This window comes from Plectropomus leopardus, chromosome 7, assembly GCF_026936395.1.
Source record: "Plectropomus leopardus strain MGB_pleo_1.0 chromosome 7, ASM2693639v1, whole genome shotgun sequence".
NCBI classification, from domain to species: domain Eukaryota; kingdom Metazoa; phylum Chordata; class Actinopteri; order Perciformes; family Serranidae; genus Plectropomus; species Plectropomus leopardus.
In genome coordinates this window covers 25,177,353-25,299,248 of record NC_142182.1, presented here as the reverse complement: position 1 = coordinate 25,299,248, position 121,896 = coordinate 25,177,353, and the positions used below count along the sequence as shown (strand labels likewise).

Here is a 121,896-nt window from a genome sequence, read left to right as displayed (position 1 = left end):
GGCGTTTGATCATCTTCTAAGTTGTAAAAATTTCGAAGTTTCATTACGATTTGTAAAGTCCACACTGCATCACATGGCCTAGTGTCTGCACATACAACCAGTATCATAGCAGTCAGTGATTATGTATTATTAGCTCACTATATGAACCAACATGCTCTCCTGTGGGAGCTGAACATCTGTTTGGGACATTGTTGGACATAACACTGCGACACATGCAGCCATTGTGGACAGGAAGTGTCAGCTGGCAAAGAGGAAATGGGCATCAGTGAGTGGAAACAGGAAAGGCTCATAATGTAAAGTCAGAAACAAATACAGTAGTATGTTAGCATGCATCTTAACTACTTGGCGAAGTCTTGATTGGACAAATAGGAACATTCATTTTAAATTTCCAAATGAAATGCAAGGAAAATCTGATTTACTGAAAAGGATTCATGGCAGAGTCATCTACAGTCATTTTGTTCCTTATTCAAGGCTACGAGTGGGAAAAGTTTCAAACATGATACAGTAGGTTATTGTTTCCCTAAGCTGTGTGCAGCTCGGTGACTGTGAATGAGCCACAGAGTGCAAAGTAATGTGTCTCTTTCTCCAGGATTCTGGTCAATTACAGCAGAGCTGCTCAATAAACTTAACCCATCCAAATCTTTTTGACTCCAAATCCACTGTAAGTAAATAAGCTGTGGCGCTGACCAAGCACAATTCCAAACAGTGACGTATTAAGGCAGATTAGCCTCATAGTTCTTTTTCATACAGTAGGCTTCAAAACGAGGCTGTTTAAGTCAATAATTCTTTCAAGTGTGACAAATCATGAACTGCAAATGCAGCATTTAGTTTGGCAAATACTTAAAAGTAGCTGCTTTAATATTTATATAGCAAATTAAAGATACACCATCAAAGAGAGATCTTTTTAACACTTTACAGTTGCAAATATAAAGTTGCAGAAACTTTGAGAGAGACTTGCTGAAAAACATGAGACAAGAAATCTAGGGCATTGGTACCTAGTGTATTTAACTTTGATTTCTATTTCTGCGCAAACAAATTCCCAACATGTCATAAACCTACAAAAACAAACTGACTGCTAAAATGATGTAAACACGTTTATTGAAAACACACTTTTTCACTGGAAAAAAAATGGCACATTTTTCTTCAACTGAGTACGAAAAAAAGTCTGCTCAACTATATTTCTTGGATATGGTAAATACAAAGCCACTGACATTTTTCATCGATCAGAACATGTTTGATAATGCTTTAGATATGTTGTGGAAGCAATTTTTTTTTTTTTTTTTTTACAAATGGACGGTGAAGGCAGAACAGGAGGAACAGGAAACTGTTTCATGCCCTACCATTTGATTACTGCATAAAAACAAACTACAGCTATATTAATAAAGTATGAACAATGTTAAAAAAAAGTAAAACAATAATAAATAAATATGAGACGCTACATCACCTTCACCTACATCACCTTAGTGGAGCAATAAAGGAGGTTTTAAAATCAATTGGGATGACAGATCGAGAGGAAGATTCACCGTCAAGGCGCAGCCTCTACTGAACGCTGCTGTGAATCTCAATCCATCAAATCAGTGGGACTTGGTCCAATTATCTGGGACAAAAGCATGACAGCAAAAGATACTCTCATTATTCATTCACAGTTGAAACAAACAAAAATATCTAACACTACTGAAACATTTTTTAAAAAAGCCCTAAACGAGCTAATATATGGACTGTGAGGTGAAACTGTCTCACTATTAGACTAATTGCTTTACATTTGTCAGACTGAGAGGAAATTTAAGGTCACCTTTGAGGCATTAAGGCATTACATTTTATTGACAATGCAATTAATCAAAATAAATAAGTCATTAGATTCATCAATCATGTAAAATTCATCAGTTGCAACTCTAAATTCTAATTCAAAGCAGTTCTTACCTGTCCAAACGGTTGACCACGTCCCTCACAGTGTTGATGAGATTCTCATGTTCTTGGGGGCTGCTGACAATGATGCTGTGGAGCTTCTTCATGTAGGAGTCGATGGTGTCAAGAGTGGGCGTCTCTCCACTAGCTGTGGGACAAGAAAAGTAAAAGTCTTCAGTACTTGTTAGTGCTTGTGGTTGTTCATAGGACAAGTTTGAAAAGGTTACATTTTATTAACTGCAACTCAAATGGGGGTAGACAACACCATTAGGTTCTAACTGATATCATCTTTAATTTTTAAACATATTTTACATGTTGTGAAGAGTCATTTATTTATAACTACTGCCCACATAGTGTATTAAAAAAACAACTTTGATCAGTCTTTGTGTTTACAGATATGAGCGTTTTTTTATGTTTAAACATCAGTTCAGCACGGGCAGGGGTGCACACCAAGGGCAGAAAATCACAAGATGACGAGTCCAATCGGAATATGAATGACCCAAGCACATCAGCACCAGCCACAACTTGTCACTACTGATGCTTTTGCTGCACAGCAACATCAAAGGATGTCCCACAACCGGGTCGAAGAGTTAAAGAGTCTGGCTTGCAGCAGGCAAAAGCAATCAGTTGTCATAGCTCAAATGTGTGTCAAAACAGCATTACCAAAACTGTCAACACTACAAGAGGTGCACAACTGAAACATGTAATCTAGAATTTTTTTAAAAATGATGTAAAAACACTAATTCATTTATCAAAATTGTGTTTAACATGCTCAGAAATGCAGACATTGCCTGCTGCTATAGAGGAATGTGAAAATTCCTCTCTAGTTACAAACTTTACACAGATAAACATCAGTATAGTCAAGGTCAGACATTTTTGGGGACATTAACAGAAGAGAAACACATTTTTGAGTGTGGGGGGGCTTTAATATTGAGTAAGTGCAAACACCAGCATTTAAAGATTTCAATTTTATTTAACCTATATAAAGTAAACTAATTAATGACAACGGCGCAATTACTGAAAGAAGGTGAACATGCTTATACTCGGAAGAAGCTTTGATGTTACTGCTCATTAATTTACTGACACTTTCTTCGAAACAGAAAGAGCCACACAGCTTCCCTGAGGCCAAGTCTAAGTGGATTTTGCAATCATCTTCCATCTTCAAGCTCTTGTGAAATCATTCCAGTGGCGTCAATTTGTGCTGTTTGCAGAGTCTGTGTCTCTGCTGTGTGAGCAAAAATTTAAAAAGGTGTGCAGAAAATTGCAAGAGAAAACCTGTGGGCGGGAGCTCAGCACGAGTTCTGTACTGTATGCGCATAAGACAAGTGTGAACAAAGATGAGGTACATTCCTTGAAATGGCCAGGTTAATATAAAGAGGGGGTCACAGCCTGACTTACATAGCCAGTCTCTAAAAGAACAGCGAACAGTCCTACTGCACAGTCTGCTGATGTATTATCTCTCCAAGATGAGAGACGTTGGAGTTCAAAACACATTAAAATACACAGTGGGTGTTAAGAGCAGGCCTAAATTATTTTCAGGCCTCTCCAGCTTAAACTCTGACTCTGTATCTAATAGTTTACGACAGTGTTTGTGTTTGTGTCTAGGCATGGATTACTGGTGTGATATATCATGTCAATGGCAGTTTATAATGTGCATGGATCAATATCAGCAAGCCCAAGGGCCGCATTTCACAATTTCAGAAATAAAAGCGAAATAATTTTATTTTCCGACACACAGCAGAAAGTTGATTTCAAAAAAGGAGCATATTTCATTTTTGTCCAAGATTCACCATAATTAATTGTCCAAGTTAATGCTGATGTAACAGATGAGACCTAGACTCTTAATTAGCAAATATCTGACAAATTTAGGAGGCTGCAGCAAGTGTTGAGTCATTTATCCCACTTTCTTCGAAACAAAAGACGAAAACAGTATAATTCTATCTCTTTTGGTTAAAAAAGGATGCAAGTGAAAGAAACATTACTCATTTCTCAACAGGGGAAAACTGCCAAAGAATTTATAGTGGAGAACATGGTTTTAGAGGGACAGTTCAGCCCAAAATTACAAAAAGACATACTTTTCCTCCTACCTACAGTGCTATTTATCAATCTAGATTGTTTTGGTGTGAGTTCCTGAGTTTTGGGGACATCAGCCAATTTAAAGGAACTGGATGGCACTCAGCCTGTGGTGTTTCAAAGTGCCAAAAAATAAATGTAAAAACACTCAACAGCAATCTTTCTCTCCAGAAATCATGACCTGGTTACTCAAGACAGTCCACAGACATTGTTGTGAGCAGTTTCATAAAGGAACTATTTTCTCTCTACCAAAATACACCTGTCAACCAAATCACCACGCAGAGGAAACTGTGCATCTACTGCTAGCTCATCTAGCACCACTGAGCTAGCTAACGCTACAGTTTAGCTGAGGACGATGCCGTTATGTTCACAAGTGGTGCTGTCAAGAGCACGAGCCTCTTGTCCATGAGAAGATGCACGCCTCCTTCTTCGCAGTGACACGGCTGGCGGCTTAGTGAACAGAACATGGTTCCTAAATGAAACTGCTCACAACAAGGTTGATTATCTAGAGTTTGGACTTTTTTGTTGCATGTTTGTAATTACCACTGAATAAAGTGATAATAGTTCCCACCTGGCAGAGGTACGGAGGAGAAGCTGGAGGTGAGCGCCTGCCGCAGGGTCTCCAGGTGTTGGTGGAGGAGCCCGTTGCGTCCCCTCTCTTGCATCACGTCGCCTTCCAGCCTCTCAACTGCGCCGCGCATGCTCTCCACATGTTTCTGCAGCGCTGCGTTACGCTCCTCATACTCCATGTTGGTCTTACGCAGCTGCCGCATCTCAGCTTCACGTGCTGTTGAGGAACAGAGAAAGACGCAAAGAAGTGAAACGATGGTAGATAAGAGAAGTCCATATGGATGACAACAGCGAGACACGGCGGTTGGTGCCGTCATTCATTTTTAATCTTCTCTGAGAGGTGTGTTCTTTTAAAGGTTAGGGCATCACTGAGTTCGGCGGTGTGGAAACTATTCTGGGACGATGGAGCACTATAAAGTAAAGTTCTTTTTTAGGTAGCAGAGGAATGTGTTTAGAAACACTTAGACAAATGGAGGTTTAAAAAGTCACCAGCTACAAAGCGATTCTCAATGAGACGGCTGTCTTTACCTTTGCTGTGGTTGAGAAACTCCTCTGTGAAGATTGGTATGTCAAACACAGTTCTGTCCTTCCCTTCCGCATCCTTCTGTTGATAGCCAGAGACAGTAAGAGGGAAGGAGATAAGCTGAGCACTGAAAACATTTGGCCGCGCAGACGCACAGTGAGAGGTTGTCATTTATCTAGCTGGGCTGTAGGTCGGTGGGTAATTGATTTCATACCTAGCCACAGGGGAAATTCAGTTAGAGAAAATGAGGAAGAGGAAGTAATTTCATCAAAAGTGCTGCTACGATATCAAAGGCCCTGAAATGCGTTCCAATAAATTTGCAACATAAATGTGTTCCACGACAGCAGCACGAGATGCAGTGCAGGTTTCATGTATTTACCTCTGAAAGAATGCATCCTTCCTCGTTTGTTAACATAATTCAATTTATGCTGAATCCCGTGTCCTTTGAAATCTAGAGGGAAACGCCGGTATCCCCACAGGAACGCTGATTACGATAAAGTCACCTTGACCATAATAACCCTTCAGGAGTGTGCAGTAAGACTCAAAAGAGGAAACCTCTTAATTACATGCAGAACTTAATAAAAATGAATTACACACTTAGCAGAAGCCACTTGTTTGGATTATGAACACAAACACAGCACCAAAGCGGATTAACCCAGCTTTAGTGACGCAACAATAAGCACTTAATGGGTAGAGCAAGAGGAGGGCAAACACAACAGATTTGGGTTTCTGGGTGAGAAAAAAAAATCCAAAACAAAAACAGACTCTAACCATAATTACACAAAGTCACAGTGTATGAAACCTTTCACATTTTCACACAGGTCCAATTGCGCTTTTGAGAAATTTTGTTTTAATATCAAAAACAACCTTTGCAATTCATGTAAACGGAGCATTTTCTCTGATATCTTAAGAACACTGTATTTTTAACTGAACTTATGTGTTCAGTATGTATTCCTGCTCCAACCATCTGAATCTGTGAGAACAATTTGGTGCTTTGCTTAACTGGACAGGAGTTGTGGAGCTAATAAAATAATGTTTCAATGATAAAATATTTATTCCCTTAAATAACTGATATTTACTTCTTAAAAGCTGGTTGGCACTCAACAGTTTGGGGAATGCAACACGAAAGCTTAGTAATGTGCCGCTGCCTTTTTTTTTTTACAAATCCATTTTAAATACCTAAAAAAAGTCCCACTTATATAAGGAAACAACAGTTTAAGTGTATGGTTTTGACAATACTTATCTCTTAGCTCAACTTTGCAGACAGCTTTTTCCATTGGGGAAACCGTTAAAGGCCCATCTATGTTCTTGTCAAAGCCACCAGACCCCATTTACAAAAACGTCATTTTATATCTTGCTGAGCACAGGAGCTGCTGGTCTTCCGGTGTGTAAATTGATTGGTTAGTTTGTATTACTGTGTGGTTTTAGTGAATTCAAACTAATTCTTTAAAATGTCACACAATAACACAAACTAACTTCCAGATGCAGGCATCAGTAGAACTGCTACTCCTGTGTTCAGTGATGGTAAATTAGTGTTTTTTTTCTCATGGAGCCTGGCTTTGAAGAGAGCAATACAACAGCTTCAGTTCCCTGTCAAAAATTGCTGTCTGACAGCTAAATAAAGCAGTTAAAAAATGTCTGTATCTAGCAAACAGTTAAAACTGGGACCTTTTTAGATGGCTAAAATTAATTTTGTTACTGACCCCCCGCCCCCATGGCAGAACATAACTTATTGTCCTGACTTCTTCTTCAAACTGATAGTGTCCCGACTGACATCTATATGTAATACACTGACTATGGACAATGACCTCATACAAGCCCACTGTGAAAGCTCTAGACTATCCCTTTAGGGAAAGTGACTGTGAGTGTGAAAGGGCAGGAAAGAGTTGCTGACCTCGTGAAGAGCCTCGTTGGCTACCTGGTGCCCAACATCTGGAAAGGAAGGAAAGAATAAAGAAGGCAGATGATTCATGTCTCCCTCGGTGCAGCATGTCTTTACTACATCGGGAACTGACACAATGAATGAAAGTAATAACAAACAGCATCTCTGCACCCTGTATTGTGCAACACTTAAAGTGAAGCAGAGCATCTACTTCAGTAGAGCAGCTTTTATCTGCCGAGGCAGAGCTGTTTATGTCATCAACATTTTTGAAACTCAAACTAAGATTTATCCACAGTAACAAAATGGAAGCGATAATGCCGACCATGTGTTGTGCGGGATAAGTAACGGCTCCTTGGCCTCAAGTTGAACTATAACTCATAATTTGAACTACTATGAACTCAAAAAGTATCCCTTTTCTGTGCCACATTTCCATTGACTGAGCAAAGCAAATAATGCGTTATGAGTTCCTTTACCAAATCATGGAATATATTCAAATTATATAGAAAACATTAGACCAGAACAATACAGGAAAATAATCTAACTGTAATTTTATTAGACCACTATTTGCACTGCAATTTAATTTGTGATTTTTTCCTGTGAATTCCACATTATCATGATGAAATGTGATGAATGGATGCATGAACTGATATGATGCCAACTTGTTGTCCTGCTGCTTTTCTAAACGGATCTCACCTCCCCTGTGCCGCTTGCCCTTCTGCTTCTCCTGGACCTTCCTGGTGAAATGTTTGTAGGCCTCTGTCTTCTGGTACTTCTCCAGCTCTCGCATGTAGCGCTCCTTATCTCGCTCTGCCTCATCCAAGTATCGCTGTGAAGAGAAGAAAGAGAGGTGAGACGCGCTGGGAAGACTCAGCCAAAAAAGGAGGAAAATGAGATTTGGGCGAAGCAGGATGAAGGAGGAATGTGGGTGAGATGGCATGATGAGTGGAAGTAATTATTTCTAATCGGGATTAGTTCCTCTCAGTAGACAAAAATCGGTAATTTCCAATATTAATAACCTACATTCACTCAAGGCTTGTTACGAAAAATGCATCTTGTAATATCTTTAGTTTGGGAATTAGAGGAAACACTCGTAGAATCATCTTCATGCAAAGCCCCTGTCCCAAGATACCGGCATATCTGACTCAGCTTTGAACTAGTGGTTCAACAACATGATACTAATCAGCAGCAAAGCTCTCCGGGCTCCATCCCACCTTTGGATATATAAACAACACATGTCCAAATTTCTAGACTTTTGACTGGAAAGAAAAGGCAAGAAAAACTGCCAGTTCCAGTTTTGGAAAAAAGCAGCTATGTTGTTTTGGTAACAGACAAAACGGAGTAATTTTGTTCAATGAGATGAAACATTGATGCTGGCCTAATATCAAAGGGACAGCATAATATAGTATAATATAGTGAATAAAAAATACATATTTTTCATCTCACCAAAAGTGCTATATATCAGTCTAGACTGTTTTGGTGTGAGCTGTTGAGTGTTGGTGACATCAGCTGTGAAGATGTCTATCTCGTGTTGACTATAATAGAACTTGATGGCACTCTGCTTGTGGTGCTCAAAGCGAAAAATGAAATACATCTGACAACAGCAATGCCTCTTTCCAGAGATCATGACCCGGATACTCATGATAATCCACAGATCTTGTCTTGAGCAATTTCATGTAGGAACTATTGTCTTTCTGCCGCACTACACCCACCAACCATATCACCATGCAGAAGAAGCGTGTACCTACCACTAACTCACCTAGCACCACTAACATTAACATAAACATGCATTATTTTCAAATATCTTTGCAGTGAAATAATAAATTCTTATGGAAAATCTGCCCAAACATGACTGCAATAATGATTCTATCACTTCAAGACAATAACTTTATCCTTTGTGATCTCTTTCTGCTTTTCTCGCAGCACAGTTGAGGGCACATCTAGGACACAATGCAAGATGCCATCAACTATGGCAAGACAATCTGTAAAAGGATGTCAAACTACCAAACACAGTCATGTGTAAAGTCTCCTGCAGACTTTGAGATTTGTGCGATCTTTTAAGTTTAGTGCAAGTTACACTCAGCGACATGAATTGTAATAAACTTGGGTAAGACATCAAGTTTGATGAATGCAGACAATGCGATGACATATTCTACTGAATTGCAGGCTACAACCTTCGTCCATCAACATCAATACACAACAACAAAAGTCATTGGCGTGTCATCCACCCACGCCGCTGTAGTGGTAAAAGCAAAATGTAAACAAACAAATTGTGCCCTTGCTAAAGTGGTCTTTATACACGTCAAAAAAGACTACTGAACAGGAGGAGGAGGGGAATGTGGACGTGGTCGTGGCCGAGGAAAGGTGGCCAGCTTGGCTGTTCAGCGTGCTGCGTTCAACATGCTGATCAGTGCATCATTTCATGCTGCATTTCTATCGGTTGGTTCGTAAACGTAGGTCATAACAGCAGTCACACAGTGAGATTCTCATCCTAAATTTCTGACACTGTCAGAATTTTATCCCAGGCTGTCTTTAAATGCAAGACCGTGACTACGGCCATCCTTGAACCCCTTTCATTGTGCAACACAGGACCACTTTTTAAGAGCCATGACCAAAGATATCACCGTGTTTTATCTTTCGTCTGGGACAGCCCAAAATTGCAGAGTGCATATACTGGGCTTAAGTAAGCGTTTTGTCAGCTCCAAGACTCCAACACCATGGACTCGACAAGCTTTTGTTTGTTTGTTGTTTTTGTTCACTTAATAAAAATAGCTGAAAGTCTCTGCTGATTTTAGAGTGTTAAATGTGGCTGTGGATAGTCTTAGGTTTTGGCATGTTGCAGATGAATATTTTAGTCCATCTCTAGGGCTCCCTTAGTGCAATTATCAAAAGCCAGAGGTAATAAAAATTAAAAATCCACCTCCTTGTTAATCAAAAACCAAAGAGATTTTGCCTCTGGTCTGTGCATTTTCTTCCACTGCTATCTCAAAGTTGCTTGCTCTAGGTGTTGGCTTTTGTTGCACTGATCTATGTGAATAATTACATAGAATTACAATTTAATAATAGGTACAATGTGGAAAAGGAAAGAAACGCAGAACTCTGACACATTATTCCTCACAGTCGCATGCTCATTGTGTAATCCTGTCTGGAACTTCTTCACTGACCTGCTTCTCCTCGGGGGGCAGCTTGCTCCACTCGTTGCCCAGCATCCTTGTAATCTCCGGAAAGGGCACGTCTGGACGCTCTGCCCGTAGCTGCTCCCGTCTGTCGTTCATGAAGCGAACGTAGCCTGTTAGGGGGGCCTTGGGTGCATTGCTGTCCTTCATTGGCTTCTTTCTCTTCCTCCCCTTGGTCCAGCTGCCACGTCGGGGCTTCTGCAAAGAGAACGAAAAAAGATATGTTTTGAAGGTTCAGGTAGAAATCTCCCCTGATAAACACTGGCAGGACATTCTTGGGGGTTTGAATGGGAAAAATATGTCATTTGATATCTCAGTGCTCGGCTCTTACCTCATCTCCATTTCTCTGGCTGTTGTTGTCGGTATTGGCCCCCGGAGAGCCTGTCTGCTCATCCATGACTTCTACGACTACAGGGGAGATCTGAAGAAAAACAGGGGGACACGTAAGAATAGGAAACATGTCATATCAGTACGGTAAGAGCTGAAAACCTAACAGGTTTTAATAAAAACATCTGAAAGGGTCAGCTATTGGTTAAGGTGAGGGTTTTGCTATTTAGGGGAGCCAGATTCTAAAAAATGTCCCATGCATTGCAGCTCAATGAAGGTGGGTTAAGCATTTTGAGACAGGGCTGAACTGAGGCGTGGAGCATTGTCACCAGGGATGCTGCCCAGCCAGGAAATAGAGAGCAGACTGTTCCTTCTGCAACACTATCGCCATTTCTGCTTTCAGTCCAAACTCCTCCCAGTCTTGGCTACAAACCTCCTCTTGGCCAGCCACGTTTCCTCTAATAGAAATGTCTTGCTGCTCTCAATCATTATTGAGCAAGTGATTGAAAAAACACAGCTCCCCCACTCCTCAGACGCTAATTTAGCCTACTTTCAACAGAAGGAAGTAGTGTTGTGGTGCCGCCTCATAATTAGAGATAAGAGAACAGCTAAATGGTAAAAAGCTCTCTGGAAGAAAAGTTCTCCATCTGAACTTATTATCTATGCTTTAAGAAGACAGAAAAGTCAAAAGAAGTCCAAATTATAGTTAGGTGAACTGTTTACTAATGTTAAATTCTGTCCTGAATATGTCAATATGTTTGACTATTTCTGCACTGTAAAATCTGACAAGTTGATCTTACTTAATCTTGGAAACTGGTGGCCTTGAAAAAGTAAATATAACTACTTAACTAAATATAAATTTAAAAATTTGTATAAAGTTCATATATAGTTGTTAATTTACTTGAAATTTAGTTGCATTCTCTTAATTTTGTGAAGTTGTAGCAACTTAAAAATGACGAATAAATTTGCCTTGTTCTTTCTAAGTGTCAGCAATTCAGTAAATCAAGTCAGTCTGATTTACCTTGATCACAACAAAGAGGATTTTGCCAAGGATGAAGTGAGGAAAACTGTGAGTTCTGTTTTGTTAACGTGTTTATGAAAATATAAATATGACCGTCTCGTTTGTCATCGGCAGAAAACAGATTCATAGCCCAGTTTATTTGATTTACTGAAGTTGCTAAAACTTAGAAAGACTGATTTGATTTAACTTGTCATTTTCAAGTTGCATCAACCTCTCAAACTTATGGAAAAATAACTACATTTTAAGTAAATTTAACTATTAGACATTAAGTTAACATAAAATAACATTAATAGTTAAACAACATGTCTCAAGACAATCGGTTTTCCTAGATTTTATTAAGGTAAAAACAACTTGTCAGATTTTAGTCACAAAAAATAAAAAAAATCATTATGTCATCAATGTTTTTTAAGACTGAATTAACTGAGAGAACACCTACTTAAAAGGTATGCTGACTCAGAGTACTTGAGGGCAAACCGCCCAGGTTGAGCTCTGAAAATAGCATCAACATCCTTGTGTTTTAACCTTTGACCTCTTCTAAATCACTGTGTGGGAAGTGAGCCGCTGTATCCTGGATGTGGTTTTTGCCCCCTGCCACTAAGTACTGTGGGAAAAGTCACAGAGGAATTAGCTGGTCTACCACCAAAAACCCTTTTGGGAAGAGAATATGAGGGGGAAATTCCCCTTACAGCAGATGGCCCAGGTAAGCAGGGGTTTTCTTTCTCATTCAAACATATCTGTAATGCTTGAAGTCGGTTTCTAGTGACACCTTTGCAAGCCTTCATTACAGATAATGCCAAACAAAAGGAGCCCAGTTGTGTCACATAATCCGTGAAGTTTATTTAAGCAAGTCTGAGAAAAAACACACTTCCAGGAACTTGCAGGTAGGTTTTAAGTTTCTGTGTTTAAACTATGAACCTCTAAAATTCAAAGACCAAATGACAGTTTGAAAGTTACCGTTTTGCCATTATTTTTCTTTCTACCTAATTTAGCAAATATAGGCTATGCTGCAGTGCCCTCTGCTGGATTGAAGCACTAAATGCACGATTAAATTACAGAGGGTTGAGTTTTATCTACATAAAATGATATAACATTACACTATGTGCGACAAGGCGTTTTATAGTTTTGCCCTTTACACAGTGATGATATCTTTGGAAATTTCCATAACATCGCTTTTTTATGGATAAGTTAAGGTAAATTGTATGGATATTGAACAATAAAGCATTGAACCCTCATTACTCCAAACTAATAATCCCAGAAGAGGCCAATTTCGCTGTGAGGGCTCATCAACATAGACTAGCCACCGGGCTATTCCTATGTTTTCGAAACCCATAGATATGGACAGATATCATTAAATACTACAATACGCTGTTTTATCAACATTAAGCTTTCACTGGGGGTTGTAACAACGTTACTATGTGGCTTATAACGCAGTATGAGCACCAGCCATTATTGATGTAAAGCCAGATTCTTTATTGCCACGTTAAGCGAATATTGTGATTGGTGTATTCATATATCAGAATACCACTTACCTCAGCTGCTTTAATGCGACGTTAAACTTAAATACTAATAAAGACATTCACAAGAACCGTATGACCAGCTAGCAAACACCACCATTATTAGCTAGCGTCAGGTATATCAACCTGCACGAGCTAACGTTAGCTAATGTTAACTTTGGCAGCCGCGGTACATTATTGCGATGTTCAGCGCAAACACCTATTGGTGTATAGTCGTTGAATGTCGGATATTCGTGACTACTAACGTTGACTTTGAAAAGCAAAGTCATATTGAAGACATCATTATCAGAAACAATGGTCTGGCACTAGCATCTCAGGCTGGTGCACTGCTAGCAACTAGCTAGTGCTAATGCTAGCACACGGGCAGCTAACGTTCCGTTTTAATTCACGCTAAACCGTCAATATGCGATTTGAAAAAGGGTTAAATCAAATATTTAATGTACATAAAGTAAAACTACAGAGTGAAAACTAACCTTAGATAACGTAATCCGTAGCTGTGCTTGTCAAAATGATTTTCACTAATCAAAACAATACAGCGGCCACAACCTAGAATCAAACTGCATAGACAGGCAAGCAGCTACAATACTGCTGTTTTGCCTGTATTTTAAAAAAAAAACATCTCATGCATTAATTTTTATATTCTATCGTACCAGTGTTTTTATTGTTAAATGTGAGGACAGCGAGAAAATATATCGGATCGCAAAATAAGTGAATCATATTCTGAGAGGATAAGTTAAAGTTAGAGTTGACTTTAAGTGGATGGCCTCTGATTCAGCTCATAAAGCTAAACAGCAGATCCAACATTCTTACATTATTATAAAAAAAAATGTTTTTTTCATTCTCTTTTTTTAAAAACGTCGATGTAAACTAACAAAAATGAAGACAAATTAATTTAATTGCAGCACAGTTCTAGATATTCTGTTTCTATGACCCCGCGTCGCTCACCGTTTTCTTCGCTTACATTCACCGATGTCTTTTAGTGCGTTGCTGCCCCCTACTGTTGATTTTGCAGATTACCGTTTTCACATTCATTTGCAGAGTTAACTCCCTGTCGGGGGTTTAAAGATGTATTTAATGGATGAGATTAGGAAATCTTTCATTTGATTTTTACTTTTGTAGGTTACAAAGGCACATTTTGCTATAATGGTGGAGCTGGCTGGACTTCAAGCTTTTTGTAGTTTGTAGAACATTCCTTAACTGCAGTTGAAACTTGAAATGCTGCGATCACCTGTTATTTCAATAAACCCAACTTTCTCTGTAACTGATAATGACTGTCAGCTCTGCCAGAGCCACACACACCTGCACACACAACTCACATATGGCAATATTTACAGTGCCGATTGCAACCCTGCAGTACAATCAACTTCTGCAAACAATCACATACTCGTATTGCATTGAGTGTCCCCCATTTGAGAAATTTACACTGCCTGTGGAAACTGTCTCTTTCATTGCAACCTTGTCTCTGTGGGCTAATATGTTGTATCCAAACAAGAAATTCAGAACCACATTACTGTCCTTTTTTGGATGAAATACACATGATAAATAATGAAGCTCCCAACCCAGAAAACCTCCCTAACTTAAGAGACATAACATGTGAGAGAGCATGAAGAGACTAATATTCTAATTCCACATTAACAGATCACAAATCAACACTCAGGCCGGAGTAACCTAACTGTAGATGCAGTCTAATTGAAACTTTGATTGCAATCTTGTCGCAATTGCCCACAGTTAATCCAACCTAATTCTTAGGCTCATTACACACACAGGTTGGGTCCACCCAGAGTTCAGAAAATAAAGTCACAACCAAAATCAAGACGGCCCTGCGATAGTCTGCCGACCTGTCCAGGGTGTACCCCGCCGTCTGCCTGATGACAGCTGGGATTGGCTCCAGCCCCCCCGCGACCCTTACAAGGACAAGCAGTTACAGAAAATGACTGACTGACAAAATCAAGACTTTTAACTGGGAATGCTCCTCAAATCTATTTTATGGATAATTAGGCCTAAATTTATTGCTGGGGACAAGAGACATGTTTTTGTGGTGAAATAGATGTCTGCAGATCAGTTGGTGCATTATTTTTGCATCACAGCTTTGATAATATTTCAACATTTTAGCTGCCCAACACAATTAAATAATTTTATCTTCAGAGGTTAAGTACTCGGCCAGCGAAAGTTAGCCACTTGGCCACCGTACGTCTCTGGTGCACTTGTTCTAAGGGCTGCACAGTGCAGAAATGGTGCCAGTCATCCCTGGATCAACCAGGCAGTTTTATACGCGGCAGTTGAACAATTTTAGCATCATGCACCACTAATAAACTTTAATAGGTGTGATCAGGGCCCTACGTTCCATGCTGTATCCAGTTCTCTCAATATATCCATGGCCTTAAACATTTTGATGGGCCACTTTATAGACATCTAAAATGCAGCCTGACATATCCAGTATCATTGGAAACACACGAATCTCGATTAGAACAAAACTACATGGATTTATAATGACTTGCCCACTGATCAGTAAGGCTTACAGAGTTTAAGAAAAACATCCACATTCCTCATGTTTTGTCTACTTCTCTTTGAGGACATTTCCAAGACAGCCTGCCAAATAATTCAGTTGTTGCTTGTTATACTGTACCTGTAGGTACTGAGGGCTATAATAGTAAAGCAAGAAAGTGAGTTTTCTCCATAGGTAAGAGAGCAGAGTAACAGCCGTTAGTCAAATGTCTTGTGGCTGCATTCAGAGGCTGCTGTCAGTGGGAAAACTGACACCTTTGGCTTTGCTACAATGGAATTCTCCCTGTAAGACTGTTGAACATCCGTGCAAAAATAGCAAGTCCACAGGGCCCACGCCAAAACCTGACATTTTGCATTGATGTTTTAGATGGCTGTAAACTCAACTGAAGCTGCACAGTTTACCAGCTTTATTTATATCATGATAAAAAAAAATAATAAAAAAAAACTTAACACAATACAACCGGCCAAAAATGAAAGCAGCTAGAAGCAGTTTTTTATCCCAGGTTTGTTTAAATAGCTGTAATTTATTCCTTTGGGGACTAACTAACAATTAAAACAACAGGCACAAAATTAGCAATGATAATGTTTAGTTGAGGTGAATAGAAATAAAAGCATCTTGCCAATAATATGGTAATATCTACCAGCAGATATCTTATATTCTCGCTCTCCAACAGTCATGAATTAATAAGAGGTAGCATTGCCTGTGGAATCATGTTTGTCACTAATTGGCTGACTTGGAACACAGAAACGATGCAGGCCAACTGTTCAACTCCCAGAACTGGCATGTCTGGCTTGGATTTTAACTTTTTATTTTTTGACCATTCAACATCAGTGCTCGCTGCATTGTGGGTAGTGTCACAGCAAACAAAGCTTGGGAAATGGCGAGCCAGGTTCAATCAGCTCTGAACTGGAGAGTGCTCTTCAGATCCCGGCAGGCCTGCGGGGCACAGCATCCAGCTGTCCCTCGTACCGTTATCCACCTGTCATGTCACGTCGAATCATCTGCTCCCAGCCTGAGAAGTTTAGTGCAGAGGAAAGGTTTCCAGCCACTGGCCCTCTGCGGGCCGGCCATATGTCCTTGCCAGTCTGCCCGTGTGGCCTGCAAAGTGGCAACGTTGTGACACCCACACTGCATGCACCAAGTCCTCCTATTGCCTCAGGATATCAGAAGGTGATAATGTCACATGACGTGTCAGCAGGTTGAGAGTAGATGGTTGTTAGCGAATTAGAAGGTAGAAGGTAGATTTATATAAATTAGATGAATTACATTTGTCCTCGATTCTGCTACATCTTTGGAGTTGATGAGTTGATTAAAATCAGCAGATGATGCTTGGACATGTTGCTGCTGATGGCATCACTCAATTCCTGCAGTGCAGTTTTTGAATTTGCATCAGAGTTTTGAGTCCTTTTGGCTGCAAACAAGGTTTGTCCATCCAGTGCAACAGCTTGATCCCAGATATGCGGGGTTAACCACCCCATAATTACTACAATGAAAGTGTGCTATTTTTCTGTGCTCTAATAATGTACTTGATACATTAAGTATGTGTTATAGTGCTGCTAAAGGCATTCTAAAATACATTTAAAGTGCACTTGATTGCTCTATTTTGAAACACTATTAAGATGTACTTAAATATACTCAAGTACATCTTTTATTCCTAATTCTGTACTTTAAAAAAATACAACAGCACATGGAAACCCTTACTGGGACGTCAACAAATGCACAGGGTGGCATGATTGCTAGGTTTAGGCAACAAGGGCACAGATGGTTAGGATTAGGAGAGGGAGGCACATGGTGAGGTGTAGAAAAAAAACACCATGTTCCGACAGAGGCCAACACTGCCCTCCCGCATGAAAGTCCAGTGTTTGTTGGATCCATGCACCACCCCTCTCACCCGCCCTGCAGTCATCCTTGCATTCCTGTCATTACCAGCGGCATTTCGACCTGACGTCGTCCTGGGACACGTCACGCGGATGTGACAGGTTCCGTCCGGCCGCGTTCTCAAATGATATCCCCCCCCCGTCTAGATATCATGCAGCCACAGCAGGTGCAGTCTGGCTGTCTGCCGGTGTATAATAACACCGCACCCGGATCTGTGCAGCCACGTTCTCAGCTCACGCTGTCCAGTGGCGTATCAGGCGGACACAAAAGTGGCTTTTGGCATCAGGTTTTACCCCAAAAGCACTGTTAAAACGGCGGTATCTGACGACTTTGACTAACAGTATGAAGCCCTGTCTACAGCTCTTAGAGTGTGATACTCCTTTTGTTCCTCTCTGTGTTATGTTTGAGGCTTTTAAATGAAATAAATATGTAACACACGATGTTCATCATCATTAATCTCAGTGTTGAATACAAAATGAACGTTGCAAGTTTCTTTATCATTCTCACAAGAGATTCACTGAGTTACATTACAGCATCAGAGGATAACACGCTGTATGTGGGGTAGAAAATCAAAAGTGAAATTTTCATTTGTTCCACCAGCCAGCAGTATGAAGCTGTGATCAGACCGTGTACCTAACATTATGATTGTAACGTGCAGACAGGGTGACCTCATGGTGTGTCTACATGTAGACACAAGGGTGACAAATTCATTTCAACACTAACACAAACATCACATGAAATAAAGGTCATACTCGCACCACAGCCATCCTCTACGGAGCAAATAATTGGCTTCGATTTTTCAGCATCTTGCTGCATACATTTGGATATTAATGAGAATAAATCTGCAGCTCCTTCATGCCTTCATGCTTTAAGATAGGTAGTTAATATTAATACCATCGTGTGTTGTTTGAAAACAAGGCTGTCAACATATGCTAAGTAATGCATGCGTTAGCTTAGTTAATGACCTCATCAGCATAACTGGTTATGGTTCAGCGTATGATGGCGAATATGGCAGGATATTAGGCAGCTCAAGTCCCTCTTGCTTCTTATACACAAACAACAAGCACAGCTGTGAGCTTTGCCAATACCACAGAGCACATGAACTAAAAGGGCGTAAGGACTGTTGCATCATCTTGTTGCTATGCAACTGTCTAATTAGTCTTAGGTAGCTAACCTGAAGAATCAAAGTGGTATGATGTTGAAAATAAGTATGGGATGGAGATAAGTGTGGGTACATTCTCTCCTCACAGGGAGAACAGAGCGTCGAGAATTTTCTCATCTTTCCTAAAAGCTGTGGCCTGAGCAGGGATGGGCTGCCATGTGGCGCACAGGGCCAAGTGTGCAGGATTTCACACCAATCAAACACGATGCCAGCTGATTTCAGTGATTAGTACCTCTTCTCTGGTTAAAGCTTATCAGTGAAACTACCTGAGAAAAAAGGCTCCGAAATTTAAAAAAAAAAAAGATCATATGTAATCACGACCACAATGAATAAAGCTAGAATTTCTCAGACCTGTCATTATCATCATCTCCTGATCCCTTTTCATCAGAACAGTTTCATCCCTCTTTCAGCTCATGTAGTCTGGCCTTCGTGAAGTGACATCATAAAAAGTTTACTTTCACTCAGTGGAAGAGAGACTTTTGACTCTATATTCACATTTCAGATGAATGCTAATTGACCTACCTGATCAGGGATTATATTATGTAACAACAACAACAACAAAAACAAAACAAACGAAAACAGGACTACTGCATTTTCCAGGAATACGGCAGTTAAATCTTGTGTTTTTCTTAATTTGTTTATGTGAGTAAATAAATAAATAAATGAAGCAGCAGTGACAGTTTTTATATCGTAGAATAATGATAAGTATGGGGGAACAATACGGAATGACAATAAATAAAACAAGGGGGTGTACAAAACACATAGAAATATGTCTATGTTAAAAGAAAAAAAGGTGAAATAAAAGTCATAACAGTTCTAATAATATCTTCAAGCAGCAGTTGAATTAAGGGTCATTTGTTAACAATGGCATGCATGTTTATCTGTATGATTGTGTGTGTGTGTATGTGCGTATATATAAGGGAAAAAATCTAAATAATTTTTTCTTTTTCCAAATTAATAGTTTGATATTTGGAGTTGCCATCGGTAAGGTAGGAGGTTGATTAAGGGGTGTTGATATGTCCATGCGTGTATATTTAATGGTAAACTAGTGATATTTATATTGATGAATGGAGTCCAACATTTGTGAAATGAATCTATTTATTTGGGGTTTTTTTTTTAAATGTCATTTGTCTTTTTATGAAAATGTTCTGGGATAGTAGGGAATGCAACTGGGATAGAAAGGTTATTTCTGTGTTTCTATTTGAGTTAAGTTGTCTCTTGCGATATTTTATTTTCAAAAGTTACTCTTACAGGAAAAGTTCAACATATTGGGAAATATGCTTATTGACTTTCTTCCCAAGAGAGATGAGATCAATAACACTTTAATGTTACAGCTCGCCTGGCTCACTCACAGATAATAACCCAGCAACAGCGTTCACTAGCTAAGGTGTAAGCTACACACATACACAAACAGAAATGTAGAAATGACTATTTATGGTTTTACAGGGATTTGCATAACGTTCATGATGTGACAAACTGGAGTCTTGTCTCGTTGTGAAGTTTTCAGTCAACCAGCAGACACACCACACAAGTACCTCATAAAGAAGGCTACAACACAACTAGATAAAACCATAATTTGTCTGTTTTTTACATTTCTGTTTGTGAGCACATCAAACAAATGGGATGCATGTTAATTAGCACGCTTCAGAGTTGCTGGCAGGCAGAGAGCCAGGTTAGCTGTTTGCTTTTCATCATTGTGGTTCTACACCCACCTGCTGTTATGTGACCTTTGATGTTATGAAGATGTTACTGATTTAAATATGAATTTAATGTGATTTGCTGCCCTGTATGATGATTTTTTATATTTTACATCTCTCTTTGCACCTTATTTTCTGTATACTTTATATGCAATGAACAATACTTCATAAATTTTAAATCTGCATCCTTGGTGAAGAGTGATGCCCTGCTAATCACCACTGGAATAAAATTAGCATTTGAAACAGGTGCATAAGGTCAACAGATATGCTACATCAGAAGAGGTACTTACATACAACAGCTCTGGCTTCATTCAGAGGCAAAGCCAAGAATAAAGAATGTAATTGGCTTTTTCACAAAATGAAGGAGTTCAGTCTCATTTTGAGAAAAAAGAAACGTATATCTGGTGATATGATTTTCTTGGATCCTTTATGATTAACACAGAGGTAATTCCTGCACAATCCTTATTTCAAAAAAAACAGTTACAAAATGTTCTTTCACAGATATATATATATTTTGGCAACACATGTTTTCACAGAAATACAGTATGGAGACAGATCAAATAAAACAAATGAGACCTTTAAAGTGAGACAACCCAGATTTCAAATGATGGCTCGAAAGCGACTAGACTGCCCTTTCTAAAGGGCTAAAGAGGCGAGAGGAGATGACAATGGATAATAACTTGATGTATGACGCTTCTGTACTGAGCTTTAAATGTCTTATCTAAATTCACACACAATGACAGCGCTTCTCCCCAACCATGTCACGTTTATCATTTTCGTTGCACCGCCTGGCAGATAATGGACAAAAGAAAATCAATAAGTAAGAAAATCTTACTGAATGAACCATAGGGTGATAGCAATGAGCGTTGATGAATGCACTCTATTCGCACGCATACCGTATTGACTTTGTGGAGGATGGTCATAAGCCTTATTCACAGGGTTTATGCTGCACCTAATTCACCACTTTGCATTGTGTTAAGGTGAGAAGAGAATAAAACAACTAATGTACAAAAGAATACAATACTCTTTACTTGTGCATATATTGCAACTTTCAAAGACATGAATGCATTGACAAAAAAAATAAATTAAATAAAAATCAGGCCGTGTGTGAGAAGCCTGCAGTGAGAAGGAATTTCATTTTAAAACTAGAAAGAAAGAAACTCATGACAGACATTCAGCAATCCATGGCCAAAATAACCTACTCAAGGGCAAAACTGAGCTCCCCATAAGCCACCCCAGCTTCACACTTCTCTATGCACTGTGTACAGTGTCCCTATGCTGAAATATTATGTAACTCTAAATCCGTTTTACGGTAATTAGGTTGAACACAAATTAATCGGGGAATACGCACCATGTCTGCACAGTACGAGTTGAAATAATGAACGCTAATTGTAAAATTTTGACTGGGGGACCCTCTACGACTCAAAATCAGATTTTTTTTTCAGATTTGCTTAAACTCTCACTATATCCTGGCAGTCATACGGTCCTCCTCACTGGGTCCGACCAAAACTTACTGCTTGTGCACACACTAATAACCTGCAAACAACAGGATACATGGCAAAGACAAGTAAACAGAAGAAGACGGATGGACAACAAGCTAAAAAGAAAGAGCCAGCCAGAGATAAAACAAGTTTAAAAATGGGAACGGCCTTTCCAAGCTGTAAAAACGTGGTCCTGAGGACCTGAATACATTAAAAACCAAAACCTGAGGCCACACCTTGAGGATATTGAACTTGACTGAGTGAGAGCATGCTTGGGGGGGCTGCGCTGTGTGTGCACAGGCAGTGATTGACAGCTGTGTTAGAGACTTCTCCTGGCTCTGCTTGTTTGATCTGATTCAAGCAAGATTAATTCTTGAAAATGCCATTAGGAGCACTAAGAGGAGCCAGAGGAACCTAATTTCTTCACAGAGTATCTGTGTCATACTACTGTCAGGAAATAGTGAGTTTCAGCATATATGACCGACTAAACCTTTAAGGACCTTATTGTGTTTCTACATATTGTCCTTTAGTTAAGCATATAGTGCAATAATTACAAATCAATACAGATAAATCTGGGGCTTTTTGCGGCTGACAACCAATCAACCATAATAGAAATTATACGTTGACTGCCTGATAAGATGTTTCACTGGCATCACTGTGACCGTCAGAATAGTAAGAAATACAAACAACAAAAATCTTCTCAAATGGGTGATGAACTTCATCACGTGGGGGTCCAAGAGGTTTCACATGAAAAAAGGAGTGCAGGGAGTCTTGTTTTATAGATTACTATATCTACCAAGCCAATTATCTTAGCAGCTAGCATTACGCTAAACCTACTAGCACACTGTAGGTTTGCTGATATATCACACTGTCATCTTTTCATGACTTTTAGTTAGCTGACCAGAAAAGTAAGCTGAAGTTTTACAGCAGCAAACTTTCTTTGCAAAGCAACAACTGGCAGCAATCCAACAGTCTTCAATGATAACGGCAAATGTTTTTTTTTGTTTTCAAGATTAGTCAAAAATGTGTTCAGTCCAGGAGTAACAGCATAATCTGACAACACAGAAACTTTGAAGATGGTTACTACTTTGCTACAACTGATAAAAAGCTTATTTCTGACATGTTGTCACTGTTCAAACTGCAGCCTATCAAGAGAAGCTACTTCATGCTAACACAATAGCTCATACTCCGCCCCCAAATCTCTCGCCATCTGGCCACTCCCCATCATCAGCCTCATCACCTCCAACTGGTGCTCCCAGCTCCTCTTCATCTCCAATCAAGCCAGTATTTAAGCAGCCTCACTCCACTCACTCTTTTACAGATTGTCTTCGCTTCCATGCCTGACGTTCAAGCACTCACTCGGACTATTTTCCTGGTTTCGACCTGGCTTGCCTCTGATCGCCTCTCCTCGTCTCTCCTCGTCTCTGCCCCGGTAAACCTAACAGCCTTCTGTCTCTGACCATGAGTTTTGCCTGTGCACTTCCTGGCTCTCGTCTGCCTGTGGCTGTGTAGTGTTCTACTGCTTTGGCGAGAGAGATCTCCATTCTTCTGGCCATCTTCAGAGCCTCCCGCTGAGCGAAAAATCTCCTCTGTGTGAGTGCTGCTGGTGTTTATTGTTCTGATGGTACACTGATTCCCTGCCTGTTCTCGTTGATCCTGCTACCTGTTCCTACTGGATTTGTCTGCTCTGCTACCTGCCTGCCTGCCTGATGCCAACTCTGCTTTCTCCTTGACCATGAGCTCTGCCTGCCCCTCTCTGGTGTCCTTGCTTTTCCTATAAGCTCCCTGATGTAAGTGTTTCTGAAACTTACCTGATACATTCACCTGCTAGTCTGCTCCACAATCACAATTTCCCCAAACTCTCAACTATCACCTGTGAATGTGAGCTCACCCCATTCTTTCTGCGAACACTGTTTGACCCTTGAACTCTGCTCCACCCCAGAACTGATAAGTGTCCCTACTTACCTGCAACCTGAGTATACACACCTTTGCTCCATTAAAGCTGCCAAAAGACTGAATAAAAGGTCATTACCAACTACTCACCTGTTCTGCTCTCTTGGTCCTACCACAACCCGTTACAAATCTAAACATTGGCAAGTAAATTTAAGGTCATTTTTGCCATGTCATTTTTAATCCCAACATGAACATTGTTGCTGCTGTGTGAATTGTAACTTTGGAGTGCATTTAACCCTGATTGGTTGTTTGTAGCAACAGACAAACACATTTTTTTTGTTGTATAATGTCATTTTTCTCTCTGGGAAAGATGAGCTGGAGATGGGGAATTTAAATGAAGGTAAAAAGCTGAATATTGTGCTCTTTTTATGTTGAAATACAATGTATATAAAATGAAGAACTGACAAGAGGAACATCACTGTGCTTTTGTTTTGGTAATTTCCTAAAAAGGAATATAATACCATACAAAAAGACATACCACTGTTAAAATTCAGTCAGTGTGTTACCTTTGATAATTGTATTTCAGTTTAATTATACAAGCAGCATCTCTTGAAAATGGACTAGCGTGAAACAGTTTTAGTTTAATAAATTCATAACGTTCTTGGGGAAACAAATTTTTTATGTATGCAGCAACAAGCTGCTTATTGTGCCTATGACAAATTCCAGTCATGGATGTCATGTTGGATCAAAGACGAGATTATATTTATCACGCATTTTGCATTGGTGTGTATTTGTGTGTGCATTCTATTCAACAACAACAACATAACCTGAACTGTTGCAGTCAAGTATTTTGCTGCATGACGGCATGCATCACATCAGGGGAATTGTCACAGCCGCAGAATTCAGCTGTGTGTGTTGTAACCTATGGATGTCCTCACTGGCTCTTCTCCCTTGGGTGACAGTGATGGACAGGTTGGTTATGGGATATCGGCAAGGTCACCAGATGTGAACTTTTCTCATAGTCTACATGTATCTGCACTTTGCAGTACTACATGTATTTGTATTGAAGCAAAGGGAAACATGTTTGTAGCTTCAGGGAATACATGTATGTGTCCATCTTGTGCTTTAATGTTCGTGATGGACATTGGACGGAAAAACATGTCTCTTTACTGCATGACCTGGTCACACTACAAACAAGCTGAATGATTGCATGTGACACTCTTTGATGCACAGCCAACACACAGAAATAGACTCAGGTCTGCGCACGTAAGTGTGTGGCGTGTGCATTTGCAGTTCATGAGGTTCAGCTTCAGCGTACATCTCAAACACTAAGCTTGTGATGTTCTTTCTTTTTACCATCATGTAAGCAGACAGCTGACTGCAACACACGCAGGAGTGTTCATATAATAGCATGTATGCTTTATGGGTCCCTGGAGAATTAAAGGGGACCTATTATGCTTTTTCCTTATTCTCTGTCATATATAAATACAATATCACAGTGTCAGATATTCATATGAAACATGGCCAAAGTTTTAAATAATGGGTAAAACATAAGCGTAAACCTTAGCTTCATACCATGCTGAATACTATCTCAAATGTTTTTTGTTAGGAACATACAGGCCGATGCAGGCTTGTGGCGGATTTCTTTATATGGTCATCTCCTCTTGGCACATAGTGTTTACATTACATAGCCTACATTGCCACATGCAGCCACATACTAACGTCAGGGAAATATGTAATCTTGGTGGCCAATGTTGTAAATTTCTCCCCTATTTCTGGTTATATTCCTGCTGGAATGTGTGTGGATATGTTTTAAAGCTTTTTTCTGTGTGTCTTTGTCAATGCAGAAAATGTTGGGCAGTATATTCAATGACACACAGAGGTTCAAAAAAATAAAGTTATTTAAACAACCATTATGCCCTAAAGTCACACAAAGGCACAGAGAAATATCTGACCTGAAGCGAGGTCCAGAGGTCTATTTTTACGTGTAAAGAAATGTGACTTCAAACATGTCCCATTAGCGCACTTTCTTTCAGCTCTGCTGAACTATTTGGAGCTTACATGTGCATGAACACCCTTGACTTCTGTAACTTATAGCATTACAACAGGGGGGATCAGTGATGTTATGCAGCAGGGTAGTGTTTCAGTCCCCCTTACATCTCTTTCCCTTTTCCCTCTTCTTCCCTTTGACCTCGCTCCCAGGCTTGCCTTTGTCTCTTTCTCAACCCTTCTTCCCTTCATCTTCTTTCCCTTCTTTCCCCCTGTCTCTTCTAGCCTCCGGCAAAGTCTTCCACTCGGCGCCTTGCTCGAATGTTGGCTTTGTGCAGTCATGGTGTTAGGCGGGTTGGTTGAAGACGCAATTTAATTAGCAAGCCAGTCGATAAATTACCCCTGCAATTAAAAGGCAGCCCCTCTTTTTTGTTTATGCCTATAGGGAGAGCTCTCTAAACAAACCAAAGCTCTCTCTGTGCAGACACGACACTTCACTGATGAGCGCACATGAGTTTAGCGTGGCCGAGCTCCCCCTCCAGAATGATGTAAATACAGTTGTGAGTGGCCTTCTCCAAAGAGCCAAGCTCCATTTCCTCCTGTCTTGGTAACAGACGAGCTTTATCTTCTGTTACAGAGCTGTGGCTTTGGCTGAGGACCAGGAAGCACCAGAGAGAGAACACAGAGTCGACTTCAATAGCCCACACACAGACACGCACAAAAGTAAAAAGGCACGTTCACGTACAAACACACAGAACAGACGTGTTTCCAAAAGCAGTCCGAGGACTAAGCCGTTCTGTCCTTGGTGTTTCACTTCCTGCTGATCAGAGAAGACTTTCAAAGGTGAGCAGTTCTTCACAGGCTTTTCATCAAATAGGCTCTTTGAGGGTACTACAGAGTGGATCTCAAATGATTGTTTCTTTTTCAACACCTCTTTTTAAGTGAATTAGTAATGATAATGATTCATGGGTTAGGCACTCTTTTTTTTCTGCCCACCAGCAACACGTACAGTCATTTCATGTTAATATGTGGCTCATGAGTCCTGAATCAACACTCCTTAAAGGAGCTCTATGATATTCTGAGTGTATCTGTGATTTAGAGGTTGTCTGCACATGGCTCTCAAAGGCTGACAGGGCTTATGGCATTAACTGTGGGTGAACTGGAGGGCGGGTGCTATACTTCCATGATGACACTGTCCTGATATCAGCAGTACCTGAGTGCAGTGAAAAGCAGCAGCAATTGTTCTAGCCAGTGAGTGGCTGGACTGTCGACCACAGAGGTAGCGTGACTCTGCTCAGGAGATCATTTCTCAACTATTTCTTTCCATAGCAAATAATTGCTTACATTAATGTCCTGGTCACACTGGATGCATGAGCAGCGTGTGACTGCAACCTAACTGAACTGGTGTTCACTGGCAGGGTTGTTGCCGCGGCGCTGCTGCAGAGCTGCCTGTTGTTATAACCTCTGTATTTCCAAAATTAAACGCACATACCCCACTCATTTATGAGGCTGTTCAAGCTACTGCATTGCCAACAAAACAACCTTGCAAATGTTTGACAGTGAAATGCCTTGTGTCAACAACTGAATAGATTCTGTCAACAGAAACACTGTCAGAGGCCTTTTATTCTGAAACAGAAAGAGGAATTCAAGGTCAAGTTAAACAAATAAATTCGTATTTCGTCATGTCTGTGACAGATGAAGACATTGAAACTGTAATGTGGTATAGTGTCAAAATCAAAAGACCATTTTCATTGTCTATTTTTGCTGAAAACAGCACAGATCACACGGAAAAATTGGCGTGACTGCTTTTCTCGAGATGTGCCACAGCTGAGCAGCAGCTGGGCCGTGCCTGAGCAGTGTTGCTCACGCCGTCAGTGTGGCTGCTGTAACCTGTTAACATGGTGGTCGAAATGAAAAATCAACAGGCTCTGTGACAGACACGCACTGCTCATTTGGGCTACCCACTCAACCCCAAATGGCAGACAGACACTGTTTAGCAGCTAGATGGTGAACATATTGCAGCATTCAGCAGCTAAAGAGAAAGCTATGTCCCTCAGGAGTTGGCAGAAATTAAAAACAGAGCTAAAAGAAAAATGATTTTTAGACTTATATTCACCAGGTGGCCACAAACGGGACTCCAAATGACTGCTAAAGGTGCTCTTATTTCTGCCAGCATTTCCACCTAAATCTTATACACTGAACCTTTAAAAAGACAGGTTGATGTGCCTCCACAAAACTTGTATCCGCTGTCCCTAAGAGGCTCACAAAAATCAGTTATTGCAGGTTTAAGTAAGAAAAAAGGTTTATCATGAGTTCTCAATTAATGCTTTGTGCAACTCAAGAAAATAACAAGCTGTCAGAGGATTAGACTGGAGGAAGGCCATCGAGGGCTGAAGTGAAATGTGAATGAATCATCAGGTTCTGTATGTCATTCAAAATCTTATTGACATTTGTGATGACACACAAAAAAACTAAAACTCCAGCCTTTGGAATATAGCCTTGCTCAACTGAGATAAAAATCTGATTTGACTTATAGCTGCCTTTGAACAAAAATCGGAAAGCTTTCAGCTTTAAATTGTAGAGACTATATTAGGTGTGCATTTATCTTGAAAACATTGATACTATATCCCAGAAAATATGCTTTATTTTCTTAAAAAAAGAATGCTCAATGAACGATAATATTAAGTCACAGAGTCTAGTGGAACAGTGGCTATCACGGAGCTGACATCGGGACTTTGGCTCTCTGACTGACGAGCCGCTGAGCTGAATGACGGCCTCAAGGCTCCAGATCTGTCTCCTCATCTGTGGGCGACAGCTATTTAAAACATCTCCCAATTGAGAGCATTTACTTTACATGACATTTGCTGGCAACGTATAGCTAGTCATTATGATTTTGACTAAAGGGGGCTGTTACGTCCAGTGCCATCACCGAGCGCTCTTTCCGAGCTCTTTCTCCTGTAGCTCCGAGGAAATCATGTCAGACTTATCGCCGAACGATTAATGAGCAGGAGATACAAAGTCCAGGCGCACGTGATGGCTGTGCGACGAAAGCATTAAGGCACTAAAAAGACTGGCCTTTGTTCAACCGACTGGCAGCGCTGAGGGTAGCGGAGAGCGACTGGAGAAATGAGGCAGCCTTTGCTAAATAAGTCTGGGTAATCCATCAGATGCCAGGCCTCATTATGGCTGTGGGTACAGCATGAAAGAGAGCCCTTTATCTGGGCTTCCTGTTCTTATTAGTAGCACTCAAGCAAAGGATACTAGCAGCCCCTCCTTCAACCCCCCACCTCTGCGCTGGGGGGGCCGCTGCTGACACAGAGAAGCAAAGTCATTCTCTGGCCTGCGTTCCCTGGCCAGGTCTGTAGGCAGGCCTGCCAAGTTGTGAGGATAAGTGTGTCTGTGTGTTGTCTGTGTGCACAAGTGTGTATGTGTGCACGCACATATCCGGGGAGGGTCAATAGTCACTGTCAGAAACCTTTTGCCAGCTGCAGCACATCCTCCCCTTTACTGACGACAGCCAAATCCAAAATGGTAGAAGCTATTTTAAGCCACTCATTCTCAAAATGGTGTCATACATCACTGAAATTATTACAGTGGACATCTCTCAATCAGGGGGTGAATGCTGTGTAATAGTGTAATATTCAAATGAGTGTATTTTCTTGTTGTTGCATGTTTACAGAGCAGAGTTTATGGAGTCTGAGATCTTGAGGGGACACAAGTTTTGACACTTTGTGCAGTCCTTGTGGTGAATTTTTGTGTTGAAAATACAAACTATGCCTACTCATCCACCACAGCTGAAAAACTGCTGAATGTGACAAAATAAAGAGGAATGTGCCAATCCAGGGTGATAGCCCACACCACACTGTGTGAGAATGAAACCTGGTAGTACAGCAAAATCTTCTGCCAAATGATTGCTTTTTTTGTGGCTTACAGGTTAGTCAATAAGGAAGTACACGGACAAACTTACAAGTGCCGACATTAAAGATTACAACGAAGTAAAAGCCAAACTATTACTGCTAAATCAACCATTACATTTAATCTCCTCTTAGCAAGACTTCATGCTGGTGCTGCTGCAAACAGATGCAATACCCAAAGGGGCCAGCAGAGGACAGTAGGTGACAGTAGTGGCGACGCGGCACGTCGCTGTCAGAGCTGTCCATATGAAGGGCAGCGAGGGCTGTGCTGCATCAAGGAATCCTGAAGTATGGCAGGTGGAGCGAATAATGCCCTGAAAAGGGAAGAGAACAAAACGGTACAAAGACAGCAAATTAGCCCATCTCCAAAGATGAGGGGCTTCAATTATCACAGCCAGAGACTAGCTGACAGTGGAGGGGAGCCGGATTGAACTTTTCAAAGAAGAGGAGGCGCAGCGTGAGGGTCATTAAAAAGAGGGGCTGCCACTTGACAGAATGAAAGATGGCAAATAGGACTGGACTCATGCACTTTGGATGTCGAGGGTTCTTTAAGGGAAGTGAGATAGCCGGATGCCTCGGTGTGTATGTACAAGCATTGCAGTCAGTGTTTTGACATCCCTCTACTGCACCCCACCCTTCCTCTCGCTGTCTCTCCACAGGCTCCTGGATTGTGCTCTAATGGTCAATGGACTGCATTCATACATAGCACCTCTCTGCCCTACCTTTGCCTCTCATTCACCCATTCCCCCACAAATCGACTTCATGCAGACAGGTATCGAACCGCCGACCTAGTGTTGAAAGACGACCCACTCAATCTCCCTGGCCACTTCTTTCTGTATATCTTTTAACTGTGCCCCCTCTTTCAAACTTTGAATAGACTAATTTGGAACAACGTCTGAGTGTTGCTTGGGTGAGCGGATGGTGTTTTGTGAGCTCAAGTTAGTGCATTCACTTAAGAGTCATTTGACCCGGCTGTGATTGCCGATTATAACTTATTGTATTAAAAAGCCAGATGTTAACGAGTGTTAGTGTTTTTTTTATGCAGCGGAAAAAAGCTTTAGGTAGTGGCAGTGCTCATTATCGGTTACCACTGGTAAACCTGTCCTGGTGGCTAGACGATGTTGCTGCGTAAACATGGTGGCCTCTCATGGACACCCCCCAGTTCGCCTTGGTGAATAAGTGGCTTCATTTTTAGCCGCAAAAACCCTTTAGCAGAGCTGCACCAATGTTCTTGGGCCAGAACGGCGTTACTGGCCAACAAGTTCTCATCCACAGTTGCAATATATTGCTACTTTGCAGTGGACTTCCGCATCCAAATATATTATGCTTTAGGTATCCTTCTGCATCTGCTCTTTATGTTCTGGGATAATGCTACTGCCATGTCATAGTAGGATTATGCTGCACGTGGTTATGTTTAGGCAACAACAGCACATGGCAACCAACGCCAGCATGTCAACAAATGCACATGCTGGCATGGATGATTAGGATTAGGGGAAGGAGCCACATAGTGAGGTGTAAAAAAAGAATCACATTCACTGTAGTGGCACTCCTGCATGAAAGTCTGGTGCTTTTTGGACCCATCCCCTGTCCCTCCCTATAGGTTCCCTTGTGCTCCTATTTTATGTTTTTACAGGCTGTGTTTCAGCCTGACGCTGTCCTACCATGTGTCATGCGGATGTGACAGGGTCTGTCCGGTCGTATTCTCAAGTGACGCCATCCAGCGGCGTTTCATTAGAGGTATATTACAAGTTCAGAATGAGAACAAGCTGTACTGGTGATATTTGCAGGACAAGCGGCGCTGCTAGCCAGTTAGTTCTCACCTGACTCGGTTGGCTGAGTGGCTATGGCAAACTAACCAGTGGAGACCAGAAGATGGACAGCATAACTGATGTTTTTGGATGTGAACATGGCCACCATGTGAGTGATGCACAGTGCAGTTTCTCCAGAGCAGTAAAATTAATCAACAGACTGACATGCGCAACTGGTCAAAAATATTAAGTATAATTAACTATTGACATCCCTTATATGGATATACATGGGGTTTTCTGAGTGTGTGTGTCTGTGGGGGAGTGTTGTGTTTACATTCAAACTCTGTAAACACCTGTCATGCGTGCGCTCTCATCAATATGGTCTTATCATCTGCATGTCAAAGGTTACCAAACAAGCTCACGGCTGAGCAAGCAGTGGGATCAAACAGAGGGGAGCAGGAGGCAAATCAGTTGACTTTTCCCCCAGACAGGATGACTACTGACAGCAGCTCGCAGCCTCAGTACAAACACACACAGCACAGCCACACAGTCAAACACATGCTGACACACACTCCTGAATCGTTCACACAATTGCCTTTGCCCACACACCAACATGCATAAATTGCTGACTATCTAGTCCTTCACCATGCACGCAGCTAATTGGGGCCTGATGAGGAAGTCCACTTCATCCAGAGAAAACAATGACGCAGGCAGCAGAGGATATCGCCAGCCAACACAAATGGAGTCACAGAATGGCCCTACAGATAAAATCTCCGCCAGCGCCTCCGAAACCCCACAGGAGCCTTTTCTTCCGTGCCTTTTCTTCAGGTGCTGGCACGGATGAACATGAAGGGGCCTAATTAAGGGTCGATTCCCAGGGGAGTCGGTTAGACCAGCTGTATTATTTGCCCGGTCCGATATGCAGGCAGGCTGCTGTTTTCCATTTCTTTCTGTGCCTCAGGCCTATGTGCTTGCCCTACTTCAGTCCACAAGGTGCTCTCAGTCTAGTAACAGTGGACGGGCAAGCCTGGAGGACACGTGGGATAGACAAGGAGCCTCTTGCTCCTTGTATGACATTGGGAACATGTTTGAAATTTAGCCTTTTGGACTTTGGGGATTGATTTAATCAAGGTAAAATTGATTACATTTGCACTACAGTAGCTCATTATCAGTTTGGAGTCTCGATATCTCCTTAAACTCTGGCCACAAATGTCAAATTTATTGATGACTTAGTTGTTAGGCTCCTTCAGAGCTATAATGCCCTTAGCACCTCAATGCAACCTCAAAATCAAATCAAAAGAACTAATTAAATATTATTAGACACCACAAGAAAAACTGTTTTGTTATCTTTGGGTGCGTAGCCTTCACAGCTCAGGCAGTGATATCCAAGCAACCCTGAATTTATCCCTTCTATTCTCTCCACACTCGCCATTCTTCCAAGCACAAAGCTAATATGCGGCGGGCCTGACAGTCACTACTGCGTGAGGAGGCATTTACATAAGCTTGTGTATGCTATTGTGATGATAATAGGCGTGTGATCTCCTGTGTCAGCGAATGAGAAAAACATCTCATCCATTCAAATAGATATGTCAGCCAAAGCATTAGCCTCCCCTATAATTGGCCACAGAGGTCACCCTGGCAAAGCAGAGAGGCGACATTTAATGTGGCACAAGAATTTGTTGTGCTCATTCACCCCCTCTCTGCCCGACAAAACTGCTTGTGCCCGGCTGAAATGTGACACCCGGCCCGCTCTGTGCCACTTGCAGCAGCCCGTCTGAGGGTCGTGTTTCTGTGTAAGATTTTTTTAATGGTTTCCATTAATATCACTCATGTCCACCATCCCTGCAGAGACACACAGCCCATTTCATTCTCTAAAAACATTATTTGTGCACTCTGTGGCAAAAGGCTGCGACAGTACGTTCAGAAGATCACAAACTAACATTGAAACTCGACCTTGTGGGGACGACGCTGCCGTTAATCTAGGTGTTCTAACTTAATAATTCTTTTTTTTCTGCAGGAAAGCATGTGGCCTATCCTTCTCACACATATTTCTTGTCAATGAAGGAGACAACAGGGAGACAGGAAGAGAACAGTCAAAAAAGCTGTCAATGACAGAATGAACTGAGACTCAATTCAAATATGATTCGAAGTACAAAATGTACCAGAAACGTCAGCAACAAACCATATAACACGGACATACTGTTGCTGCATATTGACAGCTTTTGTAGCTTACTGTATTTTCGACACAGTGCACCCTTCTGTCGATCAATCAGTAAAAAGAAAAGCGAAGAGAACCTAAGCTGTATACTTCACTCAACAGCTAAAATCAAGATCTAGAAGACTATATTTTCTGTCAGGTGACATTTTGTCTTACATCACCTCAATTCAGGGACAATATTAATTGACTTCTTCACATTAAACCTATGTGTATTGATTTTGCAGAAACATTTGTCCAAATGGATGTACCACTGAGGCACAATCCAAGGAGATTATAGACAAGCTATCGAGAACATTCAGTTCCATGTTCCAGGCTTGCAGCTGCAAGAAGTAACACATACATGCTCACCAATTTTAAAAAAAAATGTATTTAAGGAGAAATGGAGGGATCAATAGATAGATAGATAGATAGAGAGAAAGAGAGCCTGTTAAATATCATGCGTTTTGGTGATGCGAGCTGAGGGACATCGCTGTTCACACCTGTGTCTAATTCAACACATTATCATCCCAAGTCGTCACGTTATCGCTTTGCAGTCGACTTCCATGTCTGCATATGAAGTTTAAGGTATCCCTGGTATCCATGGTGGGATTATGCTCCACATAGTTATAGTTATACAGCACAAGCGCATGGAAACCAACACCAAGACACCAACATACACACAAGTTTACACGGATGGTTGGGATTAGACAACAACGGTATAAGTGGTTAGGATGAGGGGAAGGAGGCACATGGTGAGGGGAAGAAAAAAAATCACATTCAGCTATAAAGCAAACACTGGACTCCCGCATGGAAGTCCAGGGTTTGTGGGGATGCACATGTACGCTAAAAGCACTGTCAAAGTATCGCTATTTTAAGCTTGGTAGGAGAACGAGCTGGTCTCCACTTGTGTTTGGATTTTGTTACTGCGTCAGTTACTTACACTGGAAGGTCAACGGGCCCTGTGCACGGTTATCACGTCAGCAGTTGAGTCAATGCACAGCATCACTTTATCTAACTTATCACTACAGTGGGCAAGTTGAGCGTTAGCTGGCTGCACCACGCCCTGCAATGATGACGTGATCCTTGTTGGAAAGATATGTTGTAATATGCAACCCAGAAAACCTCAGCAAGTGGTGTGAAAGATCAGATCACAATGTGTCTTGGAGGTTATGGTATTTAGTGCTATTCACTCATGATCTAATCACCCAAGACAGAAGTTAATATAAAGAAAGGGAGAGGATATTACAAGAGTAAGTATGAACAACTTTATTATTCTTCTGAGGTACTCCAAATCTCTTCCTCTGCCATTCTTAAATTTCCAGCTCTCCACTTTCTCACAGTCACACAATGCCAAAGCTCCTTTCATTCACTATCTTCACACACCACTAATCAATTATTGGATGTTGCTCTTTAAAGCCCCTATGAGTTGGATGGGAATTTTCGACTATGGCAACTCCTAGTGGTAAACCTCCCTCCCCCAAAAAACCCACACTGCAACAGACAGCAAAACACAATGTCACGTTATATCAGTTTACACTAGAAATAAGCAATTTTTTTTGCCACGGACAAAATGATTCCATCAGAATAACAAAAGCATTGTTATAAAAACCTTGATAATCTACACATAGTGGCTTTAAATTTGTCATTCATCAGTGGCCAGATCTGATTAATTTGGCAACACCTGTGGTTACCTTGGTAACAGCAAATCCGGTGTAATACTGCAGCAAACACTCCTTAAACAATCTCTTTGTCAGGAATACAACAGAGGAGCAACTAGTTTATTTTTTTTAGTACAACAAAATGCTGTTGAAATAAATAACTCCTTCTCCTCCTAAAATTGCTACTGTGATCAGATTTCATGCAGTGTACAGCGTGAGAGATTTTCCGCACAAAAAGCAGAGTTCAGAACCAGTAACACACGAGCTGTTGACCTTGCTGAGAACCTGGAGGTGTGCAGCCTGTTGCCTGCAGCTTTTCATGTAAACTACTAGCTATTGCTGCTCCCACTTGTTGCATTACTCCATTTCAAAAATTTAAAATGCTGACAGAAAAAGGATAGCAAATGATTGTGGTCATGACACATTTTTAATAAACTATTGCAGTCAGCCCTAACCTGTGACTGCTTTCATAATAAATGTCATCCTTTGCTTTACTAACAAAATGCTAAACAGCAGCAGAAATAAATATTTGATTAGCATTAGCAGTAACTTAACACAGCTCTCATGGCTCTAAAAGAGTGAACAGTAAACAGTGAGGCTGATATCAATCAGACAAAGATATGATTTCTGATACAATAAACAGCAATGCTGGATTACATGCTACATTGTAACTTCAATCCAGTGTGGAAATGGCCGGCTCCGTCACTAAAGATAAAACGTATATAAAGAGGTGCTTAAATGGAAAGAATGAGACCATAAGTAGTATCGCAACAAAGTTTAATTAAGTGAAACTATAACTTAAGCAACCACTTCCCTGAAAATGTCTGCAACGTTTTTGTGTTTTTATGTTTTTCAATAAAATGATGGTCTGATTGTCGAGAAGAGATTTCAGAGAGTTTACAGCATCCCACCGTTGACTCTATTCCACTAACAGTGTCTTGACTAAGGTGATTCTGTCCAAGCTCCTGTCTTCAGGGGCCTGCTTCTTATTGTATGATGTAAATGAAGTATCAACATATGATTCTTTTGCTGTCTTAGTCCTTTGAGTATTTTTTTAATCAATCAATTCTCAATTAAATTATGTGTATGGATGTTGTCCAGTCTGGGATGAATTTCTTCCTTTCAATCATTCTCCTCTATTTGTCCACCAGGTGCAATACTTAAGACCTCACTGACTGGAATTTGATGAAACTTTGGGGACTTTGGGGGGTTTTCTGGCAGTTTAAAATGACGATGCCGGGGCAATAGCAGGTGCTGCAATTCAGACAGGTCAAAATAAAGTGACTTGTTTGCTGCTGACAGCTTCAAAGAGGGAGTGTAACATTTGTGGAGGACAAATGCTACAGTTGGCTATTGCCTTGTCACTTTTTGTCATTCTTTTTCCAAAGTCATCCCACCGAGCTGTCATCATCTGCTCTCACCTCTTTAAACCAAACAGCAAGCTGAAACACTGTTCTGGCATTAGGTTTTTCTTGAAATAAATACGGACACCTCCAACAAAGGCATTAAATTCACAGTGGATTAAAAGGTCATTTGATATTGTATATCAAGAAAATGAAATTAAGCTGATATGATTTTTTTCTAAATTTGGCTGCAACTTCAATATTAGCGCTAAAAAGACTTGGACCTGAGTCAGACTCAAGTCACACATTTGATGACTTTAGACTCAACTTGACACAATCAAAAGAGAGACTCGCAACTTGACTTGGGCTTTTACGTTAATGACTTGTGACTTCACTTGGAGCCTTCTGACTTGAAAATAGTCTACTTTATATCATCCCCCAACCCTAAAGATTAAGATTAGTGTGCCATGAATCCATTTCCTTCCCTTCATTTCCTGAATAAATTACCTCTAAAGCCAATTTAATTCTCACCAAGTCAACACTTGTCCTGATAATGAATTTTGGTCACCTGATGTCACAACTTAAATTCAACCAAATGTCTATGGTGGCCAGCTGGGTTATGAAATTAACATTTTTTTGGGGGGGGGGTTAAGGGTGTAGCAGATTTTTGTAAATATTTTGTAATACGTTATTGCTGTGTTGTTAAATAGCCTTAAATCTAGTTAATAACTATGACTTGTTCGGCATTCAAAACTCAAAACTCAAGGACCTGGGACTTGCCTGTCTTAACTTGGGACTTGACTTGGATTTGAGTGCAAGTCTTGAGACTTACATGTGACTTGCATTGTTTAACTTTGGTTTGTTCAGAGCAGCTGTGAAAAAGGTTAACTTGTAGAAAAGACATAAAGGCAGAGACTTTCTTTCCACCTTAAGGTGTCTGTGGGCTTCAAACAAAGTGAATGTTGGTTGCTTAAAGATACTTAAGCAGTATCTATCAAGAGAAAGGAAAGCCTGGTTCACTAGCTCCTTTCCCAGATATTGTCGGATTAACCAGTGATCATCTGATCTGAAACAGGCCACTGCTGCAGCCTTGGCATGTGGAGACACATTTAATTGACTCTGTTGGAGTTACAAGCTTCTCAATGCCAGGGAAAAATTAATCTTCAGATGTGAAAAATGCATGAGCCACAGGGCGCCATGGGCATTATATCCGAATATAAGGGATGCTTGTTTTAGAAACGTACAGAAGAGAAATAATTACTACTTTTGAGTTGATTCCAATTCATGTTCATCTGCATTCATAAAATTCAAAGGCGCTTCTGGGCCTTTGTGTTGTTCCATGCTCTTCATGTAGCAATCGAATCGCCTCTGAATCTTCTCTCCCAGTGTGAGTACAGGAGCACGTGGGACTGAGATTGGTCTCCTCATGCGTTAATGTTACACCTCATCTCTGGGCATGGCTGCCGGCAACGGCGTGTTTTCTACACAAGATGATGAAAAGAGACCTCTGATTTTTATGTAGATGAGAGGAGCTTCGTACACAGACCATTCCCTAACCCGCCTTGTGTTGTTGTTATCATTTCTGCCCAAGGCACTTTTTATTTATGTTTAATAAAGTATTACATCAAGTTCTCCCTCTCCTCAACCATTATATACATACCATCCAACCATGAGGACATTAATAATTGATTACCCCCAATACTGGCCTGCATTGCATTGTTTGTTGACATAGCTCGACTCTTGAGGGGGCCATGGCCCTGTGGTTTGTGGTCTTAGTTTCACATCTGTCCTCCAGGGCAGATGTTGATATCAAGCCATGCCAACACCACCCATAAGCAAAGTACACTTCTTCAGTGGCAAAAGACAAAACAGAGATACAATATGGCAGAACAGTAATGTAAAATAATAATGTAGCAATATAGAAAGTCAGAAAAACTGCATAAAACGGCCAGTCAAAGACTAAAATGTGACACAGCAGTGGGCCAAGTGTGGTCAAAAATGAATTATTTGGCAATATGGTAAAACTTTCTTCAATATGTCTTGGAATTAACTGGGTTTTCTTGAATTCACTTCTCAGTCATGTTTAAATGGGTCAATAAACATTGGACTTCGCTACAGGAGACAGCTGTCATTAGTGGTTTCCACCTGGCAGTCAGTGTTTCTATGTACCATGACCCTGGCCAAATCCTGTCTGTGCTTAAAACTAACCAAGCCTCAGCCAGAACAGTGTCAGATCAGTCAATGGTTTATTGTTTGAAACCGTGATTTGTGATGATTTTGGAGGCACTGACAAACAATATCTTCCTGTTTATAGTGACACCAGATCAGATAACAGTGAATTGTGTCGTTCTGGAGGGCTGCTACAGACAATTTATTTTGTTGTTTAATTTGGAGGATTTGTTGCTATCTAGCCATGCAGTTAGTTTGGTGTTATTTGCCCAGTTTGAGGTACAATATCTGCCTCTGGTTCGGTACTTGAATCAGACTTTTGATTATTTCGAAAAATGCTGTGGCGGGGAGGGAGCTGAGTCAGTTGATTTACAATCTATTGCCACAACATTTTGAGATGCGGGGAGGATTTTAGACATAGGAAAAGAGAACCTTTAAAAAGGAACCAGCTGAGGGTGTTCTGGCATCTGATGAGGATGACTCCCTTTCTAGGTTTTCTGGGCAGATCCAACTAGGAACGCTGCCAGAACATGCGAAAGGGATCACATGTTCCATCTGGGCTGGCCTAAGAACATTTGGGCGAAAAGACATCTGGGCTACCTTTCCCCCGCCTGGCCACAGCAACCTGGACCAGGATAAACAACTGAAATTGGACGGATTGGATGACCAACCTGATTCACTGGAGGTAAATGGAATTCAAACAGCGTCTCCTTTCATAATTAGCAGACATGTAACTAAATAATGTAAAGGTACTATTCAGGGACTGGACTGACTTTATTCTGGGGACTTTTTCCTTGCAGTAAAGTTGTTTCAATGAAACTTTTGTCATTGATGTCTATGGATTACTGTATGTAAATGGATGCTGCTATTGCAAAAGATGTTATTGTTAAACTTTAAAATGTAGCTCTGCAATGCAGTGAGCAGCGCAAGCATCATTTTATTCATGTGCATTCAAATTGAACCTTTCTGCATGTCCCGACACTACGGAGGAGTTTAAGGCATAAGGAACCTTTTTTAAAATTTTGCAGAATAATGCAGAAATATCAAGAATAAATATTCAATATGGAAAATAAAGTTGAATACTTGGTATGTATTTTATTTATTTATTTTGCATTTTAAAAATAAAGTCAAAATAATGAGAATAAATTCAATTCCCCTGGTCTACAAATGGTGTCTTGTGTTACAACATATCCTCTTTATATTGCATCCACGTCTAACCATCAATACCCTCGTATCTGTTCATACCAGCTTTTTCAGGTTGCATGAACGCAGCAATCCTCTTCTAAGTTTATGTGGTTTCTCCCTTTGAGCAGATGCAATTGTTGGCACAATCTTCTCAAAATCCCAATACTTATTACCATGCTGTGTTTAAACACTACAAGAGAAATAACTTTCTTGTTTCTAAAACCAGATCTGAAGTACAATTTTAACACATATTGTCTATTCAAAGTATTTGGTAGAGGCAACCATGTGCCCTAACGCTAGTAGTTTCATATATTACCTGAAATCTCACCTTTGTTGTTCTAACGGTATTCTCTAAATAAATAATGAATGAAAATTAATCCTGGACATTTTGACCTAATTCTTGTCATGCAGAAATAAATAAATAAATACATACATACATGTAATACTCTTGAAACCCAGTAGATGGATATTTTATGTTGCCCTGAATTTGGCCTGGCCTCTTAAGCTAAGAATGTAGGATTCAGCAGCATGAGACAATATGAGAAAACACTACACCCTTACATCCAATAATGAGATTCATGCAGCAACAGTGTGCATCTGAATGTCAGACTGGCTTATTACTGAATTGGAGTGATACTCACTGAAGGTTACTGAATGCTAGACAAAATTTGCAATGCTCTGGATGGCTTACTCATCAAGCAATTACAGTTGTTCAGCTATTGCGCGGTTGATCCCAGCAGACCATCCGGTGTGGTTGTCAGGGAGACCAGTGTGTCTCCCTGTGTGCCCAGGATTAACATGCATCTCATATCTGGATTGATTGATTGATGTGATTTATCCCGATCACCTTTGAACCTGACGTTAAAATCTGACTGCAGTGTTGACACTGAAATCAGATCTCTCGTCCTTCACAACATGCAAATATCTTTGCTTTCTTTGCTTTACATCTAGATCTTTTATAACGGCAGCACGTCTTACCATATACAATTTTTATTTCACTCCAAAAATGATCAAGATCAGAAATATTGTTTTGGCATGTTGGGAATAAAAGTTGAGGAGAAAGCAGTTCCATAGATTCCCTAGATTCCTCTCACCTATGTGCGCATGTTAAACCATTCACCTGGAGAATAAGAACAGCTACATCAGGATGTTGTTTGTTGACTTCAGCTCAGCAGTCAACACAATCTCTGCCAGGAAGCTGATTGGAAAACTTAACACTCTGGGCTTCAGTACAACACTCTGCAACTGGATACTGGACTTCCTTACATGCAGACCCCAGAGAGTTTGGATTGGCAGTCACACCTTCTCTACATTAGTGCTCAACACTGGAACCCCCCAGGGCTGTGTGCTCAGCCCCCTCCTGTTCACACTGTACTCCCATGACTGCACTCCCAGCCATCAAGAGAACTCTATTGTGAAGTATGTTGACGACACCACCATCATTGGCCGTATTACAAACAACAATGAGAGTTCATACCAGGAGGAAATCAACAATCTTGCAGAGTGGCAAACAGCGAACAACCTACTGCTCAACGTCAGTAAAACCAAGGCGCTGATTGTTGATTTTAGAAAGAAAGAGGCAAAGACACACACCCCTGTCTACATCTGTGGAGCTGAGCAGGTGAACAACTATAGGTTCCTTGAAATTACTGTCATTGAGAACCTGTCTTGGTCATCACACATCACCACTCAGGTTAAAAAAATCACAGAAAAGGCTCTACTTCCTACGGAAACTTAGGAAGGCTAAATTCCAGAGCAAGATCCTGGTTCACTTTTACAGAGGAGCATTAGAAAGCATACTGACTGGAAACATCACACACACGCATAATTTGTGCACGGCCCAGGACAGGAAGGCTCTACAGCCGGGGATTAAAACTGCCCAGAACATCACTGGTTCCCATCTACAGAGCATCAGTGACCTCGGTGAAGTGAGGTGTCTGCTCAGAGCCCAAAGGATACTGAAAGACAGCAGCCACCCCAGGCTGAGACTCCCCAACTCCTTCTTCGACGCCAAAAAGATGTAGCAGGAGTTAGGGTCAACTTAAACCACATTTAAGAAAAATGACAAATAAATCTACGTTATACCTTGCAGCTGCCACTATATCCTACACACTGCACCTTTAAATCTAATAAAATTGTATTTTTAACTAATCCCCTCCACTTTTACATCTCTAAACTAATTATGAAACCAAACATAACACCTGAAACACACTGTATGCTGACAGGAGCTACACAGGCAATCACTGTCACATTCTGCATGAGTCACGTTGAAAAAACAATTTCCCGCTTCTTAATAGTGAAGCTGTATTATAATGCAAACCAAAGACCTCCCTGCTTTCCACCATGAGAAAAGAAACACCCTCTGTTTGACAGAAAATGCAACATTTAAACCCTGAGATGTTTGTTAGTTTGATGGTGGACAGTGGACATCATGTTATATAGACATTTTTACAGCTTGGGCGAGTCAAAACAAGGAGGAACAGCTTTTCTTTATGGTCAAATCAAAGCTCTTGCTTTCCATCTGGCATGACACAAATCGCAGCGACAACGAGACGGAGCGCTGAATTCTCTCCAGCATAATGAGAGGTGATAAGGATACACAATGTGCCTTGGTGGATATTCTGTTAAGTGTCCATATTTCTTACAATGACCGAAGGACTGGACAGTTTCTGTTTGGGTCTATAAGGAATTTCCATTTAAACAGCATCATTAAAAACGATAGAGAGAGAGAAGCAGGGCAAATTGAGATAACCTGACACATACATTTCCTTTAATGCTGTGCTCAAAACCCGTTTTTTCCCAGCACAGAGTGTATGCATGACTTGATATCAAACACAGACTGAAATTCAACCTGATTTTTTAATTAGATGTTCTTTTAGTCGAGTTGCTCCTTAAGGATCAGTGCAGGCGGAGACAGTATATAGAATCGCTTCTTTTCATAAATCAAACCCATTCAGAGGTTAATGAGTTGAGCCAAGCCATAGAATCTCTCTAAAGATGCAACACACACTCAGCCATGTAAGTGCACACAAACCCAACATAACATAATGTTCTTTTTTTTAACAGTTAATGTGAGTGAATATCCACATCATAATCAATGGGACTTCCAACAAGGGGCAGTGTTAAATCCAAAGAGCAGGAATTGCTATTGATGCTTTCGATGTGCGTAAATAGAAAGAAGCTACAGAGCAGAAGACGAACAGAAGGGTGGCAGTAATCTAACATGCAGATACAGTACATAAGGCGTTTGGAGCTCTGTGCTCTTCCCAAGGCATAACTCTGTGCGCCTGCTGCATGGGATTATTTTCAAAAACAGTTGACTGCGGGTAAGAATTATACTGCAAATGAACATGTTTTTGGAAATTTGAATAAATTAAGCTTCAAACTGTCTTCATGTTTTTTACTAGCTCATATGGAATGCCAGTATAGATATTTTCTGGGGAAATGGACCAGTAGGAAACAGCCTTGGTGCATATTTATTTCCTGTCAGCTGCTGATATTTAGAAAGAATTGCAAACTTGGGTTCATTTAAAATGTCTATGCCTGAGAGTGTCGCAAACAGAGTGTTTATGTGAATTCACTTGAAGTGTAGAGAAATTAGACATCAAGCACTCAAAGAAATTATATAGTTTGTTTTGTCAGGTTATGCATTTTATTTACATTGACATTTCTTTCCAATTGATACAAATCAGTCTAGCATAAACAAGAAAGTATGTAATTACTTTAAATTAGAATTTTTCTAGCTTACAGAATTTACCAAATTAATTTAAGTTTATGTAATTACTGTTTGTGCATTCTATGCATTTCATATTTCATATCTGAAATACCTGAAATTAATTACATAAACTATGAAAAGGTCTAACATGCAGGATTTTGTGGGCTCTAGCAGTGAGTTGCAGATTGCAACCTGATATTTTTCCGGTGTGCCAAGCATGTGAGGGAACTATGGTGTCTGACATGAAAATGTGAATGGTTCTTCAAGTTTTGGTAAACAGGACAGAAATGCTAGCTACAAGCATTTTTAATTTTGTCTCTGTCAAGCAGTTAAAGGTTGAATGTGTAGGTTATACTTGTATCTATTTGCAGATTGCAACCAATTTAAACTCATTTCGGTTACCAAGCACGTAAGAGAACTGTGTGGAGGGTCCAATTAGTTAGTCCTTTTGTCTGTTCTCGGCTGATGTAGGAACTACATAGTGGACTCTATGGAAGAGGGTCCGCTCCATATGTGGATATAAATGGCTCATTCTTAGGTTAAAAACACAATGATTTTTAGTTTCTGGTAGATTATACACTCATGAAAAAATAATTAAGCACATTATGCTTCATTTCTGAATCCCACACACTGGAGCTTTAAAATAAACTTGGTAAACTCCATGAGCTATAGTTACATAAATTCTCATTCTATTCAGTCTTTTCATCTCAATTTTCTTTGATTTAATTACATACATGGTACTTTTTGATTTATTTTCCAATTATTTAACTAAATTGGATGGGAAAATTATATGTAATTGAAACACATAAGCCTGACAAAAAATAAATAAATATTTGAGTGAGGTTGCAGAAGGTGTTGCCCTCAATGTTAACAAAAAATACTACATAAAAACTTAAAAAAAAAAAAAAATGTATGCAGCCACAACATTATCATGACTGCTGTCCAGGGTGCTGATTCTGGAGCTGTCCAGGGTGCTTTTTTGTCATCTGTATAATTTTGTTGTGACACTTTCTGGTGTGACCAGGCCTTTGGATTGTCCATTAGCACCCCTGTTTACCTCTCTGTTTATTGTGCATGTGCCAGGTTCTGTTTGCCGAGCCTTGGAGTCACGGTCATGCAGGTAGCTACCAGTTCAGTCGATCCTGCTTCTCGTGATACATGTTTAGTTCTAGTTTTTGGGCATTCTAAGTTGTTTGTTTCTCTGCAATAGCGGTTCTTGGCCTTCTTTTTAATCAGTGGAGTCGATATAAATTGTTGGCAAACTCAATTCTGCTTTTGCTTTTGTGCTATTACAAAAAACTGACTCAATTTCATATTTAGTTGTCACACTCTGACAGCCTTTGTGATTTGAGAACATCTCTTTATTAAAGTGAATCCAATCACAAACAAAGCAAATAGTAGAAAATCAATTACTGTTGCCATACTGCAACAACAGATTAAGGTTCAGGACCATTTTGGATGCCAAAGCCAAAGTTTCCAAAAGCAGCAAACAAAAAGGGAACTCAAGAAACCTCCAAAGTTTGCACTGGTGCTTGTGAATTTGGCTGTGGCTGCGGCCTACCCCCTGATGTTTTTCCATCACAGACGCATTGTTGCCTTCAAATACAGGCGGCTCTGAAAGGGCTCTGTTTGAAACTGTACAGCAAAGGTCATATGGTCAGTAATCTCCCGATAGCCTCCATTTTTTAGTCTTCCGCCATTTTGTCCGGTCATCCATTTGTGTTTGCACCTGCTGCGCGCTGTCAGAGGACTGACATTCTGCTTCACCTCAAGGCCAATGTTGTTACAAGAAATTGCTGGATAATTCACTCACCTCCACCTATTGACAGGTTTTTTGAAGCAAAGTGCCTATTAGCAAGAAGTTTCAGTCCATTCTCCCTTTTAATATTTCAACTCTGTAATGTATGTTGTTAAAGACATCTGGCAGAAATTGCCCATATTGAGAATAAACTCTATGCTAGTATCCATATGTCCACATCCACCCTTCAATGATCACAAGTTTCTTTCTGTGCCTGGACAACCATATCATAACATTATGTCTTTTGAAAATTCATTGAAGACATAGATTGGAGATGACTTTGCTTCATTCATTTAACATTGCAACAATTTTTAAATCAAATTTTGATTACAAGACCTTTTTTGCTAGATATATTCAATGTATGAGTAGCTTTGGATGCATTATTCACCTGCATGATATGCTGAGGTCACTGCGGCTTTCTGTTTGAGAGCTCCAGAATTAAAAATGTATCACAAGTTAAAACAAGTACTATGTTTTCTCCAGTGAAAAACAGACCTTTTATCACACACAGGTAATCAAACCTCATTTACTGTGCAGCAACAGTATACAAGGTTGTTTACCTATTTTAAACAAACATGGAAATAGTAATAGTTACCTGCTCAAAGAGAGAAAATACAGCCTAGGCTCACTTCCAGGGCATCAAAATATGTTGTTTGGGCCATACTTCCCACAATCACCAATGTAAACCCATCCGCTTCGTTATTAGATGCTCAAAGCAATTGAAATAGTTTTAACAATGGAAAAGTCCACGGTGAGTGGGAGGGGAGATGGATGGCTTCAACAAACACTGGAATGGCACAGGAGACTTGTGTTTGAGACCAATCAACAATGGTTGCAGTGTTTGTGCCACTCAAAGCCAGGTGTCTTCAGGGACATCTGTGAACTATTCCTAACCATAACCAAGTAGTTTTGTAACCTAAAGCTAACCTAACCCCTGACCCCTTCTCACTGGTGTGTTTGTGCCATGCAACACTGAGTATTCTTCCGTCGTTTCGTTGCCTACACCTACCCCCTGAGCCATTCTTACCGCCACATTTGTGCTACACAAAGCTGAATGTTCTTTCAGCAACTTCTGCAATATTTTTGCCCCCATGACCAGTTGTTTTGTTGCCTAAACCTAACTCCGGGCCGCTTCTTACCGCCACATTTGTGCCATGCAAAGCTGGATGTTCTTTTAACAACTTTGGCAATCTTTCTGCAACCATAACCAAGTGGTTTTGTTGCATAATCCTAACCGCTGACCCCCTTTTACTGGCGCATTTGTGTAAGACATCGCTATGTGTTCTTTTAGCAACATTTGCAATCTTTTTGACACCATGACCAAGTGGTTTTGTTGCCTAAACCTAACCCAAGAGCTCTTCTTACCACCAAGTTTTTTTGACACAAAGCAATATGTAAGATAAGCAACATCCACAGTCTTTTCCCTGACTTAATTGTCTGGACCTAAGCCCCAAGCCCTTCTTACCATTGCATTTGTGCTACAAAAAGATGAGTGTTCTTTTATCAACTTCTGCAATCTTTTCGTAACCATAACCAAGTAGTTCTGTTGCCCAAACCTAATCCCTCTTTACTGGCACGTTCATGTCACACAAAGCTGGGTTTTCTATTAGTAACATTTGCAATCTTTTTGTAGCTATTACTTAGTCATTTTGTTGCCTAAATCTAATCCCTGAGCCCGTCTTAAAACTGTGTTGGTGCCATGCAAAGCTGGGTGTTCTTTCAGCAAAATCTGCATTTTTTTTTTAAACCATAACCAACTGATTTGTTGCCTAAACCTTACCACTGTCCCCTTCTACATCAAGATCTGATGTAAAACGCTGCTCCTGGCATCATTTTTAGCAACACCTTGGGCTTCTGCCCAAGATGCAAAATATAAGTAAGGATGAGATCACTTTTGAAGATTTTAACAGTGAAGAATGGCAGTTTGGCCATCATTTCTCTTGTCTTTTTTTTTTAATCCTTCACAATAAATTACAGTTAGAACTGCAAAAAAACGGAGGTGCAGCAAAATCTAAAGGTCAAAGTGGAAAATGTATTCAAAGATGTATTAAATATTATTTTTGAATAAATGTTTCACTTTGTCCTTGTAAAAATGTTTTTTTTCCCCATTAGACAGTATTGCATGATCTATTTAAAGAATATAATATATGCAACACATTTAAAACATTATATGGGGTGACCTCTAGCTCCCCTGGTAGAGTATGTGCCCCACATAGGCTAAGTCCTTTGCAGAGACCGGCCTTAATTCTGACTCATAGCCCTTTCTTTGATGCATGTCATCCCCCTCTTTTTCCCACCTTCCCTGTGGATATACTGTAGTTGTCCTAACAATGAAAGTGAAAATCCCATTAAATCTTTACACTGATAATAATAATAATAATAATAATAATAATAATAATAATAATAATAATAATAATAATAATAATAATAATAATAATAATAATAAGATTATGACATGCGAAACAAGAGAAAATAGCTCTTTCTTTAAAGTAAAATATGGGCATTTGGAAACATAGCCACACTGTAGGCATTTGGTTTCATGTGCTTAATAATGTTGAGTTACAGGTAGCAGCAATTACCAACCCAAGCTGTTTTGCCTAAATCTGTGGGATATTTCACAGGATTTTATTTGAGTCATATCAAAGTGCTTCACGTGGTCTACATGGCCTCATTTCTGCAACAGGACTTAAAACTGTAAGAAAATCCCCCTCCAAAAGGACCGTTGCTTCTAATACCCTGCAGTCAGCCACTGTTGACTCTGTGGAGTCCAGTTGGTGTTGGAGGCGCTCCATATCTGTACATATCGACCTCCCCAGAAGGACTGCTCCTATAGTCTCAGCTGCATGTCACTCCAAGTCAATTAAAACTGGACTGGAAGGCCGGTCCGAAGAGACCGGAGACAGGAGTGACAGCTGGAGTGAGAGAGGGAAGAGGGAGGGAGGAGAATGGGGAAGGAGGGGCGTTTGAGAAAAAGAACACGGTGAAGAGATAAGGAGAATCAGGGGAGACAGGAGGGGGTAAGGAGAAGAGTTGGTGAATGAAAAGGAGGCCGCAGAGAGAGGAGGAAAGAAGCGAGGGAAGGCCAGCGAGGAGACCGCGGGTGTGAATTCATGGCGAATTTAGAGACTGTGTTCTTAGTTTGAACACACACTGATGTCTCAGTCTGCGCCATCAGAGAGGTCTTTCTCTGCTGGGTAAAAAAAACTGGCCAGCTGCTGGGAAGGAGGCGGAGGGACAGGATGGAGGGAGAGGATGAAGGGAAGGATGGAGGGATCTGAGATGGACACTGGAGGCAGAGCTGGCACTCATCCTTTCCTGGCCCTCTCTGTGCCCCGAGCTCTCCCTTCCCTCCCTTTAAGCCCTCTCTCTCTCTTTTTCTCTCTCTCTCTGCGCCTCAGTAATAAGCGATGCCCTGATCCAAAACACAGTACTTTGTGTTTGTGGGACTCAGCCGGACGGATCACTGTGGGAAGGAGGAAGACGCTCCGAAGTCGCCAAATCCCTCTGCTGAGCGGTCTCACCAGCTGTCATTTTTTCTCTCTCTGCACATACATAACTTAAAATGTGATGGTTAATGATAGAATATTCTGGTAGTAATTAGCCCGCTTCATTCTGCAGATGAGTTGCTCAGGGTTTATTATTGAGTTCTTTATAACCGAAAACTTTGTCTTCGAATATCCACTGTGTTGCACTACTTTATGATAAACGTCATTTGATGATTTATACTCTGGACCAGGAACAAAACCATTAATAAGAAAAACATTGAGGTTGGATTATTTAAAGTGAGTAAATCGCTAAAGGAACATAAGTTTGGAAATGTATGATCAGGGCTCTGACACGCCAAGAAGGTAGGCCATTGGTACTAATCAGCCGATTCAGCACACTAATTTATGTAGGAGGTGGTGGAGCCTGTTAGTGGATAAAATCACTCTGATTGGCAGTTCAGCTCAGCGCGCGAGAAGTGAATCAAGACAGAGGAAAGCAAACAAATGATTGACATCAAGAGGGCGTAATATCGAAACTAACTTGTCATATTAGGCAACATCATATTTTTGGCCACTGAGCTCTTTAGCAGGAGCAGTTTGTAATTGTTTGTATTATTGTTTGGTGGTACACGAACGGAGATGTTTTCTTAACATTGGGGTGTGCTGTCATTGGGTAACTGGCTAACTAGCATCTTGAATCTAACCTGTAGGTCTTCCAGTTTCCCTTTTTCAATGACAAATATAGACTACTGCTGCCTGCCAGTTTGGTCATTGGCTGTAATCTTATACAACATTGTGCTCAGGTACAATTTTTTGGCCAAGACACAGGACACGTAAGGTAATGCAATTGGGGCTGCTCACACCGAAATGCATGGCTCCAGGTGCAGCCACTCCAAAAATGCCTACTCCGAAAACGCCTTGGAAGTGCATCTGGAAAAACAGCTGGGAGTGTCTGTGGAGCCAGGCTGCGTGCACCAATGTGTGTGGCCAAAAGTGACATTGATGAGCGGTGCAACCCCGCATCTTTTATGCATACCCCAAAACTGCTAGAAGAACATGTCGCACAACAGCAAGAGAGGAGCGCCCGACAGGCGTACTGTACCATGGGGAAACAATGGTTTTGCTAGCAACACTTTTCTAGAAATATCCTGAATGCAGCAAAATAAGAAAAAAATAAGAAAATACAGGCAGAGTCTCTGCAGATAAGTACACCACTACTCAATTTTTGTGGGTTATAAGTGATTGAAAGGGATCAATTTTGTACGAGTCTCTACATTGTCTTTTAAGAAAATCACGCATAGTATGTCTTTAACAAACAGGAAATGAATGGACTTAAGTTGGGATGTTCTTCAGCTTTTTAGCAGGAGGAGAGTGGAAAACAGCCCACTGCAGGTGTCTTTGTGTTTGCTAGAGATGGATGTAAATCAACATAAAATAATGACATCCTACCATTACTAATGTTATTATGGCTTGTAACTGGTTTACAAATAATTAGTGTTTATAAAGTCGATAGTCACAACTTAAACTGTAAAATGGTACCCAGAAGATTTACATATCTCACATGTGAGCTACACTAAAGACGCTGTCCTTGCCGTCTCCATCTGCATGTAACAAACACACAGCGTCGACAAGTGCAAAACATGAATTAATGTCATGCTTTCTAAAGAACACCGTTGTGCTGCAAAGATTTCAAGCCACCTACTGAGCTGAAAATGTCAGGAATGAACAACCTGTGAGTGATGCATAAATCCTGGGCAGCAGCAGCAGAGGCGGCGGCAGCATAACGGTGTCAGTTTTGACAAAATGCAGATCTCCTCGAGGCATGACCTTGTTGTCGTTGTGCTGTGCAATAATGGATGCCACAATGTAGTAATGGCTGAAGCTTGCAAACCATTGTTTGTGTATGTGTTGTGCACCTTTTCCACGAAAAAAAGAAAGAAAATAATATATAGGTCCATGTTTGCTGCCATGAAGGATTGTGGGAGTGTGTATACCCCCCTTAAAAAACACACTACTACCTGGAAGGCAGTATGCTGTCTCTTAGGATTTTGTGTGTAGACGTATGAGCATGTGTGTGTTTTGGTTGTATATGTGTGTGCGAGATGACAGAGCAGCTGCCCCCCGGGGACGACGGACACCAATAGCCATCACTGCAAAAGGAATCCTGGGGGACAGCGAGCTCTCACTGGCATAGTCCAAGCCAGCATCTTTCTCCCTGACAACCTGACTGGACACACACACACACACACACACACACACACACACACACACACACACACACACACACACACACACACACACACACACACACACACACACACACACACACACACACACACACACACTTTAAAAACCAAACCTGTCTCTCTCTCTGCCACCTTCTCTCCATCTGTCTCTCTCTCATCCGAGCAAAATCTTGCAACAGTCTTTCCGCATCACACTCACTCATTTCCAATTACCAGGCAGGTAGCTGCCGTTCCAAGACAATAGCTCACCAAACTTGATTACCTGTTCCCATGGAGCCAGTGGGACAACAGATGAAGTTAGAGGTATTGAACGTAGCGAGAGCGTCGGCTCATGTTGCTTAGAGACTGTCTCATTTATCAAGATGGGCACACTCACGTTTGTGTGTAGACAATTTTTAATAACATGCAGTTTGAATCATTTCTATTCAAAGTTGTTTTGTGAGCTTTTCTGGTTTGCCATAGCGTACGTGACAGAAACAGAGAAACTATAAAAACATAAACTCAATTAAGAAGCTTTGAGAGTTTGTGCTGTGGCCCTTCTGTGGGTGTTTTGTGGAAACAATTATTTTTTTCTGGTTTGGATAAATACAAAAAGACACATTTGCAGGGGAAATTAAAGAGATACTTTGCTGATTTTTGAACAGCTTTGTATCAAAACAATGTGAGTCGTATGTTTAAATGAATTACATGCCTCCATCTAACCAAGTGTCTAGATATCCCTCCTTCCCCCACAGCAAGCAGCACTGATCAAATTTAAAATCAAGAGTCTGTTGCATATTTCTTGCCTCAAATGTTTTCAGAAACACATTTTATGTTCGTCATTGAAAACCTGAAAAAGTCATGGATTTGGTCAAAATCATTTAAGATTTGGGAAAAGTGATGGAAATTTGTTGTGTCATGAAATCGTTACAGTAATCCTATATTTATAACTTTTCACTTAAGGTAGCATAACTGCAAATGTATTAGCTGTAGATGTCGACGTAATGCTCTCACTCTTATATGTGTTGTTGTAATGTTTAATTTATCATTAAGTACATTTCCCCCTTACGTCTCTCCAATCATGTATGCCAGCTAAGTGAAACTGTTTTCAGTAGAGTTTGTATTTGGTATGCTTGAAAAATGCAAGGCAAAATGTTGTTATCACTGATCCTTAAAAAGGCATGTTTTTAAAAAAGTTTTCAAATTTTGTCCAGTAAAATGTATAGGAAAGCTAATTTTAGCTTATTATTTATGTGCTTACAGTTTCTTGCTGGGTGGGTGCCATTTTTTCACATGTAATAGTTTGTGTTACATCACCTACCATTGGGAGCACTTGTTGATTTGGTGATGTGCAGTACATTCTGTTAGCTAGAGATTTCCTTTTCAAAAGTATTTGCGCCTTTCTATTGTATAGACAGCGTAGTTTTATGAAAAAGGCCAAAATTCCAGCATTGAAATACTTGTTTATGCATTTGTTTGGGCCTAGGCTACATGTGCAGGCCAGTATAATTTTTCATACATGCGTTCGCTGTTTGTTATTTTCCACAATTAGCTTAAATATCACATAAATGCTTTTACTTCCTGGTGGGAGAGCATCTTTGTTTTCTTTTCCAGTTGATTGCCTTTCTTTACATCTCTAAACAGGCACACTATGTGCGAAACTGCAGCACACGCAGTGTAAAGTGTCTGATTTCAGGCAAGTTCACCTCCATTGTAAGAAGATCACCACCTCGATCTTGCAGTGCCACCAGAAAATCCCAACTTCAAGCCTCTCAGCGGTGCATTTGACTTGGAAAGGATTCTGCACAAAGTTTAGTGCCCTTTCAAAGTTGCAAACATATTCATGTATGGATTAAATGTAACCCGGTGTCAGTAGCCATGTGGCTGAGGGAAAGTGTTTCTATAGCAACCTCCAGCGCGACGATGGAATGCAAAACCCCTATGTGCCAATGCACACAGACACAAACAGACACACACACACCTTTTTCATTTGTTAGCACACACACTTCAACGCACACTTCAGACTCAGCAGGAAGGCAGACCAGACTGTATTTGACGACCTGGAGCACTCTTGTTCATCAAGCTATGAAGCAAAGAAACAGCTTTTAGGTAGAGACAAAAACAACAACAGCAGAGTCTTTCGCTATAGGGAGATGTGGGGCACATCCACAAAGATAGTCAGTGGGTGGACAGAGAGATAGGCAGAAGGTGTGCTCTCTTTCTCCTCATAACGATGGTATGATATGACGAAACAGCTGAGATTTCAACAGAAGCATAAAACTCCATCTGCGTCCGAGAAACACGTGTTTCCGTGCTGCTCCCTGATATTAATCCACTCTCTCAAATAAGGACACCAAAGATACCAAATTGGGACCAGTAAACAGAGATTGTAGATTATGACGATAAAAACGCACTTTTGTGGTCGGATGCAGACCTGCTACTGATCCACGTCATTAATATTGATACCAGTGAGTCCACACAGGATCTCTGGGCGCAGGAGCTCAAGGATATTCAGCTTTTACCTTCACTATAAAAATCAGTTGCATGCTGCATGTCAAAGCACACACACATGCACAAGTGAAATACAAAAGAAAACTCAAAAAACCCTTAACTCTCAAATCCCAAAATTACAATGCTCATCACAGTCTCTCTGTGTTCCTCCGTTAATCATATGAATTATAATTGCTTCATTAATATTTTGAGGGTAGAAGGAGCCCATTCTACTTCTATCTCTTCTATCTCAACACCATCTCACCCGAACAACAACCTTGTATTATGCTATACACATCAATAAAGTATTGTAAACACACTGTATGTATAGACAACATAAAAGCAGCTATACGTATGTGTGGCGCTGGGCAGCTCACATGTCGTCGTCGCAGCGACCCTGGGTTCAAATCTGACCAGCAGCCCTTCGTTGCATGTCACTCCCACTCTCTCATCCTTATTTCCTGCCATCTCTCCAGGTTTCCTGTCAAATAAAGGCCATAAAACCTCCAAAAATATCTAAAACAAAAAGACACTATATATATGTCCTTATACGTATATACAGTCTGTGTTTCTGTGCGATGTTTCATGTGGAGACAAAAGGAGGTTATGGCATCTGCATCTTACACTAAAAGCACTGTCAAAGTAGTGGTATTTTACTGTTTTTACTGGTTTGAAATGAAAACGAGCTGAGAAATGCACAGGGCACCCTTTAGCACACATGACACACACAGCTGAAACACATAGTAACACCTGGATAGAGTTGCGAAACAATTTTGATTAGGTTAAAGCAACAATGCTACTTGGTTAAATTTACAATGACATCATGTTTCTGGATAAAAGAATGATGTTTGTCATGTAAAGTAACATGACGTCAATATGTCACAAAGCAGCGGTTTTATAGTGGAAAAATTCAGTGATTACCGATATGGCGACTAGCAGCAAATTGTTGAGTTGGAATGAACATAAATAATTCTATGTGGATTGTGCGCTGATTTTGCACCGATATGACTTTGCAAAAATATGCAGAAGGCTGTTTTCTTAAACAAACAACCTTTCTGTGACAATTTACTTACTGACCATTATACATAAACAAAAATAAAGAATAAATAAAAATACAATAAACATCTGCTCTGTATGTGTTCAGCATCAGTCTTTGCTGACCATTCACATAAATAATATAAAAATAAAATACACATCAGTACCGTATGGTCTTGGCTGACTATTTAAATAAAGCATAAACACAATAAAATAAATAGCTAAATTCACATCAGCACAGTTCACTATCAGTCGATTGCTGACTATTTTAATAATGCCAGTCAATTAGGGGCAGGTTGTAAAACAAGAAGCAGCATTTACACCTGCCAGGGAGCTCCTCTTGTCCTCATAAATGTTCCCTATTGTGCTAAAACCCCCCTCAGTGGGGACAGAGGAGGCTGGAGGAGTATTCTGTTTGAGTTATAGTGGAACTATAGAGTGGAATATTCCCCAAAATGTCAGGAAGCACCACAGCTACAGAACAGTCCCTAAGTAGGCCAAATGGCTTTGTTGTGATCTCTAAATATATTTACATATTGTTCTGCTTGTTGGGAGTTGGAAGGAATCAAACATCAAATATCAGTTTGTTCTTTCAACATATCCGAGCTGGAAACTCACCACGCCTGAATTCACACCGCGAGCAGCGTCTCCTCCCGTCTCCTATCACACACAAACCTGGCGCAGGAGGAGAGAGGAGGAGAAACGCTGGCCTGACAGCTGCTGACAGTGGTGTTCTGCGGTTACTGAGAGCAGCGAGCATGGGAATAAATGACTATATCTTTCCTCTTTGTTCCCTGATGATCTAAATAAGTTGCTAAATGTGTCTCCTGTTGCTATGAAATATAGTGCCACCGAGAGGGTCCGAAAAGCAGCTAAATAGAGAATAAGTCAGCATGTTAGTAGTTTTCTCCTCCCTTCACCCTGGGACCTCAGATCGCCTTAATTGTTTGCAAAATGATGAAGCCATTGTTTATTAACAGTATGTGTTTCAATGAGGCTTACCATGACGACACCCTGCACCACCGTCTGCTCCAAAGTGAGCTAGCTGTGCTACATGTGCTTTAGAATGCTAAGAGTAGTGTAAACAAGTCAGAGCGCACTCTTCTGGACAAACTATATAATGAAACCATTTCTAAACCACCCAAGCATTGTTTTCTGCATTATATGGTCTGTTAAAAAAAAGTTTTCTTTTTTGGTGCATATCAGAAAAAATCTATGGCGATGCTGATATGCTCCGATATGTCCGTGAAAGGCTAATAACGGCAGATAAATCGGTCGGGCTCTAGCATTTAGTAAATATCACATCTAGCATAGTCTGTTTTTAACCATTAGAGATATACACACATATATATATACATGTACAATATAAATTACATTTATGTAGGCTGCACATAACACATGAACATGTGACTTTCAGTGTTGCAAATACTGTTGAAATAGCTTTTGACGCTCCTCTGTCTTCAGTCAGCCAAGAGTCTGAGGGATAAAACCATTCTTGTTTGGATATTTGTTTTGTTTCTTTGCGTGAGGTCCTGCTGAAGGAACAGCTTGTACCTCTCATTATTTCAGCAGACACATTTTCAAACCTTGGATGGACTCACTTGATACTAAACTGAACAGCAGGAGCTGAAGAAACATAATTCTGTGTGTGAAGGGCACGGGAGGTAAGAATGAATCACACTCTCCTGATTACCCTGAGTAACGCGTTCTAGATGAGGGAAATGAACGTGCATTAATGGAGCACTGCAGATCCCTCCCTCCTATGTGCGGAGGGGGGGCTGCAGGAGGGCTTTGAATGTTCAACACACCTGCTCACAATCAGTCAGCCTCGCAGCACTTAGATAATATCATACCTGAGTTCTTTCATCTCTCCCATTGTCCCTCTCCATCCTGCTGCCTTCTTTCTTTTCCCATAAAGACCAGCTTTTCGCTGGTCTTTCCGGGCTTTAGGAGGACTGCTGTGAGCTGTGCTTCTCTAAAGGACACTACTCTTTTGTCTCTGTTGCCATCATAAACTGCACTGAACTGTTTCCTCTTTGCACCACAAAGAAATGGATACCACTTAAGAGAGACATGAGCATGCACCTTTTAACTTGTGCTTTGATAGTATGTGCCATGGTCCTACTGTTACTCTGTACTGCAATGACAGACCACTGCTAAATGCCAGAAGGCACACAACCTGACAGCTAAATTCACTAGCTTTGCACCTCAGCTTGTGTGAAGCAGCAGTGAGCCCAACGTGGGAGGTTAAAAGCAAGCATTTTTGTACTCGCTTGGCACTTAGAAGCAAACCATCTGCAAATGTATACAAATTGAAGCAAATTTATATAAAGTGCTGCAATTCTGGCTAAATAACATTTAAGAGTGTAAAATGTTCAGGTTAATGTTTTTTGAATAAACTACATTACTACTTATTATTACACATATTTTACACCATACACTGTTTTGGCAAAGATATTTTTTATTTTTTAAAGATTTATTTTTGGGCGTTTTGCCTTTAATTGATAGGACAACACAAGTGTGAAAGAGAGCGTGAGAGGGAGGGTGACATGCAGCAAAGGGCCGAGGCCAGATTTGAACCCACGACCGCTGCGGCGAGGACACGGCCTCCAAACACAGGGTGCCCGCTCTATCCGCTGATCCACCAGGTGCCCCAAAGATATTTTTTTAATCCAATTTCACATGGTAGTTAACCCTTTGAAACCCTTGATTTCTTTTTAAAACACAGGAAGAAGACAACTTAAGAGGAAATGATCCCAAAATTAGCAAGAAATTAATACAAAAAAAAGTACAAAAAGTTGCCTGAAAAATAGCACAAAGTAAATGAAAAATAAAGTAAAACAAACACAGAAATTACCCAAAAAAGGTGCTTAAAAGCTATAGTAATTCTGTAACATAATTTTGTACATGTAATTATGATAATTACAAATACACTTTTTCCCTAGCCTTTTTTTCCTTGACATTTTCCCCCAGCCTTTTAAAAACAATTTTGTAAATCTTTTAATTTCTTGCAATTTGTGTAAAATTTCTTAACAAGTTTCTCATTGCATTTTCCCATGTTTCTGAAAGAAATAAAAAGAAGTTTCCTCAGGGTTTAAAGGTTTAAATAAAAGTGATTTCGTTTCAGATTAAAACAGTTAATTAACTGGAAACCATACATGTTTACTGAAAGTTAAAAAGAAAAGTTTTAAAGATTCAGTATGTAAGATTTAGAGGAATTTAGTGGTAACTAGCAGCAAGGATTAGAGATTGCAACCAATGGAGACTCATGGCTAGAATTCCTTCAGTGTTCAGGAGGTTTCTACTGTTGTTCACAGAGGTCTCTTCCTCTCCATAACAAAACGGACCCCCCTACGAAAATGTGAACGGCTCATTCTAAGGTTAGGAAAACATATCTCATTTTCAGGTGATTACACAATAAAGAAAACACAATTATAATATACAATTTCAGCCAGTATATCCCCGAATCCGACACACTCAACCTTTGAAGATACATTTATTTTTTAATGACTCTGTGAGGTATTAGAAAAATGCAGTCAACCTAGACTGTTGAGTCTAAGTGCCTGACTGAAAAAACAAAACATCAGGTTATTTACGTGCAGTGTGAAAAGCGCCCTGTAATAATCAAAAATAACACTGTTCTGCCTGGGACTTAAATCACAGAATTATGCTGGCGAAAATTACATTACTCGACATCGAGTAAAAACTAATCCCAGAGGACAAGGCTTTTGACACACCCGATAGGCAGGCACGTTGCCTTCCATATGGCTGTGAGAGTGTGAGGATGAACACGTAAGCAGGAGTCAAACTCCAAGCTTTGCAGGTCACGGTGTCAGGGACTCCGGGGGAAAAAGATCTTATTCCAACCTGTATTTATTCAGGTTTTCACACATGCACTTGTCAACAGTGCCTACCTTCACATTCATGCAGCTCAAATTGGGAGCTGCCCAGCAGGATTTTACCTGCCAGCGAGTGGAGGTCAACAGTATGTTGATCAACAGCTCTGCGACTGTCATTTTTCACTGTCCTATTATAGGGCAGCATTTATTTAAATAACTACTGGTTGTTGAGGCTAGAGAGTAATTTTTCATCAGTAATTTGTCAGAAAATCCAGAGAGCAGGAATGCCTCCATGAGCATTTTTAAATGATTATATATGATCTAACAGAGATCATATATTCTGATTATTTTGCAGCACATGCTGTAATGTTTTTTCAAAGTTTTACTTTCATGGTGTTGTTTTACATTTCCATATGAAATGAAATCTCATGACACACTTCTGAAATTGAATCTCAAATTGTGTAACTGTGTGCACAGCATGTTTTGCTAGAGTTAGATTGTTGTTGCGAGGAAATGCAATACAGAGCTTTCAGCTAAGTAAAGCACTTCAAGGAATACTTCACCCACAAAATTGCCTTGAATTTATGAAGACCAATTTGTTTTTTCTTGCATGACTTCAGTGAACAAAGAAAAAGTAATCAGGGTTTGCATTTAGCAACAGCAAAAAACACTCATTTACAAACACTCAGTATAATCCAAGTTTCATCTATCCAGTCTTATGCTCAGTACTTACCAAACACGTGCATTTTTGAAAGCAAAGGTCAAATTCAATTGCTTGCAAGAGTTTTATATTGTAATATTTAGGCAAAAAAAATGCATGCATCTGAGAAGTACTGAGCATAATACTGGATACAAAAGACTTGATTTATAGTACACAAGATGTTTAAGAGTTTGATTATAAATGTTTTGATAAAGTTTTGTTGTGAGAAAGTTTTCTTCATTAACTCACACGGATAACACACGGTGAGTAACTGATTTATAAATGGTCATTTTGCTGGTGAAGAATACCTTTAATAGGGGCGTAGGTCATTCTGTCAGGTACAGATAAGCCATTGTTTTTAATTCTTAGTCATTGTTTTTATCCGTTATTGCCTTATGGTTTTATCTGTTGTGTGTTTCTGTAAAGCACTTTGAGTTGAAAGCACTATACAAATAAAGTTATTATTATTATTATTATTATTATTATTATTATTATTATTATTATTATCATTATTAGATAAATATCAGAATGGACTACGACCAGTATAGATAGGGGGAAAGGTCATTCTATCAGGTACAAATATCTTTCAGAATGGACTACTACCTACATAAACAGGGGCGTAGGTCATTCTGAGAGGTAAAATATCTATCAGAATGGACTACCATTAGTATAAATTGGGGCGTAGGTCATTATGAGAGGTAAAAAATATCTATTAGAATTGATTACTTCCAACATAAATAAAGGTGTAGGTCATTCTGTCAGGTACAAAATCTATCAGATTGGAGGACTACCTATGTAAAAAGGGGCACAGGTCACTGACTGAGGTAAAAATATATATCACAATAGAAAGAGGGGGGGTAGTTCACTCTTCCATGTATAAATATCTATCAGAATGGACTACTACCTGTATAGACAGAAGGGTAGGTCATTCTGTTAGGTACAAATATATGTCATAATGGACTTCTACCAGTAATTTATCTATATGATGAAAATGCATGGCTTTTGTTTTTGGGGGAGTTCACAGATTATTTAGACCAATGTTTGGGGTGAAATTGCCGTTCAACAAAATCTCTCTGCTACTAAATGATATTACCCTCTGTGCACAGGCTTAGAATGTTTCTTTAATATCAGTTTCCACCCAGTTCATCCACAGGGATCAAAAAATCCCATCTGTCCTTCTCAGCTCATCATCAAGCTCATCAGCAGCAGAGACATAATAAAGCACTGGTCCTGGGACCCAAAACCCAAGTCATAAATATAAGATGCCTTTTTTAATCTGTAATTTGTCATGTGTTTTTTTTTTTTTTAAAGACTGAGAATCAAACCAGTTGCTTCACATTTTATCCCTTGACAAAATGCATCTGTAGGTTTTCCTATGAGTGACCTACTTCAGCACTTTTCCAGCACCCACAGTATATTTTATTTTTGTGAGATTTACAAGTGATCACTCTTTATTTAGTTTGACTTCAGAGTAATGCATAAACAAACATAATTAATCTTTTTGGAAATAATGATAGTCGATATAATATTATAATATAATATTATATCAAGGTATAATATTCATTGATCAGAGCAGATACATCAAATCAGTGATCAATGATCCACCATTATTGGTGAAATTATTAAGACAATCTCCACATCTTTAAGATACAACTTTATTTTGAAATTTCTGTGGCACACATGTCACCACTTCCATCCAAACACACTTCATTTCAAAATATGCGAACAGCTAGTGGCCTTGTACCAGGCAGATAATAGTAAGCAGCCAAGAAAAAGGCAATTACGATATGATCTAATTGCACTGTGGCAGATTATGTGATATCAGTTAATATTGTACTGCTGTCCAAAAAATCAATTGTTATATCACGATGAAACTTGTGACTGACACCTCTAATTACTACTGCGTGATATCAACCCCATCCATAGGGGGAAGATTAAAAAAAATATATGCAATTTTATAGGTATTGAAGGTATGAATCTACATGACTGAGATAGTTTTGCTCAGATTGTCAGTAATTTGTTCTTCTCCATACCTGGTTTCACTCCCAACTTATCAAATCCCGATGCTTGGTCACCTGCCCTTGGTGTCAGACACAAAAAAACACCCTTTAGCGGCGGTATGAGATGCAGTGAGTGATGGACAGACTTTCACCCCAGAATCAGAATCAGAATCAGAAAAAGATTTATTGCCAGGTATAGTTAACACAATACGAGGAATTTGTTCTGGTGGGTTGGTGCAACATAAATATAGAAAAAGAAAAGGGATAAAATAGAAGATACAAATATAAAATATAAAATATAAAAAGTACGAGTCTTACAGTGCAAAACAAAACAAGTAACACAAGTAACAGTGTAACAGTGCAAGAAACAGAACCATGGAATTAAGTTATATACAAGAATGGTTGGAGTGCAAGATATATATTGATATTTACATTGTAATTCACATTTATACAGGTTTGAGTGCAATTTTATGGTGTGGATGTGCCGCATGACCAGCAGCAGTGCCGGTGATGTGCAGAAAAAGCTGTTCATATCCTGTGTGAAACTAAAAGCCTTTCTAATAACAATGTAGTGTACTTGTTCATGTAATGTGTTACAGTAATGATGTATGTCATGTATATAGGTGATGTATGTCATGTATATAGGTGATGTATATCATGTGATGTAACATTACATTAGTGACAAATGTATGCATTTTTAGCAAAGCCATGAGTTTTTTTTTTCCTACCCCTAAACACTCATACTTTTGTTGCCTAAACCTAAGGAAATTATTCTTTAAAAAATATTTTTTTTCTTACCTACATTCTAAGTTTTTTTTGCTTTTATCAAGCGGACACTATACAAGTGAAAACTGACATGCCATCCCTGAACATCCAGAACCAATGTTTGAGGGGTGCACAGGGCGTCACAGTTTGACTTTTAGGGCCACCGACTACAAGCATCAGTATTTGACCAGTTGGGAGAGAGAATGTGTTGCTCCTACAGGAAAATTTCACTGTTTTCCCATGATGTGGGATCCAAAATGGGTTTCAAAATGGTAAGAAATTTGTGAGGGCAAATAATTCCACCATCAAAAGAAGGTATAATGTTTCAATTTTGTATGTAGCTAATAAAGCAACCAGATTTATTGTGCCACCTTATATTAAAACCACAAATTCAGCATTTGAAATGATAAAAATAAACCTATAACCTTTATCCACCTGCATGCATCTGTACCAACAAGAACTGAAGCTGCAGAAACAATCTTCTGCACAAGCCTCTTACAGAGCACCTGGTATTGATAAGAATCTCACTTGCTGACATTTTAAAACATATTTGTCTGTGATTGTAAATGTTTGTTCAGTTCCTACAGCAGCAGCTCTCTCTGTTGAGTGTTTATCAGCTTGTCTCTTTGCTCCCTCAGACTTTTCCTTTCAGTAAATCCATCAGTAAAACCTTGTCTAAACTTTTCTCTTTCTCTCTCGTTTCATTTGTTCTTTAGCAGCTCAGACTCGGCCTCAATGCTTCTTTTCATCAGCTCATTGGCCAAGCCAGTCTGTCTCCAAGAATATTTCACATTGTTATTTTATCAGCAGAGGCTTTCTCAGTGCCTGCACTGTGTACAAAGAATTTTTTCTGTATAGATTGAGCAAAACTAAGGCTCTGGGGGGTATTATGCTGATCCATGTTTAATAATTGCTGCCATCTAAACAGTTTGGTGTTTGTTGATTTGCAGCATTATTAGTTTGTTTCAAGAGATGTGATAGAAAACCAATGTAACTAGTTTGGCAAATGGGTCTGCGATTCTGTTTCTGCTCTATGCCATATCTCCCTCACTGTTTTAAATCATGACAAATGAGCTTGCAAGGGGGGCCTGGTTGAAGCTGGATTCATGAACCACACACACACACACACACACACACACACACACACACACACACACACACACACACACACACACACATCCATACAAACACACGTATACCCACACTCCTCCTAACTCTCTGCATCAAGCGCAGTTAGTTGTTCACATTGGAGAAGCTAGAGGGAGCTGTGGGTGTTTGACATTAACACTCAGACTTCCCTCTCTCTTTGACAATACATCAACACAGACACACATACACACAGACGTACAAACACACAAACCCACACACGGACCAAAACATACACAGGTGAGTTATTAATATCTCATGAGCAGCTCACAGATTGGAATCAACCCAGGCTACTCTGACATGTAAAATGCAGCGTCTGTAGTCAGCTGTCGGGACACAGAACAGAACTAAAAGGTAGCTTTTAAGTGCACCCTTCAGCTGCATCAAACCAATGGAACGAGACATTATACCCACAGCCCAAAGCAGGGAGTGGGTTGCTCACTCAGGAGCGATGTATTAACGTTGTACGCATGCGGTGCCCTTTTTGCAGCGTTCTCGTTTCAGAGGGTGACTGACAGTTCGGCTTAGTTCAGAAGTAACACACTGGCATTTTGATTTCATGCTTGTGATATTTGAGTCTTTAGACAAATCATCTAGGCAGAGTAAATTTACTTTACATTATCCAAATGCTCGCAGTAGCATATGTATCTCCTTCGTGGGATTTTAGAGGAGTCTTCAAGCGGCACGACAGATGCAGAAAAAGTCTATTTGGTCAGGTTTTTATTGGTCCGTTTGTTACTGATTAAGGAAGGTTGCAGTATGATACAGAAAAAATCAGAAATGCAAATCCACTTAGTAGGGATTTCCATAGGTACAACAGTTATTCGGTGAGCTGCAGTGGATGAATCTACGTCTTCCCATTCCTACGGCCCAGCTGCCAGATGAAAATGGTAATGTTAACCATTGACATTCCTAGACTTGTCGCTGCATTTCAGGCAGGGATAGTTCCACAAAAACAGACATACTGAGATATTGCTGTGTTTTTTATCTGGGTTGTGCCACCAGATTGAAGTATTCTAAGGCAAAACATCTTTTCCTCACCATAACCAATTGCTTTTTAAACCTAAACCCAACCACACATCAACCGTAGTGCTGTTGAAACAAAAAAAATCAACATATCCACTACATAATGATGTACAAATGTAGCCATACCTATCTGTGGATTGCAGAGACATGTATTCTGACAATTGGATCGACTCTCGTCCATGACCACTACAATGACGAAATGGTGGGAACCTCTTTAGGAGGTAATCGCTCTTCAAGGAAGTGCTATAGAGGTTCCTCATATCCAGATAAAAATAAAGGATGAACCAAACGACCACAGGCCTTGGCCATTGTCCTGATGGTACACGCCTACTCACCAACTGTCATTGCTGATTGAAACCACAGAATGTTCCTGGTAATCTCATTCCCCACAATGTGAAAAAGGGACAAGAGACTGATTGGAGATCAACCGTCCTTTTGTAAGATTACACAAGATTCTTTTTAGTACCAAACAAGTTGTTCTCTGTGAGCACTGGATGTACCTGCAAACAATCACCTTCCCTCAACCATTACTGTGTCCCGAATCATATCATTTTTGTGTCAACCGTCATACCCTCTCTACAGTATCTGCTGTGTGTGGGGTTTTTTTTTTTGCATTCTTTCACCTCTGTGTCTCTTGCACACAAAGCTTATGTAACCACCAAAGTGTGATTTCCCAGAACCTAATTTTGCTATCCTTTCATTAGGGGATAATAGGAAATTCTGCCTGTTGGATCACTACATTCAAAACAGAAAAACACTTTGAGAGAAAGACGGTTAGCCATTATGCCACAAAAATAGCATTCACAATCAGCACAATTTTGACAAGATCAATTTTGCTACAAGTAAACACAGGAAAGAATATGACTCACCTCATTTCGAAAGAAAAATGTACGAGTGTTAACTCTTCCTGGATTTTAATAACAGGCTTTATTTCTTCAATTGTGGTGATTTTATGGTGATGTCTAAAGCTCTGTTGACTGTTGAAATAATTCTCAATCTAGCTGCTTGAAAACAATCTCGGCATTACATGTCTCTGTGTAACAAGAAAAAGTTACACTTGCATGTTTCATACATACCAACCCTTCTAAGTGATGACGTGTCATCTAGCTGCAGACCACTGCTCGAGACCAACAAATGACAAAACTGGTTGATTTAGTGATTCATAGCCATATTTCCAGCAGCTTTTTAACAACCGTGGTTTCTAGTGACCTGCTGCTGTGTTTACACCTGTTTTTATACCAGAAAAAGTTGTTGACTTTTACCTTTTACCAGAATTGTTTTTTGTTTTTTTTAATTTAACCAGAAAAACCTTTTTGAGATTAAAAATCTCTTTTTAAAGAGGGTTCAGGCCAAGACAGGGGGCAACATAAACAACAGCGACAACATAAAACAAAAATACAAAATCAAAAATGTAACTCCAAAACAAGCAATATAAAACACATAATTCAATTACTATAAAGAAAGACTAAAAAGTCTGTTAGTATATGCTACAAGTGAACCATGGTGCCCCCCAAACTGGGTAGTTTAAGCCAAAAAGTTTTTGTGCCTAAACATAACCACACATTAACAACAGTAGAAACATAAAGTTTCAATGTATCTGCTACATTATAACAAGCGTGATTTGCAGAAATGTGCAGTGCAACATTTGTCCTGGTGATTGGGTTGGTAATTCTACAAGACAATCCACAACTTTTAATATAATGGATTATTAAAAAAAAAAAAAAAAGTCATGAAGATATAAATGCTGCATTGCCACGATAAAGATTTTCTGTTTTAACAAAGTGGTCAAACTACCCATAATTTTAAATGTTAATTTGCAAACTGCAAATCATTTGATTTTTTTTATCACTTGGATTTTTTTCCCATTTCACAGAAAACATTAGAACATATGTTGACCTGAAGCATGGAAAGGCTCATTATTTCCTGACTTCCTTCCTCATCTACATGGAGAAAGCTGCTGTTTTCCACAAATGTCTCAAACGTAGAGCAGTATAACTCAATTTCGGTTGTATATTGTTGAAATTTTGTCGTTGTTTATTAGAAAACAGTGGAGTTCTTTTCTGCTAAGCGGGCCCACCTGGGACACAATAACCTGGTCAATGTTTGCCAGGTAATTTGAGTTTTATAGCATTGTTTCATGGTGTGCATTCAAGATCATTTTGGCTAGCGGGGTTATAACGTCAACATTTCTACAAAAGTAATAAAATGTTATAGGCCCTGTTGGCTACACAATGGAAGTTTCTTGCTTTGAACCTACTATTTCTGTTTTTATTTTGGTGTAGTAAATATAATAGTAAGTGTACTTACTGCACCACTACGTGAGACAGACTAAAGTTGTTTTCAGATGTGTGGGCAGGTGTGGATTTAGAAATTGGAAGGAATCATCAGGTCGAGCCTTTGGCAGGTTGATAACAGTAAAGTCAGAGGTGACCTGCATCCACAGCCCACAGCTTATTGATCAGTCACACACTAAACATATAAATATTTCAACACCTGAAATTTCATACCCACGTAGGAAGGTTGATACTGAGTGATGTAGAGCTATGTTTGATTTTGGATGTTAAAGAAGTTTCCTTTACTCAAACAATGAGACAGTTGCAGTATAAAGAGAGCCCGTTTGGTTTATGTGTTATCTCTTGACGCAGATTGCTGCAAGAGGCAGTAAAATATGACATACCTTGCAATTTAAATGGCTGTGACAGTAAATCCATTGAGTGGAGTTTCCACAGGTACAGCATATATATCCAGGGCATTGAAATGTCTACCACATTTGTGCATTTACCTTTCCCAACCATGACCACTGCAAAGCAATTTTAACCTGCTTGTGAAAAAATCCAAGGCCTTCACACTCTCACTGAGATATGTTCACTCTAGCCTGCAGATCTCTCACCCATTATACACAGAAACATATTTCAGCATGTGAAATTCTATGCAAAACAAGGATAAAATGGCACAGGTTAGATCCAACATTAATTCAAGGATGTTTCTGAAGTGTTTTATAACACAGCAAGGGTAACACCTTATAGTACATGGTTGCTAAAAGGGACAGCTCACGCCAAAATCAAAAATACATATTTTTTCTCTTACCTGTAGTGCTATTTTTCAATCTATAATGTGTGTGTGTGTGAGTTTCAGAGTGTTGGAGATATCAGCCATGGACATGGAAAGATGCAAATGGGCCTAACAGGCACTGCACTAGGGGCCCAAAGTGTCAGGGCCCCCTGGACTTCACTTGAAAAATTAAAATCATAGCCTAGAACTAGAATCTACTGACAATACTTCTTACTTAAAGTAAGAAGTATTGTCAGTACAAAGTAGTGATTTGAATGCACATATTCTTTAACTATTTAAAACCTTGAGCAATTTCTTGTGCCACTTTCAGATGCCTTTCACAATTATTTAAACCTTTGAATTCAAAAACATTGGAAACAAGCATTTAGCAGCTTAGTAAGCAATGCTCCACAAATTTCAAATTGAAAAGCTAGGGAAAAACTATATTTATAATTATCATAATAACATATTTAAAATTACGTTACAGAATTAGTAGAATTTTAAGGCACTTTTCGAAGGTCTTTTCAGTGTTTTTTCTTTGTCAAACTTTCTATTTTGTTTTAGTTTTATTTTTTCTCTTTTCTTTTTATCTAATTTTCAGGGAAATGTTGTACTTTTTGTACTTTTTATGAATTTCTTGCTAACTTTGGGGTCATTTCTTCTTTTCTTTTGTTGGTCATTGCCTTCCTATATTTTTGAAAGAATAAGAAGAAGAAGAATCATCAGTGAGTAGATATACTCTTTCTCCTGTGTGGTGATATGCTTGGTGGGTATAGTTCGGTAGAAGGAAAATAGTTCCGACATGAAACTGCTCACAACAAGGTCTGATATCTCCAGCACTCAGTAACTCACACCAAAAAAATCTACAATGGTAAACTGCACGACACGTAAGAGGAAAAATATGTATTTTTTATGGCAGGGTAAACTGTCCCTTTAAACTTTGTGGTCATAAATTGAAGACAGAGGGATCTCAGTTCAAGAACAGCAAAGTGGCAAGGGCAGTGGGCAAGTGCTGCTCAGGGCCAGACATCATTTATCACCCTGAGATACTTCAATGACCCTGTTCTTAAAGTCTCTTGTGAAAATGAACAAATGGGAAACAAGTTAAGTTTGTGTGTTGCACCATGTACCAGAAGAGCAGAATACTTACTGTTGTTTGCTCTGAAAGGGGCTAAAGGCAGCGTGCTATTGAAGCACCATCAGACGGCGGCCCACAGTTAGAGCAGGGGGAGCTATTTGTTTTATCTGTCCACGCAACTAACAGCCATTCATCATACAGAAAAGGCTGAGCAACTATCAATGCACTTTCAATAACACAGAGGACTGCCACAACAACCACACAGGCAGCACACTTTCATGTGCGTTTAATAGGAACAACATTATACAGCAACAATATTGTACAGACACATGCAGCCACAGACACACTATGCCTCTCCATAGGCCGATCACCTTGGCGTTGACCTTACCACCTCCCCCTCCTTTCTCTAGCTCTATTTCCTTCAGACCTGCGGGTTCAAGGGGTCAGAACAATTGAACAAGCTGGAAGGAACATGTTGTGCCTCTATTTAATAGTGATGTCAAGTCATGGACCAAGGTAATAGAAAAACTTGAGAGCTGCTAACAGCCAATAATATAATGTTAGTGCCCTGCTGAGGGCCCCAACGGCAAACTCAGAAATTCATTTCTTGCAGCTCGAGCCGCTCACTGCAGCACTGACGTGCCTTGTTTGCTATGACACAACATCTTGTGTGCTTTCTCTCCAGCGTAACCTGGGCTTGTCCCTCCTCTCCTAGGCTCATTTCAGAGCCTTTGAGGCAACACAAGAGAGGAAATTGTTGTGGAGTAAATAAGTCACGTCGCATCAGCGGTGCAGTAATGTGTTTCTAATGACCGTCTAAAATGAGAAATCCTCTTGTATTAAGCTGAGGTAATTAATATTAGAAAAAAAAGAACTGACAATGAGCAGCAAAACAATATGGGGTGTGCTCGACTAACGAGCCTGCAATATGGATTTATGCTGATATATTCCTACGACAGAGACACTGAAGTACAGTCACAGGGCTCCAAGTTGCATATTATGTGTTCTTTGACACCAAAACATGTCATTAAAAATTATGCTTTTCACTGTAAACATTGTTTTTGTTTACTTTGACAATGGATAACTAAAACTGGATGTGCGTGACACATTTAAGGTTCTGTATACAACATTCAGAGTATAAATGGAGCAGTAAAGAACTATTTCCCATTTATAGCAACCTGATAACCAAAATAAATGTCTGCACTGAACATTTCTGTAAACCACAGACACTTCATATTTGTAGGTTATGATTTAGAGGATACGTTGAAATTTTCTTTATGTTCCAATAAGATAAAGTGGATAACGTGTGGTTTGGTTTAGGCACTTTGTTATTTTAGGAAAAGATGTTTTGGTAGTTCTGGTGGCACAATCCCCACTAAATACCATGCAGCAACCTCTAAAGCCAAGTGCAAAAAATGCAGTTCCTCCAATGACTACTTGGGGCTGGTTACAAAACAGAGAAAATCTCTATCTCCTGTGTTAAAATGCTCAACTTTAGAGTAGAAAGAAACACGGTTACAGCCTGGTACTAAGAAACACTTTTGGTCTCTAGATAATTTCAACAATCATGACTGTACAATTGGTTTTATTTTACAGCTCACCTGTTCTCATTTTATCAACACCTAAAGTTATGCATATTTACGGGTGGGGCTTCTTGATTGTCTGCAAAGCATAGCTGCAGTCTCTGAGTCAGATCCACCATCCAATACTTCAGGCTCCAAAAAAACAGGATGGCGACAGAAGAAATGCTAAACTTGAGGCTTCAAACGGCAGTTGACAATCAGTTGGTGGTGTCACAGTAGATACATCGTATATTTTTACATTCTATGCTAAAAATGAAGGAATGTCTCTGTAAAATGCACTGCTTTCCTTTTCTAGTTCCCCCAAAGGTTATCACCCTTGGCTCAGTCAGCACTGTTAGCACCATGCTAGCTAATGGCTCAGCCACCTCCATGTTGAGAACCGTATGATGCAGACAATACTGGCTCAGACCCTGACTCATAGACATGCTCAAAATGTCCCATATGGCTCTTTTAATATTACTAGTTGTCATTTTTGACTTGATAACAAACTTAAACTTGCCCAAACTTACCCATTTGTGCCCAAATGAGGCTGAGCTGACTTTTGTCTGATCTGAAATGTTTGTTGAAATAAATTAAATGAAAAGGAAGCAAATATTTTGCTTCTCAGTCCTTGCGAACAATAATCCTTTCAAAACTATTTGGTCACAACATCTGTGCACAGTCTCTACAGTAAGCAGAAGATACAGACAAGCACAGTACCATGTGTAGTCATTTTTGACTTGATAACGCACTTAAACTTACCCAAACCCTAATAACAATTAGGTGAAAAAAATAGCGCCAATACAGTTGACACTAGTGTTGACCAGTATGAGTTGTACAGCGGGTGAGAACAGATTACATTGGTCTGAAGAAAGCCAAATTTAAAATCATATATGTATCAGTATATAAAAAAGTCAGGCTGTCTGTTCAACAGGGAACTTTTATTGCCTAAAATAGATTGTTTTGAAGTAAGATAAGATAATAATAGGCCTCCTGAGATGATTGCATCAAAAAAAACTGAGAGCAAATCTTTTTAGTTTTGATTACGTGCACCTTTAAGGTCTGATAGCAGAATATCAGCCATTGATTCTGTGTGTCTATCAGTTTGAACCCTTACAAATCCCCATACCCGGTGTTAACATGACTTTGGCACCATAGCAATAAGGCACGTGTTATGATGGAGATGATATCTTGACTAACATCATGACCGCAACGTGTCTACATTGCACACAGTGCATCTGTCTGAAGCCACTCGTGGCAGATGGTGCTGCTACACGTGTGTGACAGCTAGCATCGGCGGGTTGAGTCACTGACAGCTTGTACCATCACTGATGTCACCAATCACACACCAATACCTCAAACTTAGTCAATGACAGATTTACCCATTCTCCAGACGTTCTTTTCCTCCCTGAAAGCGCCCTCTTCAGCATCACCCTTTTATGCAATCTTGACACTTAAAAGCATTTACACACAACAGATTGCAATTAAAACCCTGGCCTTCAACTGATTGCAACTGGGGGTTAAGTGCCTTGATGAAGGACACTTTGGTGAAAGTCAATGAGGAAATAAGAGCTCTATGAAACCTTGAGGTCTCATATTAACTCTTTAATATTTTTACAAACAACTGGTGGTAATTACCATTGAGCAACTGCAACCCTAAGGTTAGGGCAATTTCACTCATGTCATCTGGTAAACATCATAAATATTCCATGCTAAGCAAACATTATAAGTCATGTTATGATTAGGTCTTGTTAATTCTGAGGATACACAATAATATCGGTATGTCATCAATATTAGCAGATAACAGCTTAAAACTAAAATATCGATATCAGCCTGAAATAAAATGTATTCCGATATGGCAGGCCATTAAGACGACACTTTACTCATATGACTTATTATGTGTGATTATTTAGAAAAAGGTCAGCTATGCCCTGGAGAACATCATCCAAGCCTCTTAAAGTGGGATGGATTTTATAGTTTTGTTTAACATTAGGATTCATATTTCTCAAATACATAAATAAACAGCTTAAAAGCATTATTACACAAGTCAGAAAGCAGTCAAAACAAAGCAACAGCCAGAAGACATGCCCCAAATACAAAATATCGTCACTGCAATCAAGGCCATATTGTCAAGCACATGGCATCAGTATGTGGACATGAGTTTAAAAGTAAGAATGAAAGCACAGCACAGCAAGCTGCCACATCAGCCCATTACTTTGTGTGAAGTAGCCTGTTTCTCATGTTAAGCTAAATAATGTGTGTGAAGAAAATGTGTAAAGATCATTTCAACAGTATAAAAGTCAAAATACAACCACAAACAACAAAAATAAGCACAACCATCATCATATTAACAATTATTCCATTAAAATACTGCATAGAGATCTTAGCAGCAGAACTCAAGCTCAAAACAAGAATTAAAACACCATAGCAGCATAGTAGCCATATTGTCAAGCACCCAAGCAGGGCCTGAATGAGGCCCAGACACAACTCACACTATGCCAGTTTGCAGGAGACAGTAAAAAATTGGACACTTAGCCTACCTTTGTGAAGAGACACACCAACCACAGCCAGTGAATATTCCGCCCTGAAGCAGCCTTTTTATAATGTTGGCAGGCGAGCTAGCTAAAACAGCATAAAATGCTACATGAACAGCAGCAGCAGCAACAGCAGGCGTGCTCATCGGTGAGTGGGCGGAGCATTGACTGCTCTTAAGGAGCCCACCTTTAGTGACGTAAGTGGCAGTGGGTGTTAACTATTTGATAGCCTGCCTGAACTAGCAGGCTATCAAATAGTTTGGTAATATTTAGTTCATCAACTGTCATGGTTAACCTGTTAACCCTTTGATACACAAATGCATCTATCTATGTATCTATATATCTATATATATATGTGTGTGTATGTGTGATATACATCTTATGTAGATAGTTAATATTAGTTCTATGACTAATTCATGTAATAGATCATAAGAGTGTTCAATTTTTACACACTTGTAAAGTAAAGATAATAGCCAGATGGTGGGGGCATGAGAATTAATGTGCAGTCATTTTGTAAATGAATTATCTTAGAAAGGAGCGGGATGGTTGGGAAAATTACTGAAATATTATCGCAAAATTAGGGGAAAATGTCCAGAGAATTCTATTTATAATTATTATGAATATAAAATGTATGTAAAACTGTCCTTAAAAGTGCTTACAATATAAATATATAAATGTATAAAAGAAAAAAAAAACATTCATATGAATCAAATAATACATTACTTGTGTATATAGAACTAATATTTAGAATTTTGGGTTAAGCTTTTTAATATCAAAATATCAAATTTCTGTATTATAAATACATGTTTGCCATTTGAAACAAATCCAATAGCTTGCGCATCATTTTAAAACACAGTGAGTTTTGATGATATTAACTATTGATACACCTCTGCCTGTCTCTGCCATGGATGTATTATGGTGAAATCCGTCTCTGCCTGTGCCACATGTCTATGAGGTTGGCTCTTTAAGAGCAGTCACTGATGAGCACACCTGCTGCTGTGTTTTTACTAGAATGGATCGTCCGGGGGGAGGTGGGCTGCATATCATCAAATACTTAATTTAGTCACTTTTCATGGGGATTTAACATGACTGAGTTATTAAATTTCGGAAAAACAGCAGTCAAATAACCTAAAGTTAACCAGCAACACTGTAGCTAACATGACGTTTCCTGGCTTATAGCAAATGTTAGCCAGCTACAAAGCATTTGTTCAGTTATTTTCTTCACCTTTGTCATTGTAATGCCGCTCCACACTGAGAGTAATAAACTCTTTCTCCACCTCTTAAATAAAAGAATCTAACTCGGCGGAGTTATCACACTTCTGAACCACAGACTGTAAATAAAGACAGACGACACTTACCTCCGCTGTGCAGAAGTGAGGGATAAAATATCCAAAAATATCCGGGATACCAGCGTCACCATATTGCGAGGGTGATGTCATGGCTGCGAAGTAAGGATATCCGCGGTGGGGGAATTCCCGCCCAAACACCCGTCCGACCAATCGTGAGCAGCGCCATTGAATGCGAACGCACGGATTGGCTAAAACAGCTGTCAATCGTGAAGGAAACGCCTCCCTTTGTATAATTAAATAACTCATTAAAACCAAACTTATCATGAAAACAAACACTTGAACAAATATCAAGGTAATGAGAACTACCTTCAGTGACAGAAACCATCCCCGTGAAACATTTATTTGGTGTGTACTTTGACTTTTTAGTTCAGCCTATGACCATTTACTAACACGGAGGGGCGGGTCTTGGGACCTGTACTGCTATGTTCCGAACGGGAATGATGCAGACAGATCATAGACTGTATGTAAAGACACAGATAAACAGTGATAAACAGTCTACGAGATACATAAACCGAAAAGTCTGCTAGAAACTACAGGCTGCTGTGATTGGTTGATTCTGCTGTGCGCATTTGATGAGGTATGGCGGAGTTCCCGAGGTCCCGCCCACCTCCCTCCAACGATCCATTCTAGAATCAACCATGGAGTCACCCTGTTGCTGCTGCTGCTGTTCATGTAGCATTTTATGTTGTTTTAGCTAGCTCAGCTGCCAACTGTATAAAAAAGCTGCTTCAGGACGGATTTGTAAAGGAATATTCACTGGCTGTGGTTGGTGTGTCTCTTCACAAAGGTAGGCTAAGTGTCCAATTTTTTACTGTCTCCTGCAAACTGGCATAGTGTGAGTTGTGTCTGGGCCTCAGTCAGGCCCTGCTTGGGTGCTTGACAATATGGCTGCTATGCTGCTATGGTGTTTTAATTCTTGTTTTGAGCTTGAGTTCTGCTGCTAAGGCCTCTATGCAGTGTTTTTAACAGGATAATTGTTAATATGTTGGTGGCTGTGCTTATTTTGTTGTTTGTGGTTGTATTTTGATTTTTATACTGTTGAAATGATCTTTACACATTTTCTTCACACACATTATTTAGCTTAACATGAGAAACAGGCTCCTTCACACAAAGTAATGGGCTGATGTGGCAGCTTGCTGTGCTGTGCTTTCATTCTTACTTTTAAACTCATGTCCACATACTGATACCATATGCTTGACAACATGGCTTCCAGTCAGAATCTGAATCTGGTTTTATTGCCAAGTACATTTACATATACAAGGAATTTGACTTTGTGTTTTGGTGTAAAAAAAATAACATAAAGGATGTAGAAGCACTTTAAAAATGTAAAATGAAAAAACAGAATGTCAAGAATACAAAATGTATGTACAATAGGTGCAATGGAGGAAGTACAGATGTGCAGAAGTTGTTTTTACAGTGCATGTAAAGCAGTGTAGATGTTTTGTATTTTGGGCATGTCTTCTGGCTGTTGTTTTGACTGCTTTCTGAAAGGTATAAAAATGCTTTTAAGCTGTTTATTTATGTATCTGAGAAATATGTATCCCAATGTTGTGTATGTCATTAGCTAAATTGGTTTTGCAATTTGTTTTTTTTGGATGGGCTACTGTTGTCAACAGAGGAAAGAGTAGGCTATAGTGTCATAGCTGTGGACATTGTATGTGTAGTATTGTACATAGCTTCTTTTGAATCCTAATTTCCTTGCATGGAGATTTAAACTAGCTTTTGATACAAACAATGTAGGTCATGTTCACATTTTCTTCTCACAGCACTCTCAAAGCAATGGCTTTATCTGATTCCTTATTCATTGCTCGTGCATTGCCAGTCTTAAGCTTGTATCCATGTACTGATGATCACCTTGGCTTTGTTCAGTCACTGTTTTGTACTGCAAAATATGGCTGCTGGTCCTGTGTGGCTGTTTGTCTGCTGGATGCTAATTTCTGCAATTTTTTTATGTGCTGTGTAGGTTGTGGTTATGAGATTTCTGTATTGTTTTGGTGGTTGTCTGACCTGCATATGTCACTCATGTTTGAGTATGATGGTCTAAAACATATTTGCCTATTTGTTAGTTTCGCAGTTTAACATCTTCAGATAGACATCTTTTCCAAATGAGTTAATTTGCTTTTGCTGACATGCTTGGCTCTTTGTTTGGTTTGTCTTTGCATGCTTAACAATATGGCTGTTCATCCTACTATGCTATTTTATGCTTGGGTGATAATTTTTGCTCCCATCATCTTCGTTGAAACAAAAGTATAAATTATAAATATGTTGTCCACCACCTTGTTTTTTTTTTTGTTTTTGTTTTTTTTTTTAATTTCCGATTTATATGTTGTTCTTTTTTTTCCTCTTGCATCTGTTGCTTTTATGCAGTACTTTGGTCTGTTTGCATGCTTGACAATATGGCTGCTGTGCTGATCCTCCTCTGCTATTTTATGCTTGTCTGCTAATTTCTGCTGCTTTCATCTATGTGCGACAAAACTATGAATTGTAAATTTGTTGTTGAGCTTGTTTTTTAAATTTCTCATTCATGTTTTTTTGTCTTGCATTCTGTTGCTTTCATGCAGGACTTTGGTTTGTGTTTGCGTGCTTTCACTGTGAATGCTGATCCTACCCTGCTATTTTATGCTTGTCTGCTAATTTCTGCTGCTATCATCTGTATGCAACAAACGTGTGATCTGTGAATTTGTTGTTGAGAACTTTGTTAAAAACAATATCAGTTTAATATGTTTTTTTGTCTTGCTTTCTGCTTCATGCTGTTGTTGCATGTAGTGGTGACATGAACACTCATGCTTGAGTGGTTCATAGCTCTGCTGTGATTGTTGTAGTTGTGTTATGGTTGATGGTGAGGGTTGTCTACTGGCTCATTTGTTGCCTGGATTGGCTTCTCATAGAAAGTAATGGCGTCTAGGATGTAAACATGTCTGTAATCTTGCTTGCAGTTCAGTCACATTATTTTTTTCTTGTAATATTGACTTTGTGTAAACTCAATGGTTTTTGTTGCACTCAAAGTACAGTATGGTGGCATATTTGCATCTCCCCACATAACTGTAATTCATATTTGAAATAGCATCATAAATATTTGACTCAAAGCGATGAAATTGTTTACTGTCCTGCTATTTCATTGTCACTGTTAAGCTTGACTCTTTACACTGATGGTCATCTTTGCTCTGTTAAGTCAGTGTTTGTGTGCTTGAATATACAGTGTCTGGCTCTGCTTTTGTGTTTGATGCTTTCTTTGTGCTTCTCTGCTGCTGCTGCTGCTGCTGCTGCTATAATCTATGTGCTGTATGTGCAGTGGTTTTGATTTGGCATTGTTTGGCTTGCTGTATGAGTTGAATTTGGTGCTTTCAATGCTGCTGATTTATGTCGCTGTGAAATATGAACACTTGTGTTTAAGCATTGTGGAGTTCTGACCTCATTACCTGATTGTTTCCTTGACTGTAATCTTGCACAAGTTTCACTGTCAACCATTTTACTGCGATATTTTCATCATGGGAACTCAAAAGGGCTCATGTCCCACTCAAGGTAGGTGGTCATGTTCATATGTTCTTATTGGAGGAATAGTCAGTGGCCATTTACCTCAAAGGCCACTTCAACCCAGAAGCAATGATTACTTGGATCTCAACTCTCCATGTTGCCAAGGTAAGCGCCTTTTTAGTGCTTTTGCTAGCATGTACAGTGAAAGTTGATGTCTCGGCAGTGTCCGTTTACTACTTGTGCACTTGACAGTATGCTTGCAGTGCTCTGATGTTGATGGCTGTTTTGTGCTTGTTTGCTGGCCGCTAAATTCCACTGATATTTATGTGCAGTACATGCAGTGGTTTTATTTTGTTGTCTTGGCTGAGCATTGATTTCCTCTCTCATCTGCATGCTTTAATGCATGATGTATGTAGTGGGGAAGTATGAATACATATTCATATTATAGTGGTTGTTGTTGTTTTATTGCATGTAGATATAGTGAGTATTGTCAGCTTACGTGTTGTCTGCTGGTCTCTTGTAGACTGCATTATTGTATATTGACTTCAAGGATGTAAACATGACTGTAGTCTTGCACGCAGCTCATTCATATTATTTATCTGCACAGCCTCATAAGCTTTTGCCACACATAATGCAGTTTGTCATGTTCATGTTTTGTCTACATACTTCATATTTGGCAAAGCATTACCAAGTAGATTTTCTCTTACAAGGAATCTGCTTTACTTTTTGGTGCCAACATTAAATATACAAGAAACATTAAGAGGAATAAAATAAGGCAATGTACAGCAACATCCAAGAACATGAATATATCATAATCATAATCCAATTTATAAAATAAATATGACAGACACTTAAAAAAGGACTATAATAATGACTTTGTGGAGAATGTACAAAAACACTAGTATGGGAAATTTTAAAAATTGATTTTAAGTGATTCATTTATTGAGCTTCTTTTGTTTGTTTGTTTTTTGCATTGCTTTGCAGGCTACAACTTACCTTGCACTGAAAGAAGTTACAACGAAGCAATATAGAAATATTGTTTATAATTAACGCAGCTTAGAAAAACTAGATCAAAATATGATCACATTTACTATATAGCCTACACATGATACAGAATTATGACAAAATATAAAAAACATGAAAGGTCATGTGCCAGCAAAAACTATCACTCAACTGAGTTATTGCAAAAAGTGATCACTTGTTAAACCAAAAAAAAAAAAGATAAAATACCTGCACTATTCATGGGAAAGTGCAAGAAATGCCATTTTTGGTTTTGTGTAGTGTCTATCATTCACATGGGTAACTCAGCATGCGACAACTTCTATGAATATTTGTTAATAAAAAGCAATGATAAATATTGACTACTTGACATCTAATATTTAATGGGCATGCATTTACAGCCTTTAAGGTGAAAGAATAAAGTAGGTAGGTCTACTCAAAGCGTGTTCAGATACAGTAGAGAAGCTATGTTAAAATGGCCCAACATTTTTAGTAGTTGTAGTAGTTAATTATACAAAAAATAGCGGAAAAATAACCCAAACAAACTGCTAAAAAACACTTTGCAGCAAACTACTGCAAAATGCAATTTAACTAATTACCTTGGCTTTGTTCCGTCAGTGTTTTTGTGCTTCACAATATGTACTGGGCCTGCTTTGCTGCTTTATGCTTTTCCACTGGCAGTTTATTTCTTCCACTGTCATCATTGTGCCTTATGTGCAATGGCATTTAGTTCTTAGCATTATTTTAGCTGTTGCCTGACTTGCTTTATGATGCCTGCATGCTGCTGATTTATCTAGCACTGAAATACTGCCTTTATGGGACCCTCAACGTTGTGTTTGTCACACAACGGATGTGCATTTTTATTTCTCTTCTTAAACTTCATATTCATTGGTCTCTACTATAGAGTAATGTTGCATATTGGCTCTAAGAATGTAAACATGACAGTAATCTTGTATACAGCCTCTTCACATAATTATATCCTTTTTGTGGCGCTTGTCATGGACGAGAGGTTGTCACATTCCCATTTTCCCCACACACTTCATATTCAGCAAAACATTAGATACATATTTAACTCCGAGCAATGGCATTATATCACAGCTGCTTTACTTCTTTATTTTTTACATCTTACCATATATGACAGTTCTGCACTGATGCAAGATATATGGCCCTTTGATGATGGCTACCATTGTAACAGTATTGTACTGCACGACCCGTCTGGTTGCTAATGTTGTACAGGAATTTATTTCTGGTCTTTAAGTCATTCGGATGAACCCACGGCTGGAAGTAGCACGATAACGAGCGAGTGGCCATTGTGTCCTGAGGCACTGCAGGGGTGACATTGAGCAGATTGCGCGGAGCTCCAAGGCGATACGGACTTACAACCTCAGTGAAGTGCCCGAGCAAGGGGAAAGCAGAAGAAATCCTCTTTCTTCTTTTCCCTAACACGGGACTGAGCTGGCAGTAGTACAAGGCTAGGATAAATGGAAGTACATCAGAGTGGAGGGATGAGATTATCCTGGTTGGGATTTGGATTGGGACTTTGAGGAAATGCTGAAGGTGGGAGTACAGGCGAAGTTCTCACCTAAGCCACTGCAGGCTGGTGAGAACAGTCGACTGAGAGATGAGAGGAAAGCCTGAGATATAGAAAGTTCCCATTGGTTTCTCTCTCGCCTGTGTAGAGAGAAATGGACAAAAGCTGTGAGTGAGGATGTTAAAATGTGTTAGAAAGTGTAAGATGCTGGGCCTGCCTTATGCAGTTAATGTCTGCTACAGTAAAATGCTATATCTACACAGTGTGAATACTTATGTGGTAATAAAAGCAATTATTTGTGCTTAATTAGACATTTTGCTGGGCTCCATTGATTAGAATTCCCATGCTGAAACATGCAATTTGAAGCACTTAAACAGTTCACTATTTGCATCTTGGAATATTTCATAAAGCACTTACGCCATCCTCTCAACTTTTCTGAGGTTTGTGTACGCAGAGTTCTCCAGGGCTCATTGGTACAGCAAGAGCATGTAAACCTCATGCTCTGACCTCATGACCTTGCTGCTGGTGCAGCGGAGAATAGCAAATGGCAGGCATGACATTATTAAAGCCTCTGGAAACATGGCTTGAAATAGTAAGAATTCACATACTATATCAAAGTTGAGTGTCATATTAAGTATCTACATAAAACTGAGTGAAAATACATGTCCCTAACCATTAGAAAACCTAATACAACACAGCTCATTTTGAGGATAATGGAGTGCCTCAAGGCTTTGGGTGTGGCAGATCACATTTTGATTGACACCTCCTTGGATCCCAGTTTTGTCGACTGTCTCTCCTCTCCATGACAGCCATGGAGCAAAGCAGAGTCAGTGTGGCGCAGCCCTCTCTGTTCCAGCCCTCTGACTCTGGCTGTGTTCGTAAATCCAATCTGACACTCTACACTAAAATTTAGTTTGACACCACAGAGTGTACTGTTTTGCCATGAATTAACCAACAGTTAAATTCATTACATATTCATTCCCAAAGTGCAGTGCTCTGGATAACTGAATTGTACATTCCTCCAGTGCTCTGATTTTATGATCCAGTTTATGCCAGAGTTCGCTCTGGCACTCAGAGTGAGTGTTTCTGAGCACACCCTCTTGAAAGGAGTGTTAAGGGATTCCAATTTGGCATGTTTAATTAGTATCAACTGACACCTGACTTAGAATTTTTGATTGGCTTTATCCCTATTATGTGACACTGATTGGAGATAACTGCCCAAATCAACCCAACTTCAGCAAACTGTGAAGGAACTAATATGACAATATTTCAAATTTGGATTGAGGCTAATGTCTGATCATTTTTGATGATTGCTATTATACAAGTAAAATCCTAAGTTACATATTAAGAAAGTTTTTAGTGATTTGGTTTCCCAGAGGCTTAAAAAAAAAGTCATAGCCACTGTGGCACTGTGCCCAGCGCTAACACAGAGTCCCCCGCTACATTAGCAGCCTCTCAAAGAAAGTGTATCATTAAATTTTCACAACTTCTCAGCTTTTGTCTTTGTGGAGACATACACCATTCAAGTTATTGTCATTTGAAGTTACAAAATACAGGGTGGAGCAGGATTTCGTTTATACTTTTGTTTTCTGTAAGCGAGTTGTTTGAACCACATACAGAGATCTGCTCCAGCAGCAAATTGATAAATAAGATTGTATGTTCGGTGACTGTTTTCAAGTTCATGTGCCTACTTGATTTATATATTATCCTCTTCATTCTCTGGATCTGCTGTAGTGACTAGTTGCCTTGAGCCATCTTGTCACAGTAGTTATGCCAAAGATGTGTTCGGAGTATCCTCTTATCCACTTTAGTCACTCTTCTTTTTCAGAATATAAAATGTTTCCTTGTAACCAGGAGCTTCATGTTTGGGTTTTCCTACCATGACACACAGTCCTGTTTGCTGTCGTAAGTCGAGTCTCTAATCTACAATAACTATGGCTTCACTTTGTCAGAAATTCTTACAGGATATAATGTAGTTTTCTCTCCAGTAAAAAAAAAAGTGACTGGGTTTGGCATGTAATTTAATTTCCCTCAAACAGGGGATGAAGCTTGTTTATCATCAACACAATCATTTTGTAGGATCTCTTCTACTTTTACACGTTATCTATCAAATGTCACAAATAATACACATTTCTTAAAGGTATACTATGCGTGATTTCCACAATTTCCTGGTTTTATCTACTTAAAGCCTGCCCTGTGCCCCTCATTTTCTTTTCCTCTGATTTTGCTGTTTTCCGATGTTCCAGGGAACAGCATGCAGGTGAGGTCGAGACATTATAAAAGGTAGTGATCAGGTGGTAGACAAAGGTGGGGTTATGTTACATTAACAGTAGCTGACAATTCCTGCAGAGTATACCTTTTAATATAAATGCAGAGAATAAATTAGATGGCAAATGTGGTTGAAATGGTTCATAAAATCTATCTTATCTGTCTAATCTAATCTATCTGATCTAGAAAAACATTTGCGTTCGCATGGATCAGTAGCCTACCACATACCATAGCATGTGTTGCTTAATAAGCTTGTTTTAATGCTTGATATGGGCATTTAAAAATACAAAAATCTCACAGAAAACGCACGCAATAGTACAGTACAGTTATAACGTAAAAACATAGACTTTCTAAAAAGATAGACAGTGCATCTCCAGTTACTTCTTCTGGACGCCAAAATATGAGAAAATGCCATCTGCTGCCAACTTTTGCTGGGGACATCATTTGGAGCTAGAGCCTGCTCAGTCATGGTGTCCACAGTATCAAGGTTTGACACACATAGCTTTCAAACATAACCTCATTCTAGTATAAAAAAAAATAAAAAAAATAAAACCAACCTCATCAAAAAAATTAACTCAAACAAACATGAGCATGATAAGAAATACAAAAAAAATGACCAGAGCCCAGTTTTGGGGATTTGTTTTTTTGGAATTCAGTCCATTTTTGCACACTGTGACTTAAATTCAACTGTCAAATGCTTTTAATCTTTTTGTTGCACACTCCTCAAACCTCAATTGATTACTCAACACATACGCATGGGCAGTCCAAGACTGAATAAACCCAGGTTAGATGCCATCACGTTGCACCGTCGTGTGATTTGCAGAACTCCATCAACGCTTATTAATTCACTCATACATTTATTTTCTCATTCAGTATGTTAATTGGTTGTCTATGCATGATGAATTTTCTAAGGGGGAGCAAATGTTACAAATTATTCTATATCCAGCCAATTAGCAGTGCTTTGATCTCTAAAGTGGTCCAATCACAACTTGTCCCTCTCACCACTGACCAGATTGCTGGATAGAATTTCGCAGCCAGAGAGAAAAAAGGCAAGGGGAGTTGACAAGAGGTGGCCTCCTAATTAGCAGGGGAGAATGGTTATTTCATGGCTAACTTTAAACATTTATGCTTCGAGTCCTGCTGTCAGTGTGGGAACAAGGAAGCTACATTATGTAACAGTCTCAAAATGGACCAGGGTTTCTTTTTCCTTTTTACTCTTAGGAGTCTATAGAAGTAATCAAATAAACATGGGTGCTTTTACTGGAACTTCTAGGAAAAAACCTAATGAGACTTTGAGGAAGATCTTCTAAGTGCATCAGGTGCCGGTAGTCATTAAAGAGCTGTTTCCCTTGGTCATGAAAAACTCTTCATGAACCTGAAATGGGGAGTAAAAAAAAAGCAATTGACTGCATTTGAATTGTAGATACACTGAGTAAAGCGGGAAAAAAACAGTCGCCATGAATTATTTATTTCATCATGACAACATTATAATTAAATGCATTAACACAAAATAGTCCTCTTTAATTATTCAACTCTTGTGTTTTCGTGAAGGAATGTCATGTAGTTTGTTGGAAATGGGGAGGTTGCATGCATAACTGAGCAGCAATATTTCCATAATGGGACATAAACTGTATTCAAAGGAATAGAAGGTTATAACAAAAAAAATTACAGAAGAAAGATGGTGACTTTTGTGGAGTCTCCAAAAACGTTTATGTGCAGCATATTTGAATTATTTTTGCTCCCAAAAAATCTCAAAAGTAAAATAATACAGCTACTCAAAGGCTCAGTGTGTCTGCTTTTGTATCGTGATGATTGCATTGTTCAATAGTCTTATCCAATTCAGATTCTTGCTGGTGAATATTGTCATGTAGACAGGCAGACTAGTTAGTGGTTGTCTTTTTCACTTTCTGTCATCCCCGAACAGTTGGTATTTCAGTGCCGAAACATCTAGATACAAAGTGATAACTCTGTTGACATTAGTGCACCCACATTAAACACGTTCCATATCAGACCCTGCGAGACGACTACCTTTCTCTCCCGAATGGCACCAGTTGTTGAATTTCATCCCCCCCTTGCCCAAGATTTTGGTTTAAATTAATGGACAATAAAATCAATTACCTAGGTCTGAACATTCAATCAATGGCCTAATTACAGGTAATTTAATGTCTCAGCTGGAATTGATTCTTTTTATTATGCAGCTGTGAATTAATCAAATGTAAGTGGTGTAAAGGAAAAAGCCTTACGAGACGTGTTTGGGGTGAAAATAGCGAAGTTCTCTCCTCAGCACATGGACCATTAAACTTGGAGAGCTTCTTGTTAACTTTTTCAAAAGCTTCCTTGGGGCTTCCAGCAAGCCTTGACTTTTTAAGATGGTTCTCCAAACAACTTGTTAACTTTAAGCTGATGAAAATGGCAATCAATTGATTACCCCTCTTATTAGTGTGATACTTTGGCATGTAAATAAAAAAAATGGAACATTATTTAATAGATAAAAAGGCAAACATTGACTGTTATGAACTCATGTTTCAGTAAGCCTTTTTCAGTGACAGTGGCCTTTTTTCAATCCTTAGATGTTGGACTTTACAATTTGTGTTATTGCTGCACAATCACCTCGTTCCCATTCCCTGGTCGTCATGTAAAGACTCTTTGTTACGCCCGCTCGGCGTGTGATACCGATGTGGAAGGCACCCTTTGGTGTGAGATGCACATAACTTTCAACAAAGTTTAATGTAAACCCACCCACAGCAATATTTGTACTGAAAGCAACTGATGTATTACAAAGAGTAAGAAACTTCACATAGGGTGGGTGGGAAGGTTGTTTGAGGGGTCAATCGAACATAATTTCACCCAGGATACCACTGTTTATGTCCCATGAAAAATCCCAAAATCAACATTGATTTAGCAATATGTCACGTGTACTTATTTTAACCCAAAACATGATGTAGTAGATGCAGTAGTTTTGTTGCTTAAACCTAACCCTGACCCAACGTTAAACACGTGTTTCAACCAGGAGACAGTTGTGTGTGACATACAGAAACTAAAGAATGCCGTATGTGTTGGTATGAAACACAGAGGGGGGCATAAAAAGTGACTGTATTTGACAATGACAGCAGGTTGGCATAACAGACTCTTGTGGCAGTTTTGTAATTTGTTTGCAAGTTCTCTGTTTAATGAAGTAAATTTTCTCCTTGTTCAGTTTTTTTAATTTTTATTTTAACATCTCATTTTTAAATTGTAGAGGATTATTTTCTATAGATGGCAGTTAGAGACAACAGCGCCCATTGTGCAAGTGCAACTTCTCAGTGCACGTGACAAAAAAAGCTTTGAAGCTTGTATGGAAAGAGTTTCTGCATCCAGTCTAATAATCATGCCTTAACTGTAGTTAAAGTAGTGGCAACATGCTTTATCCTTACTCGCTCAGCAATGATGCAATCATGCACTAATGTACCACACTACATGACAGCTGGGTGTGGTAATAAGTACAACAGATCACAACTGACCACGCCCAGCTGTTTAAGGTGTGGTCATAGTTCAAGACTTATTGCTTTTTAACCAATAGCAGTCTGTGCAGCCATGTTTTCCTCCTTTCAGATTTTTAGTGCATTCCAATACCCATACCAACATGCTAATTAGTATACCAGAAAAAAAAGATTTATTATGTCCCAATACTTAATGCAGCAGTCAAAACTACCACAATGTCCTACTGCGTCTGGTCGCATTTCGCAGTATTCAAGCCAGCATGCTTTCCTGACCCACAGTCCTCTGCCCAGCGGAAGATACATCACATTGACTTAGCAGCAGACTGATGACAGCTGATTGACAGCTGACAGAAGACGTAATGACTATAATAAATCAAACCAATCAATCACAAACAATCTACAATGTATGCAGTTCTAACATATAAATTAAAACTACATACATTGCAAAGTAACAGCAGCAAAGTTCTCCAGGTTGACCTCAGTCTCTAGTGACCTCGGTGAATGTCATTTTGTTTCATCCCCAAGATAACATTCAGTGATTACCATTAACATCTACTGCATTACAAATCCCATACCAGCACTTTTTATGTTTACTTCAAATTTTGTGTTCTGGACTGCAAAAAATATACAAGGTACCTTATATAATATATAAATAAGCAAGAGGGTCAAAGTTTAGGGTGCAGAGTTATGACAAAAATGTCCAATTGTATGTATACTCAATGCAACAGTACATATTTTGCATACTGCATACTAGTACATATTGAAAGTAAGCAGAAAAAACAAGTTATTTGGAATGCAGGGCCAGTGCCCCTTTATTTCAATATTTGGATTACTTTAAACTACCAGCATGAGATATGATGTGTCTTTCTCATTACTGTCATTTTTTTGCTGCATTATAGAGCGTTTTCCATTGCAGCCTTATCTAACTCTAACTTCTCTAAAACTCTCTGTCAGTGTAAATACTCTGGTAATACATAGTGCTACATTTTGTCCTATCAATATTGCAACAAAGCCATCCACTGAGCCATCGCCACTGCTGCCGCTGCTGTACTCTTAACAAAGTTTGAAAGTTCTGAGTGTCTGTGAGAAAGCTCTATCTGCAGGTGAGATCACAGATTGCATTGATCACACATTCACACAGAGGCACTAATGATAAAACAGCCATGCCTATTTTGTTTCCATCTATAATGCAGCCGAGTCAGCGAGAGTGTTTGCCCGACTCTTGCAGGCTTTCAACTTAGATTGCAGAAGCTTTCACACAATCTGTAGCCTCCAGCATCTGTCTCATTGTTAGTCTGCCTCTATTTTAAGTGTTTTATGACACCTAGCAGTTGGCAGAGATGGAGGGAGGGAGAAATATCCTGCTGCTGAATTAATGCAATAGATGAAGGAGCACCGTCGGCTATTGTCCTTACAAAAAGAGAATTTACACAGGCTTCAGTAACATAAAGAGTTTTTTTTTTAATTTTACTATTACTATAACCCCCTCTTCCACTCTTATACTCAAATTTAGTAAACAAAGATTCACACCATTTTTCTGACATATCAAAAGGGTGAGCACTATTTCAGGAATCCTCGTCAATTTTTGCAAAGAATAACAAGGTTCAACCCCAACAAACCCCTTGCCCTATCACTAAGCCCTTTTAGCCCTCTGTTCTGTATGTTCAGTTCTAGGCAGAGGATGTCCCAATTCTTGCTGGGAATGAGTAGGACAGCAGGGGAAAATGTTAGGGTTACATGGCCCTCCAAACTGGCACACTCCAAACCGAGCATTATGAAAAAGAGTCCTGGTACTGACGCAGTGTTCTTGTTTATTTCATGACTTGATTGATCAATTAATGGCATTAAGCTTGTGAGCAAATCACAAGTGTCCACGCTTTTCTATCTTAAGATAAACGACACATGCAATTTCAATAATACCAATTATTGTCATAGTCTGTTTATGTAAACACAATCAACGATAATGACCATACGGTTGACTTTTCAGGGTCTTGAAAGTAGGGCTGTTCGCAATGCTATTTTTGGGGCTTTGAATCCTCAGTGATAATCAGTCATATTACTACAGGCTAATCAACCACCCAAACCTGACCCGACTTTGGTAGGACTTGGCACCGCTGCGTATGTCTGAGAGAGAGAGAGGGAGAGTGATAGAGCGGGGGGAAAGAAGTATCAATGTATCTGCAAGTTCATTCAACGCGGTGGGTCAGCCTGCATCACTAGATGCAAAAACTGTGCTCTGCCCTATTCCTTTTCCTCGTCAGACTACTATTTTAATCACTTGTAGTGGGGGTCAGTGTCAGCTCAGGACACTGGCTCCATCAGTGTCTGACACTGACCACCTCTTTTTACTTTCATCCACCAGTTTAACTGTGAAAAACAAAACAAAAAACAGCATTCAAATAAAGTTTTGGATGACTAAGCGTGAAACTTCAAAGCTTTGAAGAGTTTGGGTCAGCCCTATTAGAAGGTAGAGGGGTTGTTACATGTTTGGGAGAAAATTTCAACCACTGCTCCTTAACCCTTGCAATTTAACAGCTGACGACTATTTTCTTCATTTTATGTTCTGAAACTGGATCTACAGGAACATGTTGGTGGAGTACTTCTGTCTTTGTCCTTTACATCATTTCAAGTGGTATTTACTACAACCTATAACCCTCTCACCCTTTTACTCCACTCTCCCACACACACATTCATAGTTAATGCACTTTTTTCCCATCAGAATTTGCCTCGTACACTCTTTGTGTATTCTCTAAGTTGTACATTTACGAACACCTTGAGCTGCAGTCTGATGGGTGCTGTGATTACCGTTATATTATGAATATTCTTATATAAGTGTTGGGAATTTGCACCCTGAAAACAGACATTGTTAGGAAATGTTCTGAATGCTCTCAAAACCCATTTGAAAAATTTAAAATATGTTGCAATTTTATGGCTTCTGTACCAAAGTGCCTAACAATTGGCCTTTCATTCATACACCAATGGTGCCGGAGCTGGCATGCAAGATGCTGTCTTGGTGTTGTCGGAGGATGCGAGCCACAGCTGCACAGATTTATAAATGCAGCACTTATTATTTATCAAACAATTCAAAGTGGAAGTCATCACAAAAAAACAATACCCTTAAAAACCACCTGTTTTTTTCTGCATCTGTAGATGCAATGTTTTCCATGTTCCCTCAAAAATTCAGTGAAATTGCTAGTTTTTAGCACACAACAGTCAAAAATACTTGGTGGCAGAATAAAACCTGTAAGTAGCAGAGTTCAGATCCTCTTTCTAGTGTCTTCTATTTGTCATGCAGTACAGAAAGTACTTTCAGATCTTAATATCTCCTGTGGAAGCACTGGCACAAACACAGAACTACATACCACAAAGCATTATAAGTGTAGCAGTATTGCCATAGGCACAAGTGTAACTTTTCACTTTTTCATGATGCATTTATGACAGCAAGTTGAATCCCAGGAGTAGTAGTAGCTCAGGTTGAAACTGTGGTGGTTGTCATTGCTGTGCGTCTTTATGAGATGTTTCCATCAACCTGAGAGGACAGATAACAGCATTTGAACTGTAGCAGTAATATCAGTCTTATTTTTCTATGGCATTTATGTTGTTTTTAGGGCCTTGTTTGCTTGTTTGGATGTGTCTTCAATTTTCACTGGAGTGTGAATATGTTTGGATAAAATGGTAAAAATGAAAAAACAGCTAAACAAAAATGCCATGATGAAATGCCTTTTTCAGCGTTTTGGCTCTGCAGAACTAATGTGTAACAGAAGTGCTCACTCTGCCAGTGATGTACTAAAATCGTGCCATAGCTGTTAGTGAGATCACTTAAGCTCCCACCAGAGCAACTCCAAAACTCACTTTGAGAACTATTCCGCTGAGGTGTCCCTTCCCCCGAACACCTGTGACGCAAAACTCCTCTCAGAGGCGTAATGAAGTTGTGCGCGGCGGAACAGAGTGACTGAAGTGACAGCGCTGACAAATATGGGCCAACATCACAACAAGTCAACAGAAATAGTCCTCAGTTGGGGGAATTATGAGAGGGTTGCCTACATCTGGGTGGACCGACAGTGTTCACAACCCACAGTGTCCCTGCTCTGAATCCATGACGAAGGGGTTGTCTCTGTCTGCAGCGACTGAGGCAACTATCATGGCGAGCTGTGGGTGCCAGATGGCGCAGTCTCATGGAATGCGTGGATGAGTGAGTAACGTAGGAAACTGGAGGTGTGACATGATTGAATAAAACAGACTTTGCAAAGGGAGGGTATATTACATTACTCTGTCTTAAGTGGAGCTGAGTCAGTAGCTCAAGTACACTTTTACAATATTATATTATACAATTGGATTTTATTGTCCTCCATAGATTATACCTTAATCTAAACCTAGTCTCCACCATTGACCCAACTGTATACTCTATCTTCCACAGTTTATACAAGTACCCTGCATCCTTCTAATAGTTTACCCTTATTGTAACAACTTTAACCGTGAATACATTTTTAGTAAAAAGTTCTGTTCATGACATAATTTATTGCAACAAGATTTCACATACAGTTTTAATGGTAAACACAGTAATCCGTGGCATTGACAGCAGTGAAGTGGTGGCAAAGAGCCCCAAAAGCGAACTTTATTTTTATTGAAAGTGAAGGCTCACTCTTGACTTGGAAACAGTAGTATGACAAAGACAATCTTAACTCAAGGTCCACCTCCAGTTTGAAATGTTGAAAAGAAACCAATTATTTGTATCCTTTTCATGTTTTATATTGGTTTAAACTGTCATGCCTACACTTAGCATATAAAATAGCTTGAATGTTTTAGTTTTCTCTTGTCATCTCGCCAGGTACCCCATTGTTGCCACCAACAGTGTTTTGCAAGTTCACTGTCAGAGCTCAAAGTTGAGCTTACACAGATTCCAATAAACTAGTTCAAATTCGTCTGCTTTTTTCCCCCAACTTTGTGTTATTCCAAACTCATTGCTTATGTGGGTGACATATTGTTAGTGTAAGTTTGCCTTCAGGTTTCTGGTTAGGTTAAGGAAAAAGATCATGGTTTTGGTTAAAATGTAAAGACCTGTGACATCTGTGGCCAATCTTCTCTCCATGTGCAGCTGTCTTTCAACTTGTTTTTTCTGACATGGTGGGCAAAATTTGGTTATGATCGTTACAGTTTTTCAGATTTCTTCATAAAAAGCAAATATTGAATATTCATATGAACCAGTTTTAGTAGTACCAGTGTTATGTTGAAGTTTATCTCCCAATCAAATACTGTTTTCATTCTGTTAAAGTGCATAGTGATGCCTTGGTTAAGGATAGGGTTTAATTCAAATTTAGGGAGGGGGTAAACACATATTGCCAGGGGAACAGATTTCATCACAACTCTGGCATGCAAGATGCCATATACCTTATTGTTAGGTCTCGCGAAAATTTAAAATGATCATGTTCATTAGTTACAAACGAATATGTTCAGTTCACCAAAAACATGAGGCACGTTCGCTGAACTTTTAGTGTGTTATTGCACAGCACTGGTCTCTGATGTAGTAAAAATTACCTTGTCCAGCCACAGTTTGTTTAGTAAGGAGTAGTTGTCACACTTGGTAACTCATATTAAAAAAGTATGCCATATCTCTGCTTTTTTCCTACAGATACACTCACATTGTAGGCTACTGTGCACACACTATAGCCCACAGATATGAGTACTTGTGAGAGCATCCTAAATGGAAACATAGTTAGTATACTAGAGCACGGTAGTATAGATTCATCCACGCATAGAAGCTATCCAGCAAAATGCTTTCCCTTTTCAATGATGAAACCACCACGAAGCACTCCAACAATGATGATTACGTTTGTGGGACAAATGTTAAGTTTTGCACAAGTGGTCTTAAACTGACTCTATGTTTCCTTTCATATGCACAGTAATCAAATACAATACAATGTGCAGCACTGCGGATGACGTGTGCAGCCCACAGCTGAACAGTCCTCTCCTGCCTCAGAGTTTGACTTTGATAGAAAAACCCCTTTGAAATGACTGTACAGTAGAATGTAGAAGTCACTGGAGATTGTAGTTAAGAGTGAGTGAACCGAATCTTGACTCTGTTGTGCTACTTTTGTAAAACCACCCAGGACACTGCCGGCCCTGTGCCAGAGGGGGGCAGAGAGAGGTGGTGGATGGGGACTGGGGGAGGGGGGGGGTTAGTTTGAAGCATTGATGGAAAGCGCAGCAAAGACAAAAATCAATATTTGCAGGGTGGATGAAAATTCCCTCCGCTTCCAAACCGGTTGTCTGGAGGAGTTTGGCTGCTTCTCCTCCCTGCTGTTTTCTACTCTGGGTGCCCTTTATCTCTTGCCAGAATCCCTCATTCACTGTGCTTACTCTAAAGCTCTTTATCATACAGATTGAAAACAGAGGGAATCGTCAAGGAGTGAATCGCATACGTTTGGGAATTCGCCACATGGTTGTGTGCCTACTTCACACTTTGAGTTGTGACCTTTTCTATTGTACCTCATTAGCACCGTTGCGTATGTGAGTATCAGTATGTGTGTGTGCCTGTAGCTTATTGATGCATTGGTGTCCCAGTCACTGCTGCTGTTACCTAGAGCTGATAAATGACGGCCAGCTTCACCTCCCCTACCCAGGATCCTTTGCTGCCCCTGGCTAGTTTCTCTGCTGTGTATTGATGTAGAGACTGGGAGACCAGTGTCACTCGTGCCCTTTAACCCCACCTTCCAATTTGCCCTCAGTGTATGGTAGGCAGTATTGAGAATTTGCTGGCTTGCGCTCCTACTGCTGTATGATGTATAACCTTCCAGAGTCCTTTAGAAATAAGCCTAGTAATTACACTATGAATAGGGTAAAAAGCGTTACTTAACCCTTTACATAAACTCAATAAACTGTTAAACCATAAATCTGAAGGGTTTCCAGCATGTCATCTCCTTTTTATAGAGGCCTAGCTAGACAGTGCATGCAACACATCAGTCATGGAACTCTGCTTCATTGGCAATGAGGCAATCAGTCAAGATGTCACAGTGAGCATGTGTCAACTGGTGGCAGTGATGGAGGGCATGGGTATGGGCTTGGGGGGTGCATTCTGGGTTTTGGCTGGATAAATCTTCCATGGCAGCTCCCAGTAGCTTCTGCCAAAACACTTGGTCTCAACAACAAGCCAGCGACTGCATCTATGTAGGAGCCTCCATATTGGATGCATCGATAGCCCCAGGCGAGGAAAAGTTACCCACATCTCAATTTCACATTGACAAGATCTCTGCTGTGAGGATAATTTTGGATTTGTTGCCCCGCACATTGAAACAGAGAGGGGAACAGAGGAGAAGGAAAGAAAGGGGAAAGAAAGCATTGGAGTATCAAAAATGATAAAAACAATCATAACGACTGTACGGCAACATTTACCTCTCGATGTAATTTCCTTTTTATAATGAATGTTAAGACACAAAAAATCTGCTTCTCAAAATGCATATTTTAATTGCATTACATTCTGCCAGAGCATGTAAGTGCACTTCCGATCGACATTATATGCTATTAGCAATTCTCATTACATTATACTCTTCCATGCAATCCTGTCTATAATAATAGAACACATTTGTTCACTTTCAGCCTAAATGAACTAGAATCCTGATGGGCTGTAATGTAACTCCATAAACTGTTGAAATTTGTGGTTTTTCAAAAGAAACTCATTATGACTGTTATAAAACTGCAGATGGACTTTGAAGGAAACAGCTGTATTGTGAGGGTTTCTGGTGTATTGCTAGCATATAGGCCTGTTGGGCCTAAGTATCAGGGTTTTAAAAAATCTGTTTTTAAGATGTTTTTTTAAACTACAGTCCGACACATTCTCAATTACACAATTCCATCTGATGCCAACCACAACAGCCGCAGCTGAAACAGCAATTTATCACAAATCAATGGACTTTGTTCAGCTTGTACTTAATTGATGTTTATGCTAATATCAAAATTACTGCTTGTTAACAGGTCAGCCGCTGACATTTTTATTTACAGTGAGTGAGCTGAGGATAATGTTACATTAACTATGAAGAGTCAAAACAACTCAAATCATGGTCCTAACGTTACCTGCTTACTGACTTACTCCTCTTAATCCCCTATGTGGGACTTGAGGCTTCAATGAGATCTTTCTATCTTTGCACCAAACCCCCATGACAGGTGTATCTTATCCAGCAGTTCTTCTTAGACACACCAGCTAACAGTAAAAGGCGAGAGGGATATCCAGGCACTTCAAAAGTATGCAAACGTGAAAAACGAGGAGGATTTACATTAAAAAGCCTTTATTGTAGTGCCTAAATCATTAAAAAAGCTAACATGTTTTGACCAAACACCGGCCTTTGTTAGGACTTCAAAAACAGCAGCAGAAACACCACCTCACACTGTTTCAAACATTCATGAATAGGCTACATACCAAATCTTTACCATATTTAGATTTTTAAAAAAGATTTAAAAAAAAAAAAGAATCAGGATGGTCCTTGTTCATTTGGGACGTCTTCGATTGACAGATTTGCCTGAAGTTTTCCCTGATGTGTCCCCCTCTGTAGCAGGTGTAAAGAGGCACACAGGACATTTACAAATTCTCTTCGGACATGTCAGAAATTATATACTTATTGTAAGAGTATATTTGAATGTTTTTCTAAAGCCTTTGAGAAGAATTGGGAGCCTAATCCTCTGGTCACTGTCCTTGGTGCCATGAGTATGTTACCTTTGGCTGACAAGTGTGAAATCTTTTTTGGTATGGTTGTGGTAAGGACACTTATTCTGTGGAGGTCAGACTGTGCACCAACATATGATATTTGGATGAGAGCTGATGAATGTATTATGTATAGAAAAATTCAGGTTCTCTAGTAAGAATATGTTTCAAATATTTGTTAAAATTTGGAGCCCTGTACTAGAGTACGCAACCTTAAGGGTAGTGGAGTGTAATGGCCTGACAGTATCAGCAAGCCCTCTATCGCTGTATATATATTTTATTTTACTGGTAACATTGAAGTCCAAGGACTTTGTTTTTCTTCCATTTGTAAAGAATTTATGGCTGAGTTATTTCAGCAACGTACTGAGTGTTTGTTCTATATTTTCTTTTTTAAATCCTTCTTAAAGCAAGACAATGTATCTCTAGCCAGAGACTGGCAACTATGGCTGAAAGTGGCATTAACAGAATAGTGACACATTTGATTCCCTTTCTTAGCCTGAGATTCTCTTGAGTCAGTTGCTTTGAGGACAGCCAGATTGCCTTATGATGATGAGGTAGAGCTATAAACCATGAGCATGTCTCCTAGTGAGGTTATGTTTACTTTCCATTTTACTGTGTACATAAATAAGTCAAATGTTTATCTGTGACACGCTTAAGCATTTATTCACAGTAACACAAGACTCATTGTTGGCAAAGTTGGCAAACTGACTCATTAAAAAACATCAATACAAAATTGCTAATATTAACTAACAATTGGCACTAACTTTGGGTAAGGGGCGAGAAAAAAACCCTGCATGTATTGAACTTAGTTTTTGGGAAGACTTTGTTCTTACTTATCCATATACACAAACTTACTTAAAATATTTATCATGTTTTGTAAAAAAACAAACAAACCCAAATCATGTTATGTTCTACCATTACTAGATAAAATGAAGTGCCTTTACTCTTCCATTCAAAATTCATTTTGCTTTTAAAATGAACAAACAAAATATTTTAAGAATACACTCAACTGGTTACTATTAAATGTTTGACCACGCTAGTTATATTAAAATTTGAAAGAATATAAGTGTAACTTTCTCTACCACTTGGCTGTAGTGTAGGATTTACACTATTAATTTTGTGAGAAAGTCAAATACATTGTTTCACTCTTAGGCAAATTATAAAACAGAATGAATAAAAAAGAAGTGCTCATAACTAAAGTTTCCATACCTCCCCTTTTAACGTATGATTGTGAAACTCATGTCACTTCTTTCAACCCGATGAGACAGCATTCAAACTCCCTCACATAAAACAATAAATCTTTTTTTTTTTTTTTTCTCAAATAGAGCTTGATTCGTGTGTACAGTCATCCTGCTCCCAATTCCAAATGCTGATTGGAGCGTCGGCATTGAGCAGGTGCAGTCCACTACAGTGGTGAATCACCGGACCTCTCGCCCTGCTTGTGAAACATCACCTGATTCAGAGCACTCACCCTCTCACTCCTGCCATTTTCTCGCAGGCCCATTGAACCCGTCTTCCTGCCTCCCTCCAGCTGGTGTCTCCACCACACACCAGATGGCTCCGCTTGCCTGAAAATCATTTTCCCTTTCACTGTGAACGTGACGGATTCTTTGCCAAGCGTTCACATCCTTTACCACCAGTATGGAGGTGGCATGGTGGCTCAGTGGTTCGCACTGTCATTTCACAGCAACAAGGTTCAGTTCTTGTTTCTGTGTGGACAGAATAATGTTTGCCAGGTTTCCTCCCACCATTAAAAGTCCAGTAATTGATTTTCCTTCATATCTGAGTGTCCTTGGCTCTCCATGTTTGCCCCGTGAAAAGCTGCTGCCCCATCCCTGCTTCCTTGACTTCGACCCAAACTATTCAGGGGTAAAATCCATCCCTAAATAGAAATAAGTCGGTAAACAGAGCATATGCAGGCACAAGGGAAAGTTTGAGTAAACTTGATAGTCGTGATGTCCTACTGACACTGAACATGGCACGCATCCTCGAGCAACCCACAGATCTTTTGGCAGTGGACAATGACTCTTTCGTCACATTAAGAAAAAAATCAACTATTGGTTCAGCAATGATTGGCTGATGCAGGGATCTCCTAATAAGAAATGAAAGGCAGTCATTACTGTGTTTTTCTATTATTTTCTAGACCTTTATTATCACAAAAATTCATTCTGCACACACGGTCAACAGCAATGGCATGAATGCCATTATTTGTGCCATTTCATTGTTTAACATGTCATTTAGTTTCAAGCATTTACTTAAGAGTTTTCTTTTCCAAATGCAGATTTATTGGCTGAACATTGATATCCGATGATATTGGCATTGTTCACCAATTCACCAATGGCAGTGGCTTTTTTGGTGTGTCACACTCATTTTATGTTAGCTAAAAAGCAGGGCTCGAGAATAACAGCATCCCAAAATCACGGGGACAATAGAAAATGCTTGTGCGACAAACAGAGACTTTCCTCTGGATGTCTTTGGTACAAAAAGGACTCAGTAAAATGTAGTTTTTGGCAGAAAGTGAATATATACAGATAGATATTAACAGGGAATTATGATATATATTACAAAAAGGCTTTTGAGGCAGTTATCTTTGGAACAAAGTGTTTATTCAGAGTTTAATAATACATTGTCAGTTTTTAGACAGTAGAAAGGAATAGAAAAAAAGACCAAAAAATCACTATTCAGCAAACAAACATGCAAGATATGATTCATGGCGATGTTTGCTTCTACATTTCAAGAAAATAAATAAGAGTAAATAAGAGTACAGTGCCATAGGAAATAAAAATACAAGAAACTAATTCAGCACCTTGTTACTTTAATAATCTGAAATACGTGATTACGGGAGCCCATAAAATCAAAATCTTATCCATCTGCACATGGAGTTTTGCTGCCATTTGAGTAACCATTCATTAACTTTTCTTGTCATTGAGGTAGGGTGGCAGGCAGAGGTTTGAGCCAAGATAGTGTTATAATTTTTTTCTGCCACCAATGAAAGGATATGCAGCAAACAAACCTTTTTCTTAAACATACTTCCATCTAGGATTGCGCCTAAAATAAAATGCAATGAATCTAATGGTATGTCAATATTCAAAATTGCCAGTACCTCTGCATGAATTCATTTCCAGTATGACTTTAATTTTGGACAGTCTCTAAAAATGTGTGTACAATCTCCGAGGCAGTTATTTTTAAAAATATGTTTTTCATTTAAAGGGTATATCAGAGATTGTTTCATAAATGTGTATGGTTGAATTTGTGCTCATTTAAAAACTGTGTAATTAAGGACTGACTTTTGTTTTCCTTGCACTAAATGGGAAGTAAATGACAAAAATAAACAACATCAAGGACAAAAAACATTTGTATTGGCTAAATTGTTATTTTAAACATTGGTATTGGCGCAGAATTCCCCAGCCATGCATCCCTATCAGTTACTAATCTTATGGACTCTGGACAAGCTGAATATGAACATTTAATCTTAAATGTAAAGGTAAACTGATTAGATCAACAGACGAGCATTTTAAAGATGGTGAATCCTGTCATTTAGTAAAATTACTCATGTAGGCCTTTTGTTCAATTCAATATTCAAAATGACCTTGTATTGAGCACCCACACTTGTGTGATAATAAAATGTGTAATGACTAAATCAATAATGCGTCAGAGAATTTGAACTTGTATTGGCAGAATATAAAATGAACAAGTTGAATCAATGAGAGAGGATTAAAAGGACGAGCTTTACAATGTTCGAGAAAGGAATTAGAAGCTGATAAAAACATATGGCAAAGCCTCTGTTGTAATTTTTCATGGACGACGTTGTTAGTTAATGATCACAATATGAAAATGGTATACAGTCAAAATGACCATTTTATGATTACTTTTGTCTATTTTTGCCCATGTGTCTTTGAATCTATCTTGCTTAGATCTAGCATCTTCATCAGCTATCAAACCGTTGGCCTGCAGGCAACAAAACAGATAGCAGATTATCTTGTTTAACACCCCAAAGTACTTTTAAGGCTTAATTTCTCCAGATGCAGAAATAATGATGCCTCTGCTAATAAAAATTTGCTTTTGCCAAATCCACATATAATAAGAAATAATGGAGCAGCCAGTGACAATCTGGAGTTACAGGGCACATGCTGTTACACTGAAGCACACAAAAATGGACAGGATGTGAGACCACATAATGATGTAAAACCTTTTACTTACACAAGACATGACATTGGCCAGGACAGGACACCTAATTATCTGACCTTTTCTCACAGACGGACCAGTGGCTGAAACACAGACACTTTACCAGCAATGTGATGTCAAGGACCTAATCTGTGTCAGGAGTGTGACCTGTAAAGTTCAAATCTCAAGCTTTCAATTTCACATGCGGCCAGTGTGAGCAGAAATGATGTTTTGTTCTAAATGGCTTCTATTTTTTATGTCGCCAACCTTAAGGTAGTTTGTTCCAGGTAGAGCTGATGATTTTAAATGTTATATTGGTATTTATTTAGGTATTCTGGAAAAATGCATGTATTCAATAATATGACATTAATTGTAATTAAAGATGTCTGGAGCACAATAGCTATATATGGAGTTTATGAATGTGGAGCAGGTTTTTCAGTTCAGTATGAATCATTGATGCCTCTACAGCAGTAGTTCCCAAATGGGATACAAGGTCCAGATTTCCCCTTAGTCATTAGTTCAAGGTTAACACATCAGATAAACTGTCACGAATTCAATTTGATTTCACGAAAGGCAAACATGTTCGAACACAAAGAAACAAAGCATTTGCAAGAATGAACAGAATCGACACTTCGAAATCTAAAGCTCTGTGTCTGAAATTCACTGTACTTTCCATACCTTCCATGTAGTCAGTTGAGCAAGGGTTCCTTTCATTGCTTATAAATTAGAGTTGTCACTTAGAAGAGAAAGCCTGTGTTCTTTCTTCCCAGAGAAGTGACGCAGTCTCACTTTAAATTGTTGTATTTTAATAATAGCTAGTAATGTCTATTAAAAATGTTACTTAAGAATATAGCTGTATTAGTTTGAAGGAGCTGTGCGTCCCCTTTGTAGGCTGACGTGGTTGATCTCAACAGGAGACTGACCAGTTTGTTGTTTTCACTCAGTGTGGCAGAGAACGTGGGTGAAGACTTTGTCTTGGGAGCATTTTCCCAGGAAACTAGGGAAATGTCCAATTTATGGTTGCCTTTTAGGTTCCAGTGGAATCAGTGCATAAGTACCCACCACCAGTATCTATTCGAAGACTAGGGTTGAGATTAATGTCCCAGTACATGTATTTGAGTTTGCAGGTTTGTATTCTTAAATACAGCAGTTAATATTGCTAAATTAGTGCCCTTTGTGTGGTCTTGATAAGATGCATTAATAACTTTGTTTGAGCCTAGCATGCCTCAAGAGGTAGGTGGTAGAATTTGGTTTGGTATGTGAGGAGCTAGAGGGATAGCAGTAAGGAAGAAGATAACTGAATTTCTTGTCAGTGTTTGCGAGTTGTAGCTCGGCCCTCTAGCTTGAGTAATAGGTGCTACAGCTCATGCTTTGTCCGGTGTTGTGTGTGAGCTTTGTTGGTAGCTTGGTTTTCTGTTTGTGTTGTAAGTCTTGGGTTATGAAACTCAAAGTTTTTTGTGTATTTGGTAGCTGTTTTTTTTCCCTTGCCAATCTAATCAGGCAGTTGGCTGACATGGGAGGGGATATTGCACCTTCAACGCCTCCACGGCACACCTGACACACAACCATGCATGGCTGTCATCACTGACTTTGCTGATTGACATACTCCATTGTTTATTTAGGTTGATCATAGTTTAATATTTTATGATTGTTTTTACCAAATCTCTTGTGTGGACTCCCTCCTTGTCACATTCATTAGCCAGTTTACGACACTATTGCTTTTCATATTTAGTCATACTACTTTAAGCCCCAGCCTAAACTGTCAGCACAGGGGAATGTACCTGAACTCAGTCCCAGATTTGCAGATGACATGACCCACATGGGCAATCTCCTCCTTTTGTGCTCAGCTGAGAGTGCACACCTCAGCCAGTTGGGTTTTGGTGGTGATCATCTGGCTTTTAGTGATAGAGTTAAGGTTATTTTAGATTTTGTTTGTCCAAAAGAAATGACCAAGTCCAGCGAGAGAGCCTTTATAGAAGTCAAGAATGTTTACCTATCAGGTTTCACAACTGCAGTAGCCACGAGTAGATGGGGTAAATTGAAGTGTCAAAGTTTTTCGTCCTTTTTCACCTTTTTTTTTCTTACCTCCTGGACCTGATAAACCACAAGGCTGAAGGATGTCTGAAGGCTATGCAAACACTCAGGGATACAGTGAAAGTAGTCAAAACTTCCAGATTGACAAAAAAAGCCATAATACTTTACTTTGCTTCATACTGCTGTCTATCCCGTTTTGCAATCCCCAAGAGGGATTGAGAGGAAGCATGAAAATGATATCCATGGTCTCTCTGGAGTTCAGCAGATGTCGCGCCTGTGGTCCAGAATTTTTAGTAGAACTTAAGCAGAAGTGATGGAATGTGTATGGCCGAAAAAAAAGGAAAGGTGTGCATCCTATAAAATGTGCAAATGTGGGTTTCGAGTGTGGTTTCATGTTGTGTGTCTTGTGTCAAGCTTGTGTGCACCCGAGTGTGCACGTTGACACTGTCATCGTAAAAGATACCTTCAGTGATTAGACGTTTATGAGTTTCCACCATTTCCCCATTGGCATTTTATATGGAATGCCTCCATCAAGACCTAACAATTCATAAAAATGTACTGGAGACACTTTGGCTTGTGCAAGGCAGAACATACACAAGGAGAGACATGATAGAAATGTGGTAATTACGGTGCTCTGCAGAATTTCAAGGCTGCCTTGATGTGAGCTGTGTGATGTGACCCTTGGTAAGACATCTTGATACTTCAGACTTGTAATGGGAAGAAGTGAAGGATTGCTGATAAAATGGCAGGCTTTCAACATTTGCCATATCCATTATAATATGAAGAAATGTGGGCTTTTTTTCTGACTTGTTCTTTAATGTAGTTTGATTCAAGATAAAAGCACTTTTCAAATCAGATGATGGCAGTACAGCAATGCAAGTTAAAGCTCAGGGCTTCTTTCACCAGCTATAAAGAAACTTTACAAATATGCATTCATTTTCACTATACCAACAATTATGAGTGGTGTTTGAAACAAAATGCATCCATATCTGGATTCTCAGGTGCCTTTACCGCAGCTTGTGGGAAATTGAAGAATTTTTGAGCATTCTGAGTTATAGCTATACACATTTTTCATTTAAGATGACCAATATGACCAAAATAGTGTTTTGGCTAGGCCCCTTTGTTCTGTATTTCTATAATTAAAGGGATACTTTGACAGTTTGTACCGGTCTCAAATCATAGCACTGTGGTTAGATCGTGTACCTGAACTATGGTAAAGCTCCCTCCATTTTACCAGCGCCCAGATCTCACTGCTCATCTTTTAGCTCAAATCAGATTTTTGCTGGCTCTAGGGTAGTTGCTCACACTACAGATTGTACTTCCACATTTTCGTACGCCGTGACCACAGATACAAGTATAGAAGCAGATTGAGAGAAGAAGCCACCTCTTTCTATCTCTCCAAATTCTGTTGGTAAAATGGCAAATGTTTATCTTCATGATCATTTTCAGGGGTGTAAACTTATCTTTCTGTGAATATCCCTTTTTTAAATCTAATAGTGGTCATTAGTGTGATCCGTGTCGATCTGATGAGTTTTAAAAATTCAGCAGGAGGGGCGCTTGGGTTCTGGGTCTGTGAGGACAGAGTCCTGGGGAATGAAACAAAGTCCATTTTTAACTGCCTGCATGTCTGAAGGTAAAAATCCCTTATACTAGAGTTATGATAACCTTAAATGTCTTACAGTATGTAATATGTCAGAGGACTGTTGATAAATAAAACTGAGTTGTTGTTTTTTATGTAGCACACTGTAGTCATCACAATTTGAAAGTAACATTAGGTGTTAATAGTACTGGGCAATATGGCTTTAAAATAATATCGCAACATTTTTAAGGCTATTTCACAATAGACAATAGCCATAGTGATATTTTCAAATGTCCTTTAAACTAATGTTAACTACTAAAATACAAAGTTATTGAATGAACTGCCGTTACAGTAAAATTAAATAAGTAGTTACTGTCATTTAATAAATTTGAATACGCTACTGTTATAATTACATTAAATAAAAGACAGTTATAATAAGTTAAATAAAGTACTCTGAAAATTACAATTTAAAAGGTATTGTTATAATTAAAGCACAAAACACAAGGTTAATTCATGAGAATACAGCATGGACATTTAGCTAAAATGGACTTATGTTACTTATGATAAAGTTAAACGAAATGCTTGTTAGAGTAGCCTTATCTTGTTTGAGTAGGGAGCAAATGCCTAGCTCATGAAAAACGACAAAGGTCAAATTGAAATTACCTTACGTCATTTTTTCTTTCAGTTGTAGTTGTCGTGACAGTATTGCATAATACAGAGAGGTTTTTTTGTTATTGTTGTTAACGTGGCCAATAGTGTGGTAACAGTGTTTTCAACAGGGGGCGCAACTATAAGAACTGTGGATTTAGCCCTTAGCCTTTTGTGGCAAACAACACTGAATGACAAACTTGTTTACTAATGATGTGCTGTTCTGCATGCAGCATGCCATACATTGCCCATACCAGCTAATGTCCCCCCCATAACAATGAGCAGAAGGAGACAGGTGGCGGGCGACCTGTGAGAGCAGGTCCCTCCGGATGCTGGCTGATGACGGTGAAAACATGGACGGGCATTGTATTAATCCAATTCCATGGCAGTAATGTGGAAAATCCAGCAGCTGTCTGAGCTTTATATAGAAGAGCCTGGGGCATGAGAAACCTGCAGTGATTCAAATGGCACAAAGGCACTGTGCCTGAAATACAGCACTCTTCCCCTGGCATATAGATCTCCCCGGCTACCTTTTGCCTTTCTCTTCCCCTCTCAGCATCACTGCTTAATTTTACTTTCCCTCCAATTTCCTCATTTGCTGTCTCTTATGCTCTGATGGCCTTTCTGCTTATTTTTCTGCCTGCAGTTCCTGTCTTTCATCTACCCCTTACAACCCAATTGCCAGAGCAGTTACAGCCCAGAATCCATCCTTTTTTCCCCTCCCATCTCCTCATTCACTCACACTCTCACCTTGTCCTTCTCCCATGTCTTTGCTCTCTACAGGGACTCTCAGGAGTCTCCAGGGGTGCTGCATAACTCTCAATGGGGAGTGAGGGTGCAGCTAAAGAATATTGATAAGTACTTTTTTTTCTGTTTGATGAAAATGCTGTAATATATCTGCAGTGTTTGATAAGGTAGTTGATCAATACCAGTGACCTAATAATTTATTTGCAAGGTGCTTACATTTTAGATTGAATTGCTAGCCCAGACTTCTAACACACAGAGAGACACACAAACACACAAATACACAGCAGCAGCAGCAGCAGCTCAACAATGGAGTACGGTGACCAGCACCACAAGATATTCCAGTCATAAAGGCTAATGAGCCTCATTCTCACGCCAAGAAAGCAAATGACCATAATAGTGACCATAATTACAGTACTTTGCATCACAATACCGCACATTACCTCTTCGCAAAGCAGCTAAGAGCTGGATATTGAAGCTGACGGGAAAGTGGCAAAGGGGACATTTTCTGTAATGCCATCTAGTGGCTGCGAACAAAGTAGCTTCCATGACATAGCAACTGATCTCCTCACTGAGTTATCAGGTAAATCTGTTGTTTTCGACAGTGTGTAATGGTGTCAGTATTTCGCTGTAATTGTGACTCCTCATGATCGATTTATTCAAAAATAACTGCATCGTTGAGAGAAAAAGGAGAAGAGAATGTGAAGGCAGGACAAAGACAAAATAACCGCATGCACTGTATTGATGGCTCACTGTTGTCTTAATAGAGCAATATTTTGATCTCACTGAAATGTTCATCAGACTTTATGAAATCAACATGAGAGAGCAGAAGAGGCAATATTCTGAACACACACAAGCACATTTATTACTGAATGGTTAGAAACCTGAAGAACTGAAAGTCAATCTGGTACCAGACTTCATAAAAAGGATTACAATTAAAAAATAGAAAAGATTTTTGTGCCGATTTTTTTCGTCTGGTTTTTGTTTTTGAGTTTTTGATCCAGCATGTGTTAGAGGTTTTCTGGGATGCCCATGCTCTCCAGGTTGTCTGTGAGTGAATATGAAATTTTAATTATTGGTTATTTGTTTAGGAATAAACAAAAACAGTTTCCACACAGGTTTCACTTGTCCAATCTTGGCTTTAGCTTTTGGCTCGTTCTGAGTGCTCTGACTCCAGACAACAAAACTAGGCAATAATGAATATGTTGGTGTCAATTGGTGACATCCAAGCAAACAGGAGCATCGTTGGGCTTTGAAGCCAATTTAACAGTGTCCAAGCATGGAATTACAAAGTCCAGGCCCATGATGTGATGCAGTTGGACCGCAAACATTTTTCCATTGAGTTACATTAAGAGAGAGATGGCTGTAAATCAGTGGATTTTTTTTGTTGTTGTTGACTGTTACTGTTACTGTTACTGCCTCTGGTGCCCTTGCTTTATGGGCACCACAATGTGGAAGATCAAGCATATAGAGATTTTTTTTGGCATCATGCACCACAAAGCAACTCTCATAGGAATGATTGGGGTCCCATCTACAATGCTGTATCCTGTTCTCTTCATACATCCATGTTAACATCGCCCTCATGTTATCCATCATTTTGTAAAGTTTGTCTCTTGATTAGATGTTTCTCTTGGAATCATGATTGTATTACAATAATTGGTTACCGTACTCACACTTCAACGCCATTGATTCAAATTCAAATTAAAATTGCTCATAGGTGCATTTTTTTCCCCCTCAAGGACTGTTTCGCCAACTCCCGCCCCATTGTGCTGTTTGGCTAGTACTCATCATATTGTTCAACCCTTCATGATTTAAACATAGGTAATAAAGTGATTCAAAATAAGTGATCTCATTAGCAGTTTAAATATCTTGTCAACAGTTTTTAAACAGTTCTCTTTTATAATGGTGGTCCATAGGGAAATGCCTTTTTTTTTTTTTTTGACAGAAGGGGGATTTTCTGTTGCCGTAATGTGGTTGGCTATTGGGCAATTTAGTGCAAAATTCACCTCTTAATAGAGTCTTGAGTGGGTCTGTTCCAAAGATTTATAAGAGGCTTGGATACTGCAGGCGCACTAGAAGCATGCAGCCTCCAAGCATGGCTGAGCATAGCCGAGAGGCCAACTTCCACCGGCCAAGAAACTGAGTTCTGGTTTAGCTCTCTGCTAGCTTGAATAGGGATAAAATAATTTAATCTTGCGGCTGTTTTAGACTTTTCCAGTGTTATCAGACTGAATGGATTAAATCTTGATAGTAAAATGAGTCATTTTGAAGGGGTTGGAACAATTACAAAAATGTATCCACTGATTTTTAGACCTTTCTCTCCCAGTGTAAGTTTAGGGGAAAATGTCTTTTTGAGCCTAGTACCGTCATGTGAAGGACTCCGAGAAGTTCAGTATCGCTGTTTGGCCACTATGAAAATTGGCATCAAAGCCTGACACCCTTCCAGGGGACCTGGTCTGTGCTCCTAGTGGACCGTTACTGTCAGTTACAGGCCACTGTCACTGCAGGGGCGCTGATTCATTGTTTGATATGAAAACATTTCTACTTAGTTTCCAGTAGTGGTCAAAAAATTTGTTTAAAATACATTTTTCATCAATGGCTGGAGTTTTGGGCAGCAACAAGGAAAAAAGGTCAGGAACAATTGCTTTGCACAGTCAATAAGCGGGACTTTTGACAGCCATTATTACATTATTTTCCTCCTCTATGCCTGGGCACTTGAAGCTTTAGAAAGTTGGAATGTCCTCCCTCCTCATTCTGTCACTTCCTTCTCCTCTGCTAACAGTTGTGACCTTTCATCTCTACCGTACCCATAATTGCAGTGCCTGAGGTACTGAGCATTAACGGCCGGAGACGGAGAGCAAGAGAATGAAAAGAAAGATGGAATGAGCGAGGGAGACAAAATATAGCTATTGCCCAAACCCTGAACAGACTGCTGCTGCTGCTGGCCCAACCCCCACACCCCACCCCACCCTCCGCTCCTATCCCCTCATCTTTCCTCATTTCGATTGAAGGCTAATGTTCAGGTGTCACATGCCTCTGCCTCGTGAGCCCCATGTGAGCTCCAGTTTTGCCCTGTAGCGGCGAAGACTTCTCATTTCACAGTGGAACAAAAAGGGTACACACACAAAACAAATGAGGAAAAGGTTAATGTATTCCAAACACCTTATCTACATTGAAAGACGACATGCCATCTCGGCGACACAGCTCTTCTATAAGACTGAACTCCGACAAGCAGACAACATCCCGGCTCCCTTCACTTACTTGAATTATGCGCTCAGAGAGAGCTAATGCAATGACTGTTTTCCCTTGCCAGTGGACCATAGTGAGCCTATTAAAATCACATCGCGACTTGCCTTTCTCTACAATGTGCCTCTCATTAAAAGCCCATGGCGGCATTAAATGAACAGGCCTGAAGACAATGCAGAGAACTCATGGATTTGATGCGACTTGATTATAATATCTAAAATGACCTCCTAAACACCATGACCAGTTATATCAACAGACGCTGAAGGGATTCATCAGCTCTGTCATACTTGAACTCATTTCGTAGTGTGGCTTGAGGAAAAATCATGAGCCAGTCTGGGTCGGGCTGCATTAAAAGCCGCACACAATTGCTGTCGTGATCGGGAGGAAAAAGACGACCACATCTTGAAGGAATGATTACTCACTCACAGCATGTGTGGGTGCTCGCAGTATATGCTGCGAGCGCAAATGTGTGGAATGCCAGGGTCCCTCGCATAGCAGTTGGTTGCCAGGTGGGCACAGTGCTTTTAATGGCACTGACCTGTGAGATAGGAGGGCACATGTTTCTTTTAATGTTGCACAATGAGGAAGTGGGAGACTGGAGTTACATAACTCAAGAGTTCACATGAATGCAGAAACAGAAATGTCACCCAGCTGAAAGGGAGAGGCCTGTTTTTGAGATGGGGTTAATTTAAACCTATTCATCACAGTCTCTCCTTGGGTATAAAATTAAAATGACAACTTTGCTCAAACCTGTCAAGGTTTTCTTAAACTTTACACAAGCAGTTTATTAGAGGACTCACTGAATAAAGGCGTAGGTAGTGCAATTTATTCTAACATTTTTAATATCTGCCAATTGAAAATCATCCTGGCAAATGATTGTGAGGGCCCTAAGGACAATAAATGAGCCTGCATACGTAACACCCACACAGTGTGTGACTTTTTCGAAATCTAGATTTAACAAAGTACAAGTACACTCCTTCAGTATACTTGACCTTTCCTATACATTCCGTGTGTATATTCAGCAGCTTTTACATGCTCAAGGTATGGTGTAGTTAACTGAGATCTGTTTGGAAAATGCGAATACATCAAGCATGAAATTAGTGGAAATCCTATCTTGTCATCAGAGCATCAACTCTACTTTTATCTCCGATTTTAAGCTTCCATCCTGCCTTCATTTTAGGCTGCTTTATAAGCATTGATGAACTGTCAATCATACACAGTGCAGTATTTCTTTTTTTTCTCAGTGAAGATGCAGACGTGGCAGTTGAGGACAGGTTTCTTGTTTAAGGGTTCAAACAAGTCAGAGTAAGCAGATGTCAGCCACTTATTGATAGCTTGCAGTGTTCACTCAGGACTCATTTAACAGTGTTAAGGATCCAAACGAGGGAAATATTTACGAGAGGAAATGGGACCTTGGGAAAAAAAAAAAAAAACATTTTTAGACTGTTTCACTTCCAATATAAAAAGACCACAAGGGGCTGATTTCAGAATTTTGTTTTTTCAAAATACATTTCCCAAGCATTTCAGCTGTATTGGACAGTTCTAGCTTTGAGAGAGACAGGAAAGACAGGGGGCATATAAGGGCAGACATGCAGCAAATTGCCCAGGCTGGAATAGAACCCTGGCTGCTGCGGTAAGGATTCAGCCTTGATACATAATGTGTGGGCACTACCATCTGAGCTACTGGGATGCACCGCTTTAAAAAATAAATAAATTATATATATATATATATATATATATATATATATATATATATATATATTAGTATTAGTATAGTATTATTATTGATAATAATAATAACTCAAAATTCCTCCCATCTAATTGTTACTGTGGTTTCAAGTATTAATGCAATCTTTGTAACCACTGGTTGCATAGTCATTGTCATTAATTGTTGACGAGATAAAGATGCCACAAAAAAAAAAAATCACGTGCCGGCTGCTCTCAGTTGTAGAGTATAGTGTACTCTTAGGGCTACGACTGTAATCGCAGTATTGAATGATTGTTGTGTTCGTATCTACCATGTGTTTTAGGCCCATGTTGGTGAGTAATTACTAACATGTAACAAGTAACTAGTAATTAATCTACAAAATGAATGTAATGTAATCGGTTGAATGTACTAAGAATGATAAAATTACAGTTGTTAATCTAATGTTTGTGATTATGAAGGGGTTTCATCTAAATATATGCTTTTCATTAAAAAGCTTATTTGTAGAATATATACATTGATTTTGTTGTTTTGCATTTTTTTCACTGTCCCGGAATTCCTGCCTTTGGCATAGCCACATTTTTTTTTAGCTTTAATGCCCAGTTAAAAAATTTCATAGAAAAGTAGTAAAAAGTAATGAGTTACATTACTTTGATTCAGTAATTAAAGTGGTAACATTACTTGTTACATTTTTATGTGGTAACTAGTCATCTGTAACCTATTACATTTAAAAAGTAAATTTTCCAAAAATGGTCGAGGTAGGCGTACGTTCTGCTCTCACAGCTTGAATTGAGAGGGGAATCTGGCACAGGAGCCGGCTGAAGCTACTTTAAAATGGTGTGGCGTATACTGATGTGGCAAAGATGCAGACCCAGCCAATAAATTTGTTTGATGACTCATGGAAAATTAGGGTGATTGGTCAAATTTGCAGAGAAGTTACTGTGATTAGACAAGATTGCAAAGTAGTGCAGAATTCACAGGGTTTGGTTGAATTTCTGTTAAATGATGAGGTTTTAATGTCCTGTGGCTGATTAAAGGGTTGCAACTGCAGGGTAACCCTATCAGAACTATAAGATATGCCAAAAAGAAAATATATATATTAAAAAGATCATATTGCCTTTATGTTTGACTTATGTTTGACAGATATTTAGTGGGAATGATAATTTTTGCATTTGGCTAGGAAAAAAATGCTTTATGTGGTATGTTGTGACACAGTTTTCCTTAATCAAAAAATTGCAGCTCCTGTAGTTTAAATTACACTTAGCTATATTGCAGTTTTGATAATATGTCAATTAATTTTGCAACTCTATATCAAAAAAGCAAGAAAATGAGCGCTTCCTGGACTCAAAAGCCAGTCTGTTGGAGGTGCTCTGTGGGAGGGGATATACAGTACTAGGATTTTAAAAAAACAGAAAGAAAACTCCAAGGCACTCTCTTTTAAAATGTTAAAATGCCTTTCTTTCTACTGTATGGTCTTGATGAAACACACTCCTATGCATTTTGGCAAACACCTACACTCTTTCCAGGCCACAATGTGTAAGATTGGTGGATGACCAGTATAAAAAGGGCCTTTGGTGTCTTGAGATCTGTTTGACCCCCTGACGAACGCTTGCTTGCCGAAATGCGTAGGAGTGTGTTTTTAAGGTCCATCATGACCATGCCGTAGAAATAAAGGCATTTTAACATTTTAAAAGAGATTGCCTTAGAGTTTTCATTCTGTTTTTTTCAAATCTTAAATCCTATATGTATAATTGTATGTTATGCAGAACTATAGGTCATTGTTTCAATTACATTTCGGGAATGACCATTGCATGTCATGGCAGAATTAGTTGTTATCAAAGTGGTGGTGTCAAATTTCCAATAGTGCCCTTGTATGAACATCAGGAGGATTACTGAGCGTTTAACACTGAAAGCCACTAAATGCCTCTCACCTGATACTAGCCTTTAACTTTGACTGTATGATTTTTTTCATTTTTGTAATTAACAGTTTTATATTGATTTTAATAAATGCACAGCAATTAAATTAAGAAATACACCCGAGTGCTCACACATCTCACCACATACCTGTACAACAATGAGAAATTTAATTAACAATAGAAGATGAAAGCTTAAACGCCCACAGTCCAGGACAGAAAGCTTTTGGCAGTGTCTGGGTGGATCCTGCCAACTGGAATATCCTCAGGTACGATTGAATGACATGTGTTGACCCAGAGGGGAATTGAGAGGTCAGGAGGTGGTTTCCGTTTAAGAGGGAGCAGTTCCTTTTGCCAACTGTGTGTCAAGCAAACCAAAATGTCCTTTCCCCAGCTGTAAAATTTAGCTCAGTCTTCATTTAACATTTAACAGAGGATCTTCGGGGAAAATGGGATGAAGTATATTGTGGGATAAAGCATATTGTAGATTGGCAACTGAAAAAAACATTGCTGTGATATTTTGAAGCTATATTAAATTGAATGTGATCCAAGAAGTCGAGTGGGTGGAAGCTGAAATATTGCCCTTGCACCAGCATCAATACCATTATTATATAGTACTCCACAAGTTATTTTCTATGCAATATCATAAATGTCACTGAAGAATTACAGAGTGAATCATTAGCATGAAGCATTTAACCTAACAAATGATTTCCTCCAAATAACTATTGATCAGAGTAATGAAGTCATATAAATCTCCTCTCAATACAGTTGTTCTCTGCAGTTATCATTATGGAGTGTGCATTTGCTAATAATTTATTATCACAGCAGTGATATTTTGTGCAGATGGAAAATGTAAACAATCTAAAAGTGCTTTGTAATGAACTCATTAGTATTTGCATTCAAAAGTACTGAACTGATGAGTTTTTAAAAGGAAACTTTGTTACAGTGTGGAACGGGAGGAATAGACTGACAAAAACACTCTTGGCATGGAAATGATCCTGAACTGGAGAAAAGAAAAAAATGTTAATAACGCTGGTATCAGAAACTGCCTCTGGAAAAAGACTCATTGACAGACAATACATAAGATCCCAATTAGATAGGCTTTATTTCGGCGGCGCACAAAATATGCGGCCTCCTCTGCCCCGGTTCCCTGTTGGCCATTCTCTGGATTCTCTCTCCAGCGGCCCTCAGGTCATAGAAATGACTGTGATAAAATGTCATGATGAGAACAGAAAAATGTCATTCTTGTTAGTATTGAAACGTGACTTGAAATTTAATTCTTGTTTGCGCTGCACACACCTCCCCAGACATGTGTGCTCACACACTCACACACACACACTTCTCTGACCTATCTCAATATTGAAAAGAAATCCCGTTTTGACAGGACTGTGCATGTACACGCAGACGCACTCCGGCACATATCAAAACAGATACACTCATGCAAGCACGCACATGCACACACATACACCAAGCAGATTAATCCGAGATAAAATGTCTAGCTTTTTGTCAGCTAAGTCAACAGTGGTGACAGCAAAAGGGCACAGACGCACACAAAAATGCACAACACACACCGCACGCTCAATTTAGTCGGTCTTTGTGACAAGAGTGTTTGTAACGAAGGGGAATTCATTAGGCAGTTGTTGTCACTTCACAGGAAGACAGTAGCAGGTTGGAGAGAGACATGTTGAAGGTGAGGATTGTGTCTGGAGACTGGAGCCAGCTGGCAGAGCTACGAGCGAATGAAACACGGGCTGAGCAAAGAGTTGGAACGGGCACATATATATGTCTAAACATACATGGGTTACATAGCTGTATGATGTAACATCAAACATGCATATCCACGTGATTTCTCCTGCTCTGTTCTGGGTCGTAAATTAACTTTTGGCTCAAGCCACACAATCGGCATGGTGGGAGGATAAATTAGGGTCTTTGGTGATCCTCAGACTTTCCATCTAGTGTAGGGTGATGATATATTCAAACCCCCAAACCTTAAGTGTGCTTTCATTGCACGCACAATCGATAGGCAATATCAGCAGAATGGGGGGCATTGAAATCTGAGCAAATTGGCTTGATGTCTTTCAAAAACATGGAAAGGAACCAATGAGAACCTTAACAAGAAATGGCCCAGAAATTAGCAAGAAATTGGTAAAAAGTTAAAAGAAAATGACCGAAAAATAAGTCCAGACTAAATAAATCCATCAATCAATAAAATCAGACAAATTTTATTAACTCCCAAAATCCAACAAAGTATTATTTCGATATTATTTGAAAACTGTAATAATAATAACACCGTAACACACAAGACCAGCTGCACAGTCCATGAATCCACCGGGGATAAACGCTTTCGTGTGTTTCACTTGATTGTTGGCAAAGGTCCCCTCCTGAGCTGCCTGTTTCAGCTGGCTGTCACCTGCGCTTTCCCTGCAAAAGTGGGTCGCGTTGGTGCTGCTTCCTGCTTGTTGCCACAGTTGATGTTTGGCCATCTTAATTTGATCTTTTATCTCGACATTTTTAGTGGACATGACAAAACTGATAGTCTCGCAGTGTGTGCAGAGAGCAGATTTTTTGTTACCTACCTTAAAGATAGCTTACCACGAGTAAGGTCACGGCCAACAGCATTATTAACAACTCTTTATTGATGGACATGCATACAGACAAATTGGTGTTAAATACGGCCTAAGAGTGCCCTAATATACCAGTATTGACAATAACCATAGTATCTAAATATGACATATTGATATCATGGTAATAATACGCATGATAATGTCATGTCCAGTGTAGTTTAAAACATTTCTGTTTCTTTTTGTTCTTGCTTTGGCTCCCTGCCCCAAAGCCATGTAGTTGCTTTTCACTATCCATTAAGTGACATTGCTCTTTGGATACACTTTATACAGTTATGATAACAGACTCTTCTTCCCTACACTTGTATACTGAGGGCAATTAAAAAACAAAGAGAAACAAAACACACCACAAACAGTGAAAGATGAATTCAACCAATAGCGTTTTTTTTTTCTTTTTCTTAAATTTTCCATAGATATTGTGATAATATCGTTATGATTAATTTTGACTTTCAAATAATGCCAGCCCTACTTAAGAAGGATGGTGCATTGTTTAATGTAGTAATGAGTGAGACATAAAATAACCATCTAACTGAACGGTGAAATTAAGTATAATTTTATTATTATTTAAATAGTGACAAAAACCAGGATAATTTCGTTTGGATTGCTAAAATCCGGGACAGTTTAGTGTCTTACAGGTATTTGTCAGGAATCAGGACACCCAGCTTTAAACCAGCTTATTCTCTGACACACTGGGATGTTTGGCCAGCATTTTCTAGTGCCTCCTTAATTTTTTGCACACAATTTTAATACAGATATACACAAATTTCCAAATAATGTACCATTATGACTTTGCTGATCCCCTAACATTTCTTTCAGTACCAGCAGGAGGTTTACACTTGTGTTTTTGAGTGAAATATCTTGCCAACTATTAGAACAATTGCCATAAAATTTGGTATTGACATTCATATTTTCTAATAACTTATATTTAGCACCACCATCAGGTCAACATTGTATTTAAAAAAAAACCAAACTAACAGCATTCCACAAACCACATGTGTATTTGCCTTCAGTGCTAATTTGCAAATGTTAGCATGCTTACAGTACATGTTAAACTAGGATGGTGAACATAGTGTGCATTAGCATGTAAGCATTGCCATTACATGCATGTTAGCATATTTAATATTTATTTCAAAGCATGCTGTGTCAAAGAACATCCTAACAAAGCAGCTTACATAGCTGCAGACTCTAAGTCTTGTTGAATCTTGAGTTCGTGACCTCAAAATATAGGAAGCAGATATTTTAATTGCCATCACTGTGGTATCAACATTCTCTCAAGAGTGGTGAACAGTATTACAGTTGACACCTTTCTCATCTTCTTGCAGTGATTCAGCTGACTTGTTTGACATGTTCCCATAAATCTAGACATTTTCTTCACATTCACACATCCCAATCTTATTAAATGTGTGCTGTGCGGTCTCCACACACTCACTCACAAACACACACACACACACACACACACACACACACACACACACACACACACACACACACACACACACACACACGGGCATTAATAGATATTGAATAAATACTGTAATTTGCCTCCAAACCTAGACAAGTGCAGCCCGTACTTCAGGGTTCTGCCACATCATGATTCATGAATATACTAACTGATGCAAGAGCAGCTTCTTTGACAATTAATAAGGACTATTTCCTATGTAAAATGCTGTGTAAAAAGTTCTGTTTCTGTCAAGCAGGCAGGGAGAGAGAGTTGTTGACACGGGGGAAACACTTGCCCTTCAAAAACAGCAAGCCTCTTAGATGACAGCATGCTACAAACTGCGCATTTTTGGCAGTCCAAATTGTAGCTATCAAAGCTGTTTTTCAAGGATTTGCTTCTCAAAGATATGTCTGTCACTGCTTTGCTGACACTGATGCACTTTTCATTGAGTGTCATTTGTGTATTTTTTTTTTCTTGACTAAATCACAATTTGAGAGGCAGACTAGGGGAAAAACAAGTCATTTGCATACCCTCGCCCCCCACAACACACACTACATCCTTGTGGCTTTTTCTGAGCTGAATGATGATAAATAGTAGAAGGAAAATAGACACACATAATGAGGACTGTCTTATGACTGAAAAATATAGCGCACAAACTCTGAAGCATCTCAACTAAGTCAACCGTCAGGGTAAAGGTCCCTGCTTTAAAAAAATGGAAGTTCAGTTTTTGTCATTTAGATGTGGCACTAGAAGCTAGACACAAGTTTCGAAAAATGTAGGAGGCAGATTCTTTTCCTTAGAGAGACCCACTAACAAATGTTATGCAATTACTGTACGAACAACAAGCTGATGGACACACAAAAATAACTGACAGGCATATGCTTGAGTCCATGGAGACGTCCCTCTGCAATATGTCTGCATTATATGCAAATTATCTGGAAGGAGTGTGCTATAACTCCCCCTCTCATAGCCATTATTGTCCACATCCAAGAAACAGACTTTGTGTCATTAATTGATAAAAATAGAGTAAATACTTCCTTCAGAGTGTTTGTTATGTTTATGATAGGCGCAGCAATAATGACTGCCATATGTGTTGATGCCAAATGTATCGGCTTAATATATAGATTAAAAAAACTCCATGGCAAGATGGCTACAGCAGCTCACAGCATGCAATTAGTGAGGAATAACAATGCCATGTGGCGTGTAATTAGCGACAGGGATCAACCTCCTCCCTAATTATTACAGTGCCCTGACCTCAACAAGCACCAAGAAAGTCAATTTAAGACCGAAAAGGCAGCCGTAACACCAAGAGAGCTGTGTACTTTTAAAAGCTGTCCAGCCTCAAGAGGCCGTGGCCAATGGAATGGCTAATAAAGTCAACTTATGAAAAAAAACAAAAGAAAATGCCTGCCATTTTCCTGGCTAATAATGTTTACGTTGAGAGGCATTTGTCTAATAAAGCAGTCTTAATTGTTCCTTCCCTTATTGTTTGCTCTCCAGTCAAATCCACTTTGGCTAATCCTAAAGAACCTTGGCCATATTTCCCCAGACAAAATGCAGCTCTTGCTATACGCTCGTTTTCACATTAACCTCTCGCGCCCCGCTCCTTGTGTATACTGCTTGTGTTTTCAAAGCTCCTGCCCATTTCGTGAGGCGATTCACTTTATAGTAAATAATGTTTGTACCTTGTTGAACTTTCGCAGCCTGGCAAATGGGAAAGAGGAGGAGTGATTCAGCACACAACTACACAGATCCAATCCTACACATACCGACCATTACCCCTCTGCTTCTCGTATGGTATCAAGTGTATACTGCTCTCAGTAACATGATGACATGATGATGATGAATGCTGGCAGCAGTGTCACAGTAAGTGTAACTCTCATCTTCTCTGCTAGACATATACCATAAAAAAATGATGAGAAAGTAAGCTGCCACAACTTCTAGTGGCAACATGGTGAAAAGGTCAAATCCATCATAACTGAAGTATTTATATTTAGTTTTCAACCTTTCAATGTTAATTCTGGCATATTTTCCCAAAAATGTATGGTAAAACTGGATTTGCCATACCAGTCTTTTATTCCTACTCAGTTACAAATTCATGCACTTATTATTACAGATGATGCATAATGTGTGAATATAGAGATTTAGGATGCTGTTATCTGACAATAACAATTTGCAATAAGACTGTGTGTGTTTGTGAGCAAATATACTGAGTCATTATGTTTCAGATTTTCAGATTTTCCTCTTACATATAAGTCAGCCTGAAGCTACTGTAAGTTCTTACTTCTGTGCATGTCATATGCCAGCTGCAGCTTCACAGTTAAAGCGGGGGTAGGCAGAAATCTGGAAAAGGAAAAAAAGGCATTTCAAAATCACCTTTCTGCTGCAGCTCTCTCCTCTCTGTCCTAAGCCCCACCACCAGACAACTACAGGCATATTCACGTGCTTCATTCAGTAACCTAGTGTTTCCCATACATTGATTTTGTAATCTTACGTCACTGTAGAGCTACAGTATGTGATGTACATTCACTGAACCCCTTCTTGCCCCACTCTCTGTCTCTCTGTTTATCAGACCACAAATAAAACCAAAATTAGCTAGCTAGCACCACATGGTTCATCAAATCAAATCAAATCAAATCTTTATTTGTATGGCACTTTTCATACAAAGAGTAACACAAAGTGCCTCACAGAGATTAAAAACAATAACAGAAATGAAAAACATCAATGAAAATCAAGAAAAATACAGACAGCCTGACCCTCCCACCCCCACATAAACGTACGCAACAACACACACACAATCATGTAGATATTCCCACACATATTCGCAAAGGCACCCGAACATCCACCCTTACCACCCACACACACGCACACATACACCAACACACACCAATTGTTACTAAAGAGACATGGCTAGGCACTGAGACCTGAGGTGAGGGAGAAGCTACCTTTGGGGGCCAACCTCACTGAGAGAGGTCACGGTCCAGCACCGCCGGGGCGCCGCCACAGAGACCATCCCAACCCGGGCGGACAGGAGTGCCCGCACCAAGATGCCGAGCCCTCTAGCCACCCGGGCCGAAACAGTCCACGGTACAGCACCCCCAATGGTGGACCAGAGACCACTCCCAGTCCGGTAGGCCCAGATGAGGAAACACTGGAGCTAAGAACTAACACAATAAAATAAGGTAAAGAACATAAAAGCTAAGAACATAAGGGACTGAAACAGTAAAATAAGACAAAGAATACAAGTGCACAGTAAAATAGTTTAAAGGTTATAACCGCTAATAATTAGATAAATAAATAAATGGGAGACTAAAACAGTGGGATAAGATAAAATAAAAAAGTAGAATAAATAATAGTTAGTTAGTTAGTTAGTTAAAAGCCTGATTGAAAAGATGGGTCTTGAGCCTCTTTTTAAAAACCTCAACACTGTCTGTGATCCCCCTTGTTCTCCACCACTGTGCAATGCTTTGACAGGTCGAGAGTGGGCAACAACTCCTGCAGACCACCTTCGTCTGCAGCTGTAGTGGTTCGAATTCTGCCAGCACAAAACTCCCAGGTCTAACCTGTGCACAGGCAGCAACAGAAAGTTTGCTGATACAACAGTAAGTGGGGGCAGGGGTTTGCGTTGGCTGGATTTGGATTGCTGCGTCTGTCTTCGGAGATGCTGCCTGCTCTCCTCCCTGTGGGCTTGTCTGTAGCAGTGGGGAGTGAGGTGGAGAACACACTGGGATTCAAGGCTCTAGCCAGAACATTTCACTGCAGCCATGAGCCTTTGGCTTCAGTTATCAGATGGCTTAACTATGAGCGACAACTTCTTTCCATATCTGAAACACTTTGCTGATATTAAAACGTTTTGTTTGTTAGCAAATTCCTCTGCAGGATTCTCTGCCAATGAATTAGGCTCACCGAAGGGACATGCATGCGCATCTGCATTTGTACGATAGCCAACAGGAGCGCTGTTTCTCTGTAATGGACTGTGATCGGCCAAAGTCTCCTGTCACACACAAGCTTTCCTAAAACCTAAGAACGAAGCCAAGAGGAGGTGCAAAAGTCGACTTTTCCCAGTTGAATGACAACATACTTAAAGTTTATTATGGGGTTTCTGCCTAATGATGCAAGATGAAACTGTCTACCTGAGTTTAAGGCCTCAAAAAAAAGAAGAAATGAATGGATGTGCTAATAGGCTCCTAGTGTGAAACTGCTGTTCTAGATACATGACTTAAAGAAATGTCAAGATTGCAACCAAAAATGAACTTGTAAAGTAGGATTTGTAGTAAAAGTTAATTACACATACACAACAATTTGAATATCAGAACAACACAAGCTCCACAAGGGCAGCGCAGTTGTATCTTTTTGTGCTTTTGCATAAAATGGCATTGTCCTCCCAGGGTCTGACTCATAACTACTTGCTGCTCATAATCCTCATTTCTTTGTTTGACAGACAGTTTGTTACCTCTGCCATTCACAAAAGACATCTTGCCTGTCTGACAAGGTTAGACAAAAAGCACTTGATAAATTGAAAAGTAGAGTCAAAGAAGAGCTGGAAAATCAGAAGCCTTTGAGTACTACGGTTTTACAAAAGGTCATAGTAAAGCATCAATAGATTTTCAGAAAATGTGCTCATACACTTGCGCACAAACAAACAAAACATCTGCAGAAACACGGCAATTGGTTGTTGTCATTTAGTACTGTATGTGTTGGCTAATTACCCATGGAGTGGTCTTACAGATGGATTAAGGCTTCATAGAAAAATATGATTTTTTTTTCTTGAATAGATGAGTATAATGCAGAACAGGGCTCAGTTCATGTCCATCCAACTGGCTTTTTAATTGAAAAGCTGGTTGTCCCCCCCAAACACACACACTGGCAGCAGCACACACACAGCCACAGTGTCACTGAGATTCTATAAACACACACTCCCACAGACACACACACACAGCTGTATCAGTCATAATTAAACTGCCTCCCCGACAGGGCCTCTGAGATTAAAAAGTCTGGGAATTTCACCCTCACCTTCAGCAAAGGGCACTTTTCAGACATTGGAGACAGAGACGAGAGTCCTCTGTCAGATCCTTCCGGTTAGAGTCAGCTGGAGGATTAGGTAGCTAATGTTAATGGGGCAGAGGAATCCGGCAGATGAGCAGAGCCTTCCTGCTCTTTTCTCAGAAACCTCATCTTAACAAACATACATAGATGCATAAGAGGAGAACTTTTAATGCATGACTGTGAGCCAGGCTGATATAGTGGAATTAAAAACTTGCACACGAACATTGGCACAAACCGATGCTGAAATAATCACAGGTTGACTAGATGTTCTTGATGTGTACAGGTTGCAGGATATAATATAAGAAGATAGAAGCTATTTGCTGCCTGAAGATGGCAAACATCCACCAAAGCGCGAGATCCAGTGTGAATATCCCTTGTAATATTCTGGCGAGGTAGACAGGCAGCAGCATTAGAGCTACACTCTTTGGCAACATGAGCTGCTGACATTTGCTGGAGGCTTTGACAGAGTTCATCAATAACTCTGAAAGCCCAAAATCCAGCTAGATTATTTATTCTGTTATGATATGCAGTTTCAGTTCTTACCTACAAATATTTTGCACGACTGAATAGGTATCTGACAAGATGTTGGCTTGAATTTGCAAAGTAATTTTGATTTTTATTAGGCTGTATTTAATAGTGCAAAGCTTCAAAGCTTCATTCATAAGGATCTAGTAACTGTAAATTGTTTTTAAACCTGGCATTTCTGCATGGTTGCAGACGAGGCTACACCAATATTATGACTGTGATACTATTTCTAGAATTAGATTTCCAATGATGGCTGTGTAGGATTGTTAATGACTTGTGTCCAAAAACATTTCCAGAGCATTGTAGACGGTGTTATATTCAAGACCGTTTAAACTGAAACCAAGTCATGACCAAGATCACAGTGTATCAAGTCTGAGACAAGACTTTAAGGAGTTAAGACAGAGTCATGAACAAAAAACCAGCGCAAGTCGCACCACATGATACACCAACACGTTCTCATCCCAACTTATTACATGGTGCTGCTTTGTCAATGACCTCTTGCGTTGATTTATGATGTTGTAGGTATACTTATGCATCAGCTGTTTTTGCTCCGAGATGCCGTTACTGCGATGTCAACAAATGCACATGATGGGACAGTACTACAACACCACTTTTAAAGTCCAAAATGTATTGAGAAAAGATTTTGAAATTTCACACCATTTTTTAAAATTTAACGAAAAATTCTGCCTCAATCCATATTTAATGTTTTTCAGCCTTTCATAAACAGTATTTTCACGGTGGTCAAATACTGGATTGCTTCTCTGCTTGCAGCACATAAAGAGAGGCACGCTCTTGTATTAATGGGAAGCTCAATCAGCAGTCAAATTGATTTAAAAAATTGCTTTAATACGAAGGATCAGCTCATTTAATTTTGAGGATTTTTATTTCTTTTTTTTTTGAGGATGATGAAGTCAAAATACAACAGTAATTTGAAGCTTTATTAGAAACCTCAATCAAAGCTTCAAATACATAAAAAATAATGCCATTTAGGACAGCCCTAGATTTTAATTTGCAAAGTCAAACATTGCACTTTTTCCCCCCTGTGTGATGTATTTAGTACGAGGCCAAGGAATTAACACGTTATCCTGTGTGTTTGCACTTAGGGAAAAATGATCGCTGTGACTGAAAGAATGAAGAAGCAGGAGTATGTGAGCTCAGCACATTTTGTTTGTACAGTCATGCCACACTTTTTCAAATCCAGTGTTTTTCTTGTGGGTCTTTTTAGGGTGATAGATGGTGCTATTTTACTGTGGGCTAAAATAGTTTGCGATAAAAAATGACAGTTTGCAGTGGGCTGAAATTGTTTGGCATTCACCAGAGTGCTGCTGTGTGTTTACCCGATGGTAAACACACAGCAGAGACCAATGTAACCTTGGCTGATGAGGGACTCCAATTCTTTTAATTGCTTTACTGCCGTATGACTCATCTCGACAGAGAGATTCTGTTCTCAGCTGTCCAATTGCGCTCCACACCTGGAAAACTACTTGTTTAAGCCTACATAAAGCACCAGATGGTGGGGAATATAATGGCCCATACAGTAAAGGCAGTAACAAAATATATGGAAGTTAATTTGAGATAGAATTGTCCCGATGCAGTAAATGTACCTCTGCCTGCACAGCACAAAAAATTACGCACAATCTGTACCCCTCAACCGACAGCTGATGTCTACATCTCATTCAATCAATTCATAATCACCAAATCAATCAACCATGTATTACTCTTTAGCACATAAGACACTTTCAATGTTTTGTCAATAGCACTAAACAAATGAAGTTTACATTTCATTAACAGTGTATGCTGAAATGCCAGACATTTCTAAGCTATTTCCATGAAGAATTATGAGAACGAGCTTGATTTATTCAGACAGTATAGGGAATTATCACCTGAGTATAGAACAAAATTAATTGAAGAGCATTTGTGCTTTTTAACTATGCATATGTGGCGCCTGCTTCACATCTCTCAGACAAATTGAGCTTGATTACTGATTTGATTAAAATCTCAGGAAGTCAGTGGAAATATAGGCTTGTCATGTATAAGAGCGCCAAGCCAGAACTGAAAATAATGCGGCCAAGACTATTGTATTGTCACGTCTCATTTGTCCCCCTCAGCCCTGCTGAGAGAGTCTGACACTTTCTCGCTTTATAAGACAGTGTAGAACTTTCTGTGATGAAATCTAACTGG

General features: G+C 39.5%; 1 protein-coding gene across 5 annotated transcripts; it reads right to left on the bottom strand.

Annotated features, from left to right (window-relative positions):
• Window positions 1-1,081: 1,081 nt before the first annotated feature.
• Window positions 1,082-73,688, bottom strand: hmg20a (high mobility group 20A). Of its 5 annotated transcripts, none has more exons than XM_088080298.1 (9): window positions 73,616-73,688; window positions 10,458-10,547; window positions 10,115-10,324; window positions 7,647-7,779; window positions 6,966-7,003; window positions 5,077-5,149; window positions 4,550-4,765; window positions 1,921-2,053; window positions 1,082-1,597 (listed from the first exon to the last, which is right to left on the bottom strand). In XM_088080298.1, exons 2-9 carry the CDS (start codon window positions 10,521-10,523, stop codon window positions 1,594-1,596), a joined length of 873 nt encoding a protein of 290 aa, XP_087936424.1. In that variant the 5' UTR covers window positions 10,524-10,547; window positions 73,616-73,688; the 3' UTR covers window positions 1,082-1,593. The 5 variants fall into 5 exon arrangements, with proteins under 5 accessions (XP_087936424.1, XP_087936422.1, XP_087936425.1 ...); XM_088080296.1 differs by having other exon boundaries at window positions 5,077-5,152; window positions 73,616-73,685; XM_088080299.1 differs by lacking the exon at window positions 73,616-73,688 and adding an exon at window positions 72,264-72,393 and having other exon boundaries at window positions 5,077-5,152.
• Window positions 73,689-121,896: the final 48,208 nt, after the last annotated feature.

Coding starts and splice junctions, on each gene's coding strand:
- hmg20a (XM_088080297.1), bottom strand. CDS start 10,523: ATGGATGAGCAGACAGGCTCTCCGGGGGCCAATACCGACAACAACAGC. Junction 7,004..7,646: donor GGGCAAGCGGCACAGGGGAG/GTGAGATCCGTT, acceptor CTTCCTTTCCAG/ATGTTGGGCACCAGGTAGCC. Junction 2,054..4,549: donor CTCCTCCGTACCTCTGCCAG/GTGGGAACTATT, acceptor CTTGTCCCACAG/CTAGTGGAGAGACGCCCACT.